Source organism: Pipra filicauda, unplaced genomic scaffold (assembly GCF_003945595.2).
Source record: "Pipra filicauda isolate LSUMZ 115617 unplaced genomic scaffold, ASM394559v2 scaffold15_size4787011_pilon, whole genome shotgun sequence".
Lineage (NCBI taxonomy): Eukaryota > Metazoa > Chordata > Aves > Passeriformes > Pipridae > Pipra > Pipra filicauda.
Window position 1 is genome coordinate 1,707,843 of NW_024104096.1, and position 144,179 is coordinate 1,852,021.

The following is a 144,179-nucleotide window of genomic DNA, read 5'->3' on the forward strand; positions in this document are numbered from 1 at the left end:
CCTGTCTATTCAAGTTTCAGTTATACTAGCTGAGGCAGAAATAATCCAGAAACTGGCCTTAAAATGAAAATGGAATGAAAATGGAAAATACTTCATGTAGAAATCACAGCACTCATCTTGTTCTTTAACATGAAGCCTTCAAATAGATACGTAAATTCATAGATGTTAAGGTTGCAAATGACTAACAGTCGTTATAGAGTGTAGAGTGATATATAGAGTTTTGCATCACAGAAATTGAATTATGTAAAAAAAAAATCCTGTTTCATATCTTATGACTGTGATTGAACTAAAGCATATACTTCATAAAAATATCCAGCTTTGATAAAGAGTTTCCAGTGTTTGAGAATTTGCCACCAATCCGCCTGCACAGAAGTTGATGAAGGTGAATAGATCACATTTGCCGTGTATTTCTGGTGAGAGCTTGAATTTATCAAATTAACTACATATTGCTTCATATCAGTCTCAGTATACCTGAGTATATCCCACTAGGGCTAGTCCTCATATGTCAAAATACGACTATTAAAAAATAAGATCATAGTTAAAGGAATGCTTGCAACTTGTTTAAATAGTTGCATGTGTTGAAAAAAACCCCAACGATAAACAACCTCCACCCCAAACACTGTTCAGTGCTGTTACCAAAATCTTACAAAAGCCAGAGATCCAACACATAATATATGGAACTGATTGTTCTGGGATTCTTGTTTATTTAAGACTTAGTGTTTCTAGAACTTAGATAAACCAGTAAATGTAATCAGCAGAATAAGGTGATTTTTTTTTTTTTTTACTTCTCATTCAAAAATTATATTTTATAATAAAAATAGCCCTAAATTTAAAATAAAATAAGGAATTAGGAGAGTAAGTATTCTGAAATTGCTTTATGCAATATTGCCTGGCTTCATGTCAAGTGAAACACATTGTTCAACCTAAACTGAATGTGGGTTGGTTTTGGACAATTGATACAAGGACTTTAATTTTTTGGTTGAATGAACACTTTTACTCACAGAGAAACATTTTGGTTTCATTTTGTGGACAATGTTTTGCCTTTTCCAATCAAACAAATATTTCTTTCAACAATTGTTCAGCAAATGAACCAAACCCACTTTCTTTACCTGCTTGCACTACGGTACCATGAGTGCTTCTCTCCACTCAGTGAAAAACACCTGCCCACGTCAATGCACTAATTTGTTCAATAACCGTATTTAATTTGGGGCCTAATATGATCTCTTTACAGGATGATGAAAAGAGTTAGAGTAGATTAAGTAGAGAAGAGGTGAAAAGCTCTGCTGAGAGTTCTGCAGAGGGAAATTATTGTTTGTATGACAACAAAACCAAGCCTGGTGCTCAATCAATTTTCTTATTTCTAGCCTTAGTTGAAAAGACAGGCAAATGAGCTCTGTTTTCCCCAAACCTAATGATTATCCTAACCTGATTGTTGATATGGATATAGTGCATCACTTATAATAACTGGAGGCTGCTGGCCCCTTTGATACTGATAGCTAAGTATGCATTATTTGACTTTGTTGATCTGGACCCTTATCTGACCCTTATCCCATATTTAGGCTTTCTCATCTTAGCTACTCTAAGTCCAAGGTTATTTTTACTGCTTTCGTTTGTATCCATACTTAACACCTTTTCTGGGTAAGCACAAGCCAAACTTAAATCCTAATATATATTTCTGAACCTGCCTTAGTCCCTTTTGTTTCCCTCTTGTGTCTTTCACCTATAGCTGTAATCTTTATCCAAGATATTCTATTTTATTAATGTGTAAAGCAATATTTATTATCTGAAACATCATGGACAAGGAGGTAAAATTATGTTAAGAACACTAAATTTGGCCTAAGTGTAGTCCTAACCTTACCTTATCAGATCCTAGAGAAGCCATTGCCCTTGATTTCAGGTCAACGCTCCTTTGGTCATTTTGTCATATTAAGAGTGGGAATAAAAGTGGTTCCTCAGTTCAAGGTTTGTGTACAGATGGGCTGATGTTTATGTTTCAGGCACAGAGCTAAGGCAGTATCTCAAAAGATTGTGGGACCAGATACATACAACAGGATTGCTGCTTAATAATTTGCAACATAGGCTTTCTGAAATATGTAGGGTTTAAGCTTGCTGTATTTGAGTCTTAGGACTTCACTGGAAAACCATTGTGTGTTCTCACAGCTGAAAAAGATTGAAAAGCAGTGATTTAAATAGAAGGTGAATAAGTTTGGAGCTTCTAGTCACTTGTGAAAATAAAAGCCTGAAGAGCACCAAGTATGCTGCTTAAATTTACATATGTGCCTGTTCTAAAATGTGAAGAATGGGAAGAGTAAGGACTGCTTTTCAGGCATATTCAGCATGAATTAGTGTGAAAAGTGATGTATCGCTATTCAGGTGTATCCAGTTTATTTGTAGTACTGGAGCAATCTTAATAAGATTGAGTGGTTTTAATGTATTAATTTAAATAGATGTCTATTAAATGTGGCTTCTTGGGAAAGACAGCAATAGGACAGACCTTCAGTCACTGCTGTAATGAGAGAATAGTCTCAAACTGAGCAAGAAAAGAAAACCTAAGCAATCACTGTTTTGATGTATTGTTAAAATCTTTCTTGCTTGCTCTGGAGATGATTGAGGAGGCTCTACAACCTTTCTAAAAAGTAAGTCATAAAGCAGCTGGCTCTACTATCCCGTGAAATGCCTTCTTGGCTGATTCTTCTAACCCCAGTTTGCTCAGGCTTTGCAAGAGCAAGGTTTTTCAAGTTTTCCTTGGTGGTCACAGAGTCAGGTGCAGCAGTTGACTTCTTTTGGCTCAGACATTTTAGAGAGGGGCTGAGTTGTAAGCTTTTATGTTGAATATACAGTACTGGGTTGTGAGTGACCGGGTTTCTGCCTCTCACCTTTACCTTTCTACATTGTACTGCTGCTTGTTTGCACTGGTATTTGTCCTGTAACATGCTTGTGGGTAGTGCAGCTGTGGAGGTAGCATGAGGTGATCCTGTTGTGGTTTGCTGTGAAGCAGGAGGGAGCATGTGCATCTCACCACAAAGGTCGGTGGGTTTATGTTTTGTTGTCTGTTGGGTTTGACCAGTGAATAGTGAAGAGAATATGTAGAAATAGTTGCTAAAGAGCGTTTTCCCCAACAATTACTAAATGTAACTGTTAGAACTGTATCTTTAATACTTGGTCAAAATCATTTTATACAGAACTAAAGAGACAAAATTGTGTAAGTATATAGTATGTACATACACAATTTACAATTAAATGCAAATGCTGTGAAGATATTTTTGATACCTTTCAACTTTTATTTGACAAGGTCTACCAGGGAATAGCTCTTTAGGGTATTTGTTAATGTCCTGTATCATCATCAAATCCTTTCTACTCAGAAACTGTTCTGGACAGAGCCATCTTTTTCCACTCACTGCATCAAAATGGAGAATATTACTTCCTCTAATATTTTCTCCCTTAAATGTGATTTTTTTTTTTTTTAATTCCCTCTCAGAAACATTCACTCTTACAGTTTTGTTTAGGTAGTTTCTTTAACCTCCCTCCGTCAGTATTCATCAAGAAATATTTATGTTCATTTTCCTTTCACTATGTTGTTTACAACCAGAACAGTAAGGGCTCTTGAAAAGTTGGTTTGACCCTTTTCTTTCAGCCCTCTAAGCTGAGCATAATTGCCCGCAGTTCTGCCCCCGCTCTGTCCCCTGTTGCGTCTGTGTGTCCCCATCCCAACCTCTTTCCTTGTTTTCAACACCTGTAGAATGTGCAGAAAAGGATAAAGAAAACATTTTAACTCACACAACCTATATACAAGTGAAATAAGGAACCAGGAAGCCATTGCATCTGTATAAAAAGAAAGATATCCTGTACAAATAATTACATGTGACAGAGAATTTTCTGGATTTACTGATGTATGAAAATATACATGGACTTTTCCCTCTGTGGGTTGTGCAAAATGACACATTTTGTACCTTATTAGATGCCTACACGTGATGATGGAATCACCATATTTTTTGTAGACACATATTGCTAGCAAAATATAATTTTATCAACGTTAAATGCATGGTTCAGTGATTATGACTCTTATATACACCCCCCCATGTATACAGTTTATATATCATGTCCCATTTTGCTAACATAAGATTTCATTATGCTTACAAGAGACATCTTGTGTTACTTTTCCATACTTTAAAAAGCATGACTACATCTTATATCGTTATTTTAATCTATGTAGTTCAGTAGTACTGGAGTATCTTCCTCCACATACCTTTACTTCTTGACAAGGTTTTGATACATGTTCATTTACAGCTGTCAAAGCTGTAGTCTCTATATGTTGTTATACCCATACCTTCCTCATTCTTTGAAGGTTATTGTGCAGTTGCTGTGTGTGTTATGTCGAGATATTCAGGTGCTCTGTGTGATGAGTCTGTGGAGCACAGACTGATGGGTAAGGCTGTAAGAGAGAAAAAGCAGTATTTTCCCCAGCACCTCATGTAAGTAAATCAGTGGTCTGGCCTAAGTGTATACAGGGATTTTCTCCAAATTCTCTTATTTGCTTTGGACAGTGAAAGCTTGAGTGATAGGTTGTCACTTCTCTGGTGCTTGACTCAAGCTTGTAGAAGAGCAGCCCAGAGTATCAGGGAATGAGCTGACTGGATTTTGAAAACACGTGCATAGTAATGTTGTCAAAATATTTTTTCTGGGCTATATGGTAATTCTGGCACCTACTGGTACCTGCTTTTCATAACCATTAGCACAGTCTCAGCATTTAGGCCTTTCTCTCCTCCGATGTGACCTGATTTTACAGCTCTGTAATCCCACATATAACACAGTTTCACAGACAAATTTAGCCTCTATTTTGTTTATTATGCTTGTATTGATGACATCTAATGCATTGTAAACCTCATAATGATTTGCCAGCAGCAAAGGAAAACTATTGAATTGTGTTCTTAATAACATCAAGAAATGCAGTGACTAAAAATAGCATGTATTTTTAATAAAATTTTGAGTAAATTGTTGTAACAGATCAGCATTTACAAATATATTTACCTGCTTTATATCCTTCCTGCTGTCATGCTTCACAATATATGCTAATAATTAGTTTAGCATAGGAACAGAAAACCAGAAGGATATAGGAAGGCTTATGGGAAGGAAAGACATTGAAGCTTTCTAGTAAAGTTCTTCAGTATGATGTGGTCTTGTGATTTGTCACTTAAATACTGAATTACCAGCTTGATTAATAGTTTTGTGATACTACGTCGAGTCTGACTTTTCACATAGACAGAAATTAACTTTCATTTCTTAAAACTGAATCCTCTCTGCAGCAGTAAACACAGGAAAGAGGAGTAAAGCTCATAATACAACTAGTTCAATTAGATGGAATTGTCCTATCTCTTTGAATAGTATAAAAATGCGTCAAAACTTAGGATGGAATTTTCTAATAAGTAGGTGTGCATCATAAAATAATGGCATGAGACTTGCATCTGTCATTTAAAGAGTCAGTGACTCTGAAGGCTGTTTTCTCAAAAATGTCTAGCTACAGTGTATTTTTTTAATAAAGATAGATCAACATATGTTCACAGCTAAGTAAACATGCAATGCTACACTGGGACAGGGTTTCTAGGGGCTATTGCAACTTTGAATTGATTTAGTAATATTGAACTTTCTGCAAGATAAATCAAGGGAAGCAAATCTTGAGATAACCTGAAAAAAGCATTGCTGGTGGCTTGGAGAAATAAATTTCTATGAAGCTGAAGAAAACCCCGTCATTGTAGCTAAAGGTAGAGCCATGAATAATAAAAAAATAAAAAATGTGCAAATATTTTGTGATACTCCAGGGAGCTGCCAAATTATTAGGTGAAGTCAATAAGAAATGGAAAGAATGCTTTTGTGTAAACTCTGTCAAGAGTGTTTTGGGTTAAAAAACTTCTGCTGGATAATGCTAAGTTTTCTGCTATGAATTAATTACCCAGTTATGTTACTTCTGCTGTAATTAGTTCCACATTAGTGGAACTGTGAACCTCAATAAATCAAAAAGGTGAGAATTCTGCTTCATTCCACTCTGCTTTTCAGCTTCCTTCAGTTCAAATTTCTAGGATAAGAAAAGGCTTCTAATTGATTTTTCCTTCACCTGCAAAATTCTCAACACATCACTCGGATGAACATCTGTTTTGTTTTCTCTCTGTAGATAACACAAAGAAATGTCTAATCCTGATCAGCAATTCCTTCAGCTTCTCTGATGCTGGCTCTGATTTTTTTCTACAGCTTACTTCAGTGGAGTGTGCAGGAAGAGCTCTGTCAGGACTCAGCGTGCTGTTAGTTGTTACCTGTTGATTTTACTCAAACTCTCTTACCTTGGTGTGATTTGCAAAAATTTTTGAGAAGGCAACATATCGCATAATATTATTCATAAGTTTTTCTTCCCTCTGCAACAACACTATCTATAGTACTTACTCTTATTTACTTCTCTCTTTTATATTACCTGGTCTAATTATCTCCTCAGCTTGATGATGTGGGAACTGCAAGCTAAAGAAGCTTTCCTTACCACTTAAAATTGAATGTATAGTCAAAAGCTTTTTGTGAATCATGGCAGTAGCCTTATTGTGAATGACAGCAATAGCCTTTTCCAGTTTCCAATATTTTGGTTTAATTACATCTACTTTTATTAAATGCATCATGCTTTACTATCTCTAAATGTAGAAGTCATAAATCTCACACATTCTCCTGTTTGTATATTCTGTGGTGTAAATAGATCTAGAAATGCTGCAGTGTTACTGCAAGGTGCATCAATTCTACCACCTAGTAACTATCATAACTAATTAAAAAAGACACAAACAATTTAGATGTGTCCTACTAGAGGAGCAGGGGAGGACATAAGGCTTCTTTATAAGGTAATGAAAGATAAGAATTTTTATTATAACTGTATTAATTTCTAGTATTATATGGTTATATAAGAAGTTTCTGAAATGCTCACAGAAACTTCACTGGGTCATTGTTGAGGTAAATAATCTTTACAGCTGCCTGAATATGGACCATGCAACCCCATTTGTGTAGCTTCTCTCTGGAAGGTTGTTTGGTATTAATTCATGGAAATGTCTTTAATACTAACAATGAGATAAATGTGACTGTCTAAATAAATGGTGCTCATTATGGAGACAGATTTATCTTTGTAAACTATGTTTGGGAGAGATGCATAATTGTCAAATGACCTGCTGGACCATGTATATTGATGGGATTATGCAGATATGACTCTGCTTGTTGCTGAAAGGTTCATGGGGCTCTCATGAGACTACAGTATAAAGAAAACCATTGATGTACCAGCAGAAAAAAAAATCAAAGAATATTCCAATAACAATCACAACAAGGAACAGCAGCTACCATAAGCAGAGTAACTAAAGAGAGCAATTGTAAACCTTGTTACTGAACAGAGAGACTGAAGGAAGAGTGAAAATAATAGTTTCTAGGGAATATAGGCATATTGATGTGAGGAAGTAGCTCCTGCCAGGATTTGTTACCAATTAGTTTTCCCTATGCTGTATGGGAGAACCCTTTTGCTCTGCTTGATTATTCAGCACTGTGACATTGCTCTTCCCAAGTTTCCTCAGAAAGGGCTTAGAAGAACAAACTCTTTCTAGAATATCTGTGTATACAGTAAATTAAACAAGCTGTCAGCTCTTGGTCTGATTTGAGAGATGTTGCTAAATAAATTCTTTTTACTCAGGTTTTCATCTCCAATTAGGGACTAAAAAACGGAAAAGATAATAAGCAGCTATTCTGACCATATACATGAGAAATATTGTACATCAATGGCAGCAAATAAAAAGTTTTGTGTCCTCTCTAAGTCTGCTGTATCTTACATGCCAGATACCATCATAAAGCCAAGTAAGCACATTCAAAGCATATTATCATTTAATCAGCTTTTCAAAATTCTCGGTCATCTGGCCATCTTATTGATTTTATCATCTTTGATGTGAATAATTCAAGCACGCATACCTCAGAGTTGTCCCCTGAAAATGTTCTAGTAGTTCAAAGAATATAAATACTACAGAATCAATTAGATTGGAGAAGACCTCAGAGACTGAGCCCAATCTTTGACTGAACACCACCTGGTCAACTGGTCCATTGTACTAAGTGTCATGTCCAGTCTTTTTTAAACACCTCCAGGGACAGCGACTCCAGCACCTCCCTGGGCAGTCCTTTCCAATGTTTAATCACCCTTTCTGAGATGAAATTCCTCCTAATGTCCAAAATGAACCTCCCCTACCACAGCTTGAAACTATAAAAGGAGATGTGAGAGAATTAATTTTTTAAATCAGGAAAAACATTTCCCATAGGATTTTTAGGCATTCAGAGATTGTTAGGACAGGTATAAACAGCAAAGGGAATGCTTAGCATCCAAGAAATCCAGAATTTAAACAAAAGTAAAGTCATGGAAAATATCTGGACAAAAACAAATGTCAGAAGGATAAAAAAATTTCCATGAAATTGTTAATTGGAAAGTGCTAAAATAGTACATTTTTAAAATAAAAAGGCGAAGAAAGAGTAATCATTGTGAAACAACACTGTGTGAGAGACTGTTATTTATGTGAAATAAAAAAGTATTCCAGCAATCACTTCTCTGATTTTTATTGGTGGTACCTGAGAGATGCTTTCTCTGAAGGTTAGCAGACTGCAGCTGTGTATTAAAAGCACCTTTCACCATTCCTCACATGAAAGCTACGTGAAATTGTCAAGTAACATTTTATAAAATATTTACAATGCAGTTCACTTGAAAGCAGGGCACTAAAAGACTGACAGTAATCAAGAAGGTGCAGTGAAAGCATATGTGAATGCTGAAATTCAGACGATCTGAACTGTGCTTTCCAGAAATTGTGTGTTCCTGCACTTTTCTTCCCAAAGAACCCCCTTTGAAGCTGGATCAGTACTCTGGCTTCAGGCTGAGGTACAAGACACTGTTTGAGGATGGTTGGGGATGCTGTTGTTGGCTTCAACATCACAAGCGATGAAAGATGTCTACTTAAATGGCCATCAATATTTGTGTACATCTCATTCTTAATCTTTGCCTTTGATAGTGTGCAAAACTGATCTGCAGCAAGAACATGAAACTGTTCTGTATTCCTCTTGAGGGATGTGAAATACTCTGAACTCCAGGAGATTGAAATGAGATGGAAACATTTCTGCAAGTTTCTGTGGGTTTAGGCCACTAATCATATGTGGTGTCATGACTCAGACAAGAGGATACTTTTCCTTTGTCATAAATAAGAGAGATGCTTTTTCTCTGCTGTATTTGCTCTCTCCCTGATGCATATTCTGCTTTCTTTGGTATGTCAAAAATATTATAATATAATGCAGGAGAGTAGGATATTCATTCACCTGCGATGTGGAAATCCTGTTAATTTTAGAAGGTACACTTAATAAAATTGCATCATTGGCAGAGACTTTTCCATGATATTATACTGTGTTTATTAGAGAAAATCTCTTTGCAGTAGGTTCAAAGCCAGAAACTGATTTCCAAAGGAGCCGAGTGCCTAGGTTGCTTAGATATTTTGAATATCCCACTAGGTCTCTGTTTGCAGCTTTTTGGCACCTAAATACTCTTGAAAATCTGATTTAAGACTTATAACAGTAACACAGAGGAATAATAACTTGTTATTCATGCCAGAAGGATTTTACTGGCACTGAGCATATTGATGTTACACGGGGGAAAATTATATTTACATGTTTTAGAGCACTGAATTAATTATAACATAAAATAAAACTTTGTTTAACATATGTAAAGAATCTGCTCTCAAATGCATTATTCCTTGTGGGGCTTGAGATAAAGTGTTTCACCAAGACTAGGAAAGCTCTAAACAGGGAAGTGACCAGTATTCAGTAGTTGATAAGAAGTCTGGAAAAAAGACGTGGAACAACCAAAACAGATTGCTCAGCCTTAATGCTAGATCCATCACTATTAATTTTTTTCTTCCTTGCTGCTATTTTTTTGCTTAAGCCTCTTAAAGTCTGCTTGTCCATTTTCCAGTTCCTATGAAAATATCTCATATAATTTCAAAATAACCTTGAAATGATTTATTTTGACAATTTTAATGTTATGAATTTGAAAGAGGAATAGATATATTGGCTTCTGGGTTATCCTTAGGCAAGGGAAGAAATGAATGGAGTCTAATCTATATACTGCACTGTGTATATATTTTCTTCATGCCCTCAGGAAGACCCCAGAACTGAAAGCTCTATATTAATTTTTGATGGTTAGTTTCTATTTTGATGAAACATGTTTCTTTATATCTGCAATAATACAGTTGAAGCAGTAAGAGCATAGGGCTTGGAAAATGTCAGTAATACTTTTACAATTTAATTTTAAACTCATGGCCATAATTGCAGGAAACAGGTTTTGACTCATTTTCCTGAAACTCAGGTTCTATATCCATCTGTGATAAAATGACTGAAAATAAAATTGATAGACTGACTTAGGCAGGGATTTTTCCACCTTGCTTCCTGGACATGAGCAATGAGAATTGTAAGATATAACATTTCTGACGTGTTCTGAAGGACTGATAAAATCCAAATTCTCTGCTGCACTAAAAATAAAAATCAATCTTGACATGGGAAGGGGGATATTTACCACTGAAGTAGATTTGTGCTGAAATAGATGCACATGCTGTAAACCTGGTTGTTTGTGCTCACCTTGCTCTAACAGAAATTCGGGGACATACCTAACTGGATCCAACACAACGTTGGCAACAAACTTTAGTGTAGTTCTGTGGTGAGCAATACCCCATAATCTAGGCCAGGATGGTACATAGCCTCCATCATCTCCTCTGTAGCTGTTTTTAGGTCACTGGGTGCTTAAAAGCAAAAAGGTAGTTATGTTTCGCTTCTGTAACTGCCACAGATAGCAGTGCATTGCAGGGTAAAAGTAGAGAGCAATATTGGCAATGTGTGGTAAAGGTACATTTAAACACATCTCTAATGATTTTTCTTTTGTTGCTTTAATAACAAAACAGAAAAGGACTTGGTTTATTATAAATTTAATTTCAAAAGCTATTTTTCCTTTGCTCTCATAAAATAAGATTCCTTTTTAATCCAGTTAATTACACAGAAGTAGCTAGTGTGTGGGCTATTCTACAACATATTTGTGTACTGTTATTTGGTTGTATTCTAAAATATAGTTCCTGGCTAAAAATAGGCAAATTTTTTTTCCTAGTAAATGGAATGTAATTTAGTGAATTAATGTGCTCTGTGATATGGAGAAGGGAGATTTGGAAAAGATTTGAAAGTAGAAATTGATGGAACTGGACCATTAAAACAGCTGAAGACCTGGTTGATGTTTTCAGATAATTTTACTATTATCAATATTATTTGGATAAAGTCTTTATAGGCAATGGCTGCTTAAAGGAATGAAAGCATTTTTTGCACCTGTCTGGAGTATTTCTGTGCAAGAAGTCCCAGCTGGTAGAGATCAAGTGATGTTTCTGCTTGTGTAGCACCTGTTTTTGATTTCAGAAGGAAAACAAGACAATTACTTCAATGGGTGGTGACATTAAATACAGCTGCTGCCTGGCAGAAAGCATGTTATCTCCATTTAACTCAAGTGAAAGCACTTCTACCTTTGCATCATGGATAAAATCAAAGCTTCAGGTGTAATCTCCCACAGGAAGAGACAGAAGGGGTTATATTCCCCAAAACTTTCCTGCAGTTATGAAATAAAATTTACTAAGTTTGTAATTTTTATTATGCAGAGGAAGATGGGGATAACCAGAAGGATGTTTTTGACAGAGCTGGCAAGAAGAAAAGGTTTCAGAGTAGAAAATGAGCTAAGGTAGGAAAATGTGTGTTTTGAAATAACAATGCAGTCATACACGTGACTGTAATTGAAGTATTTGCCTATGTATTTGGTGGATATACTTTGCTCTTCCCACTATAAAGATGCTTTAGGATTTCAATGGCTGTTCCTAGTGTGTGGTTCATTTCTGTTGTCTTCTGAGCAGAGAGCAGGGAGAGCACAAACCTTAGCAAAATTTCTGATTTTTTACTTTTAAAATCTGTAGTTCTAATTTCTCTTAAGTCTGTCAATTTTAATGCTTCTACATATGAACCACATCTTAAGCTCATGTAAATCAGCCGTTGTTTATGTCCCCCTTGAAGTCAGGTTAAAATTAATCTAAACTTCATGGTCAATTTCTAAAACAAAAAAAACCCCTAAATATACAGGAATGGAAAATGTGATGGGTTGAGGTGGGTATTTCTTTATGTCATTGACTGATATTATAGTATTTAATCTTTTTGTAGTACCCTGATGTGAGTCTCAATGTTACTGGCTTACACTGTGGTACAATTTGGAAGAGCACTGGAGAAAAAAAGTTTAGGAGTAAAATATGACAGATGGAGCATTTTAGAGTAAAAATATACTCCACCTGCAGATTTGTCTGGTGGTGTTTCAATAATCCAACTCATTCTGAAGGAAGCCTTCATCCAAACAGAGCTTTACATGAGTGCTAGTTATATCATTATACAGTTTTCCAAAAGCTACATTACTGTGTAGCTGAAGGAAAACCAAATATTGATCATGTAACTGTATCAAGATAGTATACAACTGGATGCTCCCTATTAAAGCTCATTTCCACTGATTTTTTCAATCTCATCAACTTTGAAAGCCTGAGAAAGAAGGGAGGATAAAATAATTTGTAAAGCAAGATTCAAGTAGGTATTGAACAGAAGCAGGCAATTAGCATCTGATACAAAACTAATTGGATTCTTGGGGAAAAAAAATAAAGTGTGCTGTTCTGAATCCCACATTAACAATCTGTTGAGGACTGAACAGAGGCTTTACCTGGACTGCTTTGACACACAGATATTTATTGTCAATATTTCAGACTTCTGTAAGTTGCATGAGCAGGTGTTATATTTAATGTCATCTTAGCTGCTACTGGATAAAACAGAACTATTTAACTGTTGGTTTTTGGTTTTGAAAATGCCAGAGGAAATGTTAAATTTGTTATGTTCTGTGCCAAGAAAAAAGCACAGCTGTACAGGTACCAGAGGAAACTGGTGCACAGAAGCTAAACTGCTACTGTGAGGATAGTGATGGCAAAGTTCCCAGATCTGCAGCTTGCTACAAATACATTACATATGAATATTTTATATGAAGTGAAATAAACCACAGGAAGCAGAAGTTCTATGTCTCTAACTGTTTTTTGTGTGTTTTTTTTTACTCAAGTAAAGATGTGACAGTTTAATTAAAGTAGGACTTAGCAGGGTTAAATAATAATAAACCAAGCAGTATTTAATGGAGATTCACTTTATTTACATTTGGAATCTTTTAGAATAAAGTAAATTGGGATTTATTCTTTTTCAATGAACTCTACTCTTCACGTTCCACTATGTGGAGAGAAAAAAGCTGTGCTATATCATGACAATTTTCATGTTTCTGAAGTATAGTATGTTCAGTACCTTTCTTATATTTCCAAAAAATAGTATGTCTATTACATTAAAGAGTTATTTGATAACAATTTTCTGTGGAGTGATTTCAGTACTTTTCATTTTGCTTTCATGACTTGATGAATTCAGTGATTATTTGCTTGAACAAGGGTCACAGTTTTTTTTTTTTTTTTTATTATTGGTCTTCTGGAAAGTACTTTGCTTTGAAAGGTTGTGCAGCCTGCCTTTAACAGCACACATAATTTTTGAAGTCTTGCTAACCAGCTGTCTCTACCAGTGGTGCCCTGTCTGCTTGGACGGGTTGATGGCTTAACTTCTCCAGGTGTTACAGAGGGGTTGCAAAGCAATCTGTCAGCTCTGTTTGAAATTTACTGTATATGCACGAGGCTGTCACCAACATGGGCTAGCAGGAGGTCACAGAGGCTTGCAAATGGAGGTGGCTGCCATCAAAATAACTTATGTTACAATTATAACTTTACTTCTATAAAAATAGTGTCAAATAGTGACACTATCTGTCTGTGCTTTTCCCCCAAGAAGTTTAGGAATCTGTTGAATGATAGGAGTTAATGTTGACATATACTTCAGAGATACTGAGGTCCTACAAATTCCTTGAAAATAAAGAATTTTCTACATTATCTCTGCTGGCTTTCTGTGTGACAGCACCCTCATGGGATGTGTGGGGAGAGGGAACATTCAGAATCATTCAAAACTTCCTGTCAAGTTAGTAGTTTTCTAAAATTGCTGAGAAATATCAGTAGGCCAGATAAAAGATTACAGGTCATGCCAAGTATGTATGTAATCTTTTTCTGAAATATAACTTTGTCCCTGTCCATTATTTTCCTGTGACAGGTACAGAAGTGTGTCTTTTTAATCATGTGATCCTTTCCAGTGTTATTCTAGTACACCAACCCATATTTACTTCAATAACCTTTGTGCTACCATACTTTTAGGCAATGTACACCATATAGTCTATTGAACAACAACTGAAGTTGCAAATTTTATATTTACTAAACTATCAGTTTTGTAAGAGGCTTGGCAGCAAGGAAGTGGTGTTTAGATGGAGCATGTTATTCATAAGATTTAATTAATGAACATTTGACAGTGCCATATGTAAAGAGCTTCATGTAAGTACAGAAAACTTAAATATTCAAAAATATATTACTAGCTTTAAAGCTTTAAATAATTATCATTAACAAACTTAATATTGCAAAGCTTTCACTCATTAATGAGAAATGTTGGGAAGGGGCTGTCAGGTATCATCAAGCGGCCTTTTCATTATGGTACTGCTTGTGCAAGCTAAATATTTTCAGAGTTGCAAAGAATGTGTATTAGGGTAGTGCCTTATGGAAGGTAAATGATGCTGAAAGAAAGAAAATGTTGCACTTACAGGAGCTGTCAGACTATAGTCTTTCCTCAAAACAGAGTCAGTGACTGGAATAGATTTATGGTGATATGAAAACATAACTGCTTCCCACATCCTAACATACAATATATACTGCAATTTTCAGGAAGTAGATGGTAAGTAAATATGGAAATAACAGCTCTGTATCTGTGTACCATTGGATTCAGGAAAAAAAAGAAATATTTTTGTGTGCTTCCTGACAGTGACTCTGTCACTCATATTGTGGCTGAGAACAACTCTTACTTGGAGGTGCTGGACTGGCTGAAAGGACAGGCTGTGGGTGACAGCTCCAGGTTTGAACTACTGGATATCTCCTGGTTTACAGCCTGCATGGAAGCAGGAAGACCAGTTGATTCAGAAATGAAGTATCGTCTCATGGTAAGAGAGATCCTGCAGTGTGAATACAGTAACATTCAAAATGAGCTGCTGCAAATTTCTTTTTTAATTTAACCTAAACCATATATACTTGTGATATAATTTCTGAATTTTTTTGAATTTGAACTTTTTTCCCCCTGAAGTTTACATGAGCAATTCACACGGTTTTAAGGGATTGAAAACATCTTCCATACCTTCTCTATCAGTGTCTGGTAATGTGAAGTTACTATGTCAGCATGTGTTACAAACTGGTAATACACAATCACAGAGTGGTTTGGGCTGAAAGATCATCTAACTCCCACTGTCTTGCCATGGGCAGGGTCATCTTCCACTAGACCAGGTTGCTTAAAGTCCCACCCAACCTGGCCTTGAACACTTCCAGGGATGGGGCATACACAACTTCTCTGGAGAACTGTCTCGCCACTGTCATGTAAAGAATTCCTTCTTTAAATCTAATTCAAATCTCTCCTCTGTCAGTTTAAAGCCATTACCCCTTGTCCTGTCACTACATGCCCTTGTCAAAATTCTCTGTCCAGCTCTCTTGTAACACCTTTTAGGTACTGGAAGGCTGCTGTTCAGTCTTTCCAGAGCCTGAAGAGGCTGAACAACCCCAACTTTATCAGCCGGTAAAAGTTATCATAAAACATGCACCATTCTTGTATTAAAAAAAAAAAAAAAAGAGTGCTACTAAAGGCAAAATATCCATCAATGAGTCTCTTGCTGCGGTTTTGGTACTTGTGGTATTTGTTCAAATACTTCAATATCATGGTAGATATCCCACTGAGAGAAGTGTATTGTAATGGGCTTTTGATGGAATACTTTGCCTCCTCAAAACAATGCAAAAGTATTAAAACTTTTGCTGTTGTGAGGTGATCAGCTAACAGCTGGGTCCTTGAAGGACCTGTGAAATGAAGGCTGCTGTAGTCTGTGGACATGCATTTACAAACTTGGCACCATCAAATAAAATTGTGCTAAGAGAAAGGAAGTTTTATTATATTGATGATTTGATGAATGGTGTTTGACCTTGGAGCAACGGATGATGAAGTTTTCCTCTGATCTATATCTGACAAAATCATCTCTAATTTCTTGGACTGGAGCATAGTGAGAAACAGTGGTATTCAATACCCCCAGTACAAACAGTAAATGATGAGGGTTTGGTAGGGATGCCTGGGCATGCTGCATGGTGACAGCACACCATGCATGGTGACAGCACATGCCACTGGGCCAGGGAATAGGCTGTGTGTGGCAGCAGGATGAACCTGTGCCCCTGTTCTGCAAGCACTTGAGCTTCACAGTGATGGACTTGCCGTGGTGAAGAAATTAATTCACGTGGCAAGAGAGCTACAAGATTGGTCTAAAACTCTGTGAAGTAAAATGAGGGATTCCTGCTGATTTCTGAGGGTCTGGATTAGGCTCTTTGTGAACGGTGACCCCACTGCAAAGTGGTAACTGCAAATGCTGGAACCGTGGCAGGATCTGCAGCGTGTGCTTCCTGTGAGGCAGAGAATGCCTGAATATTCAACAGCAATATTGCACTGTTGACTGCTTCTTCATCCTGATGTTTAGATTAGGAAGGATGATTCCTAAATGCCACCCTTCCCCAAGAAAAACTGTAGCTCCTGATTATCTTTTTCAGTCATCTTTCATTTTTATTGCCAGAAATTATTTTCCAGGTTTTTACATAAAAGAATTACTGTTTAATAACGCTGTGGGTTGGAGTGTGTGTGTGGGGGGCGTGAATACACCAGATGCAGCTGTCGCTCTCAGACTCAGCATGATTCCATGACAGAATATGTGTTTATATTTGAAATCCTTCCAATGAAATATTTTTGCAGTGTATTTCTAATATTTTCAGTGAATGTGCTGTAGGGAGAATAGACCAAAGAAATTAATATAAAAAGAAAAAAAAAAGGAATCCTTGTAACTACTGCATTATGTTATCTCACAGGCCATAAAAATATAAATTCAGGGAATGCAAAGAACTTCTCTAAACAAGAAATAAATCAGAAACATGAGCGAAATCCTGTGAACTTTGCTGAGAGTTTCACATCAGCATTAAAAATAAATTGAATTACTTTTTATATACATTCTTAATTTCAGCACTGCATGAAGATCTCTAAATTCAGATACCTCAGGAAATGTCTTTTCATAAATTTTTTTTCTTTTCAAAGCAAGAAATGTCTTTGTCTTTCTCCAAAACTCCTCCATATTTTTTTTGTTTGTTTGTTTGTTTTAGTCAATGAGAAGTTCGCTGCCTTAGTTTTCTTTTTATATAAAAGTCCTTTTGGAGTACTGAAGCATAAACTTCCGCAAAAGGTACCAGAACTGTCAGGAGATGATTATTATACTTTGAGACTGGCTCTGTAAGTAAGAGCTTCTGTTTTTATTGCAACATAAAAATTTCATGCTAATAAATGTAGAGTACAATACAGAAGCCAGTGACAGCTATACCGTTAACTTTAAAGCTTATAGTTAAGACCAATCTTAATTATATATTTGCTTTAAAGTAACAAACATTTTTGTAAAGCAAACAAGGAAAAAAACCAGAGAGGATTATGGAAGTGCAGCAAATTTAAAAATAATTTTATTGTTGCAGTGTCACCATGCTAATTTTTTTTTCTTCCTTGAGAAACAAGGAAGGTGTGAACTAAAGGTTAATTTTCTTTTTAAGTACTAGACTGAACTCATACATAATGCAATTTAATTGGAGTTTCACTGAAGACAAATTTGGTCCATTATGTCAGACTTGTAAAATGTGAAATGAAAGTGAATTAACAAACCTTGAACTCGGGCTACATCATGAAGGTTTTGAGGTAAAAGGAATGGATTGCAGTGGGGGGATGTTTTGGGTGAAATCTCATCCATATGTAGTTAGCAGTAAAATTCCCATTAATATCAATAGCAGTAAGATTTCATCTTTCAGATCTTAAGGAAGCCTATTTGGAAGGTCATTCTTCATTCAGGACATTTGTTTTAATGCATTACTGGAAAGAAATGCCCTTCTCCATGCAAAACAAGGGGAATAAAGTCAGAGTTACAGACCATTAGCTAACATACTAATTACAATTGTCATTAAAGTACATCTTTCTGTGGTTGCGAATGATCCGAGAGATACTCTGATGTTAATGATTTATAGAGTATAAAAGACTGGTTGACCAGATCTAAGATGGTCTGAATTATTATTGATTCATTTGGTAACAGTTGACTTTTATATTTAATAGCCATCATTTAATTTAATAGTTTTTGGAAATGCAGTAGCTGAACATCCGCTTTAAAGGGAATTCAAAATATTTCTCTGGCAAATGTACGTCTTTGTCCAGAGGCACCTTTACCACCACAAGCAGATGGGTCTTCTTGACAATAGCAGGACATGGACATTGAGATGTACGCAAGGGCATCCCCACGTGCTAGAAAGTACAGCTGTTTCCTGGGTAATGGAAAAGAAAGAGGCAAAGGGGAAGCTTTCAGAGGGACAGAAAGAAAGGAAGAGAACCATAACGGGCTTGGCACATTCAGCAGCCCTAAGAACTGTGCTGTGACTCCATCTTTTCTGCCTTTTCCTCAGTTAGGACCCAAAAGTTTGTAGTTATTTAGTTTGTTTGTGTTTTTAGTTGGTTTTTTGTTTGTTGTTTTTCTTTTGTTGTTTCGGTTGAGTTTGGTTTTTTTGTTTGGTTTGGTTTTTTTGTTTTGGTTTTTTTCTCCTAGAAAGCAAAAGAGACTTACTTCTTTGAACAAAGGATTTTCCTCCACATTAGGAAAAGGAAGTGCCATCTTTTGATCCCTTGCCTTATCGTGTGTCAGGCAACCCATATTTAACATTTTCTGAGGCCTTTCACTCTGTTTTCTTCTGAAAGAGAGAGACTGCAACTAATGGAAGAGATTCTTCATACTGTCAGTCAGAGTTCCCCAGAAAATAAAACGAAACTTATAAACTGGCTGCCACCTCTTCGTAAAATGCTGGGTATCAGTGGACTTTATTATTTGATTAATGCTGTCTGGACTTTACAAAGCTGCTGGCTGGTTGTATCTGTGCACCTTATTCACTGCTGCTTCATTTTCTCTCTGTTATTTCCCTGTGTCATTATACTTCTTTGTGTGTTAAAAAAAATAATTTGACAAAGGGCAAAGTAGTCCTCCACAAGATTAATTCTGTAATGAAGCCTCTCTGCTGTACAAACTGATGTTAGTGGTACGGACTGATTTTTCTGCTTATGCCATGTGTAAAATGTCACTGTGAAGGAGTAGCAAGTGACATTCACCGTTACTGCAGCCTGGATATGGGGTACAAACTTGGACTAGCTCTAGTGATTAAGTAGCCCACATTTGGAAATTTTTCAGTGGTTGCCCCTGTGCAGTGTACCATAATTTCATTTTCATGTAGTAATCTGAAAAAAAAAAAAAGAAGGAATTTTAATGCTTATATTTTTCTCATCGCTGTAGTTGTTTCTTCTCAGTACTAGAAATTGTTTTTGATGTAGTGAGTTTCCAGGATTCCCCACACTGTTCTACGCTGTAACTGCTATTGATGGAACTTAGGTTTGTCCCATAATCTGTACAAACAATTTTTTCCCATCTGGTTTTCCCACCAATAAGCAATATAAATCCTGCTCATGTTCTACTGCTGATAGATCATCTCTATAGTTCTCATACAGGCATCATAATATTCCCTAAAAGTCAGACTGCAGTACTTACTGTTTGATAGATGTTTTTGCTGTTTTCTCTCCAAAGTTTCTTCTGTTGTTATATATAATCAAGTCCCTCTAGTTAAACACAAAACTCTTACTGATTAAAAAAAATGCTCAAATAACTTTTCCAAGGCAGGAGGAGGATGTTTATGCTCAGTCTATCACCCTCTTAAATGCATAAATTTTCTGCATTAATTTTGCTTTCATCCACAATGTCAGGTAATGCTGCATGTAGGGCTCTGTGCTTTGTGTGTCTGTGTCCTAATGAAGACAACAGCTTGTTATATATTCTATTCAGTAACATTCTGTTTGTTCACTGTCTTTGCAGCTGACACTATATTTTCAAGCAGTATATTAGCACTCATCAATCATAGTTTATGTGATTTAAAATCAATTGAAAAATATAATTCATGAACGCGTGCAAAAGCGGATGAGTTGTGTTGTTGATTCTGACTGAAACCCATTTTGGTTATTCCCAAGAGTGGTCTTACACCTAAAATGGCTTTCTTCCTTTCATTGTATATTACAAAAACTACCATATAATTCGCTGCTCCTTCAGTTGTGCAATGCATTTTGTGTGTGTGTGAATGCTGATATTTAACTACTCTGTATCAAATACAAAGGCAATTTAGCATGAAATTATGTGGAGGGGGGGTGTGGTTGTGAAGGCACATGTTTATAGGTTTGCTAGCCTTTTGTCTGTGTCTTTGAATACAGGGGAGAAAGGGCTCATCATGCCATTGTTGGGGCAAAAATTTCTTCTATGTGTCTTTGTGATTTTTTTTTTATTGTTGTTGTTGAACCTTTTCCCTGTGGCTTTGGATAATGCCCAAAGTTTTCAGACAAAATCACAAATAGCAAAAAATATACAGAAATGCTGAGGACACTGTGTTTCTGAAGTATTTCAGATTTGGTACATTTAATGAAAGCAAAGGAATTGGGTATATAAAGCAGCAGAAAAATCAGTGCAAAATTGTCTTTTTCCTGGTCCTCACTGGTCAGGACACTCACACATTGAGGACTCATGCTCAGGACTCTTTTGCCAGTGGGAATGTGTCTCTGTATCCTGTCTTTCAGGAGAATTCCCTTTCCATCCTCCAGAGGTGGATTGCCTGGTGATTAGGTAATGCCCATTAGAGATTTGGCATCTGGCTCCTTTTCCTTGATTCAGTGAACATCTGAAAATGATGTCTGAATTGGATCAGCATGTATGGGAATTGACTGAGTGAAAAACCACATTGCAAAGTGAACACTGTCTGTTGAATGAGAAAAGGATGGACGTTACTCTTCTGTAGCTGTTTGTAAATGTTTCCTTCACTCTAAAATGACCACAGAATAGAACATTTATCATAGCGAATTAAATCCAAATAAAAAAGTTTTCTATCGTTTTACCTGCAAGAGGGGAGAAAACCCTATTTTCAAGTCATACAACCATTTTTCCTCCACCACTGAATTTAGCTCCAAATTGAAAAAGTCAGTTATTTGAGAATTTATCTTTTTTTAATTTTTTTCTCTTTGATCTAATATTCCTAATCTTATATTGAATAACCTAATGTTTTCTAGGAAAATTTTCTGTTCTTTTGAGCTTATCTGCTCCTAAAGCTTTGTAGTTTTTCAATCCTACTGCAATAGTAGGAGTAGTAGAGACATGCACCATTTAGATGGACCGTTTTTTTAAATGGCAGTGTGATTGAGAACTCTCTGTAAGAACTTACTGCAGAAAATCAAAAATCCTAATAACCACCAGATAAACTGGTACTGTCAGTGCAGGCAATGTGAAATCAAATGTTTTTCCTAGGAGGATAGTAAGACCATTACTATTCTCTTGCCTTCTCTTTAAAAGTACATATTTTGGGCCCATGAAATGTATTTTTTGTATTTTTAAGCTATTTGACAGGTGTGTCACCAATCCTTCTTTTTTTTTTTTTTCTTTTTAGGAGCAATGTCAATCTCCTTTGAATACGCCTGAATCAGAAGTGCCATCATGTATTACAAGAAAAGTATCTCAGTATTCATGCCAGAGGAAGACAACTTTAAATAACTACAACAAGAAATTCACGGTAATATTAATTCCATCCATGAAATAAAAACTAGTATAAGTAAAATAATTAATATAGTACTTGCATCAGTATTTTCTATGATGCCCTCAGCAAATTTGTTAGTAAATAAGGCAGCACAATAACAATTAAAAAAAGTTATAAATCTGCCATTCTTAAATTAAAATTGAGTGCAAGCTTAATTGCATCCTCTATTGCTGAAAGCTTAACACAGTGGATCTTTAAATACACTAATAGCTTGTAAACACATGAATTTTTAAAATAAATGATAGAACAATAATCTGAAAATGTCTTTTAGCCTTTCATCACAGTCGTATTTGACAAGTTAAAAGTAATGATAAGCAAAAGCTTGGTTTAGGTCAGTCCAGTGTACTTCACAATTTCTATGCTGTCTTCCAGTTTGCTCAGGTGTTTGCTTCAAAGTATGATTCTAAATTTTAGATTTTCAGTTCTGTAGTTATGAAAACAGATTGCATATTAATTACTTTAACATGACAAACCTCCCCCCTTGAATTGTCTAGTTAAATAAAAATCTTGGAGACTGCCTTATATCCTGGTTAATGCTCATAACATTACACATTTCAGTGGGTACGAAGAGCCTGAGTCCTCTGGTCTAAATTCCACTTAAGTTTTATTGTGCCTAATGTCTCCTCTTGGCTGGCTCCAGGTACTCAGTGACCTCTGTGCAATAGAAAACATTTGTCAGAGTCTCTGATGTAGTGTAGTCTGAATACATCTGGAATATTTGTATGCATGTGTTTCGATTATAACATTAAATACTTCCTCATTTTTTCTAAAGCTTTATTATTTATTTTGTTATTATTTATAATTTTTATGATTCTGCCTTGTATCTGACTATAAATACACACAAATCTTTCAAGTAAATATTATTTGTAAGATCAATATGAAAAGAATAGCAATGGATACCAGTTATTTGTGAATAAAAAACATTTACAAGGTAAATACTAAAACCTCTGACAATTCAGAACTAAAGATAAACATACAAGCAACTCTAAAATTACCTGAGAATACGGAGTTAAAAATTAAACAACTTAAAATTTGCCCTGTAGCGATGCTTTGAAATAATCATCAATTATATCAATTATATAGTACTGTTTATGGTACTCAAATATGTTAAACTGTTTAATTATTTAATAAAAGTCCCTTTTTGAGCAACATGATCGAGTTTTTGAGCCTGAGGTTGGACTAGAGACCTCTTGAGGTCCCTTCCAACCCCAGTGATTCTAGCATTCCCCAAACTGCTTCTTTTGAACACCGGTTGTGCCCCACCTCCTGTTAGAAAAACAAGGTTGTGAATGTTACCATTTAACCTCTTCAAAGCAGTCATTCTTTTTCACTGTTTACAAAGATCAAATACAAGCTTCTGTAGGGGGAAAATGTCAGACCAAACATTGTATGACTGAAAGATGATGTAAAATACTAGCCTTCTTGGAGAAAAAGGAATTAAGTGTCTTAGTTCTACACTTCCTGAAAATGGTGGAATGTGGGAGTCTGGCTCTTTATTGAATTTTCTGTATTTTGTCAGACATTCTGAAGGTAAAAAAATTAAAAGTAATTAGGATGGATAATGGCAAAGTAAAATGATTGCCCTAGAACACACAAAGTTGTTGTTGATTTTTAATTATCATTAACATTTTGAGCACATGCATTTTGAGTGGTTTCTGTTATACGTGTGTTTCACAGAGGCAATCCCTAAATTACTTCTAGGTTTATCATTGCAGCAGTCTTAATGTCAGAGTACAACTTGGATTTGATAAATTAATTTAGGTGAACACATTAGAAGCAGGGCTGTTTGATGATTGGAGCACTGAGACTCCCTTCTGTTGTCCTATATATCAAACATTTCTGGGTAGAAATTAGGTTTTGTAGCAATAAAGGTGTCAGTTTTTCATCTTCGTACTTTGACAGCATGCTGAGTTCATGCTGTATTTTATTTCTAGAGGTGCAGCTTGATAATGCCTGTGAGTCTGCCTAACATCTGCATCTTGAGAGTTGTAATGGAAATCCTTAGGGCTGTTACTCTTGTCCCTCACAATCAAAGCTTGCAATGACAGCTAAAGGACTTGGGTGTTTATGGACTACCAGTGCTGGCCCATTCCCTGCAGGCCTGCCAGTTAGTCTGCCTAATGTCACAGGAGCCTGATTTTTAGATTTGCTGTTGTTTTGTTGGTCTTATATTAAACTTGTAATTCACGTTCTCAAATAAAAGTGTTCCAACAGATTTTCAGTGCAAGCACTTAGCAAATGCACTGAAGCATTGGCATAATTCACTTGTGCATGCTGTGGGCAGCCAACCATTAAATGACAGATTTTCCCTGGCTCAATACCATACATCCTGAAAATTAGGTCCAAACTATCTTGAGTTATGCGTTGATGGTAGTATTTTATTATAACAACTTTATTTCATGAACCAGGGTTGTTCCCTTTTCTTACGGATTTTCTGTTTTCTTTTGTTAGCTTGACAAAATTGCTTTCTGATCTTGACTGTAATAGAGGTACAAAGCTATTATTTGCTTATGCATTCTTGGATGAGCTCTTAGATTCTTCCTTTTGCTAGACTTTGCCCTGATATACTGTATCAAATTCCTCTCTCTAATAAGTAGTAGTTGTGTTTGAGAAAGTTACATTGAGTTTGCGTTGTTATGTTGGAACAGACACTAACAGGCAATGACATGCATACAAGGATTTGGATGGACTTATTTCTTGGAAGAGGCACTTCTGGGGACTTGATTTCTGTAGAAATTGATAATTAGTGATAATTTTAGTCTGGAGTCCTGCATATATTTCCCCATGAAAGACCACTTATTAAAACAAAATAGCAGAGATTTGGTGAGAGCTCGTGAGGAAAATGTGGTGGATTAATACTCTAGATGCAATGTCTGTGTTCAACTGTCTCATGTTTCCTTTCTGCTGTAATAGCCAGAAAATAACTTGCAGAAAGTTGCAACAAACTGGTTTTATACCATGGAAGAAGTTACAGAAGGGGTGGCAAAAGCTGTGGAGATGTCAAGATTTCGTTATTATGTTCAGTATGGGGCAAATCCTAGCCAGATTATTTTTTATGAGCTGTTGAGTGGTAAGGTTTGTTGTGTGAGGAACAGAGTAAGTATGTCAAATTGTGTGCCAAGGAGGAGACAGTGGCATTGTGTGTCAGTTCACGGAGTAGAAACCCAACTGCTTCAGACTTGGGCTTCATGCCGTCTTTGGGTCACTGTGCATCGTGTACTGTGGCCTCATGGTGTGTAGGATGAGAACCACTGCCACAGGCTTTATTGATTTGGGTGTTCCAGGGATGCACCTGAATGCATAAGCCTGACTCCACAGGTGAACTGTAGCTGTTCAGATGGGTAAAGCTGCAAAACAAAAGAGCAAATCCTTTTCAGTGGAGTCTGTACCTTAGCATGTTTCCTTTATGTTTGTCTTAAACATTAATGTTATTATGGAATATAATATTACAATATTATTCTCTGGCTCATTTGGAGCTAGCCTCCCTCTCCCACTGAAAATTTACACTTGGGGGCTGCATTGTGTTTTCTTGTGCTAAAATGAAAGGAGTCATTCTACTGTGCCTGAGAGGGGTTGCTGGATTTGAATATTAATACCAGACTGCAATAAAATTCAGAAAGACATTCTTTGTGAGGAAAATACAATTTAATTCTTACAGAAGAAACTAATTAAGTCAGAGGCAAATGGTTCTGTGATTCTGAGGCTTATTGCTAATGCTACTGAATGTTACTTTGCTTTGGCTGTTACTCACGGTAATGAGAATGTGGATGTTTAGCATGGGAAAGATGCCTGGCTTCTTTTCTACTCTGTCAGACAAAAAATATTCCTTTAAAATTTTTTTTCTTTTCTATCTACAGAAACATGTATCAGTTATGCCAGTGGCTCAAGCAATTATTATTATTCCATTTTAAAATAGACCTCAGAAGAACCTCAACTTTAGTTTTATAATGAACTTGGGAGCTGTACAGTAGAAAACCACTAACTGAATGGATACTTTTAATAACATATAGCGTCTTACTGACGTAGCTTACTTCAGTAAAAACTCTCCAGGCTGCACCTCAAAACTGCATATTTTATAAATGTATACAAAGTGTATACCTATTCAAAATTAACTGATGGTTTGGTCTTAAGAGTAAATTTCTTTTCTGATTTTTGAGGTAAGTGGGAGTGTGCTCCCTAAAATACAGAGTATAAATACAGCTGTACCTTTCAGCAACCCAAATTTTTATGTATATGTCAAGTCTATGCTGCTTTCTTGGATTTGTGTATATGTGTAATAGACATTTTGTATTTTATATTTCTTATCACACTGTTTTTCATCTAGGGCAGTTATGTGATTATCTAACTGCATTTTTGTGCTGTGTCAGCAGACCTTTTTTCACAATTGTATTGCTTTCTTTTACATTATGTGGAAAAATATGGAAACTTCTCATAAGTTCCACTCTGTTTTAAGGAATGAACCTTATATTACTGGTTAATAGGAGGAGCAGCTGAAGCTAACATAATTATTTCTGATAATGCAAGGACCCCGAGATCATGCACATTATGCTATTACATTATTCTCTCAACTTCTTTGTTTCTCCGGCTGTGTAAGATAACATGTTAAAATCTTTGCATCTGGGCAAGTATTGGGCTTTTCAGTTCAGATAAAAAAATCAGACTGAACAAAAAATGAATCATTTCATTTGGTTGGAAGTCACTTAAGTCAAGGCTACAGGTTGGCTCAAATTGTTTAATTCTTCTTGAAATAAACACCTGAAAGTATTTATTTTCTCTCTTGGTCTATCCAAAAAGTGTTCACATGGCATTTATATCTTCCCACTGAAACACAAGTAAGGATTTACACTGGGGGAAGAGAGAAGAAAATTATTTGAATGAAAGAGGCGTTCTAAAACTTTGATCGGTTTTCAATGGGCATCAAACACTGGGGACACTGATGTTATGAGAACTAGGACCCATCCTTTGGATTTGTAATTTACTAAATAAACTTCAAGTAGAAAACCGTTAGTGAGAGGGAAAGCAATTTAACTCAAATTGCTTTTCAGAGTATAATAGTTTTTCAAACAAGTGTCATGTAGGATTTTTAATTTTTTTAATCACACTTTGCTGTTTAGCTCTTTGGTGAATTAAATTTACCTGTACAATGGTATGTTCATATTATTTTAATTTGTGCTGCAGTAGTGTTTACAGGCTCAAGTGAAATAGGAGCTTTTTTTCTAAGAGATGCTGTACAAGCACTTTGTAAAAGACAGTTCAAGCCCTGGAGTGTTCACAGTTCTAATAGGCAGTGAATGAAAGATAACAGAAACAATGGCAGGGAGGTGTGAAGCAGCTTTCCAAAGTTTCTACATCTATCATCTTCCTTATTTTTAACACTACTCAACAAAATCTTTGTGTACTTTTGGATCTGACCCACCAGAATCTGGAGGTCCTTTTAACCCCCAGATTTTTCCATAGTCCAAGTCTCACAAACATACATTCCACAATTTCAGACACAGAGGTAAAATTTGCAATAACTGAAGAACTAAAACATAGCCCAACTATCACATTTAATTAGAGCAGACCCTGCAGAATACCCTGAAGATTATGAAAATCCCGTGTCCTGGAAATGTCTAGAAATTTAGTTTCCTTTTAACTGGTACTTTTAAACAGGAAATCTGAATGTTAATCTGATTGATAAAGTAATGGCAAGGTGCTTAATGTAAGAAATATGTAGGTTTGGAATAAGGGAGGGGTCAGTAATCTTTCCTTTTTATGTCGCCATACGTAGAATTCACCAGAGATCTACTAGATTGCAAAGATTTTTCTCAGCTAATATAAGAGTTTTATATGCTTTTCCCTCTGGAATATTGTTCATTGTGAACTATATCATTCTTAAAAGAAATAAAATAAAACTTTATCAAAAAGAATGTCAGAAGCAGTTTTATGTAAAAAGACAGATCTGTAATTAGTTGCAGCATTTGCAGGCAACGGGTTTTTTTTGTACAGGGAATAATGAATATTCAATAATCTTTTATTGTTTATTTTAAGGAGCTTAATGAGCTTCACAAAGGCAGGAAAACACTGAAAAATGCAAACTAGAATCATAAAAAATGCTTTGATTGTATTTTCTCATTGACTGTCAACAACCTCTGAGTAAAATGCTGCACGAGATTGTCTTTTTCAGTAGTGATGGTGAGACAGCTTTTCTGAAAACTGCCCTCCTGCTAGTAGAAAGGGACTAATACCTCTCTACAGCAGTAGTGGTGCTGGTACATTCAGGTACATTTATCACGATGGCTGATTATTCAGTGTAGAATACAACTATTTAGATGTGCATGTGAGAGGCTGCCTGCAGGGAGTGAGAAAAAAACATCCCCAGACTTTTTGAGCATCCTAATCAAGAGCAGACTTTGCCAGTCTCTGTCATTAATACATACTGCTGAGCAGCTACTTTTGAGAACTATTTTCTGACAATGTTTATCAGTATAGACTATTTTAACAAGAAGGTTGCAATTCTGTCTTTTTAGTTCTGCCTCTGATTAATGCTGTTAGTGCTAACAGGAGTAGGAAATCTCTTGCCAAACACTGCTTTCTTGAGTATTCATGTGTACAGATTATAAAGAGAGAAAAAGAAAGCAAAAGTAATCGTAATTTTGTGAGTGGAACAGTAAATCTCACTTGAAGCAAGAATTAGCATCTTCTACGCCATAGTAGGAAAGAATTTTTGAAGCTGATAAAGAATAAAAGTAGTAACAACTTGGGAGAAGATCCAAAAAACCCCATAGCAGAGGAAACATCTGACTCCTGTCACCCCACTTGTAAAATATATTTTCCCATTTGCTTTGCAGTACTCTCAGTGCTGTGTTTTTTCTTCCATGTACAAACTAGGATGAATCCTTATTGCTCATGACCTCAAATTGGTAGTTTCACCTTTTCCTGCATTAGTTCTTGTTCTAAATAGAAACTATAATGTGCACCTGTCTTTTACCAAAAAGTATGTAGTTGCATACAACATAAATAAAGATCTTAAATGTGGAAAAAAGAATAGCAGTTGAATAAATCCAACAATTAGCCACTGTAAGAGCTTAAACACAGCTGTTAGGAAGCTAAGGTTTGTGCATTATTTTTCTGATAGATTGGTTTGGTGATTTTTGTGGTTTGTTGGTTTTTTTTGGTTTTTGTTTGTTTTCCCCCCCCCCCCCCCCAAAGGAGCACTCTCTCCTTTCCCTTTGATACCCTGTACCCCAGGGCTAGTTGACTGTAAATGGTAGTCAAAACCTCCAGATCAAGCATGTTGCTAAACAGCTGTCTTTCTCATGAAGTCTTTCATGAAATGTTATGAAAACGGAATTGCACATCCCTTACTGATCAGGGTAGCTGATAAATATGCAGCTAAAGGGAGGATTATTCCAGTGTGACAGACAACAGGTTTCTGATTCTTAGATCAAGGAGCGAAGTTATGCTGGTGATATAGAATAAAGCAAATTATCTGCAGCAAGCCCTGATTATTTTTATACACTTTAACACATTAGTGCAGATAAATACAAGGAAAGTGGTTTTGTTCAGCTAAGGTACCTATTTCTTCTAGAGAGATACTGTCAAACCCATTAAGATCTCATATTTTTTTTTGTTGAGAGGGAAGTTTTGCAAATCCTAGGGTCAGTAAAGACAATGTTTTCTTGAAGATTTTGAGCAAAACTTTCATTTTGCTTTAACGAGACTATAATGTTTATAATCTAAACAACCCATCATGTCAGATGGTCTGTTTTTTCTAGAACTGACCAAACAATGAAATGTAATATGTGAAAGGTACATTTAATTTGAAGTTGTTCTGCTTTAACAATGTAAATGATGGTAGCTAAAGTAAAATCTTGTTGTTGTTTAAATCAGGCAGTATTCCTTCGATGCATGGTGACAGATGCCATTCTCTATTCCACATATACAATAAAGAGTTGACTTCAGTGGATTTGCTGTCACATCAGTTAGTGGGCTGGAGACAGACTCACCTGGAGATATTACACATGTAGCATTTAGGATGTACAAGGCCTGCTGGTTTTTACTTGGCTTTATCTTTGAATGTAAAGCACAGTAATGCTAAGATAAAAATCAAAGCAAAATCTAGAATCATTTTGCTTTATACAAATTAAATGAAAGTTGAGGCTAAACGTGAACAGTGATCCCATAAAAACTGAGGGCAGGAAAAAGAATTTTAATCTTACTCCTTCCTGCTATCCACTGTAGTCATTGCTCTGGTAAGCCATTTGCTGTCTCTTGCCATCTGTATCACAGGGTGTTACTTATTCCAAAACATTTCTGAACAGGCACTTGGGCTACAGCTCCGTGAAGTGGTAATTGCAGGCAGATGCAAACTGATAACCACTTCTTTGGGGTTTTTTTTGGTAATGCCTTGTGGGTCAAAGAGCAAACAAGAGTAAGGTGGAAAACAGGAAGGATATGCAGCCAACTGATGCAGTGGAACACAAAGCTGGGATTTGCCAGCTGCTCTTGAGAGCCTGCCTGAAGAGTAGGAAATGGGGTCTCTGGCAGGAGGGCAGGACACAGTGCAGTGCGGGCGCTTTGCAAGGCTGGCTGGTTCCTGGGCTGTACTTAGCCTGCCCTGGGCCATTTGAATCATGCACAAGAGCATCCTGAATGGCCAAGTGTGGCATACATTTTAGGTAAAGATTCTGAACAGTGAAAGTCTCCTCTGGAAACTATACATTTTTAAACATTTCTGAAGAAACTGCTTAATTTTGCAGTCTTGAAAATTTTTGATGTTTGTGAAAGGTTTCACTAAGAACTTGGATTTCTGGCTGCTAATCAGCTACAAACCTTTGTAAGTTCTTAGGTTATTCACAAACTTATTTTGCAGCATTTGTTCTCTCTCAAAACCTTGTATCTTATAAGGGGAAACAACAGCAAAAAAATGCCTCTACACCACTGTGCAGTCTGTTCCCTGCATTTCATTTCTAAAAATTGCTGCTATCAAGATAGGTAGATGGAGATATATTTATATATATAAGGAGGGAGATAGACCTCAAAGCTGCATAAATTGCATATGGATAGTTTAAAATAAAAAATTTATATGGACATTCTCTAGGTATTTTTGAGTACAATGTCAAATAAACCAAACCTTGGACGGCTGAAGAACCATAAAGAAAATGTGTTTCTATTTGCATGGGTTGTACATGAGGAAAAAGTCTGTTTCCTAAATTACTAACTAGAAGCATGGCTACATGTTCAAAAAGAAGGTGGTGGTTTCCAGTGTTGCCACAGACTCCTACTTGGTTGTGTCTGAAAGTGCAGATGTCACATACTGGCCTGCTGGATTATTAATGGTTGAGCATAATTCTAAAAATTATGGCTCTATTTCACATTGATTTAATAAGATCTGCACAAAATAAAGCAAGCATATATCACAAAAGATTTTCAAATTTGTTACAGATCAAAATATTTTCATACATTTGTCTCTAAAATGAAATTTTTATGATCCCTGGAAAACTTCAAGTGGTTAGAAAATTAGGCTGGTTTTTTATTTTTTAAATGAACTTTCTCTTTTCATGCTAGAGTAAAGAAGTAATTCTTGAATTAGAATACAAAGTAACCTTTCTAAGGAGTATACTGAATATTTTAAGCTTTTATCAAACTTTTATTTTTCTTTCTATACCTCCCCCCACCCCAGGATGCCTTTGAGATAATGGCTGAAAATTATGAGTTCAAGGAAAATGAAATATTCTGCCTGGAATTTCTGAGAGCAGCTTCTTTGCTGAAATATCTTCCATTTCCAGTAACCAGAATGAAAGATATACAAGGATTGCCCTGCATAGGAGACCAAGTCAGAGATGTCATTGAGGTAATGTACTTCTGAATTATCTGTCAATTGATTCTTTTACAGATCTACATTTAGAGGTCACAGAGAGCAGCATTGGTATCTGTGTGCATGTACACAGCCTTCTGTATTTCCTGTAATAAGGATATATTTTTCTTGTTACTAAGAATGGAATGATTTCTGGAAATCCTTTGTAGTAACATGAGGTTCTGCCATGGAATCCCCACCCTTAGGAATAATGGTAACTAGTGAATAAATACAAAGTGTTAAATAGTGCAGTATCAACTTTGCATGTAATTTTTAGAGGCTTACACTGATTTGGATGCAACAGGTTAACTGTTAATAGTTTTGCTCATGTGACTACTCCCCTTTGCTCACCTGAATGCTTTATTAGAAATACTATTTTTGCAAAACTGCTAAATATTTTAGTACTTTAATGTTAAATCCTACCTTGCTATAGCCAGTTATATATAGTTGTAGCAGAGCCTTTTATCCAAGTGATGGATGAACTTTGCATTCTTCTTGGAACTTTGAGTATTCCCTACATTTTTCTCTACTTCCTAGCCTTTTCAGGACCCTACATCTTAGGTGCTGTTATTCCAGCAGGCAGCTGATGAGAGGGTCTCAGCTGTCTGGAGGGGTCATTGCTGAGTGTTATGCTCCTTGTTTGCCTCATTCCATCAGTTAAGAATGTAGCCTCTGAAGTGCTTTTTGTACCTACTACCTGGGAGCTGGGAATTCAGTTATGATCCCACAGAAAATAGAGTGATTTATTGGGGTTATATTGATGGGGTTTTATGTTTGTTTTGGTTTTAGTTTTTATCAGAAAGACTAGAAGAACTGTACACTCAAGAAAAAATATGTTTGTTCTTACAATGCTTTTACTTTTAGGAGAAGTAAACTAAACCAAATAATGAAATCTAATTTTCAGGACAAGTCATTGATAGTTTATGATAAATAACTGCTTTCTGGCTGTGAATTTATGAGTAAATAAGTACTGTGAAATGTATTCCATGGTCTCAATTTCTACTTCATCCTTGAGTAAATTTATGAGTAAATAAGTACTGTGAAATTTATTCTGTGGTTCCAGTTTCTCCTTTATTCTTCAGTAATTTTCTGTCTTTAAAAAGATTCTAGAATTTGGTCCTGATGCAGTAAAACAATACGTTTGCTGAGGATTCTTTTCATGTTTGTACAGATTGATAAAACTTTATTTTAGATTATTTGTCTAAATCTTATCACTGGGGTGAGATTTTACAATTGTTTTTTAAATTTATTTTTATAAGTAACATTTTTCTTGTTTAGGAGATTATTGAAGAAGGAGAGAGTTCTAGAGTTAAAGAAGTGTTAAATGATGAGCGATACAAGGCATTTAAGGTAAATCCTTTGAGTTTTGCTGCTGTAGTTTAAAATTTCCCTCTCTGTAGTAGAACTTAGACATAACCATTGATTTTATTATAAAGGAACAACTGATATCAAGTGCAAAGAAAGAATGGTCTTAAATAAAAAGGAGATTGAGAAACTGATAAAGAATGATGGTGAAATCATTTTCTATTTTTAATTAATGTGATGCATATGTAGTTGCTCTTAAGCTTGAACTAAACAATCCCTTTTTCCTGAGAACTAATGTAATGCATACTCTTTGCTGTAAGTTTAACTGAATGTTGGGTTTATTTCTGCCTCAGTTGATTATCATTTTGATGCTACCCCATCTTATTCTTGCATTAAGAAAAAAAACAGGTGAAAAAGATGATTCAAATCCATTATAATTCTCTTTGGTGTGAGGCAGAAGGAAGACGACTGGAGATATTTCTTTGTTAGGGAGGTTGTAGAGTCATAGTCACACTACTTCATAGCTGCAGGGAATCTAAACCACGTCAATATTGCAGTTCCCATTTCTGAAATGTTCATTGAATTCTCCATTGGAAATATATAAACTATATGTATATATATATGAACAAATACATTTTTCAATTTTATCTGCAGTTTTAGTCTCTATAAATATACTGTTTCAGAAAAAATTAAAACAGAGAGTAAATCAAGTGTGACTGTTTCATTCTCCCTTGCATTACTCACTTTTACTTCAGCTATCAAAAGGCTCTTCCATTCTCTCTGACCTGTGATACACGTGTGAACTGATGTCCAGTGAAAGTTGCTAATGTATCTCTAGCAATATTCAGAAAAGAGGTGTAGGTTCACATGGCAGGATTCAGAAACCAGACTTGCTTATTAATTCATGATTGCATTATTACATGATTGAGGATCAGCCATTAAATCTGATATTTTGGGGTTTAAGAAAGTATCTTGGAGATTAGAAAAAACCTATCAGGGGAAAAATTGTCTCAAATACTCTCTATGTGTTGTTTCATATGCAAAATTGCAACAAACTTATTGGCCAAGCACGTCTTGACATTTTGGTTAAATTGGTTGTAACTGGTTGTTTCCGCCAATTTTTATGAGTTTCTAAGAAAGCCAAGAAGAATCCCATATTAGTGAATTCCTAGATTTTACTGTTTACCATGGTCGTGGTGACTGCTGCATCACTCATCAGGACTTTTAAAAGGTCACTGCTGGCCCCAGGACCATAGTTATCAAATGACTGAATTAAATTATAGTCTGTGTTTTAGATATATGATCCTTGAATTGGCATGGTCAGTTTGGCTCCTTATAGAAGTGGATGCTCCAGAAAATGAGTTCATGTAATTTATTTCACGAGCTGAAAAAAAGCAGTGGCTGCAAACACAATCAAAGAAACGGGCTACTTGTGCTGCACTGCTGGCAGCTTCTCTCAATTGACATCTATAAATATACCAAATAATAATGGATCTTTGTATGGAAAGAAAAAAATGCAGTGGTTTTTTTTTTCCTAAAAATTTGAACAGTGGCGCAGAATCCATTTTCTTTAGTTCTCTGTCCCAACATTAATTAAGTCTCTTAGAATCATTTAAAACCCAGTAATAGACCCTTTTGAAAATCTTTTAGCACTAGCGAAAACATTAAAAGATAGCAATGTAAGTATTTAAAAAAAGCACATTCTTTCATAAACACCCATGATTCAGACAAAGAAGAGGTAGTTTCATCCATTATATATCAATTGTAGAGTTATTCCTATTTAATATTATCCATGATTTTAATTTTCTCTTTGCTTTATCTTAATTATTTCCAATGAATTAATTTCTTTATAAGAACACAAAATAAAGCTAGCATGGTTGAAATTCAGAGGTTATAGATTCAATGGAAAACAGCAGTTATTTGTGTCTTACACAGTAAATCATTGAATTCCATAAATGTACAAAGAAACTATGGAGAGCTTCAGTATTGACAAACTGAACATAAAAAATGTGCTTTCAGGCAAGCATGAAAGTTTTCCCTCTTGCTTTTATATCGCTATTTATTGTTCATCCGCGATATTGATCCACTGAATAATGCTTACAACTGTGACATTTTTGCTTTACATCCTTTTGTGGGGAATAATTTAGTGTACAAAATTACTTTGGAATAAATGGAATACAACAACACAGAAACTTCAGAGACTGGTAGATTTGGGCATTTTTGTTTGTTTTTTTTTGTTTTTCTTTTTCCCAATAGGCAAAATAGTAAAATATGTACTCCAAATAAGATTATGAGATGTATAGGAATTTCGCTTGACTCATGTGAAGACTGAAAATCATAAGACTGTTTGCAATATGCAAGAAAACAAAAGTTACAGTTTTTACTTGAAATGGAATCCCATTTTGGAAAACAATATTGTTAGTGACCTTCAACATATGTCTTATAGAATGGAGTATAAGAATTATAGAATGGTTTGGGCTGGAAGGGACCTGAAAGATCATCTCATTCCAACCCCCCTACCATGGGCGGTGTCACCTTTTACTAGGCCAGGTAGTTCAGAGCCCCACTGAACCTGGCCTTGAACAATTCCAAGGATGGGGCAAGAATAGATTAGTTGTCTTTATGTTCTTATGATCTTTCTCCATGTAGCACTGAGACCCAATTGTCCTCAGTGCAGAATTTCAGGATTGCCAGGGTTCCCACTGACCCCATCTCTCAGTACTGCTACAACACCAACATCATCTGTACAACTGAGAGCTGGTAGTGTATATAACACAAAATCATAATGTCAGTCAAATTATGAATGGTCTTGTGACGCCTCTTATTCTATGAAGGGACTGTAGGGGAATACAGCTACTTAATGTTACTGTTTGCATTTCTGTTAAGAAATGGAGTAAAAATACTACTCTTATTTCAAACCTTAGTTAAAAGTGTACATCTAGGTAAATTACATAAAGGTGTGGGACTACTACTATATTCTTGTTTAGATTTCACTTTAATGAGAATTGCCCAGGTATAAAACCAGTTCTCCGTTCTATGTAGCTATGCAAAGAAGGGAAGCTGAATCTGTATGTTTGCATTACACTATTATATATCTTCAATGTAGGATTAACTCTGCCCATTATTTTCCTTGTGAAACCTTATTGTTACCTACTTATTATTAATTTGCTGCCCCTTTAGAAAACAACACTGAAATGTGTGTTTTTCTACTGACCTTAGCAATTCACTTCAGTCTTTGGAGTGGGAGTGAAGACATCTGAGAAATGGTACAGAATGGGTTTGCGAACGGTGGAAGAGTTAAAAGCTGACAAGACCCTCAAGCTGTCAAAAATGCAGAAAGCAGGTAAGGTGAAAGTGTCACAAAAATTTCTATGTCAGTGCTCTAAGAACTTGATAACAGAATCACAGGAGGAGACAAAAGTCATTTATACATCTGTTTGCTTGCTGCAGGGTCTTGTGAATATTGAATTATTAGGTAGAAATAATATTTGGATTAACAGAGCTGCTAATTAAAAATGGTGTCATTCAAAACATAGGAATATGCATACTTTTAAATTGCTTGCATAGATACCAAATGAAATCTCTCATACACAAAACTATTAATGGTTCATTATTGCACAGGTTGTGCAAAATTGGGAAAGCCCAGAACTACTTTTCAGAGGAGACCTGTCTCCGTCAAGGCAGCTCTACCTTAGTGATAAATCAAGATTTGTAATAAAGTACTTATAAAATTCTTCCCATAATCCTAGCACACCTGAGCTTTAAAATGCTAAACATGATCACATGCAGTGTTACTTCCCCATAGATTTTTTGTGTGTGCTATTTCCCTAAATAAAGGAACACATTTAAACAAAGAAATTAGTTAAACTAAGAAAAAAATATTATATAACATGAAATTATAATAATGTAACTTTATTTTTGCATTACATTCATGTGGTTTACATCACCTCAGAATCCCTTGGATCAACTTTCCTACATTGATGTTCCTTTGTCCTTTTTTCTTTTATGTGTCATATCCAAACATGAAACAAGCAGCAGGGCTGGGCTATTTCAACACAAGCTCTGGGATCAAAAATAAGATAGGTGGGATATTTCACATACTTCTGAGCCCTGTACTAGGGTAGAACACCTTAATTTTGGGAAGGCTGCCTTTTAAAGCAGTACATCCAAAAATGCCATTGATGGGAGCTGGTAGGGAAATCCAGAATAACTTATAAATATTCAGGTTCTCAGAAAGTGGAGCAATTATTGCGACTGCTATATTGATAAATGACCTGACAAATAATAATGACAAAAATATATATAAACTCTAAGGGAAAGATGAAGAAAGGAAGAGGCTGTCTCTGGCCTGTGATCCCTCACACCCAAGAGAGACCACAGAGACTGATTTCAGGAATGGTGGGGAGGAAGGAAAACCTGAAGATGCTGGATCAAAATTTGTTTCTTCCCACAACATGTTCTAAAACAAACCTATAATTTCAGGTTCATGATGCAGCATTTCTTAGTTCTTGCCATTAGATAGGGTTCCCTTGCCCATGGTAGGAGTTGTGTTCTTTAACTTCCTGATGAGAGGTGGCTATTCACATGGGCTTTGCATAATGCAGTGTAGATTTTGATAATTCCATGGAGTGATCAGCACTTTTTGCCTTTGATTTCCAGGGTTTCTTTACTATGAGGACCTTGTTAGCTGTGTATCTAAGGCAGAAGCAGATGCAGTAACCTTGATTGTCAAGAATACTGTATCTACCTTTCTACCAGATGCTTTAGTTACCATAACAGGTGGTTTCAGGAGGTGAGTGAAAACAAATGGAATCGCTTGGCTGTTTTATTCAGGTACATGAAAAAGAGATGTTGTGTATTGGAAAAATCAAAGAAGCTTGGTGGGAAGAGTTTGTTTTCAACTTTTTTTTTTCCTGGGTTTGTTGTTTGCTTGTTTGTTTTTTCAAACCAGAGGGTAATTCTATGACATTCCCAGATTGCTGTGTTTTGTTACTGTGAATAGTTGGTTTGTTAGAGCAAAATCTAAGAATAGCTTGATGGAAAAATGATGTTTAGATCATGTACTGTACTTGGGCATCTTTTTTTCTCTTTCACTGGATCTGAATTCCCGAGGCTGAGACTATTGTAATGCCATACTTCAAGGAAAGATACAATAGGCTTAAGGCAGTCTTGGATTTTTTGTTTTGGTTGGGTTTTTTTGAGGGAGGAGAGGGTCGGTTTTGGGTTTCTTTTCAAAGAGATCTTAAGTCACATGAGCTGAAATGTGCTGAGGCAGTTTTTAGTGTTAGAGGTATACTTTACAGTAAACACTTACTAAAATGGCCATAAAGCAATGACTAAACCAAATATACACTAACCTCTGTATAGATGGAATGATCTCAGAATTTCTTTCCTGGCTGATTTTTTGTTCCTAAAGCTTTTGGTCTTACTCTGTAAAACCAAACCTGAAGCTGTTGCTCAGAACATCTATAATTTGTTCTTTCATCACTTACTTGAGAGCTCTCTTAAAGCCACACAGCAAAGTACTGAGACTGGGAATAGTCTTCAGAAATTCTGGTTTCCTTGCTCTATGCTCAGGCCCCCATTATGTCCTTCTTGTAGTACATGTCATGCTCATAAAGCAAAAAGCCCTACTCAGCACCTTAGATCTCTTGCTGCTTAGTTTGTTACTTTGTAAAACTTTGACTATATTTTAAAAATAAAAATATCTTTCAAAAATACTTAAAGTATTCTCTTAGAACTCAAAATACACAGTTCTGTGACTCTTATGCAACTAAAGCTGGTATGAGTACAAAAGAGAAGAATGCTAATAATTAATGTATCACCTGTGTGATTTAATATTGTGAGCCCAGATAGGTTTGCATAGACTCAACCCAATCTAAATTAAGAACTTATGTAATCTGTAACTTCTATATACATGCACAAAGATTGTGCTGAATGTTTTTATAATCTTTGTGCTATCTTATGATATTTATAATTATTCCTTGTATATCCCATATTTATTGTAAGAACATTTGCAGCCTCCAGCTACGTAATTACTATGTAACAGTGTGGTCAATCAGAAGCATTAGGCTTAAGTATGAACCCTGACCAGAGTTATAAGAACAAGATTAGATTTTGTATTCAAAACCTCAAGTATCATCATTCTGTGAGCCTTTAAGAGGCATGTGATGACAATCTCTTCACACCAAAGCAAAGAGGGATTCAGGGACCTTGTGTTGTTCGTAACTTGCATGTAACTGATTAAAACATGTCTAGATGGGTCAGAGACTTGCAGGTTATTATACTGAAAACTCCCCGTTTCTTCATTATTTAAGCATCTAATTATGCCTAGTAAGTAATTCTGTGTACTAATTGCATGCCTTTAAATATATAGGAATATGGTAAACTAAGTTTCAATATCTCAGTCCTAAATGATATTTTACTAGCCCACGGAACATAAGTGCTATGATGTAGGATTTGTAGAAAACTATATAGGCACCTATATTTTAATTGCTGAGCTGCAACAGAGTTGATTACATCTGTTCTTTTTTGCCCGTCTCTTATAGTGGCAGTATTCTTCAGCAAGAAGTATGTGTAAGCTAAGTAGCTCACAGTTTTCAATTAACAAATTATTTTTTTGGTTAATTCATGATTATATAAATATTTTAGTAAAAGAAATAGGCCAATTTGCTAAATCAAACAACTTGATTCCCTCCTCATACACCTTGTACACTACTAACATAAGAGGAAAAAATAGCTCCCGATTGCTCTGAATAATGTATTAATTCCCCAGGATCTAGTCTTTTCTTGCTTTGTATACCTGTTTCATAACTTGGAGAAAGTTTGGCAGTTGATTGTTTTCCTCCGTATTTGACCACAGAGTTGAAAGTCAGGTGTCTCATAAACCTTACTTTACTATGTAGGAGAACTGGATGAATTTCAAGGAGCAGAACTTCTATGGTGATCTGCAGCCATGGACATTCAATAGGGTAGAGAACAGGGAAGTTACATTCTTTTTCCCAAACCTATTAAGCACACATGTGGCTGGATATATTTAATGAAACTAGACCTTTTCCTTTAAATTCCTGAAATGTCATGGTCAGATGATGTAGAAATTCTTTTAATCAAAATTAGAAAGAATAGCATAAAATTCAAGTAAATAATAGTTGTGGTTTTTTGTTGTTTTTTTTTTTTAAATTGAGCAAACTTGTTCATAGACTTTTCTTCGGTTTGATTTAGTTTTCACCTTTAGTCTTCTGTATGGCTTCTTTTATTAGTCTTGTAAAAAATAAAAGGGTCGTGATGGCAGCCATTCCATATCTTCCTAATTTGAAATCATTCAGGAGCAGGAATTAATAAATTATTGAAGTCTGCATGAGTTTATCCCTTGTTGCTTTCCTACAGGAACTCTTAGCTAACTGCCTGTAAAACAGACTCCTTGAGTTTCAGTTAGCATATTTTCATATGAGAGGTTGTGAGAATGTTTTCTTTTTCTTGTTTTTCCATCCTTTTTCAACACTTATCTGGGTCATTTTGAAACAGAAATTATAACACTGAAATGCATGGAAATACAGAAATAGAGCAATTGTAGTTATGAAATAGATAAATCACACCCACATGGTGTGGAATGTATTTCATTGTCTATGTAGGGAGGGTGTCAGCTTGACTGCAGAGAAGGAAGTACTGAATATGCTGATAATGCAATATAAATCATACCATGGACAATGTTATCAGAAAAACTGAATTTGCCATGGAGTCTGTTTGAATTGGCATGGCATTATTTTCAGTGCTCAGCCTTTCTTATTTTGAGATTTAAGTTAATAAAACAAATTCCAAGATGGGGAATAGTACCTCATATTACAAGTTGCAAAAGCCACTAAGGGTGAAGTTTCCCTTCCAACATTGAGTTAAACAGAAGCTCAGGGATGGGGAAAAAAGAAACTTTATTCTGGCATGCAACATCCCTGATTACTGTGTTTGTCTCCGCTATATCCAAGGCAGGAGTGTAATTTAGGCTAAAGTGTGTTATCACTTTTCAGTGAGTTAAACTGTGGACCTGACAATTTTTTTTCCTGGTTATTAAAAAGGTAATTTTATACTATGAAGAGAATTAAGGACTTTTCCATAGTAATATCATTATCTCATCTTCTGTATATCAATGCATGTTACCGAAAATTTGATTCCTGTTAGCAATGTGTTAATGCTATTAATAATATTAACATTGTTGTAGGATTGTTAGTAATGACAAGTAGACAGAGAACTTCACAGTAGGTTTCATGACAGTGAAACAGGAGGAATTTTCCCATTTTTCCTGTAGTTCCCTATTAATATATGGCTTCAGAATAACTTCAAGAAAAAGTTGTTATGCACTGAAGCATAATCACCATGTTTTTTAAGACCCTGAGTTTTAGCTAATTTGATTTAGCTTCTGATATTTGGGTTTACCACAAGAGATGATCTAGGCTGAGGGCTTCCTAAGAGCAAAAATGCTTGGAGGATTATATACTATATGTAGTTTATGACTTCAATCTCTTTACTGATTATTCATATGTCAATACGTTCACCCACAAAAACCAAATTTCACTGGAGAAATTCAGAAAAGGATCTGGAATAAGAATTACATACAGTTATGAGAGTATTTATATATATATATAGTATAAAGAAAAACTGCATTTTCAGAATGGTTTTCTGATAACCTGTTCATCTGATTCCCAAATTATTTACAAATTATGTTTCAATTTTCTTGTATTGCGTGTAGCACACTGAAATAGTTGTGGCTAGCTCTGCAGCAGCAGCAGCGTATTGCTATGATGTGAGGACATAGTTACTGTATCATCAATAGGCACTTATTTTTTAGAAAATTACCTAGCCGTCCTCTTGGTATTATGATTTCACTTCTGAGTTTCTCAAATTATATTTACCTAGACACACTTTTGTTGGCTTCTCCTATCTTTGCCTTAAGATAGAGTGAAGTAGACTAAGGAGACACTTTGTTTTAGGTAATTTTTGTTATTGCAGTTCCTAAGGAGTTGTCCAAGTATCTTGGGCAATGCATCATGCAGAATAACTAGTGCCTCTTGTCTATTATTTGTCTTGGTGGGAGGCTAATTCCTCCATGCAGCATCAGTCTTCAGGGAATGTTTTGTCTCAGACTCTCATTATTAATTCTGTTCTAACATGAGCCTAATTGATTGATAGATCACTATCTCCTTCCTTGAGTTTTATATTATCTTTTAGAATCAGGATTTGACACTGTAACATTTGTAGATAAGAATTGTTAATAAAAAAGCAGTGAAGAGAGCAAAGGACAGGGTCAGTGCGTTTGTCAGGCACCACTGCCATGCTTTGTATATTACGGTGCAGAAGCTTCTTGCCTGTGTGCAGTGACATTTCCTACAAGGCAAAGGAATGCATAAAGGAATGACATGGGACAGAACTCTGGTCTTTCCTGTTCTGTACCAAGATAATAATTTAAAGATATCCCTCCTTTCTGTCTTGGAGATAAAGTAAAATGAAATAGCTGGGATAAAGAAACACTTTGAGAGGTTATTTTACAGGTTCACGCACTGGTAAATAACCAGTGTTATTGTGGCACCTTTGTTTCAGAGATGAGACTTCTATATGGCACCTGGAATCAAATTTATCCAACTGTTGGCACATGCTCATAAATGAGAGAATGTAAGATTGAGTGTATGAAGAGTATTATACTTCCCAACCTTTTGGTATATACTTAAGACTTTGTGGTTTATTTAACCGAGCTCGTCATGTGGTCACTGACTGAACCTCATAGAACACTTGAACAAAAGATTCCTTCATTAAGTTTTTAGGCAAACTCCTAATCAGAGGTTGCTTACTCTGCTTACACTTTGTTTTTACAGTGTGCCTTTGCATTTACACTGTTCTTAGATATAGTTATTTCTATGGGGTTTTTTTACTCCAACAAACAAACAGTAGTAAGGGAAGATATAAGCTGTACCCAGCTATCAAGTCCAAATACTGTAATTTCTGCTCACTTTCTTTCACTGCTATTATGAGAAGTAAATTTTTTTCTCTGCTGCTATTTCATTTTGTCATGGAGAAATCTGCTATAACAGCTATCTGTATAGGCAGGCTGCTCACTGTTGGAGCTGATATGGTAGTTTGCACACACACTAATTTAAACAGATCCTGGAATAATCTAGCAATTATTCCAGCAACAGACTGAAGAGACTTCTTGGCTCTCATTTGTGAGCATGGCTTTTCCTCTGACAAACTGTAGTCCATTTTGGATGAGGCTTTTAATCTGATCTGCTTGGTTTTAAAGCTTAGTAAAGCAGCTTTGCCTTACCAAACTCCCTAAATTTAAAAATGTCTGACCTTGAGGTATTGGGATGCTGTGAGTAAAAATATTCTGTGACTGGAGTTAGAAGCACTGCAACTGGCAAAGAACAGAGATCATCACTAGTTTCTGTTTTTAATTTTCTGTAAGCCATTAAAAATTAAGTTGGGAAAGGAGAAAATCAAATTAATAGCTAGGCAAGTCAATTTAGAAGATAATCTATTGGAGTAATTCAGATACTTCCTTTTGTCATTAGAGCTTTGATTATTTTTCCACTCATTTCATCTATTATTAGCCCTGATGAATCATGAAGTAGAAGCTGATGAATAAGGTATCTGGGAGCTGTGGACAAAAAGAACTTTGTAAGAATCCATGAAATAATTGAGTACTTTCTTTCAAAGCCTTTAGAAAACTTACTGATGTGAGATTTTTTTACGTGCCCTACTCTGCTCAAAGTAATAGAGTAGAAGTACTCTACTCTACCTTTACCACTTCCACAGGTTTTTCAGCTCGTTTGAAGGATGCTGTTTGGCTACATACCTCTCTTATCTCTAAAACTAGTTCAAGTGATGGGTCCAGAGTGGAGGTGGCAATGCTGATGATTTCTCATAAGCCAGAAGTTTTCCGCTGTGTATGTAGAGCCAGAAAACTCCCTGGCTTAGCCTTACACTTTTCATGATAACCTACATGAACCCCCTACATCTCCTAGAAGGTATTTGTGAGAATCTCTATGGTGTTTAGTATTTTCTGTTTCATATCAAGACTGATGATGACTACTAGGAAGTATGCCAGAGCAATACAAGTGATGTTATAAAGCAAGATATGAAATCTCAGATTGTATTATTTTGGGACTGGTAAAGTCTCCTGTATTAGCTTTTTTTTTTTTTTTCATTTTCCCCTAACTGAATTGGAAAAAACGAGAATGAAAACAGAAAGTAGGGGTTTCTATTTCCTTGTCAGGCACTCAATCCAAAATTTTAGTTATGTACAGGATCAGATTTGTTACCATTTTAATTCTAACTTTTGTTTGAAACTGATGAAAAATTTTAAAATTACTGCACTGATGACTGCTTTGTACTATTAACAATATTTGTCATTACACAGATTATAAGGGGTACTGGCATGAACATTTTCAAATTGCAGAGGCAAACTTTAGTGGCAAAGCAGCATATTGCAAGTACACTACTAGAAGTAAGATAGGGTATTGTCTTTAAAATGGGTTATTTCTTTACAGTTCTCATCTTGTTCATTTGATATCCAAATCTGATATTCAATGTTAAAACAAAAAACAAAGTGTGCAATTAATAGAAGATACTGTATATATGAAGAAAGAACAGAATGACAGCTAATAATGGTATTCAAATTTTCTTGTTTTGCTTTTTTTTCTGGTTTGCCCTTTAAGGTCACTTTCAATCATTTTTGGTTCATAAGGATCAACTGTTTGACAGTTCTAGGTTTTGGAATTATATGGAAAACTTTTCAGAATGCTTGCCACTGCATAAAATCAAAATGTTAATGGCTTCACTAAGTCAAATTAAATTTTAATGGCCATGGTTTAATTTTTCCTTTAGCCCGTTCATATCCTTTAAGTAGCATTAAATGTGATTCAGTTGTCTTCTAATATCACAACTGACCTGAATAGCCTTTTCAATTAGCCTTTTAGATGAAGCAGATCTGATACATTCTAAATAAATAAAGATCTCTTTTTATTGGTTAAATGATGATATTCACAGCTCATTTAATCCATTTATAGAGATACAATGTCAAAAGAACAACACTTTTTGAACAATGCTAGTGATAATGTGCACAGATGAGACAAAAAAAAATATCACAGCATCTTTGTTTTGTCAGTGAATGGAAATTAAGGAAGAGGAACTCAAAAAATCTATTTAAGACTTTAGGAAAGATGTATGACTGAGAAATGATGAAAATTATTTGACAGGATGTCACACACTGAAAACATTTTATGAAATGCTGTGACAAATAGTGAGCTAACAATGCAGAATCCCCTAATAAACTTATTCTGACAGATAATCTAATCCTTGAATAGTAGATGTCCAATGTTTTGTAAATTGATTCATTCTATATTAATGTAAAATTGTTGTAATTTAATTTTTTCATGGATTATTTTAGAGTTTACAACTGCCTTATACAGTAATAGAAATTGTTAGAAATCTACCATAGTTTGTTCAAAAGCATCTTTGATGTTTCCATAATTCTGTTTGATGTTTGTTCTCATTTTTGGATGACAGTTTCTCAAAACCTTCACTATATAACAGAGATGACCTACTGTGATAAAACCTTCACCATGTATCAGGGCAGGCATGGGGAAAGAAGCTTCTGGGTTTACTGCTCAGCATGGGAGACAACAAAAGCCATCTGGGGGGTCTGATATGTAGAAGAGCTGGGCTGAGTGTGCTTTGGACTGTAGATGTATCTTTTCCAGTGGCTTTGGTCATCAAAATGCAAGAGAATGGTGTTGTCATTAGCTAGGGTGGATTTCAGCACTGACTTCAGTTTTGCTACGTTAGTTGCTTGTATGAGTGCCAGATTATAGCTAACAACTAACTTGCTTTCTCCTGATGTGAAGTCTTAGCCCTGAAACAAATACCAATCTCTCATGACGGCTGGCTCATTAGACTCACCTAAGTGGAAAGAAGCAGTGACAGCTGTCATTATGAATTACAGTACTCCCAGTTCCAAACTCCAGTGGTTTCTGCAGTGCCACTCTTTAAGATAATATACCATTAGAATTCCAAAATGTGAGAACAGATTTTGCATTATTTACATGATTTTCTAGACAAGTTTGCCAAAGCGAATGTCTTGAAAAGTTATAAAAGGGGTTTATCATGCAACTGCTTATAATAATATAAATATAAATGTATTTATGTAACTATAACAACTATATCAATGAAATATACTTAATAACCTATATTCTACTGACTGTTCCCATTTTAAAAGGTTTGCAATAAAAATTTTTGTGATTTTTGTAATGCTAGGTTAACTGAAAAGTATTCATTTGGCATTTTAGAACAACCAGCATTCACAGTACTGGATACTATTTGCATTATGAAAATTAAACACGTTAATTACTATGTTCTGGTATGACCTTATATTGAAAATATTCCTCTGGTGTTTTGGAAGGGGAAATGCTTTGCCTTTCCTTGAACACAATTCTTCCAATATACAAGTACATAATTTTTCAGTGAGCATAAAACATAAATAAGTTCACAAAAGGTCTCTTGCACAGGACATAGACAGTGGTGCTGGGACAGTTTGAATAGGATACCATTTCGCCAAAATAAAAAAAAATCCAACTGCTTCAGGTATTATTATAACATATAACCTGGGGCTGAGGCAGGGAGGCAGCTTGTATGTTACATAGCATGTACTAAAATTGATTTATCAGTATAATTTAATAAGCTGGAAAACCTGCTTCCTACAGTAAAGTTGAACTGTTGCTCTTTGAATGTTTTGGTAATTTGGGAGGAGATTAGTATGATATGTCATGGGGGAATAAAAGATGTTCTGATTAAAAAGGAAGCTGTGCAAATAATTGGTACCTAACATTAACATACAAAGAGATGTATTCATAGACTGAAAGAGCTTCATTTTCAAACTCTAGAGAGAATGACGAGTAATTCTTTACATGGAAAACTCAGGCAAGATCAGTGATGGCAACCTTAGAACTATTCTGTAGTGGAGTCATGTTATATGTGCTGCAATTAATTTGAAGGGTGGCTCATGCAATTTGCAGACTCTTTCGTGTTACTGATATTAGTCATATTAGGAATATGACAAGGGGAGAATATGAATAACTAATTTTCAGTAAATTTTGAATTTTAACACATGCTTCACTAGGCATAAGAGTCTGAATTCAGTGAATATTTGATTATTTCTCTTTGGAATTTTATTTTAGTGGCTTTTCAGCAATGTTTGGTTTTTTGTGGGTTTGTTGTTGTTTTTTTTTAATAGTAGGCGATAAAAGAATTTGTATATTGCTGTTTGGGAAAGAGGTTTGATGGAAGTGGATGTTGCCAATAGGAATATTGCAGGCCAAAACTTATCAGTGGTGTTATAGAATAGCTCTATACACAGAAACAAAGTTATCAAATGAGGTAGGTCATGCGTTTATATTTAGGGTTATCTGGAATATATCTATCAAAATATTTATAAGTATTCTTTGTTTTCAGTGAAAATTTTCAATTCTCAGTGAAGAACTGTTCAGAAATGTAATTCTCTTATCTGGTAGGGGCTATAATTCAATGATTTTTATTTCCTTAGCAAAATGAGTTTTTTTAGTCAGAACTTCTCTTTTGTGATTAACCTCAGCTATAGAAATTTCATACTTATATTGTGTCACTTCACCTAAAGACAAGGGTATGTGCATCATGGAAGAGGTAGTCAGAGGCACAAAAACCTCTGTGAAGTGTCACAATACCTTTTCAAGATCACTGAAATATTTTGATACAGGTTTTAGCCAACAAATTGAAATGACAACTTGAATTAAAACATTTCTGTCTCCTTTATATTTAACTGCCCACATAAATCCTTCTCCTTTCTCTCATTTTTTTGACAAACTCTATTAAACCCTCAGTGTAAATAATAGATTGAGTGAGTAGAGAGAGTGGGAGAATAAAACTATCAGCTGTAATTATCACTCAGAATTTGTAGCAAAATCAAGCACTAGCAAATATTTTCCAGTCATTAGTGATATTTTAATATTTGGGTTTTTTTGCCTTTTACACAGATATTGTGGGAAGGCATCATATTTCGAATTGCTGCTCTGAAGAGTCACAATAATTGGAGTGTCTCTCGTAAACATTTGACATGAATACAGCTAATCATTCATTGATTTATGAAATGCTCAGCCAGTGAATTTAAATGGATCAATTTTAATACTTAGGCCGGGAAGTATGTTCAAGTGTAATATTCAAAATATACGACTTGAAAAGTATTTGCTGTATATGGATGAGCATTAAGAGTCTTACAAGCTCTCTCACAAATAAATAGCTATAGAGGAAAATATATTCATGATACTACATAAAAGTGGTAAGTAAAAAATCTTCCACAAGTTATAGAGCATTTGTACCTATGGAGCATTAGGTACAAAGAAGACTATTAAGATAGTGAAATATATTCAGGGAATGATGAAGAAGCAAGATTAAAAAAAAAGAGATGGGAGACTTGAGATAAAATAATAAGATAAAAGAGAGACATAAAGAACAAGAGGTCAAATCAGACGTACATGACCTTGATGAGATGGAGATGCCTAGTTCGATAGGTAGTTCTTTTCCTTGCGTTTTATCTATAAAATAATTTTATTGCAGTTCACCTGCTAAAAAGAGGATGCCTTACAAAATCCAGGCCACTCAAGGTGGGAATGGAACGAAGAGACAGATAGTAACACTGTCTGTAACACTGAGAAACATGCAGAAGAAAGCGGCATTCTTTTTAAAGGAAAATTGAATCAAAACTCTGCATAAAGGGTAACTGAAACAAAAATCTGGCAGCAGTTTTAGACTGAGTTCCAAGCAGTAAAGTCAGATTTAAGGTACCATTAATAGGCCAAGGATAGGGTCTGGCTGTGCTTAAGAGGCTTAATTAATGTGTTAAGACAGAGTAGTGCTAATGATGCTTAGCCAGCTTTCCACCAGACACTTCTAAGTGCACCAGAAAACAAGAATCTCTTTCTTTTTTGTTTCAGACAATGGTACTTAAGCATCTTGTTACCTATGAACTCTGATGCCTGTGCCTAAGTGAAATAGAAATAATACGTTTTGTCTTGCGTGCAGTGTTTCTTGAATATATGTTGTTTCCTCTGAGCGGTTTCTGATGTATCAGTGTTTTTGATTATATTTCTTACTGTAATTTTGTTTTTTTCATATGTTTTACTCATGAGTGTGTCAGGGCATCTATTTTGCACTCTACTCAACAATTACTAAGATGAATGATAATATTCTGTGGTTCCAAAAAGGTTTTGCAGGCTCAGACACCAGGTAGTTCAGGGTTTGCAAGATCAAATGCCTGTTGTTTAGAGTCAAGAGATCAAAAATCAGTTCTAATTATACTATGTAATGTACTGCATAATTTTTTCCATGGCTTTATTTCTGGAAACCTGGCTTGAAAGCAGGACATTTATAGCACAGTTTACTTATTTCGATATATTCTTTAGGAGAAGTCAAAGTTTATTATAGACTAGTTAGTTGCTGTAAGGATGGTTGACAGTGCAAGCTAAGAATGATGTTTTCCTGGCAGATAATAATGAGAAAAGCTGCAAACATCAGTGACCTGGCAACCAGGGGATACATTTTGCAGATCCCTGTGAGCAAGTGTAGCCATAACATTTTAATTAAGTGTGACATGATCATGCTAGTGGTGTGGGGACTTGATAACCAGGAGGTAACTGATGGTTGATTTTTTTTTTTGTTATGAGTGAGACAGGAAATTTTCTACACGTTGGATAACAAGGAAAAGACTAAAAACGTTTACAATAAATCATACATGAAATGTCTGAATTAAAAGATATAGTTAGAAACAGTATTTGTAGTTTCTTTAAGTTTGGGAATGGTGGAATATATTATGAGTTGTTGCTATGTTGTGGGAGAGTTGGATAGAAATGTTTTGAGCAATCTTTTTGAAGAATGGAAATTCAGCATTAAATAGCAAAACCTGATAAGATAGACTTGGTTATAACCATCAGCTATGATAGCTGTTCTGTGATACTACTAGGGGCTATCTTGGACAACAAAAAAAACCCAAACCCATTAAAGTCTTATGGATGGATTGCTTTTTCTTTATAAACTCATGCTAAATCACAAACTAATAACCTTACACTCTGTATGTTATGCTAATGATCAATGAAGGCAGAATATTTCCTTTTATCTTGGAATATCTTACACCTAGACAGTTTTAGGGGGTAAACAGAGCAAACATTCCTGATTATTTGATCCTGTTGCAGTGGTTTCTGTATCCAGTTGCACCTAATTTGTTTACATTAGTAATAATATCTTCATTGGATATAATATCCTCATTTCATTGTTGCTTATGAAATATCTTGATGTTGTTAGAGTACTCATTTGTATCACTACTATAAATAGTACTATATCCAGACTTAGTCAATGTAGGTCATACCTCCACCATTCTAATATCATAAATGAAAAGTGAACAGCGTACTGGTACATTCTAACTAAAAGGTTAGTGAGAGCTTTGACAATTATTTCAACGGAATCATGACAAAATAGGAGGATAATTTCAACTGATTATTTGAGAAATTGAACTGGCAAGAAATGGTGACCCAGGGAATGTATCTTCACAGTTTCACCTGAAAAAATTGTGTACCCATGTTGAAGATGTCCTTCAAACATCCCATTACTTGAGGTCACAAAACAGTACAGGTTGAAAAAGTCAGGATTATAATCAGAAAGAAGTCAGAACAAGAGTTAAGAGAAACATAACATGACTGGTTCTTTGAGAAACTCTCTGAAAATATATGGCTAAATATTTTATATATGTAGGAAAAAGAGCACAGAGAGAACTCTAAGAAGTTGCAATCTCAAACAGTATTTCCTTGCCATGGTTTGGGAATTATTAATAATAATCAGAGAAGTTTTCAATTTAGAATTAAATCAACTTCACGAGCTCCTTAGGCTGATGGAGGATCATATCTTGAAGCCGAGCAAGGGAATTTTGTAAAGGAGGGTAACAAGATTTCACAATGGAGAGATTTACTTAAATTAGAAGTTAGATTTAATGACAGGCTTGTCCATACTTTAAAAGGCTTTCCTGGTGTGCTTATACTTGTAGAATATTTTGGAAGCCTTTCTCTGTGGAGATGCAGTGTTCCTTTGATAGCATAGTTTAAATTGTTTTCTCAAATGGAATAACCTGTTTTAGACCAAAGGATGTAACTATTTCAGCTTCAGGGAATTGCTGGCTAACAGCGTGTGTGTTCACACAATACAGCTATCTTGGCAAACCACTGATGTAGACCAAGTAGCCAAGTTTAGAATTTCAGTTTGTGTTTGAAAACTGATCATAGTTGTTCTATGCCATAATTATGGTGTAAAATCCGTTCATTTTATTAGTAAATGTTATTTTCTCTGTAAAAGTCTAGTTTTCCCAGTGTATCCCATAGATTAAGAGTAAAGTCCTCTTCCCTTAGACAAAATTAGTATATTACAAAATCCAAATGAGGTATCAAAGGAGAGGAATCCCATTTTCTCTGGATTATACTTCTGTAAAATTCCCACCTACCTTACTTGCTGTAGGGGTATTCAAGTGTATGGAAAATCTGTATGCCAGCCCAGTCCTGGAAAGATTTAACAGTTCACTCTAAAAATTCAAGTGAACTTATAACTTGTTCTTATAACTAAACGAATTGTACACATGCTTGAAGTTTAAACTGTGCATATTTTTTTCAGAAGTACTTGAGTAAAACTTTCACATCTCAGTAGAAAGGCTAGACTCAAACTTGCCATCCTGCAGCTGTATGCTAGCAACCACGCAAATGTTTAAATTGAAATCAGTGTATTATATACCATTAGATAGAATAGATTGATAAAATAGCTTAAAGTAATCACAATTCTAGTAGAATTACATCTATTGCCACAAAATGCCAGGAAGTTCAACTTCATAAATTGGCTTCTCATGTGTTTGTCACTAATTGAAATGTGTGAACAATTACCTACACTCTTCAGCCATCACACCACCAGCTCAAACAGATGTGTTGATCCTATTTTATGTTAGAATTTCTGAGGGATGTCTTTTTTTGGTTGTCTGTCTTTTTTTTTTTTTTTTTTTTTTTTTCCAGTGGATGCAAGCAATCTATTTCTCACTTCAAGGAATTTTAATAGAAAAACTGTCATGTTTATATAACTTCCAGTACAGCTGAGCAGGAAGCAAATAGAAACCTTTACTTTTATGGTAGGTTGATTCTACAGATTGTCCCATCACTGCCAAGTAAGTGAAACCCAGGCTGAACATTTAATATTGTGCAGACATTTTGAAAAAGCATGTTTCCTTCCTCACATGAACATTAGTATCTTGTTTTAAATTGTTTAAAGTGAATGTTTTGATTTTTGGAAATGCCAAAGTAGACATGCATGAAAAAGAACTTTTTGATAGAAGTTTCTCTGACAAAGGGAATAATCCTTTTGAAACTCTCAAGAGAATTAGCTAGAGCAAATTAAAATGAACTGGGATTCAATGCACATTTTCAATCTACTGCCAGAAAGGTTCAATACATCAAAATTGGTTCCTATAAATCTATTTGTTAATTTTTTTATAGTATCTGTATAGAAAAATACTTTTTCCCTTATTCTTTAAAATATCTTAAATATTAGCTTATATATATTTATAAGATTCTGAGTAAGTAAAATAGAAATGTGATTCTGAACCAAGCAATTTTCTCTTGGGAAAAAAGAAATCTAAACTAGTAAATGGAAACTGCCTTAGTGAGAAAATCTTTTTTTTTCTAGTTAAAAAAAAAAGTATTACTAGTAGCATTTTTTTAATATACATCTTTCAAGATTAGAAACGCAGACTTTCGTCTCCTTATTTCGGTAAATAATTTGAATGCAGCTGACCTTTCTGTTTTCTCTGCTGCATTATTAATGATGTTGAAGAGTTCACTAAGTTATTGTTCTAGCAATATTTATCTCACTTAGCTGAGGTTTTGATTTGCAACTACTGCTGTTTGAAATGTGGCACCTGAGCAGATTATGCACCAGCTGAGATGGAAACAAAAAACTGGAAAGCTTTCTGACTTATAAATCCCAAAATGTCAATGCATTTCAACCGTTCTGTTGTACCTTTAGGCATTTGGAATACATGTTTAATCTACAACCAACTGTGGCCAACTTCCTTACCTGGCAGAACACCAGCAGAATGTGGACACTGCACCTGAATTGTTCTTGAAACAAAGCAATATCTATATATAATGAATAATCCAGATCTAGAAGGGTCCAGCTCTTTCCCAGTTTGTGGTAGTCTGTCCTGAAAAGTGCCAGTCACCAATTATCTCCAAAGAAGTCAGATAGCAGTCCTAAAAATCTTAATCTTCTTTTTCATAGTTTCATATTGATTGTTTGATAGAGGGAGAGGTAGTTTTCCTTGCCTTAATTTCTTTGTGGTTTTGTTTGTTTGTTTGGGTTTCTTTATTTGTTCTTCCAAAATACATAATACTCTCCGAATGTTCACTAAAACATCCAACATCTTTGAGTACACTGATCTCTTAGTCTCTCATAATTAGAGGTAGTTGATTTTCCTTGTCTCACAGTTTGCATAGTTCTAAAATCTTCATTAAGGCTTTTAATTAGGCCAAAAGAGACTAGGTATTTCAGGATGTCTGAGCAGGTCTAGTCTGAGATGCCTGCTTTTATAAATAATAAAAATGTACCTTCTATCCAGTCAAGCCTGATTTTTCAGTACTTTCTACACATTGGAATATGTTCTTTTTTCCTGCAGGTTTCAGAATAATTAAAATTTTACAATTTCTAGTAACCAAAAATGCTGTACTACTGTCTTAGAGACTGTTTTTTGAGAGTGAGAAAGCTTGTTCCGTGCTATCATAGAATATGCTGACAGTGGAGTTTGCGTATGCAAAACTAGATAGATGTTTTAAGACTAAATTAATCTGCATACCTCAAATTTCAGCTGAATATATGAGATCCCAAATCCATATCAATACTTATTGGAGTGTATATATTTTCAAACAGTGTTGAAAGAGGTTTTGTTTTGTCATTGATTGGCACTCTGCAAAATTTGTGTATGCAGGAAGTTTATATGATGTCATTTGAAATGTTTGATTGAAATGAAGTGTAATTTAAAGGATTTGCCAAGACAGCAAAAGCAAAACTTCAGCAATGTATTTCATGACTTTAAATAAAACTGCGACAGATTGGTGTGGTACATTTCATAAGCTTTAAAGGCTTGAAATTTTATGGAGAGCTTCCAGGTACAATTGCGTTATTTATATGAAATTGAGACAGCACTTGCAGTGATTCAGAGCTTAAGCATAGTTTTGTTTTGGTTGGTGAATAGTGAATTTGCTTCAGCTGGAGGATTCAGAGAGGCTAGAACTATTAAGAGCAAAAAGTCATCTTCTGTGCAAGCCAAAAAGGGATAAATTATCAGCGTCAGGGTATAATTGGTGACAGCCACATTCAGGCATCTATGTAATGGAAAGAAGACAAATATGTTCTTCTCATAGTGAAATAACTTATTTACTGTGCGGGTATATTGAGTCTGGCTGAGCTGGAGTTCATTTCCCCCTAGTAGCCCTCACAGTGCTGTGCTTTGCCTTGGCAGCTAGAAGGGTGTTGATAACACACCGGTGTTTTGGCTACTGCTGAGCACAGCATCAGCACTGTAACATTCCTTCCTCAGTCGAGGGCAAGGTCCTGGGAGGGGACCCAAGTGGGCTGGCTGACCCAAACTGACCAAAGCGATATTCCACACCATATGATGTCAGCTCCAATACAAAAGCGGTCCTCCTCAAGATAATATGTACAAAAGTAGTGAACCAGTTTGCTTTTAATGTTTTTGTTTGTGATCAATTTTTTTCCATCTGTTCTTCAAATTTTGACTTCTCTTAAAATTACCATAAAGTTCCACAATATAATGTTTTCTTACATGTCTGTGTATAAAAGAATCCTCACACAGATCTATTTTAAACCAAATATGCTTTGAAATAACCATTTGGCTGAAGGTACACAGAAGCCAATATATAAACACACCATTCAACGCTCATTGCTTTTACAAGGCAGGGAAATATTTTCAAGGTTTTCTATTATAGTATTTTTAACCCATTAAATAATTTTAATGCAGATGATCTAATAGAGCTTTCTAAGATCAGTGAATAAGTGTAAGTTTAGCTATACTGCTGGTCGTTTTAAGTTCTTCAGTTGAATAACTGTTTTCTCATTTATGTCTTCTTCTTATTGCATTAAATTCAATATCTGTTAAAGCAAAGCTTAAAGAAACCCCATTATCATGACAAGAAGAGGAGTGCTCAGGTGTCTTGTACTCTGAGAAACTGTCTGGGTTCCTTTTGAGTCATAAAAGACACACACAGTCAAGCGTAACATGACATACTTGGTCTTTGAAGGTGCATTTAATGAGACTAGATGAGTACCATGCATTACTATACTTTTGTGAGGCAATGTAGTCACTGAGGGTGAAATTACGTTTCAAGTAAATGTAAGTGGTATTGCACAGGTTTTGCACTGGTTCTCTTCACTTCAGTGATTTTCACCCTCACAACAAAACTTGTAGAAATAACCAGACATGTGGTCCCTTCTGCTTCTTTATCCTGACTTGATACAAGATCTTTTAAGTAATTCATTCTCTGCAGTGTTAGGTGTTTCCCTCAAAGTCTCCTTGAACAGCAGCTGCTGACGTGCAATAGCAGTGGTGTCCTGCTGAATAAATGAAAAACCAAAAGTGCTTGTTTTGTGTACCTAGTATTAAAGTTACATTCCCTTATGCCTTCTAAACAAAGTTTCTGCTCCTAAAGGGAAAGGGATTTTTCCCAATGCTGCTTCATTGCAGACTTGGATTAACTTCAAAAATAAAATAAATAGCTTCCACAGCCATGGAAAATGGGTTCTGCCTCCAGTGAATTAGAATTACTGTTACACTGGGCAAGAAAAATAGCATTTTAATGAAGTATCCACCCTTAAGCACCTTTTCCAGAGAAGACACCAGTGAATCTTTGCCAAATACTTACATAGTTAAGCTGGGTTTATGTTGAATTACTTGGTTGGGTGAAGAAGCTGCTCTATGCTATCTTAGGCAATTCAGACCTTTGTAGAAGCCTGATTTATAGCTGCCCAGGGGAACACTGGCTTAGTTTTCACTATGTTTTCATTTCAGAGACTGTAACCTAAATTATTTTATTCTTAAATTCTGCAGACAAATCTACAATGGCAATTTTTTTACCCAAAAATTGCCTCGAAATAAGTCAGAATATCTCTCATAACTGAATGGTATCTGGTCTGTTAAATATATCGTTATTTCAGTTTTAATTTTAATTGTCTTTGCTGGTGGCAGAATTTATTTCAGTTAATTTAATTAGATTATTGCTATTTCAGACATTAGTCAGCATCCTATTAAACCATCTCACAGATATTAAAGAAGAGCACTGTAATGTACTATCAGGGAAGCATTAGTCTTCAAGGGACAGGAATTCCAGAATTTCCTTTGGTATGGAATGCAGGCTCTTAGTCAGTCTGGGTTTAGATTTCCAGAAATATTCAACTCTCAATTTTTATCAGGTGGTGCAAACCAAATGCAGTAGGGTGACTTAATAAGAGTCCAGTTACAAAATATTTGTATAAATATCTTCCCACACTGACATTTTCATCTTGGAAGGGATTTTATCATACATTACCAGTTATGTGGCATTAGGAAGAAAGGAGAATTAATTTTGACGCTGACTGGAAAGTAGTAGTGTCAAACTACCTTCAAAGGCAATTATGATCTAATCCAAGTAACAATCAGGAGAGCAGAAATTATCCCAAGAAGCTAGCTAGCTATTCCCATACCTGTATCTATCTTCTACAGACCGCTGATCAGATCTGAGTTTATTGTTTTCCTCGTGACTTCAGACGTGTTACTTTATCTTGAAACATGGGGACTGACTGTTGGCATTCACTCATTCTGGGCGATACCACAAATAACAACTGTCATAGATACTTGCAATGTTAAGATGGGAGGATCCTTCTTGGTTGTTATTTTTTAATAACCGTGGTCAAAATTATCATCTCGGACTTGTAATTAGTCCTTGCATAAGGACTGATAATCTCTACAGCTCTGTCTTCCTATTTACCACCCCAGTCCTGCAATTGAAGGCTTTCCTGAGTTTCAGTTCTGGAATCAGCGTGATCTTTGGGAAGCTTAGTATGTCTTGTGACAAATTGTATAGATGAGCCTTCTATCTAATTTGATGAAGTATAAAATGGCAGCTTGCCTCTGGCATCCTCATCAATCTTATGTCTTTGTCATGTTTAAGGTGGAGGTATAAAGATCACGCACAGAGAAAACAAATGAAGCTGATGATAGAGTTTGGCAAGCTTGAGAGCCTCTAGTTTATTCTGACTGAATGTTCCCTATTCCCCTCTCCCTTTGCTGACAAAGTAGTCGCTGCACAGTGCAAGTCAGGCTTGTGAACAATTGCATTTTGCATTCTACTGTCTCTGCTTTCTCTGTGTCGGTGTTTTTGGATTGTTAACTTTGGTTGAGCTACTTTTGCACTTCAGTGAGCATTTATTTTTTGCTACCTACTCCATATGTATGTGAACCACCATTGCACTGACATTGTTGAATCTAAATGTTGTTTTGAAACTGTGGAGCTGACTTGAATATTAAGAAAAACTCCTGAGCTTAAGCTAAAAGTGATTTGAAGACCAGCTTATGTGTGATGCACAGGGTTTAGCTGGTCATTTATGATAGCAGTGGGTTGGTACAGTATTATGCTACTACTTATGCTGTTAATACTCTTTACAGTATTTGTGACAATATCTAATTGAGAGTTTCTGAGGAAATAAAATAAATGTTATAACATTTTATTGTAATTTGGAAGACACTTTCTGTCACAATATAATTTTCTAACTTTTTTTTAGCTATTACTCCATTCCTATTGCAAATGAAACAACCATGTTGCAAACATTATAAATTCTTTCAGTCAACGAAGTCCTTCAACATGAAATAACTGTTGCAGGAACTCTAGCACAGATATGACTCTGCTCATTTCCCATCAGTGTACTAATTATATAACTAACAAAGGTCAATGTCCTTCAGAGTCAATAAAGCCACTTACTCTAGGTCCAGATTTCAGACCTGAGAAAAGGTCAGGAAAAAAAAATGTGCTGGAATAATTAATTTCTGACAAAATTCTGAATTCAGTAAATTCTCTTTAGGCAAATTATTCTGAGAATTGTACTTATTAGTCTATTTTACATTTCTATTTTATTAAACCACTAATAACTTATACCCGAAGATGGAACATTATGGAACTCACCCTGGGGAACTGATCCATGCTGGATTTTTTGTATTTTAGTATCCATGATGCTCCTGGAGAAGCAAGTTTTTGTTTTTTTGGTCTCTTTTCCCAGGCAACTCTCAGCAAGACAAGAGGGCATGGTCTCAAGTTGTGCCAGGGGAGGTTTAGGTTAGATATTAGAAAGAATTTCTTTACAGAGAGGGTGGTCAGACATTGGAATGGGCTGCCCAGGGAAGTAGTGGATTCTCTGTCCCTGGAGATTTTTAAAAAGAGACTGGATGTGGCACTTAGTGCCATGGTCTAGTAACCGCAGCGTTAGTGGATCAAGGATCACTTGATGATCTCGGAGGTCCCTTCCAACACAGCTGATTCTATGATTCTATGATTCTAATGTTTTGAAAGTCTGTAGTATCACAGCCAAGAATTATTCTTGGCTGAATGAAATCTGTGACTACTTTGCAATTCGTAGACTTTTTCTTCTTAGTCTGTTAAAACAGTCCTGGATTTTACCTTCAGTGTAATAGTTGTAGCACTGTCACACTCCAGTACTTTAAGCTTAAAGATTTTTTTTCTCTTCATCTGGGGTTAATAATAATAAAAAAAGTGTAGTTCTTCATAGTTTGAGTGACAGTAACTCAGAATTACTTTAATATCTGGCTGCAAGAAATGGTCTATCCCTTGTTTGAGGTCTCAGCAAAGACTGCTTAATAAGGAAATCCACAAGCATGAAGAATACCTGGAATTTGGAATAAAAGTTTATGTTCCTCTTCCTCTCAGAAAACACATGCTGATTGGGGGCAAGTAGTAGAAGTAACTTAATCTGGACTGCAGTTATTAGAGACAATTACCATGCTGAACTGATGTCAAATAATAGTTCTACATTGCTGGTACAGTGGGAGTTAAATCAGACCCAGCACAGGGTATACCTCCCTAGAGTAAAAATGTGGCATTGATATCTTAACAGACAGAAGTCTTTGCACTGTATATGCATGTGTGTGCATGTTCCATTAGAACTGTAATTGCATGTTTGACTATGAATGCACACTGAGGCCACTATGGTTTTCCCTCAGGAACATGCATTTATGGTACTTATAAATTATTTGTTTGCTGTGTCTGAAAGGAGTGATTCTGCTGCTTATCCAAGCTTTCTCTTTGCTGCTGAAACAAAAGATCTTTATGCTATATCACAATTTTTCCATTTCTTCAGCTATGAACAACATTTAATTCCTTTTCCATAGCCACACAATCGTCACTTCAGCAACTGCATTTGTTCTTCTTAGATGTTTATGCATATTGCTCATCTATATTCAAGGATATTCAAATAGCCTCACATATTTTCAGATCACTTGGGGATGTCTGTCTAGAAGCTGTCCTCCCTGCATTTCCCAAAAGAAGAATGCAGAGATGATGATGCTTAATTTAATATATAATGAATTCCCATATTTCTTTCAACAAATAAAGGACTTTTCTTTTTTTTTTTATGTCAGGTTCCAGCATCTTAGCTAGTATCCAGCTTGCTATACAAATGAATTTCAGCTGCAATGCTTTTAATCTGTGCTCTTTGGAAGGAAGGGAGTTATATCCTCTGATATTTTGTGCAGACTCTCCACATGCTAAGGCCAACTCCATGTAGTACTGGTGTGAGATTACTTTTACTGATTTTCCTAACTTTCTGTATCAAAATGCAAATATACAATAAAATGGTCAGGGAAGTGATAGTTAAAAAAATCTTTCCAGTTTTATGGAAATATTGGTTGCATTGCAATTCCTGATGGACTGATTTTTTTCGCTGTCTTTCCTCATAGCAATCATTCTCAGGAAGCTATTTGAGTTACGGTTTTTGTTATTCAGTGTAAAGGCTGCAAATGTTATGGGTAAGACATTGATTAACATCTGAATATTATCATAAATGTACTGTTTCAGCAAATACAATCCAGTTTCATCAAACAGACTAATTCAGAACATTAGCCAGTGTTTAATGCTTGAGAATTCATATGCCTTCCTCCACAATTAATATTTTTCCACAATTTTAACAGGAATAAAAGGTTCAGTCACATAAAAGAAGCTTGGAATATCTATGCCAGATTTGTTTCTGTTAACTATAATTTGCCCCTGCTTCACTGTGCTTTATTCTATGTAGTCAAATGAATAATTTAAAGATTTATTATGCAATTAATTATATGCAATAATTTGCTTAATTCCAGGAACCCCACATAAATTTATGTTTCTTTATTATTTATTATGGTTGATCAGACATTGGAAATGAGTACCTGTTAGTTGTCATTCTTCCAGGTTCTTAAATATATATGCTTGACTTCATGCAAGTGGTTAATGGCTCTGATGTCAGTGGCAGTGTTCTCATGTGTAAAGTTCAGAATGCATGTGTAAACACTGAAGGGTTTAACACACATGGAACCTCATTCAACACTTTTAATGCTTTTATGCCAACAAGAATTTTCTCTGAATACGGAATAGTTAGTATTTGCTGAATAAATGTAGTCATGGCTATGCTGCAATGGTTACAACACAAAAAAACCCCAAACCAAACAACTTTCCTCTCCCCAAATTATTTGGAAATTTTCTATCTGTGTTTTTTGAGAGACAGAAATACAGGTTGTCCAGCTTGTCCAGTCCAGACTCTGAGACTGCAGGACCAGTGGGCCACTGTAATCTCTGATGATCTTTCAGAGCAGCTATTAAAAATATTTTTCTTCTTCTGAATATTAAGTGCCATCTTCCACAAAAAGAATGTTCAAGTGCTCTTCCTAAGGTGATTTTGAGAATCAATTGAACTACACAGTGTGGCAGCTGTGAAGAAACATTATTTTAGACTGCCCTGGAAAGTGTGGTACTAAATTGGATCCCTGGTCCAAAATTTCTAGCCAACAGCAAAGTTCCCTTTACATTTTTAATCAGAAGTCAGGCAAATCATTTGTTATTTAGCCAACAAGGAGGGATCTGAGATAAATCATATAACCTGAAAACTGTTTTCACGCAGAAGTGAATTTGTAAAAACTATTATAATCTCACTTTGAATGAAGTGTGAACCTCTGAAAACAGGAAAATACAGTCTGTAAAGCAAAACATCACAGTGACCCATTACCAAATAGCCTAAGTAAACTAAAGACAAATCTAGTACAGTGTTTAAGGTTTTAAAGTCAAAAGTCATTTTTCTGATCATCTAGTACTGCAGGTAGGTCCTTCAGTTAATCACTTCAATGGTTTGAGGGACTTCACCGAAGAATTTTATCCAGGAAATATCCTATTCATTCTGGTTTATTCCGCAGCAGAGTAACAGTTGGATTGTCTAATAAGAGAAGGCTTTTATGTGCATTGGAATATAATTCTAGAACTTGAAAACTAGCAGGTATATTTTAAAGAGCTGTCAATGAAAAAGAATTAGTGAGGTGTGCACAAGAAGAAAAAAGTGTCTAATACAGAGCCTGTAAAATCAAACTAGGAAAGAATGCCAGGGAAACAAAAAAAATATTGAAATCTGTGCTTTCCTTCTTACTATTCCCATGGTCTCTGAATGCTAAGCAGACAAGACTGAGAGTGTCACTGCAGTAGAGCATAAAATATTTTAAAAAATAAGTTATCCATATTGTGAAGAAAGGGAGGGATCATGCTGTAGGGCAAAATTATAAAGACCTAGAAGAAAACTGGAAATAGAGGAAGCCAGTGAAGGAAAACTACAGTACAGCAAGCTTAGCTGGAAAACACTCAGGACTGAGTGTATGTACTGTGAAGAGTGGCAGACTTGGATACATCTGGCTATAGCTGCAGAAAGGGGCTGCTCCTGGAGACAGACCCTCACAATTGAAGGGAGCTAGTAGGGAAGATGGTGCTGAACAAATCTAGGACTTAGACTGCATTCAAAGGAGAAACACCTTTCACTGGTTAGCAGGCAAAGTCCAGCATGTTTTGGCAACACTGAGAAGTGGGTAATATTTCTATGTACAATACAATGTCAATAGTAAAGGTAATAACAAATCATTTTTGACAGAGCCATCCAAAGCTATTGTGCTGTCTGTGACTTTACTTTGATGACTATATTTCCTAGAAATATGCCTGAGCAGGAGATGCAGTTACTCTTATAAGCCGTCGATGTTTACTTTGTATTTTACACACTTGAAGGATTTGTAAGGTTAAGAAGAGCTCACAGTTTTACCTGATGCAAACACACGTGGAAATACAGTATCATCTTCTGTATCCACTTGAACTCTGTGTAAGCAAAAAGATTAGTAAGTGGTTTTTCAGGGTTTTGACACATAACTCATTGCTGCAAAAATTGGTTTAAGCTCCTCCATTAGTGAGTTTATCAGAATTGTCATTGGTATGGCTTAACCATTATGTACTATCTTGGTATTTCAAAATACTCTGCACACATACTACTCTTAAATGTTTATAGGCAATAAAAAGATGAGGAATCACTGCACCAGTCACTGGTCTGCAAATGTCTTAAATCTCTAATCATGCAGATGTTGCCATTGTAGATTCAGACAATATGATTATTCTTTGCCACACATTCATATGTTTAGGTTTTAATTGTAATGTTTGATGACTTGGAATCTAATAACAACAACAAAAAAAAGAAAATTCTGACAACCCTAAAGATAATTAATTGACTACTGAGAAGCATATACCAGCTTTATGCAAGTCTAGTCAGCCAAGACTTGAACACAGTTAATTAACAGTGCACTGTCTTTTATAGTCTTCAAGCTTGAATAAATGATTAGGACAAAAGCTAAGCTGCAATTTCAGTTCTGCAAGGTGCTGGTTTTCTTATAGCTCTAGCAAGGATTTAGGTTTGGATTTAAAGAAAAGAAAAAGATGATGTAAGTGGATCTGAATAGAAAATCCAAAACTTGATTGTGTCTTTTCTGGTTCAGAGCCTAAGAAACCTGAAATCCCCAGTCCTGTCCCTAATTGCTCTGCTCCTGGGGGCCTCTATGCTCCTGTTTCACCAGAACCCCAGCATTTCCAGGAATAAGCAAGTAATTTCTCAGATCCTGCTTATAACCAGGTAGAATGTAGCAACTGAACAGATTATCACTGTCATCTCATAGGAGGCCTAGAAAGTAGACATGGTCTGAGCAATTCTCATGCACATTAAGAGGGTGTGTATTATTTTTACTAAAATGCCATTGCAGCTCTTTTTATTTTTAAAATACTACTCAAATTTTATATAAAATCCTTGTGATTAGAGTATGTAAAAAATGGTGTGCCAGAATCAAATCCATGCATCTCCCACAATTCATTAATGGATTTATGCCACCCTGAAGTGAAAAATGGGAGCTTTGTAGATCCAGAGAGTGTGCAATGTTGTGTGCTGACTGGGATGCCTATTTAGAGAGGAAAACTCTTAAGACTCTGCTTCCTGTACCAAGCACTGGCTCTGTGTTTTGTGTTTAACAGCCAGTGAATGACAAATAACTTGGCTGTGTAAACATCAAATGGTGTTCTCCTTCCTGTCTGAGTGAGTTTAATTCAATAGCTAATAACAAGTAACCTGTGGACACTGGCATGGACCCAAAGGCTATCTCTGAACTCTGGTCCTGGAACTGTACCCCAGAAGAAGGCAGAAGGAGAGGAGACTGAGGGAGATGCCTCCTGTGAAGTAGGAACAATGCCAATATTCCTAACTGAGAAAAATAAGGCAATAAAAAGATGAGGAATCTCTGCACTAAATACTGGGCTACCAAATGCAAGACAAAACCAGGCAGTGATAGCATCAATTTGGTGTTTGTTTTTCAAAGAAAGTGTTTGTTTTTGTTTTAAATAAATGATGCTTACTTAAGTCTCTTCAGTCGCTAGATCATGGTAGAGCCTGTCTGTAGCCCTGTGCAAGGAACTTGCTCTTTTGAATGTGGTGGGGATTTGAAAAAGACTGCAGCCTGCAGAGTGCTCTTGGTGAGCTTCAGGAAGGAACAAAAGATTGAGGTTTCATCTCTGAGACACTCCATTAGATCCATTCTGGGATTTCATAATCCATTTGAAGACCATATATCTGGGACCATGGTGTTTAACTTGTATATGATGAAGTCCTGTGTCATATCTAATCTTTAGGTATATAGTTAGCTAGAAATACATGTGTTTACATACTTTCTGAGCTGGGGACAGAGCACCTTGGTACTATCCCTTTCTATGTGCCCTTTATGTATTTTTATATGTTTGTATGGTTGTATGTGGACACACACAAATGCATACTTACATATATGTGTGTGTGTGTGAAAAACCCTACTCTGCTGAAATTTATGGCCACCTTCCCTTCAGCTTCAATAGAAGGATGGTCTGAATCTATGTACACTTTACTGCACCTTTTTGCATGATTTACAAACTGTGAGCAACATATATTATACAGGTTTTTAATTTACTACATTATTTTTTCTATTTTAGGGAAAGTAATACCTTCTTCTAGGATGAAATAACTTATTTGTTAGAGAGTAATAGTGGAAATTAGACTAAATGTTCCAGTAACAGCCTTACAGATTCAGTCAGAAATTAATCCAATGTGTACTAGTTCAACAAGAACCTGAAATGTAACTCTGACAATAACAAATATTTTATATTGTGTGCTTTTATATGAGATTTAAACTCTCTTCACAAAAAACAACAATTTAAATAAATGCTCTCTGTCTTGGAAAATAGGTGGCCAGTGAAATACCTTGGGTTTCCTGAGATTTTATGGCTGGATCAATGCAGGATTTTTTAGATGTGGTTAACCTAAAATATTAATATATTGAGGAAGCATTGGGAATCAGCTCTCAATTCTATCATCTTCTAATTTCTTCAGGGGTTTTTGTTGTTTTTCTTTTTAATAATTTTAGGCAAATTTTCCTATGCCACTCTGCATCTCTAAGATAAGAACAGGAAATTCCGTCCTTTTGAAAAAGAAAACATTTTGAGACATCTAAGTAAAAAGTGCTTTGTAAGAGCTTTGCATTATTATTGTAATTTGAGAGATAATGAATGGCATCCTACAAAACAACTTAGAAAGTGTTACATGGAATGCTAAATGTTTTCTGATTCCTTGACTTTGAATTGCTGTTCAGTTTCTAAGCCTAGACTGATGTTTTGTTTGAAACTTCTTTTGAAATAATTTTCACCTGTTTAAGCAATTTTGACTTTGCTGCAAACATGGCACAATAGTTGCATTATAGTGAGTTGGACTGCTTGTCAAATGCAAAACCTAGACTTTCATCTCCTTACATCTTTCTGCTAATGCCGTTCAACTGTCCATCAGTTCGAAGATTTCCTGTCACACAAATGGCAGTTGACAAGTTTGTTTATCAGTTCTGTTCTTACAAATTTCCGAGTTTAGGAAGTCAGGTTTAGTTTCAGGCACTATTTTAAGAGAATAAGTTATTTCATGAAAAAAAGAAAAGCAAATCCTTTATTTTGCAGAGTTTTTGTTTTCATTGCTTGTATAGCAGTTCACAAATTCTCTGAATACTTGACATGGTGTTGACTGAAACACACCTGAGCTATAACATCATGTACCCTCGTGAACATCAGCAAGAGCAGATTTTCCTGTAAACACATGAAAAACATTTGGAAATGTGCTACACTTAGGTGCTACTACTCCAGATTTTGTGTGCTTACTCCACCACCTCCATAATGCACCTAGTTGCAGAAATACTTCCTTTGCTCCTTTCTCATGAGACTGGCCTGATTACAGTCAATAAATCGATGTGTATGCAGTTCTTGTTGTACTATTTAGACCAAAATTAAAACCTTCTACAATCCTCAGACAAACTGCACTGTAAGATAAATTTTCATGTGTTCTTAATCATTTTATAATTCTGAAGGGTAACATTCCAATAATATGCTTTTTGCCTGTTTTCAAATGATATCTACATCTTAACCTAATTTAGTTTAAAACATTTGGTAAGTGGATGAAAGGCAATCTGAATGCTTAGACTTCAGTGGAGAAAAACAAAAGGTCATGACATAATTTTTCATTAAGACATTTGCAATTAAACTTTGTGCACATGGATTTAATTGTGTAATAAAGAAGCTTTACTCACATTAAGGATGAACTTTCCTCAAAAAACCCCCCACCAGTCTCAATCTCTGCAAAAAGCATTGTTATATTTTAAAAGAGAAAAAATGCAAAATACTCAAAGGATTTATATCTGCTGTTAAAAGAAACAATAAAATTATTCGTAATCACAGTTTTGTACATTAAAGTGTCCATCAAAAGCAAAGAAAAATGTTTAAGCCTGTGGTAGTCAGACTGGCAAGTTTATCTGCTGTTACTGCACTGGATTCATAATATGTAACATGGTATTTTGATTATGCTTTTTTTTTTATCCAGAGATGACTAAAACCTTCTTTTCTGGGACTTAAGGGGAAGATGGAGAGAGATTTAACATCTGCAAATGGATCTGTAGTATCTAGTCAAAAAAGAGAGGAAATACATCAAAGGGCTTAAATTATTATTTAAAAAAGAACACTGATGGACCCCATAATAGAAATAGAAGATTCCATTTTGATTATGTTTCAAGTAGCACTGCTATCACTTTTTTCTGCAAACTTTTTTTATAATGCAGCAAAAATATTCTCTTTGAAAGCAGTGTGAAATTCAACAGGAACTTAACTCTTTTAGTCTCTTGTTATTTATTGCTTCTAGGGGTAAGAAGATGGGACATGACATTGATTTTTTGATCACCAATCCAGGACCAAGAGAAGATGATGAACTTCTGCATAAAGTTGTTGACTTATGGAAAAAGCAGGTATGAACTAAAGAATATTTGGCCATAGAGAGATGTTTTAAACTCCACTGAATTAAGCCTACACACTGCTTAAAGAATGTTATAGTCCTTTTTACAGCCGACTGCAATGTTTTGAAATTAGTTATTGTTCTATTAATCATGATGATCTAGGTGCATCCTCCAGCTCTGTATGCTAGAGTTAAAGGTTATATCAGAAGAGCCCTACACACATTTTACTTTATCTTACCCTAAGAATAAGCAATTAGTCAGAGGTGAGAAGTCAAGCTAGGTAGAATTTTGAGTGACACAGAAAAACTGTTCTTATACTTTTAAACAAAACTGTATTTGTTTAATTTCTCCTTGTGATGGGAGCAGGCTCTCCCAAGAGAAGCTACTTCGGGGAGATCCAGCTTTAAGTGTAATGGATTTGTGTGACCTAGTGGTGTGAAGTGAGTAAGTCTGAAAGCTTGGGTACCAAGCCCTGGAATTCTGGCTTCCTTTCAAACCATAAATTAGCAATTTTCCTGGCCTCCATGGAAATATTGGAAAATTGACATAGTTTCCCTTGATGTCTGTGTTTGGAAGAGTGCACATATCTTCAAGGTCCCTTCCAACCCAAACGATTTTATGATTCTATGATTTCATAGAGGAATTGTTCATCTAAGGCTGTGGGGCTTTTTTGTTTTGTTGTTGTTGGTTGGTTAGTTGATTGTTGTTGGTTTTATTTATTTATTTTTTCTATTCAGCTTTCTTCAGTTTCGAGCAACTTTAAAGTTGGAAGTGTCTGAATTATAATAGGTGAAGGTAGCTAAAAATATTCCCGTGTCAGAAAAATATATTATGTTGGGAATAATAAATTTTTGTTTTTTCTTCTACCTTTCTAACCAGCTATTTTTCAACACTAGCTGCTGGTCCTTTTCAAAGGAATGGAGTACACTGCAACAAGTAAAAGGCCACCACTTTGAGGTGAATCATCAAATGCCTCACTGTTAAGTCAAGTCAGTTTTCAGTGCAGATAGCCTGGAGAGAATGCTTTTGAATTGATTTTGAGCTGTGTACTTTAATTAATGTATAATAGGTTAACACATGAAAGACATTAAAAACATCTGACTAGACAAAAGCTTATCTGACTTTATAAAGTTTTCTGTTTCAAGGTGGTCAAAATCTTTCAGCTGGCTTTAATGGAAGGGCTTCGAACTTGTTTTTTCCTGATAAAATACATTATCTGAATTCCTATTCCTTCAGTTGATTTTTGGTCTTTGAAATGTTAACAGACTATTATTGATTTTTTATATTTCTCTCATTTCTATCCTAAGTCTGTATGGAAAGTGTTTGTGTTGGAGTAGATTGCTAGCAGGTACAGTGTGGAGTACTCCAAATAAAAGCAATGAAGCTACAGCAATTAGTGAGTGCTGAGGAGATACTCTATTTTTATCATTTTTATCATTTTAGTATTTATGTACAAGTTCTTTTGCAGTCATTCTACTCTCTTTACTCTGAGAAAAGTTGCCTTTCTTCTTGGAAGGGGTCTTTCTACCTTCTTAAGCACACTTGAATCTCTAGGAAACCATATGTGCATCCTCCAGAAATCATGTTTATTATAATACAGCAGACAGGAACGTGACGACAGACCAAGGCCTGCCCTGAGTGTAGTCTTTCATACTTTCTTCTCCACCTACATTACTGAGAAAAATGGCTGATCTGAGAAGTCTGACCACAGACTTTCATTAAATGGAATTGAAAGGAAAAAAATAGAAAATGAATCGTTCTTTCTGATTTTCTTGTTAAGGATACAATTTGGCAGAAGGGAGGGCAGGCAGATTATGGGATGTCAAGGGTGGCCAAGAGTTTGATAAAAATATTAGGATTCCTCTAGAAATCCCAGGATGAAGAACATGTCAGAAGCAGAGATGCACAATGGCCATAGAAACAAAACCCAAACAAGCTGGGAATAGTTGCTGACAAATACTTCCTGTGTTCTGTTTGTCCTCCAGACTTTTTATGGTTTATACTGCTAGCTCTACTGCCTCTGCACTGTGGCACTTGTAATATACAGGCTTTTACTGCCTCTACTAAAAAATAACCTTCCAGCAAAATCAAAATGCAAAAAAAGAAAAGGGAATTATACACCTCTTGCCTTTTTTATTACCTTTGATTTCTAAGGGGGAGAGGAAGACACAAAAAAAACCCCAAAACTAAAGTACTTTTATACTTTTTGCAGTTGTCTGCTTCACAGCTTTCTACTTTTGTACTACTGCTTCAAAGCCCAAATTCATCAAAGTACATCACTGAGGTCACAATGTTGACTTGCTTTTGGCAGCTCTTAGTGAAGGATTCCACAATGTTTAACTTCTAAATTATGGACCTCAGCCTATTTAAATAGTTTAAAGGGCCTTTTTCTTAGCTGAAAAATTTAATGTAACAGGATCCTTCCATTGAAAGCTGCTGAAAACAAAGTGGCTAAATCAACACCATCATGCTCTTTGATGCAGTGTCACCACAAATAAATGGGCTGACGAACAGAGAGGACAAAGTCTTCAAAGCAGAGTGGCAAAATGGAAAAGCTGTGATGCAGTACACAGGCTATGCTTTTAATGGTTCCAGAAAGTGTCATAAAGAAAGTAGGAAATTACCTCTGAGGGTTAGAGTTTGAAAGTCTGTGGGCAAACAGGCTGAGCCATCTGTGTTGATGTAGCTTCATTCACATACTGTGAAAAAATATTTTAATTTTTTTGCTGAAAATATATAGCTATATTTAGCACTATTCCTCTTGTTATATACATACTTTCAACAAAGGAAGAGATACTGTTACTGCAGGCATTCCTGCTCTCAATTTTCCCCTCTGTATTCATGTAAGTATAATGTTGCATTCTTCTTTTGGCTTTTAGGAAAATGAGGAATGTAAATGCCTGCCTATGCTTACTTATTTTAGTATATTAGTGGTCTGATTTAAACTCTAGAATTGACCTCTAGAATAGACATGATCAGGAAGGGGAAGGTTTGATGTCCCTTTAAAGATGATGGTGAGGAGCAAGTAATGACTCTCATTTTTTTCTATTGCTGGAAAGAGATTTTTGGAAACAGCCTTCACAGAACAGCAGCACATTCATTATTGAGTGACAACTGGATTTGAGCAGCAGCAAAACCTGTTTCTAAGGCAAGACACAGAAATGGTTAAGAAGCCGGAACAAAGAACTTTTTGTTTCAGATAAAAGGATGCAAAAAGATGCAGAGATTCTATGTGAACGCATATTGTCTCACCGTCCTTCTTGATGCATTAGGAATTTTTTTATTTTGTTCTGGCTCAGCTTCAGCAGAAGCTGAGGAAATTCTTACCTAAAATAGACTATTGCAAGGTGGTTAGAGCCCTGGACATGAGAGAACTTGGCTTAAATTGCTATAGGTGGAGTATAGGGCTGAATCTGAATATCCTGCTTTTGAGGTTATTGCATGAAGTAGTCAGAAGCGTTCCATTTCCTGCTGTGTTTTAAGTGAAGATCTGGATAATAGTGGTGTTCTTAAGAAATGTGATCTTTCTAGGGTGTATTGTATAGCTGTATATGGGTGAGTATGTATAAGTTCCGTCTGTCTGTCTGTCTCTTTCCTGCTCACCAGTGCAAATGCTTATGGCATAGAGAGGTGAACACCTTCACTCACGGACTCCGGTGCTGATCTGTCCATTGCTCTCATAACCAGGCTGCTCTGGACATGTTCAGAAATAGACCACTCTGATGCACAGAGAACTTCAAGATGGAAAAGGGACCAAGGCAGCTGCGTGGTTATGCAGCAACTGCAAAATTTTGTATTGCTGATCAAGCCTTTCATGCATTTTCTAGTGAATCTTCACCCTAACAGGCCAGATTGCTCCCAGGTATCAGTTCTTGAGCTGTTCCACTTTATAGAATTCCATCTGTCTCACCTAGGTAGAGATTTTTCTGAATTAACATGCTACATCCTATTTTGGATTAGATATAGGCATTTTACTGAAAAAAAAGAAACCCAGTTTCACTTTATTAAACCATCTCAGAAAGAAATTTAGAGCAAGAACATATATACATTTCAGAAGAACATACTGGATTACATTTTCAGACGATGTAAAATGATCCCACTTACCAACAATTATGAGCAATGACAGCATGTAACTTTAAAAGTGGAAGAGGATTTCATTTAACTAAAAATTACAGAGAATTCTAGTGACTTTATGCGGATTGATTTTTCAGCAATTGATTTAATATTTCTCTAAAAAGTCATACTTTTCCTCAGCTTGATCATGGATTTACTCCAATATCAATGCTATTGATGTGCCAGCACTAAACATATTTAAGTAAAAGTGCATAGTCATTCTAAAAATGGAAAATTGTTGTGAGTATTAACATAATTGTCCTAAAAGAAAAAAAAATTTGGTTTTTATGGTGTCATAAATTTGAGAAATTAAGATGCCCGCATTTTAAAACTAGATTGTGTAAACAAGGTCTACAGAACTTTATGGTGTATAGATCAAGCCAATATTTGCAAAGAACTGCAGATTCCCAGACACAGAATAATGAGAAGGCTCCCTTTCTGCAGCTTGCAGTGGCCAGAACTTCATGCAGTCTTCATAGCTGACTGCCCCTTCAGGCAATGCTTTTTCAAAATGTACAGAAGTGCCATTTCAGCATAATTTGGAGTGATGGTGATGTTTGGAGCCTAATCAAATAAGGTTAATTGGAAACAGTATCCCAATGGATATGACCTAGGCTTTGGCTCCTATTTAAAGGTGATACCCTGACTTTGAATCAGGTTTCAATTGCCTGTTGAATTCAGCACTTGTGTAATTGTTGCCTCATAGCATTTGTTTTAAGTCGAGGTAGATATTTACAGAGAGATATTACTCTCTTGCTCCTCCTATCAGCTTTAGAAATTGCCCAGACAACAAACTATGAAAAAACAGTACAGAATAATCCAGAGAGAGGTAGTCATGAAATATCTTTATAGCCACACATGTCAACCATGGCCACCTGCAAATACTTAAAATGTGTTCAAGTAGAAAACATGGTCAGCAAGGGGAAACAGCAGTAGGAAGGTTCTGATTCTGAATTGTTGTAATTTCTTCATGATTGCTTGATGTAAAATCTCATGGACCACAAGGAGCGTTACCTTGAAATTCCTAAATATGAAAATAAGATGAGAAACAACAAAAAAAAAGATATATAGAAGACACCCACCTTTAAACACTGGTTTAACAAGCAGAATTTGTACTCTTCAAGCAGGTGAGAGATCTCAAAGGAAGGATCTTTAGTGAGTGTGCTATCCAGGATGGCTTTAGGTAAAGGGAATTCCTTCATTTTTGGTGTAGGCAAAGACTAACATGTCAAATTTACCCTGTTTTCATTTACTACATATTCCTGTAATTAGTAGAAAGCTGGAAAAATTACTCTGAAAAAGCTTAGAAGACATCATCTATAACATGATAATACAGCTAAGTGATAGAATTAAGATACTGATGAAGCAGAGGATATAACATATAAGTAAAAGTTAAACCTGAGTGTCTTAAAAAGCCTGATTGTTTTATGCCAAGGTAATACACAATACTATTTCCTCAAGAGCTTGCAGACTAAAAGTCCAAGTATGGAGTACTGGTGGCCATGTGTGACTGTCCCCAGATCTCACTGAGACAAAAAACTCCCTAGGTGCTTTCGTGTTTGTCCATGAAGAGAGGTACCACTGTGCGCTGTAATATCTTGGTGGATTTCCCAAGTGATCAGAAACAAAAATCCTACTAAGGCTTCCCACCTACAGTAGGAATTCCATTCCTTTTGTAGTCCATCTAAAGATGAGCTTTAATTCCTAATTTCTTGCACCAGAATTGAGGAGATTTCAACTTCATGTAAACAAAGAGTACACAAAGACTGATACAGGCTGTGGCAAGTGTATAAAACTGGTATAAATCTGAGCACACAGTCTACAAACACCATACAGGTGCTTGAAATGTAGGTATTTGGAGCTACAAAATAAGACTTTGCCAAAACTCAATCTAGTTAAGCTTCTGTCTAGGGAAATAAATTATTTAGATTCATTCTGGGATATATTAGGTAATGCCCCAAATCTCAAAGAGCAAAAAGAAAAATGAAGCAAAAGTCAAGAAAGTACTGATTAAGTGGCTAAAAGATTTTTATAGAGAATGGAAGAATGTCAGTGCTTAACCAAAACTTGAAGTCATCAATTAATGGCCGGTGATCAATGAGATTGAAATAATTTTTGTTAGTATTAAAAGCAACAAAATTAATCTGAAGGCAGGCATAGTTTCATCAAAAAAAGAGTGAGATAATAAGCATTAACATTCAACAGCTGTTTTGAGCCTATATTCAGAAATTGCAAGCATCAGTGCCTTGTGACATTGGGGTAAAATTAAGAAAAAATTTCTGTTTTAAAGATGGATGTGAGCAAGCACCTGCATTAAGCATTTTCAACTCAGCAGACTTGGAAACTAGTAATCCAAGAGAAGGAGCTACATAAAGAGTTTTCTCATATCGGTTTATAATAAATCTTCATAATCAGGAAAAATCCCAAAGTGAAAGAATGTCAATTCAAATCAAATAGTCATCATTAAAAAGGTAGCCCAGTGACCCACAAAACAACCTGTAACAGTTTTCCAGTAAAATAATGGGATCGTTAATTTGAAACTATCATCAACAAAAACCTGGAGGCTGAAAATGTAATAATATCTATCAGTGTCTCTTCATGGAAATCATGTCTTGTTAAGTGTTTTTGTTATGCTTTTTTTTTGGTCAGAATTATAGCTCTGAGCGATGAAAGTAATTTTATTGCTGTAAAGTATTCTCTAAGGCATTTAACATATTATCCTGTAAAGTTACCACACTTGCACTATATAAAAGAAATAATCAAAATCTGGTGTTTAATATGGAGGTATTTTTCAAAAAAATAAGTTCATTGTTACTTGTGATCATAAAAGGTCTGATCTGGAGACCATTGTAATTAACCACCGACAGCCATCCAATACAACCGCTTCTATACAATCTCAGTTCAATATTGCAATTAAAAAAAAAAACACACAAAACTAATATGATTCTTTACTACATATTAAGGGATGTGTTAATTAACAGTCAGGAGGCATTCTTGACTATGTTTTTTGATGGTGAGACTAATATAAAAATTTCTAGTCTGGAGGAAGGAGAATGTGTAAACATTTGAGGAATTTTAAAGCAGACGCAAAAAAATTGATCTAAAGACCCAAAGAGATGTGCACTCCCTTCAAGGAACAGACATGGTCAGGGCCCTTGCATCTCTCTAGAGGCTCCAGACCTTGTCACAAGGAAACCTCATGCAGCAGATACAGTCCAAATGCTCAGTTTGGAATCTGTCAAAAAGACTGTGCTCTGGACTAATTGGCCTTTCCAGATGTCTGCCATGTGGGAATACATTGATCCTTACTCAGAAATTTCTGTTGACATAACTACAAAAGGCATAGGACAAAAGGGTGGGGGGGAAGAATTGCAAATACTGTCTCCTTAGTACAGGGTAGGGTATCACTACTGTCAGATGCCTCTCAGTGCAGATTTCCCTCAAATGATCTGCTAATATTTTTTCAGAAGCTGCTGCTATTTCATGCCTCTGCTCAGCCCAGATTTGGCATGGCACAGTTCTGTGTTTACTGAAATTACATTTTACATGAATTTTTGAGGCAACTGTCTAGAAACCCTGGAATGACAGTAAAACCAGTCCAGCAATTCAATGTGAGCAATGTCTTCTCTTTAGGGCTTACTCCTGTATTGTGATATCATTGAATCAACATTTGTAGAAGAACAACTACCAAGCAGAAAAGTTGATGCCATGGATAATTTTCAGAAGTGTTTTACAATTTTAAAATTATATCAACCAGGAGTAGACAACAGCAGTTACAACACGTCAAAAAAATCGGATATGGCAGAAATCAAAGACTGGAAAGCAATTCGTGTGGATCTGGTCATAACCCCCTTTGAGCAATATGCATATGCTCTGTTAGGTTGGACAGGCTCCAGGGTAAGTAACCACAACAGCTTAAGTTGTCCTAGCATTGATAACCTATTTTTGTTGTTGCAGGACCATTCAGAGTTCATGGATTTTTAAAAAATGTTCCTGATCTCCAAACATCACATTTCATGTTGTCATCAACCCCTGGTCATAGGTTGTGAGCTGATGAATTCATCACTGACATTTATGGATGTCTCTCTAAGGGAGTTAACATCTATTTAGGTTCATGGACTGGAGGGCTAGATTTTTAGTCAGTCGTGTTGTCTTTTTGCATCATACTTCTGTTAACAAGCAATTTAAATGGTTACTGAGTAGAGAGATGATTCGGAAAGTGTCATAGAGCTTTACAGGAAATTAAACATTTGAGGAATAGACGTTCTGAGTTGGAATTTAATTTGGTTTGTAGAAAATTGAAAGCAATTTGATATCCTTCTTTTCAGATTAGATAAAATGTTTTGTTTCAGTTGCATTTTAATGGACTGTTTTAAATTGTAAACACTGGAAAAATTTTAAATTTACACATTAGTTTTGAACTAGAATATTTTGATTTATGTTTTAATAAGTTAAGAAAACTTGAAATGACAGCTGTTTTCACAATAAGCACTGTAGTCAGTTGACATAATATGAAATAGTACACTATTTTCAAAATAAAAAATTCTATCTAAATGCAAACTCAAACCTCAAATGATTAATCTCTCTCCACACAGAATTATTTTTTTAATCTGTTCTACATGCTTGCCTTCTGATGTTCATTTTCTTAGGAAGTGATTACATGGTACAGTGGAGAGCTCGTGAGCCTGCTCTGAATGATCTTTTTGATGTGCTGGAAGCAGTACAGGTGCATTGCCACTCTGTTCTACCCAGGTTAATTGGAAGCAGGAGGGTTTAGACCAGGCAAAATGTTGAAATTGATGTGTTCTCCTGCTGGGCTTATGAGTTACTTCAGTCACGTTTCTTTCTGAGATAACAAAATGTGTTTATTTGGACCTTGGATTAAGTTCTGCAAACTTTGGGGTCCTTTCTTATCCTGGAAGTGTCTGGCTACTTAACAGCCCTTTTCTCAACTCTCTAGGTGGGTGTCTATACTAAAAATGCACAGTGTGAGGCCCTTTGGTTGAGTGAGCAATGACTTCATCTTTCTCTGCCTCACTGAACTTCTACTTCCTGTTGAGCTAATTCACCTACGGTCTGTGGGAGCCCATCATAGGCTTACTTTCTCATAGTGTGCCCAACTAACCAACTGAAGCGATGGACCCTATCAAAATATTGTCCTTTCAGATGATTAGTTTTATCAGTCTGCAGTCCTTTAATAGAGGTAATTTTTACAAGTTCGTTTATTATATGGTTTGGTGTTAGGACTCTTATACAAAGGATAATGATTTTGGTTTGTCAGAATGGCTGATAGTTGCTGTATCTTTCCCAGGAATTTGGACGTGATTTGCGGAGATACGCTAGTCACGAAAGGAAGATGATATTGGATAACCACGGGTTATATGACAGGAGAAAGGTACTGTTTATTCTCAGAAGTAAAGCTGTTGTGTTTTTATTTCTGAGCCAGCATTTCCTGTCTATTTTTGATATTCAAGTATATAGAATATTTTAGCTTGATTATCTATTTTGTGGTAAAACAGTTCCACCTTCACAAGATTTAGTTGCACTAACAGAACCTGATTAAATCTGAACAAGTAAGTCTGGAAGCCTTTTCTTGGCATTGATGAGGTAATTTCTGAAATTTAACAAGAAACGTACATTAGGCAATGGTGATTGGAAAGAACTATGCACCCTTCACAAAACGGAGGATAATTAATCTATAAGTATTTTAAAAAATACTTTACTGTCCCATTTCAGAAGGAAACATTACTGTATCTCAGGAACAATTTCAACCAGTATTGTGCTAATATTTCAAAGGAAAAGGGCATATTGATGGCTACAGGCTGAGCTGGAAGTCTTGAGGAAGTTTTTGTGGGGTATAACACTAAGCAGAGATCAGGGATCATCCTGCTTTTAAAGCCCTGCATCCAGAAGTCTCTGTAGAATTCTGTTTAGTCAGGCTTGCCAGTCTGGGTAGTATTTGATATAATTTCTGGTATTAATGCTCTTGGCTGCAGTAATACTGGTCTGGCTTTTATCTGGCTTAATGTCTGTACTTGTATTAGTGTCTGTGTCAGGCCATTTAAATAATAAACAAAAATCAATCTTGAAGATGTTTATTGATGTCATTATAGGGGAAGGCAAAAGTACCATGTCAAGATTTTACATTAATCTTTCCTATATATTCCTTGTAGAATGGAGACTGCTTTTAGCATCCCTACTTACATGCAGTATTGTCTCATTGCTTGTTTGTGGTGATCTAAACCATCACTCCATTTCAGTTGTCTCCATATGTGCCTTCAGGTTCAAATGCTATAGCATCCTCATTTCATGTAGAAATCTGGGGAAATTATTAGGCTAATTATCCATTTAGTCAGGTATCCTGTCTCCAACAATTGTCAATACTAGATGCTTAAGATGAAAACATAAAATCGCATAATTGATAAATACGCTATCAAATGTCCAAGGGGAAAGTTACTTCACAAACTCAAGAATGATGTCAGTTTATTTCTACCTGTCTTATATATCTTGAAAATATTCAAAACATAAACTCTGTCTTGACATTATGGCAGATTTATTATCTGCAAGTTATGATGTGCTCTGTTAAGTAGCTTTTGGGGTGTAACAGATAACTGCACTAGGGAAAACCAGAGAATTTAAGAAATGCCAGTGTTATTTTTTTGTGTGCAGCAAAATTTTCCTGCTTGGTGTATGAGTATGTATCATATCTACTGCTTTTACCTGGAGCCCTGAGGCATTCATAGATGCAAAATGGACACCATTCATTCATTAACAACATCAATCAGTATTGGGGTTTTTTTTATTGTCTTTAGGCTTTATATCTGTGTACTATTCAAATCCTTCTGGGAAAGAAAATGTGAATTTCCATACGTATTTCACTGGACTAGCCAAGATGTTTCACAGATAAATGATGAGTTTATCTTCAGAATGTCCTCTGGGAAGAAAGATGCTCTTGTCTTCCCAAATTTTCTTGTAAAGAGCTGAGGCAGAGAAAGATTTAAGGCCCAAAAAATTCACTTGTTTCAAGGGCCCCCTGTTTGCAGTGCCTGACCTGAAATTTCTCTTGTGTAGTATCTGTCTTGTGACTTTGAAAAATACAAAGAAATATGTGTATCCATGTCATGTTTCCCAAAACCATCAGCTCTAGTTGTAACTCAGTCTCCACACCTTCTACATGTTTGAGTCTCAGCTTAGACTTCTTCAATTCCTCAGTGAACTGCAACTTAAAAGATTTTCCTTATTCCTTATTATAACACAGGAGTTCTTGACAAGGGCAAAGAAAAAAAAACCACAAACAAAACCCCAAAACTCAAACTAAATCAAATCCACAAAAAGCAGACCAAACCTTCAGGGCAAATTTCAAGTATCTTGACCATAAAATCCTTAATCTAGGATTTCCATATATCAAATGAAGCACTTGAATAGCTCAGTTGTCCCTTTCTGGGAGGGACTCTGCTTTCGAATGTCCATCTGTCATCATGGACACACACACACAATATCTAAGTCTACCATTTCTCATTTAATCCCATATGCAGCCAGTTTACTTCCACATTTTATTTTTTTGCTGTAAACCACAGATGTACTACAGATTTCAAAACAAGAAGTCATGTTAATCTGTTGACACAGCAGAATGCTGTTCTTCTTTCTGCTGCAGTCTCAAAAATAGCTAAATTACATTATCTGAAATTTTCCACAAGGAAAGTCCACATATGCAGTATGCAAAATTTCAGACCAGTCAGGACTTGAAGTTATAATCTCCTTAACATGGAATCTTTTATCAAGTAGTGTCATTCTAACAAGAGATAGGGAGACAATTTCTCAGCAAGTATTCTAATATTTATAATCTAATGTGTTAAATTAAAATAATTTTAAAAATTATTTTAAACTTTCCAATTTTGTATTACGTTATTCCCAGAAATGACATTTTTAATAAAAAAGCCTTCCCCACTGCTATTCAGTGTGTAATGTAGTCAGAAATGTGCAGAATACAGCTATGATGTCTGTAACTGTGAAATTTGAGATGATGATGCATAGTGGAAGAGGAAAAGTTTGCAGTAAGTTGTATGGCTGCCAAGGTTGATTCATTTTTAGCATCAGCAGGTTAGTAAGCTTAAAGTAAGGGATAAAAATAATTAGCAATTTTACACAAGGGAACATATGCCCAAATCATGAAATGTTTAGGGTTGGTTTTGGTTTTTTTTCAATCATGAAGAGTAGAGAATCTACTTTATGGTAATTCTAGTGCTTTTCTTTAAAAATTAAAATACTAAAACAGTGGATGTTTTATCTGTACCATCTTTTAAAATTTGATTGGAACATGAGCATATGTCTTTCATAAGGACATTTCTCCTCGTGGCAGGAAATCTTCTTTTCTCGAAGCTAAAAACAATCAGGAAGCAGATATCCCTTGTACAAGCTGCTCAAGATTCCTCAACACAATCTTAATTAAGGTTAATTAGACACCATAGGTAAAAACTGAATCACATCTTTTCCATATTTCTCTCCTTGTTTGCTGAAGAGAGGTTACCTTATGTCACCTACTCTGTCCAGGCAGACAAACTTTCGCACACAACTCTCTAACTGTCACTGGGCTATTGACTGGGATATAATTTGGGAGCTGGGCCAAATCCTTTCTGCTTCATTCTTCTTTTATTAGTCTGTGCGTGTGTGTACAGCAAAAGGGATAGAAAGGTCAGGGAGAGTCAAACTAATTCTTGGTCCTGATGAAGACCAAATCCTTTCCTTGAAAATACTTGCCTGTCATCGTTTAAAATTTCGCAAGCTGGTATAAGAAGATAATAAACCATGCTATAGCAAATGCACTTTGTTGCCTTTTTTTCGGATGGAATGTAACAGTGCTTGTAAGAGAATGTCATTCGTTATAAAAGAAAACAGTTTCCTGATTTGTTCTACATTCCAATATATAATTCAGTATACTTTATGCTTCTATATTAATATTTATCAGCCCTTTGGCACTGAAGCTTGCACTGGCCCACTGCCTGAAATGTGATGTGTGTCAGAGAATCCCAGATTCCAGCGTTCAAAGGGACTTGCATCAGGAGAGAGTCCTGGTTACTTTAATGTATTTCCAAAGGGATTCTGACAGGAATAGGGAGCATTAACACAACAGTTAGGAATCAATTACGTAGCTTTGCAGAGGGGAACAAAAGGAACAGATATTTTCTCCTGGGACTCATTACAAAGTTACACTGTGAAATTATTCCTCAAAAAATTGATTTATTTTTTTCTTTCTAGTGTGACTCTTTTTATATATTTGTTGGTTTTGGAAGACAGTGTGCAATTATCAAACTAATGATTTTTTCAGTTCTGTAGTAAAAAGGGCATTTTGTAGATCTTCCTTTGGTAGGAAAATTATGGCAAAAAAATTGAAAATTTCCTACCAATTATCTGTCAGCCTCTCTTACATAAACAGATGAGTGGATGTCCAAATCTGTGTCTCTTTAGAAGTGTGTACTAAAGCTGTGGAAATCAGCACTGGTATATACCAACCTGAAGTATGTAGTTTCTGTGATTTACATCAACTGGGGGTCAAACCTTACTATGATCCCCATTCTTATAGAATGGAGTTTGTTGATCAGTCATGAGGAAGAAAGAGAAATTATGTGTTCCCAATGTCTTATGATATTATTGCTGTTACAATTGGCATGACACTCTTATGAACAGGCCAATAAAATTCTCATTGTAAAACTTTCCTGGTTCGTGAATGAACAATATGCTCTCTAAGTCAAGTAGAAGTGCTTTTGGAAAAAAGAATTTAATTTTTCTATGCAAACCATAATTCATCAGCTGAACTGTAGCTTCTTCCTCAGAAAAATTAAGGTCCTTAACCTGGAAACTGTGGGATCACTGGTTGTTTTGACAATCCTCCGTGTTGGCTTGAGGGTCAATTATCCCTTAACACACTATAAAGAATTTTTTTTTACAACATGCATTGTGTCTAGACCTAATCAGGAGCTAATAAGAGTGCAAATGCTGATCTCATTTTTTTATGTAATGTGTCCATCAGTACCCTGTCTGAACTGCGGTTTTCAGTGTGTGTGCATATATACAGTTGAAGGAGCAGGCTGGAAACAATGTGATGTTTTATCCATCAGATTCTTCAGGGTTGTGCGCTGTCCGGGCTCTGAACCTGGAAATGTCTCAAGGGCACAGCGAAATCACTCTGATACTTCTGTGTAAATTTTGCACATACTGCTGGTGTTTTGGATCCACAGAGAAAACTATCAAGAACAGCTGCTAATATGTGTGGAAGGCATGTTATCATGTGCAGCCTGGAAGTAATGTCTGGAGGCCACCTACCCCACTCACGCCTTTTTGTACTCTGCAGTAGGTCCTCCCTTGCCTGGTACACTTGTCTTTTCTTGAACCACTTTGTAACTGGGTGCTGTGTCAGGCTGGTAAACTGACAAGATTACAGTCAATCAAAGGACCAGTTCAGACGTGTGACATCAGAGGGCATATTCAAACAACTTTCAGGCTTTCATGTTCTCTGTTCTCTGAATGATTTCTGATCCCTCTTTTAATCCTAATTTGGCTTGTCAGAAGGCAACATGAGAAAGGATTTTGACATTTGGCATGAAGTGATGACTGTGTGATCTTAAGAGAGTGTACATATTGTTGTGATATGGCCTAAGGAAGAAGGGTGGTCCAGAAATTTGACTACTAGCTTGCAACTTTGTCACAGTGTAGCCAAGTTTTCTCTGTAGTTTCAAGCAGATCATTTAGCCTTCCTTGATCTCATTTCCTGACAGTAAAACCTAATTCCCATGATGGAAAGACACAGTAAGAATAAGTAGTTGACCATTGCAGCATAAACTAGTTCAGTCTGATAAAAGATTTTGATCACTCAACATTTTACCTTTCCCTATAACTTGGAGAAAGAACAAATGTTTAATGAAGAGTTTCAATTATGAAAATTTGCTTGTTCTCTTAATCAGAAGGAAAGTCAAAATGTTGACGCTTTTTGCAAAAGGATTTGCTTTCTGAATCTCAGCTTTGGAAACAATCCACAGATCAGACTGTTGCAAACATCCAAAGATCAGACAGCTCTTGGGGCTGCAAGCTCTGAGGTGCTCACTTGGCTGCTCCAGGCTCATGGAGCCAATAAACTCTGGGGATCCTGGCTCTGAAGTATTTAAAATGACTTATTTGAACTCAGGCTCCCAGTAGCCTGTCAAGTAACTTATTGAGAAAATGTGCAAGCTGGTAGGAGTTCAAATACGCTTAGATTTTTTCAAGTGTTTGGTAAACTAGATGCTATTGGATTGTGGTTTTTTTTTCAGGGCAATAGTTTTATAATTACATCATTTTTATGGCACACCCAGGTTTAGTTGAGTAGGAAAATTCCAACAAACTGAAATTCATTAGTGTTTTCCTGATTACATCAGTTCAAAAAGTAATGGGATATTATGCTTGTGTGACTATACATGTGTTAAGTAGAAATACTGTTCCCTACAACCGTTTTTCTCTGGGAATCCTGGGAAGTTGCATTCTAGTGGTTCTCAGTGAGCAAAATCTATATATTGTGTTTCTCAGTACAGCTTGCTGTGAGGATGCTCCAAACTTAACTACAGAAGATGCTTCTGAAAGATCTACTGTTCTATGCAAAGCCCAGCCCTACCACTTATACTGTGGATAAATCTGACTTTTTAAAATGCAGGATTTATCAACCTTTTTTACTACTGCTTCCTAACTAAACTCTCTATCTGAATTAATTAAAAATTAATACCATTTCCAAATACTTCAGAACCTCTATGAAAATTAAATTCTTTTTGTTGTTGTTGTTTTTACATTTTGGTAACTATTCGGAAACTACTTCTCAGAGTAAAGGAAGTGGTTTAAAACTTCCTCCCTTCATAGGGTTTCAGGTGCAGTGGGATTCCCTATTGCTCTTTCCTTTCATTCAGAGTATATTTATTTTTCTTGATGCCATTTACTATTCAGCAGTTACTGAGAGCCAGCTTTGCATAAATCAGGAACTATTTCAATTTTTCCAGAAGTTCTGAGTGATATATTTCCTTAAATTGTTATCTTTTGAGCATGCAAGTTAAACTGGATGAGCCGGGGGGGGGGGTGGGCTGGATACATTAAATTGCTTCAGGTACTTTTCTCAATTTCTGTTTTGCAGCAGGAGATTTCTAGGGTTGGCACACGGGACACCTTCATGGCTAGATCATGGCCATGTAGAAAGTGTCTTTCTCCCTCACCTTGGAGATCCTCAGACTTGTTGTGGATTCTGAGAATTGAGTTTGTCTTGTAAATTCTGATTTTTCTCTTATATAAACCCATATATTTCCACAATATTCCAGAAAATCACTTTTAAGTCCAATTATTATTTTATGCAGTTTGTGGCAGCAAAATGAAATGATGTAAATAATTAACATTGCTTTTTTGCAAAAGAATAGGTGGGTTTCCTAGAGTATAATAGACTAATTGAATTATTAGCATATGAATGTTCTTGCACTGACATTGTAGGTTGATGTTTTTTTGTAAGAGAAGGGTCATGAGCTCAGTGTTATTTTGAAGAGTCATTGGAGCAGAAAGCAGTTATTAATTTTATGTCCTATGTAAATTTAAGATGGAAAATAGCTCCCTTAATGTTTTTTACTAGAGAAATATTGGAAAAAATATGACATTATACAGATGACTGATTGATGACTGATGACAATTTTGCATTTAAAAAACCTTGTGTGAATTTGAATGTCATTAAATGTTATTTAGTTGTTGAATAACAAGAGAGGTGGTTTATATAACTGCTCTGAATAACAAACTCACAAGGGGCACCAAAAACTTTGTAATGGGACCCAGCTTTGCAAGCTATTAACTGCCGTGCAATTACACTGAATATAGTAAGATTCTGTGATCCCAACTTTTTTAAGAGAATATTTACGTTTTTCTTGAGAATATTTACTTTTCTTCCTGAAACCATTATAAGCATGAAAGGGGTAATTTATCTTTGGATTTCTTCCACACTGTGAAGCTCATGTGCATTCAATAGTCATCATCACTATTGCACAGTTTTTGCCACTTGCCTGAAGAATGAATTCCTATTTAGGAAAAACCTAACTAACTTTCCAGACAGGGCTTACCCTGTCTGCCTTTGCATATATCTCTAAAGCCAAATTACAGTGGTGATTACAGTCTCAGTAAATTACTATTTTATGACTGTAATGCTCTGATGAGCTGGCTTCAGAGTGTCTGTAAGCATGCTGAGTTCTGCTACTGCCCATCTTTTGCCAGAGTAGCTGCTTCACAGACACCACAGTGTTTGCAGGAGGTAGCCCATCCAGTCATGCCTGGCAACACACTCGATCTTCTAGCATCCCTCATGATATTCAATTTTTTCTCTGGCTGAGTCTAAGTCTGTGTTGTGGCTTTTACAGTTACAAGCCAGTGGCTTTTATTGTGAAACATGGCTTACCTGACAGTGACCATGTTGGTGTGAAAAGTTATGTTCATATGTCCATGTGGTGGCTTGGCTTAGAGGACGAAAACAGCTCTGAGGAAGCCAAATTGATTGCAGATGGCTGGGCAGTTATCTGGACTTTCCAGAACTTTCCAGATAAAAAGCCAGCTTCGTTTTCCAAGCAGGGATTCTTTTCTTTCTCTACCCAATACGATAATTCTCAAAAACACGTATCACCAGGAAGAAGAGCTGTCTATTGTTCTATAACCTCATTTTATTACATAAAGTTGTGTAATATTAATGTGTTTAACCGTGTATTCAATAGTTACTCTTTTTAAGTTGGTTTGTGTCATCCAAGAACATGTGCTCCACACTATCTTTCATTGAAAAAAGATGCTTGCAAAAGTACTTGCACAGTTAAAGAAACGTTTTTTATGATTCTTTAAAAGTTGGATGTTATAGTCTTATTTTGTCAGATGCTGCTCTAAAATTATAAAGTTATAATGGTGATATAATCAGCCTTGGGAACATCTTGATGTATTAAACATTCTGCAGCTGCAGAGTTTGCTTTAGATGTCTGCAACAATGACTGTATTAAAGGTACAGTAAACATAAAGATCCAGAGTTTATAATATTGATTTCCAATGTGCTCTCTACAACTACCTGAGAGTGTGTTATAGCAAGGTGAGGGTTGGCCTCTTCTCCCAGGCAAATAGCAATAGATTGAGAAGACACAGTCTTAAGCTGCTCCTGGGGAAGTTTAGGTTGGACATTAGGAAGAAATTCTTCACCAAAAGTGCGATTAGATATTGGACTGGGCTACCCAAGGTGATGGTGGAGTTACTGCCCCTGGAGGTGTTTAAGAAAAGACTGAACATGGCACTTGCTGCCGTGGTCTAGTCGACATGGTGATGTTCGGTCATAGTTTGGACTCAGTGATCTCATAGGTGTTTTCCAACCTAATTGGTTCTGTGATTACTATAATTAAACACCGAGTCACTGTAAACAGTTGCACATACCTTCATTTATGTCCCAATTCTCTCTCTCAGGAAAGTGGAAATTGTGTATGTGATTTGGGTGATTTGTTCTTTTTAGCACCTGGTCTCTTTTTAAAAATTAAGAATCAAAATAACCTACTTTCTTCCTTAAATTAAAAAATTATGAAATTATTAAATTAAATAAAAAAATTATTACGCATTTTCTTCAAAACTGTGCTTCTCCTCAGTGTTCTCTTAGCATTTTAAATGTTTCACATACAGCATATGATTGTTTTGCTTTTACAAAATGTGCACGTAATTTATATATATACATATATTTAGCTACCTTTAATATCTTTGTAATAGCAAGCTGTACATCTAACACAAAGATAAATATACCTAATTGTTGTTTCCTCTGCTTGGTGTGTTTTTTGAGCAGTTCAACGAAACCTTTATTGCTAATGAAAAGAGCTCTCTCAAAATGCGTAAGTAGATGCAGATCCTCAATATTTCGACTATACTTTTTTATTAATTTTAATTTCTAGAGCAGTACAGAGACAACGATTTTCAATTGTTTTAATTCAATTATTCAACGAGTGTGCCGGGGTAAGTTATCAAATGTGGGGCAGGTAACATAATCTCATATTTTCTGTTAAAAGAAAAATGAAGTTAATCGAGAAGAAGCTAGGTAGGGAGGAAGCTGGAAAAGGAAAGAGCCAAGGGCCAGAGAGGAAAAAGGCACATGGAGTAGGAGTCAGAATGGGAAGTCTGTGGTGGATGTACAGATTTGATAAGGAAGTGCAGAGTGGCTGGAAAAAGCTATGAGGAATGGAAAGGATATATTTAATTAGCAGCTGCAGGCATCTGGGTTGGTTGAAGAGACTGAAAAGGGGCGTGAAAAAAAAATTACAGGAAAGAGATATGAATGGAAGTTTGATGGACTGAAAAATAAATTAAATTCATCAGGCTAATGCTCTAAGCTGGCAAGAAGAAATGGGTAAACTTTCAATTGCCCCAAATAATTGAGTTAACTCTGAATATGGCATGAGTAGAGCTTGGAGTTAACATTAGAAATCAGAGGGGAGAGATCAACAACTTTGTATAGGAAGTAGTGAAGACAGGGAGCTAGAACAGATAGAGGTTATAAAAGCTCATTTTCCTAAGACCGATTGATCCCATATTGGCCTGCAACTCAGGACTGTGTCAGTGCTGTCAGCAAATATTTGTTAGCCGTGTAGCACAATACATTTCCTGCCTAGTGAACAAAGCTTAAGAGTATTACAGGCTTTGAAATAAGCAGTATTTCTTTGAAGAAAAAGAAGTCTCTATGCATACACATAGGAAAATTGAATTAAGGTTAAAATTCAATCAACCACATTCTGGGATTTCTTAAATTGCATGTTTTTGATTTTGCAATCTCAATAATGTTCTTCTGGAGTGGTTTGTTTATAATAATCCTATATGAATTCTCAACTGAGTTTCATAAAACCCAGGATTCTGCATTTTTCTTGTCATGTGAAGCTTTATAAGGCAAAATACAACAAACCAACTTAACAGTATTTGATGAGCTAAAGATACTGTAAATAACATAGAGTAAAACATGAGTATAGCTACAGTGAAAAAGGAAATAATCCCTGTGAATATTTTTGAGGACTTTGTGATAGTGCAGAGATTGTCAGAGAACTGCAGGGGGCAATAAGTTTTTGTTCTGGTTTTGTTTACAACAGTGTGCTATTTAATATGTTAAAATTTTTACCTGGGTTATCAGATAGGAAGTTCCAAGTTTCTTTTCACTTTATGTGCCCCAAACTGAAAAGTATTAGTGTAGTCTGGATGGGAATGTATTATACTCTTTATTTACTGAGGAATGTTTTTAATTATTAAAATTGTAATTGGAGCTTGGATGCATAACAATGTAGTGTTTTGTAAAAAAGTAACCATACATTTGTCATTTTAAACAGGAAATGGTTCCTTTTTATGTACAGCATGGTCTTGTTTACAAACTAAATTTTAACAAGTAGAAAAAGTGCTTGTAATGTTAAGTCAACAGATAATGTCTTTTAATATTTAATTTTTTTAAGCACTAGTGCTTCAGCACTAGTCTTTTTCTTTCTCCTTCATCAAAGCTACTTGGAATAAGTAGATTTCATGAAGAAAACATGAAGATATTTTGTTATGCCATGTTATGAAATAGTTAATAGGATAAGTGCCTAGAATATCCTAGTATTAGCCTGATTTTTTTATTTTTACTTTATTAATTTATTATTTACTGTTCAGAAATTTAATATCAATAAACCTATAACTAGAGTTAGAGACAAGTTTAAGAGAAACATTCCAGTCTGGTATTTCTGATTAAAAGCACAGGACATGTCCAGTGGTAAAATGAAATGAGAATTTATGATTCTGGCTTCTATTACCTTCAAAAATTATTCATGCCCAGAATTATTAGAATAAATTCCACTGCATTATTTTGCATCAGTACCATTACACATGATTTTGCCTGAGGGTATCGAGTCAATGGATAATGCTTGTAATACTGCTTTTTCAATCATGGTTTGTTATAATGTCATTTCAAAGAGTAATTTTTTCTCTCTTGATTTATTTATCATCTTATTTGTAGCTGGATTAGGAACAGATTAGTTTTTATTTTAAAGCAGTCATGGTGATGTGAATATTACTACAGAAAACACCAGTTAAAGAGAAAAATTTGGAGATAATATATTGTCAGAGGGACTTCAGGTTATTTGCTACTGAAAACTGTTATGATACTATCAAATGGAAAATGCACAGCATCTACATAGTGTTGTGGAATATTATTATTGAACTTGATGACATCCTTCACATTGCTAGCTCAATTAGTACTTCAGCATTCATGTTCTATAATTATTCCTTATAATAAAATTGTTTGTGCTGTTGATAGTCTCATTCATAAACATAGCATAAATATTTAGTAAAATGTCTAATTACAAGCAAAACAAAAATCACCATCAGCCAGTCTTAAAACCAAACCTCTCCAAAAAACCCAAATGAAAAAGACTGGGAAAAACAAGGAAGGAAGAACACCTGAAAGTTGTTAGTGATATTGTTTTAGGAAAGTACTAGAAGACAGATGCTCAATTATAGCAATCCACAAAATGTAAAAAATGTGTATGGACCATAATGAAATTAAATACTGATGGGTAATTACTACACAGTTCCTTAGGGCTTGTTTCTATCATGGTTTTTTTCATCAAGCGATGTCTCATGCTGAGAATGTATCTGACTGACTAGTGATAACAATGAGGTGCTGTCCCTCTCAGGCTGGATAGCAGTATGAATATGGAGGACCATCAAGAAGTTTCATTTTTCCATGTTACTTTCTGGCAGCATTCATACTACCCAAGAAAATAACTGAATACAATTATTTGAAAGCTCTTATATAATTATCTGGAAATTGCTTTAATTAGCCTTTTTTATCACCTCTCTTCCTTCCCTTCCTTCTCCATAAAACAATTTTTGCTCACTGTGAAAGTTACTGATTACAGTGATTCTTGTTATCACTTTGTCGACCCTAATGAGTTCAGCTAGAGATTTCAGAGAAGTAGTCACTATTTTATGGATTGGTGTTATGTTGTATTCCCACACTTTCACTGGAGATTGAAAGCACTCAACCTCGTATCACTCAGTGCACTGCAGGAATTTATGGGTCTTCCATAAGGCTTTCTCTACAGCTGCTTTACAAAATTCTGGTTCTGTAATGGGTATAAAATTGCAAAGCTATTTGATACACTGAAGCTCAGAGGCAGATTTATGTTTTCCACCAAAGATGTACAACATTCATTCTTGTGAAGTTAACAGCAGCATAGAGGAGGAGGAGGAGGAGAAAGTAGATGGCTTCCTGATCAGTGTTTGCAAAACATATTTTCAATCTTGGTCATTACAAGTCAATAAAGAAGGAATGGAGCTGGTTGCAATGTTGAATACAAGCTGCAAGGCACAGCATGACAGACCTGAATGACAGATGGAAATCCTGGTGCATGGGCTGCACCCATTTATAGATGGATGGAGGTGGTGCAAATCCATCTGTTGAAAAGAAAGAGATACATGGTCCCTGTGGCTTAACATTGATGTCACCAAATTCTGTTACTAATGTCAGTAATTTTTAAGTCTTGATGGCAGCACGGGGCTCCTCTTAGTTATTTTAGTAAAAATCTCTATGTATTACCGTGCATATTCCTTTTTGACATGCAGCATATAAATCACAGCCCACTCCTATTTAGGGTGATGCTCAGTGACTGAAGTTCTACATGGTAAGCATAGAAAATAGCATGGAGCTAGGTGTTTAGGGAAGATTTTAAAGAAATATGCGTGGCAGAGGCTAGCCTTTCACTCACACCTCTTTTATTATTATGAATCATGCTAACCAAGTAATGATGCTTGTCTTTAGGTTAGTAAACTCAAATATAGACAAAATGACATAAAAATGATCTCGGAAAGATGCTACTTTTCTTTGAAATCAGTTCCTCACTACTGTTATGGGGAGTTATGCGTTTTTCTCATAGGTTTCTTCAGACCTTGTGGCTTATAATGTTTAGAGCTAGTAGCTGCACCAGTTAATCCATAACATCTTTCTACAAGAAATTACTCCAGAAAGTGATTTCATTTGATAACGAGGGAGGTGGGAATATTTTGCAAATAAACAATTTTTTGAACAGGAAGTGATTGAAACACTTTAAGTTTGCAACATTCTTCTTCACCCTCCCTTGTAGCTGTTCTTTTTGCTGAATCACTTTGCAGGCTAAACGAAAGCTAAAAAACAGTTTAATGCTTTTCACTCAATCTGCTACAGATCTTTATTAAGACCCAGATAAATTTGTCTAGGCTATTGCTTTTCCCCCACCTTTTCTTTTCACTGCTTTCTGTTCTAGGTGCCCTTCCTTTTTTGCTTTTTGGTTGACTGGTGGTTGGAGTAAATTTGTGTGGTTCTGTAAATTTTCTTTAAAATATTCTGACTCATTATATTAGAGATTTGAGTCTGAATTTACATCTACCTGAAAAAAAAATCAATTCAGAAATCTCTGAACTAAAATTCCACTGAAAATTTCTCTTCACTGTATTTTCTTCAGTTTTCCCTCCCTATTTTGTCATATATGCTGCATTCATTCTCCACGTGAAAGTGCTGAACTGCAGAAGCTCATCAGCATATTCAGTATTGTAAGAAGTGTTAGCATAGGAGGCACCATTAGAAGGTCATGTCAAGTTAATCATTCAGTAACTCCTCCATGCTGGTTTGGTTTTAGTCTTTTTCTAGCTGTTACTGCCATTCTCCATTTTGTCCTCTCTCCTCCTTTTTTTTTTTCTTACTTATTTTTAGCAAACATTACTAGCATATCCATATGTATGAGTCCAAGATAGACCTAATTGAATTTGGTGGGCATCAAGGATATATACAACTCAAAGTGTTTATTTTAGAGCTTGTAATAACTTAATTGTCAATAAATAGAATCTTCAATTAGTTGTGCCATGGAGTGAATTTGGGTAATTTTTCATCCATCAGTCTGCATAATCTGATTGCTTCTCTTATGATTGACCTTTCTGAGAGAAGATGTAAGATTTCTGAAACAGAACATATGTTCTCCCTGTCTGTATTGTCTTCTCTTGGGCTTTCCTGACTCAGTTGCTTTGACAATGGTCCTTGTACTTGTCACATCCAAGGATTCCTAGACATCTGCATTCAGCACATTCCGTGGTTGGCCTTGGAACTCCAGTTTTTGTTTGAAAACTATGCTTTCCTTGCCAGAGGTTGACTTTTTTTGTGACCTCAGTGTTTTCAAGTTTTCTTTTGATTGTGAGCTAATGGAGATATTCAGGCTAGTGAGGCAGAACAGGCTTCCCAGGTGGAAAGCAGCAGTGAATTTGCATGATATCATACGGCTTGTTTGCTAAGGTTCACCAGAAATTCATGCAGCTCAAAATAGTCAAATGAAAAAGCCTGTAGCATTGGGATATCTTTAATTTTGCACTGAGACCTTACTTTTCTCCTCACTGAATTTGTGTACTGTCAGTCACAGGAACTTTTAACACTCAAAAATAGGAAGCAACTGAAATGGCATAGGTATAAACCATTGGTGGGTGCCTACACACTTTTAGCTTTTCAAAATTTGAACAGCTGATGTAACAACATATTTTTTGCTTTCTGATCTCTTTGTTCTTTCTTTTCTTACCTTTCAGGCAGCTCACTTTTCTGTTTTTAAAGAATTTTGTAGTACAAGCCCCAAATTTTCAATTTTCCTTGCAAATTTGATCATACAATAAAAGAAAATATGACTACTTCAAGCTTTCAAATGTCTATTTATTTAGTTTCACCTCAGTATTTTGTGGGTTAGAAGAAGTTGCTTAGGGCTATTGTCACATATTACATTTAATAACCATATATTAGGAAACAATTTTATGTACTACAGCTACTTGTTTAGAAAAATATCAACGATGGTTGTTATAGCATTCATAGAAATTCTCCCAGAAAAGTGGTGGTTGTTTGCACCTATTCTAACTCGTTGGTTTTATTTCTGTATATGGTTATTTCTAACATTTTCACAGATGAGAATTAATTTAATGCACTACCCATTTATTGTCAGAATCTTGCATTGGACTCAATTAAATGTGACCATTGAGTACAGAAGATAGCTGCAGTCAATTTAAGGATTGCAGGAAATGTTACAACAAAAAGACTTCAGTGTACTCTTTTGTGGACGTGTGATTATGCAGACATTTTTGATGCAATGATCAGACAGTCTCAAGAGTTGAATACTTTTGGCATGTTATGCAGGAGTTTAGGTCAATATAAACTGAAAGTCACAAAATAATGAAACATATACCTACATTGCAAGGTCTACATTATAAAAGGTTGATTTAGTAAACATAGCAGCTTCCTAAAAGTTTCTGCAGTACCGATGTGACCTGTGTGCTGTGGTGGTGTATCAACACTTGTTATAGTGAAAATGGCCCAGGGACAGAGACCAGAGAGGATAACACTCAGAACAGGTAAACATAGAGGAACATTCCCATTGCTAATCGTATGGAAAATACTTGTTCTTTCATGGATTACTTATGTTTCTGCCTTCACAATTCTTGCTGTAAGCTCGTTTTATTAATTTAATTAGCAGATATTTTTTCAAGGATACAAATGCTATTTGGGCGAGTGGGATTAGAGAAAAAGGGAGTGTGTGCAATTTAATAGCTTTGTACTGTTAATCCAATAAACCATCATGGTACTTTCAATCTAATAAGCCATCACAGTATATTCTATCAATTGTGAGTCTGGTGTTATGGTGCACTGCTTCACTGAATGCCATGGCCTTTCATATCATAAGAAGGGCTTTTGCATCTTGTAAGCTATTGCAAGGAATCTAAGCAGCAGTATCTCTTCATTAGTCCCAATTACCCTTAATTAAAAATCTTCAATTGACTTGGCATAAGTGATGACTGGTGAATATGTCACTAAAGTGACAAATACATGTGTAAGAAATTTAAGGTGCATTGTAGTATTTTTTACCGTGGCTGATTAAGCAAGTCCTGTAATTATCATCACTCATCTACAACTGACTTTATCCACAAAACTTATTTTTAGAATGGACTCTGTCCAAGCACAATGAACAGTTAAGTTCCAAGCTTGCAAATGACAGTCTGTCCTCTTCTTTTCTGTTGTTCATTTATCATTGTCGTGCTTACAGCCTCTGTAATAATTTCAGACGTGTAAAGTAATGGGGGTTTAGACTGCTTGGTATTTGTCATTCGGTATATACTGGAAGAACCACAAAGTTAAATATGGTCACATTGCCATTATATCTTCATTTTAATGATTTTAAAAAGAAGAGGAAATATTAAGGTAATTAAACTGATGTGAATAGGCGTCACATGTGAAACAACATGAAAATCAGTAAGAGAAGGCAAAAAAATTAAATCATAATGTCCCTGAACACCCTGTGTAAGAATTTGCCATTTTAAAGTGTGCGACATAATCCTGGAAACAAAGAAAATGTTAGAATAAATGTGTATGTTAATGACATCCCAGATGCTTGTCTAGAAGCAAAGTTGTATCAAAGGTTTTTGTAAATTGTTAACAAGATACTGTTGGCAATATTCTTCGTGCCCTCCCCACCTCCCTCCCCCAATTTATTTGATGTAATAGTATGTCAGAAGGAGTCCAGACAGTCCTTAATGATTATGGCCCTTCAGGGTCTTTTGCAAAAGGAGGGGGTGTGACTCCTACACAATGTCATAGTTTTCCAAAGGATAATGAAATCCACTAAAGTATGACTGCATTCTTTCTGAATTACAGCTGTAAAGCTAGTAAAAATCAGAACTTAGAAAAGAGTAGGAAAAATGGGGTATGAAAAGAAATTATTTGTCTTTAAAAGGGCACAATTTGGCTGTGACTTATTCAAGAACAAATGTTCAAATAGTGTATAAAGCAGAACTTTGTCAGTAATCAGTTAGGAAACTTCATACTTAATTATTGTTTCTCAGCTAATACCAAGGATTATAAGGATTTAGAGAAAGAACTTAGTCAAATTTCCACCACATATCTCATCTTCAGAACAATGGATTGCACATCTGCACACATTGTACCTACCAACCTGGAGTACTTCACTCTTCAGCAGATTCTGCTGGTTCAGAACCATCAAATCCCGTTTCATCAAGGATACTGTACAGTACTAGCTTTTATTTTGAGGTATTTGTATTCAAACAAATTTTTTAATTTCATCTTAAGGTGGGACAAATAGTAATGAAATGCTACAGTGACAGGCTGGAAGATATTTATAGTATTATTCAAGTAAAATAGATTACTTAGTTTGACATTTGCAACATACTGTTATTACCAAGTCATTTGGTAATAAACAGTAGGATATCAGTCTACTTGGAATCCAGTTAAATGTGTGCTTTTCAAGAGGGCCGTGCTGTTGGCCATTGCTGATTTATATAACTAAAACTAGAATTCTACTTTATTAAGTAATGGTTTAGTTTTGTTGGCTTCATCGTATTAAAGTGAGATACGAAACCAAGTGACAGTAGCAGTACAATAGCTGTTTGAACTTTGGCCATGAGAGTTAGTACATCATAAAGTGGTGTCTTCTGTGTCTCACTCTCTGCTTCCCTTTCATCGAAAGTATTATTGATCATTAATGCCAAAATGAAAAATAAGAGGTAGCAAATTAATATAAGAAAACATTTAGATGGCAGCTGTTCTACATTAGGTGTAGTTAATGGTCATGTTTGCAACCACAAATGTAATATTTACATCCATTGAAATAACAGAATTGATTAAATGGGATAAGAGAAGAGTGATACCAGCTTCTCCAGGGCATTGTTTTTTGTAAATTTGATTGATGTTGATGGGACATGTTTTGGATCTGCAGAATATTAGTAAGAAGATGAAAAAGAATCACAACTAGACAAGCAGTTCATTACTTTTCTTGAGCAAAAAGAAAAGAAAAATCAAGAAAGAACAGTAGTGAACGCAATAATCGTATTTGCAAACACTGTATAAGCTCTGCATAGATTGACATAGAAGGAAAATCATAGGTTTTGATTAACGTTAATAACACATCACTAAAGCAGTGTGCAGATATCAGCTAGAGATTCACTTAGAAACATGGCTTGTAGCTACTGAGAGTGGTATTGAGCATCAGATACTTTGTATTTAAAATTTTCCCTGTCAAGCAAATGAAATGAGTTTAGCTTGGAGGAAAACATAAAGGGACAGAACAAAAGAAATGGGGTCCCACAGATATGAGGAGCTTTTATTAAAGAGTGTCTATATCATCTATCTATGAGTGTAAGATTTTTTTTGTTGTTTTACTTTTTTTTTTCAGTACTGTAGCTGTATGATTGTCCTCTTGTTCTTAGTAGTAACAAAAGAGAAAGAAAAAAATCCCTAAAATCTTGTCCTCCCTAGGAGATATTTGAGGAACAAAATATCCCCAGTACTGTTATCCAACTGGCAGTTATCAATGTCTTCTTTTATTTTATTTCTGCTCTTTACTATATGGAAAATGGATCAGTTTTACCCTGGTCAGTGCTATTTGTAGGTTCCTTTTATTCCAGAATCTGACATATGAAAAACTTCCTAGGAAAAATGAATATCATTTGCCTATGATTTATAAGCAATCTTTGCTATTGCAGACACAACACTGATCTGTCAGTTCACAGTTGTGAATCTCTGGTGCCAGAAGTTGTTCCACCATACCATGGGCCTGCTCTGATCTAGTTATTGACTCCTTTTCCTGACCCATTCCCATGGGTATGCTGGACAGCATAGCCCTCCTGGAGGCACTGCTTGGCAGCAGAGAAAGCAGAGGTGCTGGAACATGTGTTCCTATACTTTACAGCAGTCAGAGATTTTCCTGACTCAAAAGTTTTTTTTAGTGGGTTCTCTAGACAGCATATCCTCTTTCACAGGAGAAAGCAAATCTAGAATATTATGAAGCTTAACCCTGAAGTTTTTATGATGCTGGAGTTTGAGATTGTTCAGAGCTGAACACTGATTGAGACTTAATATTAAGTATTCTGTTTCAATAGAAATGAATTCTTTCTTACTTCCAAACTCGTCTAAATTGTGATGTTACAGTGTTTTAATATTCACCTATCTTAGCAGATGTTTTTATTATTATTTTACTTTAGTGATGAAAGGAATGCATAAGACTGTGTGATTTACTATATTAGTCATTGTAGGGAAGGTAGGCTTGTGATTGTTCCTGTGTAAAAATACTATCCTGTGTTATCAGAAGTACAGATACAAAAAAACAAAACTAGATTTTCCTGTAAAACATTCATTAGGAGTGTTTTTGTAAAAAAAAAAAAATTACGCTTTTAATGCTTGGCTATACGTATTTAGTGTAACCATCAAATCAGCTTGAATGCACTTATAGAGAACATTACTGTATTAATTTAAAAAAAAATAATGATTTTATGAAGAAAGTCAATCTATTTACTCTCATGGAAGGGAAATGAAGGTTGGATTTGAGTTCTAGTCCTGATAGTTGTGCATGGAGTCTTGAAAAACTAAATCAAAACAAAGTTCTTAACTAGTCATTATAACTGAAAACATCAAGCAGCATTAACATTCTTTTTTAACTTGCTTTCACATTTCAGGGTTGGCACACTGATGAAGACTGTATTCTGTAGAGAATACAATGGGTAGAGCTGTCAAAAATTAACTCCTTTTCAACAGCAAAAAACATCAATTGAAATTTCTGTCTAACACCCTTATTGACTTCCTTTTTAATTTTTTTCACAGCGGATCTTTCTCAAAGCTGGAAGTGAGGAAGAAATCTTTGCACATCTTGGCTTGGATTATGTTGAACCATGGGAAAGGAATGCTTAAAACGATTTGCCACAGTACATTTGTCGATTGACAGCAATGGTCTTTCTGCCCATATCTCAGTGTAATTTAGATATATAATACAATATGTGTTTCTGTGACAACTGAAAAATTTAAATATATTAGAAGTCATTTGCACATGCTAATGTTCCTAGAAGAGTTCAAGCTTTTCACAGTCTTTTCCAGTCTTTTCTGTGTTAGTTTTTGAAGTTACGATGTGGAAGTGATAAGATAGAGCTTGTTTTGGGGGAAAATTTGAAACTGGTGAGATTTTTGCTTCTAATAGGAATTTAACATTCCTGTGAACAATACTTGCTTTCTAAATAGTCAGCTGTGACAATACCTAAGTAATTCAAAACATTTGAGCTGAGTCAAGAAATTACTGAAGGGTATGCTTATCATTAACTGAATTTCTTAAGTATTTTACTGAATCCATATATATGATTGCTACTGTATATAAGGCTTAATGACCTAGGCAGGAGCTACTTTGCAGTCTCAGCAACTTGAGGCTTCAGCTGTAATATTTTTCTACATAAGGCTGTAAAGAAGTTGATAATTCAGTGACAGTTAAAAAAAACATTACACAGAAAGGGATTTTGAAAAGTACTCAGTACTAAGCTTCAATTTTGCAGAAAAATACTATAAATTTGGAGTACTGATGTGGAGTAAAGATGATTCGGGTTATGTGGTGTGATGGTCCTCAATCAGGAATTTGAATTATAACCTGCATGAAAACAACTGTTTCAACTGTCAGGCTGGTGACCCTTGAAGATGAAAGCTTTTCATTGTCTGTGCTCAATTTAGATAGCAGAAAATTTATTTATTAGTAGATATATATGCATTGGAATGGAAGTTTACCTGAGCTATTGGCTATAGGCTACTCTTTTTAGTCAGAATTTCACCTGGGATGTGAAATAAAAATAATCCTATAAGGTATTTTGGTTTCAGAAAATGTCCAGGTAGCTTTTGTCACTGTAATGATAATGAAGAATTTGTAATACAGTTATCCTTTAATGAACAAGGACATTTACTGCTTTAGGACATGAAGCTGTTCACTGACCAGTCATTGTCATTTGTAGAATAAAGGTGATTAAAAACACCAAGAATGGTCAAATAATTTTCTTTCTTAAAAGTCTGAAAGTTTTTTTTCTCAGTTGAGGCTGACTACACCTCTTGAAATGATGGGGAAAGAATGGCAGTGACAGGGCTATGCACAACAGTTATTACTTACAGTAAAGGCTTCCCATATTCAAACAATATTTGATACTTAGAAAAAATGTACTGAATTTGTTTACTCATTTTAGAAGACTGCATCATAAACTATTCTAAAACCTCAGGCAGGGATGTAGGAAAATGTGATAATGGCAGAAATTTTCTTCTTGCCTGTGTCAAAGCATTCTATTTAAGTGCAGTTTTGCTAACTGAGCTGAAAATACAATGCTACTTTCTAAATTGCTCTAACTATAAAGCACTGGCATTGCTTCCTGCATTATGGTGCTGAAGTGTGAAGTATCTTCTCTGTGTTTTGCATCAGGGTGCTGACACTTACATACTAGTGGCCTTTTTTAGTCCTAGTGCAAGAGAACAAAAGCCTTGTCTGAATATTCTTTCTATTTGGCCAACATTTATCAGAAATTATGCATTCCAGTTGTGCTGTTTCTCCATACTTCAAGCCACAGAGGAAATATGAAACATTCTGAATTCCACATAAATAAATAACTTCCATCTTGTCTGCCTATACATGACTTATAATTATGCCACCTATAAGGGAGAAGATACCAACACAACTTCTGGTGGCTCCTTCAAGATTGAAAGAAAACAGCATATCCCTTTATTCTTTTATTTCCCTCAATTTTTCTGAGCTTTAGTTAGAATACATCTTACAGCTTACCCACTGAATCAACTATTAAAGAATACCGTGGAACTGTTAAATGAGGGGTTGGGTTAAGCAGAAGAACAAAGTTCTTCTATCTTCATCCTGGTTTGACCATGAAGAAGATAGTTTCTGTTATGAATACCTTCACTGAAGAAGCTGGTACTCCAGTCAGTTTTATAGGCACCATATGCAGAATCATCCTTGATAGCACCAGCCAAACTTATCGTGCATGGACTGGCAGAACCAGAAAAGCAGAAGCTCCATTTTTAGTAAATTAACTCTGAATCATAACATGATGCTTCTTGCATCAGTTAAATCTAGTCCTGCAGTTCTGAACAGTCTCAGCCCTGTAATCATTTCAGTGGTTCTTGATGGTGCTAGTCAGCTGAGACTGTAATTAAAAAAGATAAAAGTCATATAGGAGAGCTGGGATGAAACAGGTTAAAGGAAATAAAACCTTTATCAGCTGAGCATGTCTGAATCCATCAGCTAGTGAAAACTCCCTACAGTGTAGTGGAACTGCTGGAGTCAATGGTAACAATACTTCTGAACTCATGAAGGACAGGTGAGGCCTCAGGGCCTGAAAAAGGGCAAACACTTGTAACAAGAACAGACTAGTATTTGTAATAGGAGGAAAGGAAGAGAGAACGTTAGATCAGTGCACTTAATATTTCCTAAATTGCTAGGATGATTAATAGACTATATTTTTAAAGCACCTAGGGGAAAATAAAGTGATAGGTTATTGGTAACTTGTTAATCAGAAACAAATCATATCAAACTAATTCAGTTACAAAGTCCCTGGAGGCTGTTTTTTTTTAAAAAGTCTGTCCCTCCTCCCCTGCTTTATGCCAAGGCAATTTGGCAAGTAGTGAGTGGAGAAGGGTCATTAGTTTTATAGGCATCTACAGACTAACTCTAAAAATTTTCAGTAACTCTATCTCTGGGAAAAAATGTAAAAGTTAAAAAGAAAGCCACCGTTATTTTTTTTGTTCATGGTTTATGGTAATTTATAATTTGTCAAATAATCTCTTAAGGCAAAAGCAATGAGATATATTTAGATTGGTGGGTAGTAATATAGTTAATGTCTAAAAGACTAATATACTGAAGGAAGAGTTAATTCTATCTACACAGCTTTACAAAATTGCAAATCCAAGCAACCTAAATACTCAATACAGCTGAAGCCACATGGACTTTCTGCAAAATACTGGAAATCTGAGAACTGTTGCTACGATATATAAACAAGCTGCAGAATGTTAAAAGAAAACCACCAAGCCTAAAGATCTGCATGCCTTATAATCCCTAAATGAAATGTGTTTTCTATAGTTTATGGGCAGAATTGTTTGGCTTTCTTAGGTGAGACCATTTTATTCCTTAATATGAAATGCATTCTTTCCCTTTTTGAACAGCTATTTCTTTCTATTATACAGTTCTCTTTGGAAACTGCAGTTAAAATAATCAAGTCCTGGGTCTGAAAGGTTAATTGAAACCACATAAACAAATGAAGACACAGAGCTCTGAAAACCTTCCTCCTTAAGAGAAGAACCAAGCAGTCCTTATCCCTGCTGTGTGGGTGCACTAAGTGTCTTTTATTTTAATCAGGATGCATCAGATGTAACTTCGTTTAGCTGATGAGGCTCCTTAGGAAAAATGGTCTGTTGACAGACATGGTTGGAGTTCCCTTTTTAGTGATTAATTTGTTTAGGATGAATAGTCTGATGTTTGTTTAAAGCTTCTTTTGTATGATTTGTGGTATTAGGTCTGTCAAATTCTAACTTTGGATTTGGTCCATTTATTTTTAACTAAAAATTTGGATCTTTGAATGAGGAAACGAAGTATCTTCAGGTGTACTATATCTCTGCCATAATTTTATTGTGCATGTTTTACCTCACATCATACTTAGTTGTCTACAAGGGGATTGCTCTAAAAGTGCCTGCTCTTGATATTTAGATTCCCAAATCAGTCTACATCTATAATTTATTTCACATTTCCATTTCACTCCACCATTTCAGCTCTTCTTTCCTGTATTTGACATCACAGAGATTTTCAGCTAGAATGTCAGCCTAAACATTAAACATTAAAAACATGAACCTCACAAACTATTTGTCAACTTCTGTTTGACCCTCATCTTCCTGGTGTTTGCATTTTTTGGTTTGCATGATGTGCTGGTTTGGGCTGGGGTGGAGTAAATTTTCTTCACAGTGGCTGGTATGGGGCTGTGTTTTGGATTTGTGCTGAACACAGCATTGATAATATAGAAGTTTTGCTATTGCTGAGCAGGGTGTACACAGAGCTGAGGCTTTTTCGTGCTGCCGCATCGATGAGGAAGCTGGAGGTGCATGGGAGATTGAGAGGAGACACAGGTGAGACAGGTGACCCCAACTAACCAAAAGGATATTCTAGATTGTATGGCATCATGCTCAGTATATAAGGTGGGGGGAAGAATGAGGAAGGGGTGACATTTGGAGTGATGTTTGTGTTCCCAAGTCACCATTACACATGGTGAGGCCCTGCTCTCCTGGAGATGGTTGAACACCTTTCTGCCCATGGGAAGCAGTGAAATTAACCCCTTGTTTTGCTTTGCCTGTGTGTGTGGCTTTTGCTTTTCTATTAAACTCTCTTTATCTTAAAGAGAGTTTTCTTTATCTTAAAGAAAGCTTTTACCCTTCCGATTCTCTCCCTGCTCCTGCTGGTGGGGAGATGAGTGAGTGGCCATGTGGGGCTTGGCTCTGGCTGGGGTTAAACCACAACACGTTTCCTTGTTTGAAGGTTACATGGAATACAGTGGAATTGTATGTTGTGCCACCCTGACCTAAGATCCTCTGCTAAAGCCAATCAGAAGTATCGCTTCACACAATGTCAAATGATAACTGGAAAAGGCTCCATGAATGCTGTTCAGACCCCTTCAGAATACTTAATTAAAAATATGTATTTAGTGACTTCTTCAATAAATGTGTATTATAGGCAAACCATAAAATCTAACACTATTTTTCAGCTAATGCCTCCAAACAAATAGCATTCTCAAATACTATTGATAATACAGACAATCCATATGAGTTGCATTGGTGGGGGATACCAAACCACACATCCCACAAGCCCAGGTGCCTTGGGGAAATATTATATCACTTGGCTGATGAGAATCAATCATACCTGCAGCTGGTGACTGACCATGGGGTGAGAGATCATGTGTAGGGTAAGTACAAAGGCTCCTAGTTTGCTGTGTTTTCGTAAGTAAATACACTTGTTTAAAAAACAAGCTACTTTTTTTTTTAATTATTAGTGTTAAAGGCATTTGATTCTAGTTCCTTTGTGACTGTGCAGCAAAAAATACTGCTACATGGTATATTTCTTTTTGTGTTTCATTCTTTCCAAAATCAAAATGCTAATTCAAAGGGATTTTTGGAAATGACAAAACTTCCCAGATCCTTTGCCGCAATTTGAAGTTATAAGGTAGCAACATTTACATTGAAACCAACTCAGAAGCATTTTTATTAAATAAAGAAATCTTTTCTAGCAGGGTTAGCATTGTTTCATGTATTTGTTTATAGACATGAACATTGTATGTCCAAATTATCCTAAGTTTTCTGTTAGCTTCAGTGTCTTTTTCTCCTCAGAAAGCTGTCCATTAAGATATAATAGAAAATAGAAAGGAAGGTCTCAATTTTTAAAGAATAAGTGATTTTTCTGCTGGGGTTGTGTAGTTTACATTCCAGAAGCTGGTGGTTGCAACACTGGGGGGAAAAAAAGAGTAAATAATAAAAACCTTGTCCCAGCACTTTGAAAATAAAATAGTAATCTTTGTATATTTCTAAACATTAAAAGAGAGATGATTTGAAATTGTCTTCATAGCTGGGTACATATAACTTCAAATATGGAGCTTGATGAGGTTATTTAATTGTGTGACTATGTGGGAGTGTTTCTGCAGTTGGAGACTATTGCTGATGATACAAGTCTGAAAGTGTTTAATTTTTAGTAGCCTAAGGAAGGGTTGAAAGACCATTTGGGCCTGTGGCTTTCATAACTGTACTCTATGAATCCCATACTTCAACATACAGGGCTAAGAAATTTTGCTTTTGCATTCCCCTGACACTCAAAAGATCAAAGAGAATGTTGAGAGGATAGCTAGGATCTACTGCTTCCAGTGATCCTGAAGTCCTTTGGTTCTGCTTTAAATTATTTTATGATATATGAATTTGGGTTCTATGTTTTAAACTAAACTAAAGTATCAGAGACATAATTTTCTGCCTTTTGGCCTTTTACAGTATGCTTTTAAATGTGTTAAAGTCTGCTAGAAAGTATATTTTGTGTTGGCGTTATGTGAGTGGGAAGTGGTTGTTTTGGAAACCCTTACAGACAAGTTGCAGGGCTGTAGCTGTTGCAGGGCTCTTGACAAATGATGGATGATTTAATTTGAATCCTTCATGATACTAGCACTAAAAAAGATGCCAAATACCACAAGTATCAGTATCTTTTTGGGCAAGACATCATAATTACAGAAGGAATATGTATATTTTTCTCCCATTAGGTCTCACCTCTTGCCCCCCATTAGATCTGACTTTATGAGGGGAAGAGGACATATATCTGAAAAACTCCACTGTAAATCACAGAACAAGTACTCTTCTCCTCCCTGTTGAAGGACTCACAACCCCTTTCTTTGCCTATTCACCAGTGGTTCCCTTTGGCCACATATGACCAGAAGTGGGGATATTGAACATCTTTAAGCAAATTTCTGTCAGATGCAAATAAAGTAATAGTAAATATTTTAAAAAATGCGCTGCAAGCCTCACTGGTACCTGTGTGTATACAGGGAAAGGTTTTCAAAAGCACCCAAGTGAGAAAGAAACTGTGGATCAGTGGGACCCTCCACTATGAAATTTAGTGACAGATGGCTTCTAAGACAATCTGCACTGGATGACAAATGACTTTTCATTAAAGCTTGCAAACCACACAAAAAATGCCTCCAAGAAACATTTGAACTGAAGTTTAATGATCATACGAAATTACTAGCAAATCAAGAATTGCAGGATTTTAAAAAGGGGAAAGGCTGAACAGAGAATAAACATTATTCTAATGTGAGGGAGAGATGAACAGGTATGAAGATTATCAGAGCCATCAATGATGAATTTAATATTACAATTATTCCAGTCCCTGAGAAATCAAAATAAGAACCTCAATGAGGTGTAGTAAATCCCCCTAGAAGCAAACATTTTTCATGCCAAATAAGGTGAGTACAGACTAAATCCCTGAAAAACAAACTTCAAGGTAGGACAAATTAACCACAGACAAAAGTGGAAAGAATAACAAAAATTAGTAATAATGAGCTCTTATGAGTTACAAATTTTAAGATAAGGTTGTAATATTTTTAAAACAATAATGGAGGCTCACCTGAGTGCTGAAGTATATTACAGTGAATGAATAGTATTCAAGAAAAACAAATGACTTGCAGTATGAAAAACATCATATGGGCTAGTTGTGAAAGCCCATTATTACAAGTAACGATTTCTTGCTGTTAGGAAAGGGGAGTAATATCTTCAAAAGTATCCAACTTCCAGAATCTATAATCTCAGCAATTCTTTTTAAAAGCAACAAATAGGATTGACAGTTATTTTTATTGCAACAGGACAACTGTTCATTTTCCCTTTTTAGCTCTTCAAAAAGATCACACAAACAGCCATATGATGTTGAGTACTAGTTGAATTTCACTGCAAATAATTTATCTAAAAGCAGAAAGAGACAGCAATCTCAAATAATTATGCTGATATATCAATCATAGTATGCCACTGGGTTCTGTAAGGGAACAGAATTTTAAGCCTAAAATTCTTAGCTTTTTGTATGTGTGATTCATATTCCTGCTGTTGTATGGATTTCTGATTGTAAAAAAGTTATTTTTAGGAATTGCCATGCCACATCCAACCAGTGGTCTTTTCACTGCTGTGTCCTTTCTTTAATCTGTGGGGTTTTTTTCACAATTTGTATAACACTGCCTTAGTCCCTTATGGCATATTAGTCATTTCTGTACAAAACCAAGCAAACTGCGTAAACCCAAATATAAGATACCTAACAGCATCGCAGTATTGGGCAACGTTTGACTTACATTTATTAAGAGATATTTGCTCTCACCCAGCACAAGCCGGACTTTAGGCTTCTGGATCAGGAGACCCGTTTCAGCTTACATTGTGCTGATTTTAAACTGATGAAAAGTTATTGCCTTTAAAGGAGAGTGGGCTCGTTTATACCAATAAAAAACTGCTTTATGCTTGCAATGTCTATGTGGGGTGAAAAAGTACTCTGACAATAGGAAGTTTGTTTGACTCAAGGAAAATCTGCAATCATAGAAAGTAACCAAAGAGAGAGTTCATTTATGTGAATCTGAGATACCTTGGATACTGTAAAAACAGAATACTCTTGGGACCTGCACATATTATTTGATCAATCTCTTTCAGGAAGTTACTTAACAGGGTATTCCAGATACTTCTTAGTGACATTCTAGATTCCAGAATCCTAAAATAATGGGAAAAATAATTTATGTTGAGAATAAAATCCAAAACAATTTGGATTTTTTTAAATTTAGCAGAATACTAAATTAAAAAAAAACCACCATGCCTAAGAATAGTGAAGTTACTAATATTATCTGGCAACATATTGTTCGACTTGCAATTATTCCACTTTATTAATGCCTGTGAGGACTTCATAAAGTAAGTTTATCTAGTTTTCTTGCTGAGAATGTATTACTCAAAATTAGCTCATATCTTAGAAAATTAGGAATTCTTACAAAAGTAGTTCCATCTTTGAAGTTGAATATTTAGCCACCAAACCCAGAGTAAGCATGCACAGACCAAACAAGGATAATAACAAACTGTTAATCTCTCTGGTAACTTTCTTTTTATTTGTGGTTTTTTTTAAGAAATCTTACCTTTATATAAGAAAAATCTTACCTTTCTGTGCAACTGAGAGAAGAAATTTGCCTCCCTGATTGTATTATCAAACTAACTGATTTTTACAAAGATGGTACGGTTATTAAAAATATCAAACCACAAAACTCAATTTATGGAATGCATTAGCATTCATCACTGATAATGCAAATGTGAATTATATCACAGTACACTCAATATACCATCTGCTCCAGAAAGAAAAACATCTGTTGGTAAATGTAAACTGTGGAGCTTATGTGGTATGCAATATGTTCAGATACTGTCTGGAATAAATAAATTGGTCATTGACAATATATTATGTTAGAAGCATTCAACTATTTTCTTGTCTTGAAAAGAGGAAGAGCTCAGCTGCAAGTATGTTTTGAAATGGAGGAAATTATTGTGCCATGTCCTACCCAGATGGCTTTTGCTGAAGCCAGTCACTGACAGGCTGCTGCAATCATCATCAACAGTTATGAGATGCTTTAAAACAGCATGGACATAGATGAATATACTTCTCTACAGTAGAAGTTTTTGTGCTTGAACTTTCATGATGGTGATGACACTGCAATTTGTGACATTGTTGGAATTGGCTATATTTTCTGACTTCTATGATGAAAATCATGAATATGAAAAATGTATATTCACATGTATGAATGATAAAAAAGATTGTTGCATCTTTGAAAATACAGTTACATTCTTGTGTTGATGCTATTTATAACTTTTAATGTGCTGCACTGATATAAAAATGGAAAATTGGCACTATTTTTATAATTCTAAGGGCCATGCTAGCCCTTATAAAATCTAATCTAATCTTATAAAATCTAGCCCATGTAAAAGCTAATGTATTTTGTTTTTTTCCCTGATTAATTTTTTCAATACATTTTAAGCAATTAGACAAAGAAATTCTTTTTCTGTTCACAACTGAATGCAATAGCTGAGGCAGAGGTAAAAGTCTGAGAATGGCACTGTTCTGCATCCATATGCTGTCATAGAAAAGGATAGCACCAAGAGTACTGCAGAAATTTCCTGGACAACTCTCTATTCATTTCTTGTCAGCTCATGGAAAGCACAAAGAGCTTTTCACGTATTTAACAAACTGTTAAGTATGCAGAAATGCATATTTGAACATATATCTAAAAAGGCAGAAAACCTACCAAAATGCCAGGATTTTTATTTCAGTTTAAACCTTTTTTCCTCCCCTCCACGTTGTGAGAAGGATTTTATCACCATCTGTTGTTAAGCAAGTCAAACTAATGTTTGTGCTAGTGATAGTTGGCAGGTTCTGTTTGTTAAAGCATCTTAAAACGCAATGTTTATTCACAACAGAATATAAGCTCTTCTGTGGTGTTCACAATGCTGGTGTTTCTCCATTTTGGAGAAATCCAGAAGAATAGGAACCCTTGCTCAAGAAGACTTGGGCTTCTGTAATTCTATTCTGCAAGAACATTGATTGCTGGTCTCCACATTGCTTTCAAACAGCTGTTTAACTTTTTGCTCCAGTGCTGTCCTTGCATCTCTTTGTTTCTTTTCTTCAGTTTTCCAGCACGGTCTCATTCATTTTCAGGCCACAGATAGCAATGGAAGAATGCTGTAGACAAAACATGTTTTAAGTCTTTGTTTGGATCAAACTCATTAGTCTTTGTGGTACTGCTAGTACCTGTGGTACTCTTCACTCCGTGTATTCATAATCAGAGAGCTTTTTATCCTGAAGAAGGGTAACTGAAGTGAGCCTCACAAATCTTTTTATCAGTGTTAGGTAGCACATTTAGTCACCTGCAACAGAAACGACTGACCCAACACTTAGTGAAAAATCTTTGCAAAAATAAGCACTAAAAAAGGGTAGATGTAGCAGTTCTTATTGCTACATTGCAAGAAAAATATCGTATGTATTTATAGTCAAAACACTAAAAGGGATCAATGTGTGAACTAAACTCTTTGCTGCATATGGTTTCCCCAGCTGTACAACCAGTGCTCTAGCAAGAGTACCTGATTTTAACCCATCATATGTGATAAAAGTGAGCCATATGTTTTCTCTTAGTAGACCTAGTTTCAAGTTTTCCTTCTGTCACTCTCTTCTGGAACTTGTGGTCTGCTCTGTTTTAAAAGATAGTGGTACAGATATGTTTTTCAGGTTTCCTCTGTGCAACTAGAGATGAACTATACTCTTGAATATGAATAGTTTTAAAAGTTCCAGAGAAGACACAGGCAACGTTTTTTTTAATAAGCTCTGATTTGTCAAAAAGCAGATTTGGAAATATGGACAGGTTCACAGATATCATGCTGTAACAAATAAAAGCATAGCCCAAGATATCAATATCAAGATAATTAAAATGCAGTCTGTCTTTCTTGGCTGAAATAAAGATTAGTTAACAGCATGGACATAAGCTTTAAATATCAATCACCAGACTAGCAGCTCTCTTCTCTTTTTCGTATTTGGTCTGAATGTTCAATACAGGATTAGTTATGTACTAAAGAGAAAAATACCATCTTACCAACCTTAGCCAGTAAGAATAATCTGCTTTTATTTTTTTTGGTTGAATTTAGATGTAAAATGTTACAACATATCTGGTAGTGGAGATCAGACAAATTATCTAAGAACAATAAAAATGCCTGGGGGAAGAAGGTGTTAAAGAAAGATAAGTGGAGTATCAGCATCCGTGCAGGGGCACATAAACATTGCCAGCTACTTTGTCCTTTAAGTGCCAGCATGTAGATTAGTAGCAGTACTGGGCCAAGAATGGAATGCTCTGAGAGACATCAGAGCTGGTCTTATGGTCTGAAGGAAATTTAAAATCCCACAACAGCTTAGGGTCAGCAACTGACCACTGATCTCCATATTACAGACAAGGCTAATATAGGCAGTAGGAAAAAAACTACTTTAAATCTCCTCATTAGAGTCCCATGGTACACTGATGACTGAAAGAACACAAAGAAATGCATAAAGTATTGGAAGTATTTTGAAATGTTTATATTTGCTCAGTCACATAATTCTGAAATAATAATTCTAGGCAGATATAAAGGAAATACAGTTTTGGAGGCAAAAGACATTGAGTTGAAATCTTACAAAGACTGAAATTTTACAGAGTGATTGTCCTAACAGCAACCAACCAAAACAAAACAATTTGGTTTGAAAATGGCAGTCAGAAACATTTGACAAAAATTTAAAAGATATATAAAATTATCAGCAATAAAGTTTGTAAATTTTTAAGGCAGTACTTCATCTCAAGGAAACAAAAATAAAACTGTAGCTATATGATCAGGTTTTTTTAAAACTGTTTAATGCAAGTTGCACTCCATAAATCTGGGACCTTTTTAGGCAGTTTTTTACACTTGGCAGGAAACAGAGAAGTGTATGTTGAATCATAGGTGTTGGTGACTGCTGTGGAGATGCAAAATACAACTTGATCACTGGGAATCTGAAGAAGTCAGAAATCTTGTTTGACAGTCTTTAGAATGAAGGAGGAAAGTCTGAGAAAACAGACGAGGGAGTGAATTTCAAGAAGCAAAGGGGATGTGAGGAGGGAGGCAATAATAGAATTTGTAAGAAGCTGCTCTTTCCTAGGAGAGATTGGAGGTGCTGGCAGTTGACAGGCCAAGTTGAAGGGCTGTCTATATGTTTGACAACAGTGGAAAGTGGATATAGAAGAGCTGGAGAAATAAAAGTTTCTTAAATAATGCTTTAGTAAATAAGGCCTGAAGAGAGGAAGTTGCTATAAAGCTAGTTGCTATAAATAAAAGTGCGAAGTTAGACTTGTAAGGAATTAAAAGCAATGGCTATGACTTTCTAGATCTCAGTTCACTGAGCAGTCAACCTGTCTTTTTTGCAAGGCTTCAACAAACAGGACAGTGTAGGAATTCTCTTCCAGTGTAGGGTGAGAGGCAAATTGCCATGTTTTTGTGATCACAAAAGTCCTTCTCTTCTCTCAATCTGTTTCAAGATAAAAATGTCACATTGCAATGTCAAAGTAGATCTAAGGCTCTCAAGAACCCTCCATTTAAGAAGAAGTGGCAACAAGTTCTGTTTCTAGGTATCACACTAACAGCAAACAGTAAAGTCATGAGTACTGCTACCTCCCTTGATTTCTATGTTTAAAATTTATTTTTTAAAATTTAAAATTGTATGTTTAAAATTTACATTTTTTTTTCAGAGCATCATGGTTCTAATAAACTGTTGGATATTTAAAATGTGAAAGATGACAGGTGGATTATTTTTTGGTTTTACAATTTTTAAAGCTAAGAATGTAACATAAATAATAAAGTATATAATTTTCAACTGGTGAGGAAACAGAACAGCAGTTACCTAAGAACATCAATTGCTATTTACCAAGATATTTTGGAGAAACTGTGATACCGTGGTGAGAATATTACATATGTATTCGAAATGTGTGTTTATTATACCCAGCAGTTAAATTTAAATTATTATAAGCTGTTTGGCATTCTAGTTGTCACAGGAAATACCATGATTTCTGGTTTTAACAGTGGACTGTATTTCTAACAGAGATCTTGCACTATGGTAGACTATTATTTTCAGTTGGTGTCCACAAGATATGGTTTTAGCTTTTCTTTAACTTACATGTCTGCTCTTGTTTCGTCTCTGTTTATGTTCTGATTTTTCTACTGCTCTATCAATTATAGACATTTTCAGGTCACTCTAATTTAATTTTTGAAAACATTATCACTCTCAAAGAAACCAGGAAGTGTGAATACAATATGAATTTATAATGTGTAATAAGAAACATTTGTTTGGTTTCAATAGAATTCAGTGGAAACCAGCTCATGGATTAGATGCTGGGTATAGTTTCCTCAGAAATCTGCTATTTTTTAGTTCCATATGCACCAATGGTCCTAGGGTGGGTCTACTATGAGGAGAAGAGTTGGAAGCTGTGATGGTAAACCAAGGCAGTTCCAATGAGATGAAAGAAGCTGCCTGGAAACAACTGAAACATAGGTCTGGAAAGAGGAATGAGAGATCTTAAAAAGAAGAAAGAATGGTAGAAAAGGTCTGCAAAAAGCATCTATTTTCTCTGTAAGTTTTGGTGGCTGTTCTGTTAGTGTACCTTTCATCTTAGGAAAAGAGACTCTTGGTCACGGATAGTAGAACTATAAATTAAAACTTAAAGAATACAGACCCAGTTTTTCTGTTAAGCAGACTCTGTTAAGGTCAGTAGTAGAAAATTTTGTCCCAAGAGGAACCTCTGTTGCACATTTTAAAATCTGTCATATTTGCTTTTTCAAGGAATTCTCTAACAGTGCTCTATAACAACTGTTGCAGGAACAAAAAGCCAAGGATTGCCCTTGTAAAAAATTCCAAGATCACTGATCCTTTTACTGTAAGGTTAAACAATTTGTTCCCTAACATTTTAATTGGGTTAAAAGATCAAAGATGTGACATCTAGTTGCCTTTTTTCTTTTTTTTAATCCTGCAATATCTGTCTTGTGCTTGTAGAAAGACCTCCAGAGACGTAACTAGTCTCCACTTACAGAAGGCAGGATGGAAATCCACCATGAATTTATTGTGACCATCGCACGTGGAGAATGCTAACAAATTTTTCTAGAAACCTGACAGGTCTCAGAGTTTCGTAACCCAGACATCTCAATTACCATGAATTAAAACCTACACTGGAGTTTTTTGTAAGACAAATATTCTATTTTTCACCCTTAAAAATTCTTCCATTTGTGTAGAGCTTTCTTAGCATGATAATTAGGTAATACAATATTGAACAGCTGAATGAGTGCACTGAATATACAACATGCTCAATTAGACAATAACTGGTGATAAGAATTCCTTTACTTAATAATTGTTAGTATTAAAAACCTTTATGAAAATAACATCATTTTTCAAGAATATCTGGTATGTCTGTAATTTCAGCAATCCTATGAAATGAGAAATATGACTGAGAAGCATATTGGAGGCATGGCATCAAGATATATGCTAGTCTTTGTTCACTAGGTAGATTGTATAAGAGGTACAGGAAAAGCTATGTACTGGAAAGATCCTGGTTTATTATAGGCTATGAAGCTTCTGGGCTGTTAATGAACAACCACTACACTGTATTTTCAGTGAAATTAATAAACAGTAGGACTGTTTATTTATTGATCTTTTCATAAACAGTGCTTACATATATTGAGGACCATTTAAATGAATGTGTCATCACTATAATCCTAAAAATAACAAAATGACAGAATCAGCATCTGCTGGTTTTTACTTGGATTGTTTTGTTGTTTGTTTTTTCTTTGCTAGCATACAAAACACAGCAAAAGGTAAATCACTGCCAACTGTATAAATATATGCAACATATCTTTGTAAATATTTAAATAACTATTAAAATAACCTTCCCAGTTTTTGTACAGTAAGTTGTGAAAACTGGCAAGTGTAATTCCAAGTGTTCTGCTTTCACAGTTCTATAATCGGTGCAAAGATATAATGGCCTTTATTTTAAAAGAGGATTCACCCAAGTGTATTGTGTTTGTTTTCATGGTTTTGTAAGACTTTAAAAAAGATTTGAAAGGAAAATTAGCGTATTTTGCAGATGTACCACAGGGATTTAAGTAAGCATGCAAAAACTTTTGTACGCTTTTTGGATTGGTAGCTAATAATTCTTCCTGAAAATCAACACCTTTCATTTCTCCACCCAGAGCCACCTTTCTGTTGAACCAGCACATTGATCAAGTACTCAGCATCTGCAATGGTGGCTGAACCTTCCAAGATGCAGTTGCATCTTTGCCAAGGTCACATACCACAATGACTAAATCACCATTTGCTACTTTTCTTTTCCCTGCTCCAGATGTGTGTCCATCAATGTTGCAGTGCTATGGGAATGGAAAAGCTGTGCAGAGACTGTGCCTCTTCTGTGATGCTACTAGATTGTGTAAAGCAGTCAGGAGTTGACCTAGGCATTCTGTACATGAGGAAATACCTATTTTACAGTTATTTTACGTGGGTTCTTTGTTAGACCTACTTATTCCTTAGGAAGAATTTATCTTTCTTTAACCTGCTTTGGAAGTGAACTACACACAAACATGAAAAGACAAGCGTACAGAAGCACAGGTTTGCTTTCAAATGAAGCCAGTGAGAAAGAGGCTGTTATATTTTAAACCGCCACCAGACCTCTTTTAGGAATGCTTTCTGATACAAGCAAGTACGAAAACTAAAGCCTTCAGGGAGCATAAATGTAATATAAACCGGTGAAGAACAGCTGATAAGAGGAAACAAATTAAATGAATCAATTTGATACTTCTGTTTAACCGAAAATGTACAAAACAGAAAAAAAAATCCACAAAAAGAGGTGCCCGAATATTGTTTTGCTTTAAGAATGTATTTTATATTTTGAGATTCATGTTTCAAACTAGATCAAGGTTATGCTGTATGGTGATGAGAGAAGAAAATATGCACAGGGTTATAGTAAGATGAGCTGACACTGTGCTCTACCCTTAGTTATTCTAGTCTCTAATGAGTTGGGCATAATTCTCCCTTTTTTGGTATTTTCCTTTGCTCCATTATGATAAACATCCATATGTGATCATGGAACACACCTAAAACATTAATATATTTACATATTAGGATACAATTTTCCATTCTCTGAAAGTGGTGCTGGCTTCTCAGAGATAATCCTCTTGATTGTTCAGTCATCATTCCTTAGTCTTACAGTTAAAGAGAGATGTCAATGTACCTTAGAGCCACCCCCAATCTTCCCCTCCATGTTCACATTCCATTACAATGAACTCTGGTAGAATAAGACCCCAGAAAGCAATGTTTTTACAGCCTCATTACCATCTAGTGTATTAGACCATGGCAAAGACATAGCTCAACAAAAAATATATCCTGTTACATCACTTAGCAGCAATGGTTATTTTAAAACTTTATCTAAGGCCTTTAAACTAAGCTTTCACCATCTGTTGTGCCTTCTAATTATACATGCAAAAAGAACACAATTCACAAATGTATCATAAAAGTGGATAATGTAATTGATTAAATGATATTGCTGCATGTGTCTGTGTTTGGTTATTCAGTGCCTTTATTTTGTTCGTACCTCATAAATCACTCTGGATACATTGTATAGTGACTTTTTTTTTGGCAAACAGACAAGAGATGTACTCTCTCACATTTGAAGGGAGGCAATGAACTGATGATAATGATGGATGGAAAGAGAATACCAGAGAGGTACAAATACTGTCAAACATCAAGTATGCATGCTCCAGTGCTTTGAAGGAGTTGGACCAACCTGCTCTCTCGCACTACTTCAGAACACGAGGACCTACTTGGCAACTGTCTTACATTAAATAAAATGCAGGCAAGAAATCGCTTGCTTAAATGGCTCCTGACATTCTGCATATAACCTTTTGCATGACATTCCCAGATTGGTTCATTGTTATAAATGGAAATCTTGGAGCTTTGTTTTGCTAAGTCATTCAGGTGCTTATATTACTTTAAAAAATACTACAATGAATTCTGTTTCTATTACATGCTAGGTTTAACTTCAGCATGTCTAGGGCTTTAGGGGGTAAAACAATGCCTGTATGTTAAAGCAGCTAGGAAAAAAGGAAGAGCCACAAGTGGAAAGAAACATTACTTGTAATTTGTTACCACAAATAGGAAATTTATGAGTACATGGATTTCAAGTAGTAGTAAAGCCTAAAAATTAGTGTAGCCTTTACAATACTTAATTTACTTAATACTTTAAAATCCTTAAAACTAGCAGATTTTAGTGAATCCACAGAAAACTCCTGTTGGGAACTGACGTCCCAGCTTAAGGTCTATTTTAACGAGAGTTTGCTTAGGCAAGATGAAGGAAAAATTTGAAGCGCCTTCTACAAAGACACTAGAAAAACTATAGATTCCCTTCAGATTTGACTATCTGAAGATGTACTTAGTACTATCTGCACTTCCATTTCATTTTCAGTGTTTCTGCACTAACTTTTCTACGGTAACATACCTCATGTACCTTTTGGTACCCGTGGTGTTGCCGAAGTGTGTACATAAAACACATTGCACAGGAATGCATTTGTCTGGATGAAAGAAAATACTAATGATGAAATCTGTTTTGCAAGATGCTTAAAAATAAACATGAGAACATTTAATTCTTACATTTTTTAACATTCAATCCACAATCCATTTAGCACTCTTTCTGTTTATGCTGTAGATTCTGTGATTCCCAATAGGTTTTAGCTGACATCCTCCCAAAAAGCTCTTATCTATTGTTATCGTCATCTCCTGATTTAAGCAAATAAGGAGAGCAAGTTCTTCATGACAATACTGGATGTTTAATCCAGGTCATTACTTCAGTAGTTTGCCCTCCGTCTTCTCCCAAGGACTATAGTACACACCTCAGTCATGTCCTGTCTGCTGCTCTTTCTCTAATGCCTTCTTCCCTCATTCTGACAGGTAACTTAGAAAGCCTGCCACATCTTCCTTACATCTGATTCAACTGGACGTGAATGGATTGAAAGATGGAATGCAGTGGAACAAAACGATCTGTAGCATGTGTAAGTATTTTAACAAACATTTTAAAATATTTGTATTGACTTCACAAGTATTTCCTAAGTATTAACAATGTAGTCCAGCATTGTTAATCCAGAGCATTTACCATGATTTTGCCAGGAAATAATATGTGGTTATTTCCTTAAGCGTAAATAAATAATGCTTTTCTCTTGTACTACTACATAAAATAGAAATGTACGCTTAACATAAATTGGAGGCAAAATAAATGTTTGATGGAGTGTTAAAAAAAACCCATGAAAAGTCAGGGAAGCTTTAAACCACTGCTAAATTTCTAGATGGGTAATAACACTGTTACTCATAATCTGCAGTGGTGTATTGCTCAGAAGGACAGACAAAACAGGCAGGTATCCAACTTGACACCTATATAAATCAATAAACCCCATAAACTAGGTGTGATACTTCATCTTAAAATGCATGGACATATGCAAAGTCTTATTTCTTTCCCAGGGCTGAGCTAGAACACACATAAGGAGATTGGAGGTCCAAACACAGATCGTAAATGGTAGGATTAAAACCTTAGGACTACAGCCAAAGCCACCCAAATCAGTGGGATTTCTTATGCTAATTTACAATGGACTGTTAACCATCCCCTGAATTATTTGTTCTGAAACCTGAATAGATATTCCTTAGTTCATCCAACCTGTTGCTTATGAATGTAACTTTTGTAGCTAGCCAGTCCTCTACCATTAGTATAATGGCACATTTTCACGTATTCGGTGTTACAAAGGAAACTACTGTCTGAAACCAGAAAAATAACTAACTACTCTGAGTTCAGAGCAGGTTACTAGTTTCGGGGTCCATTATACCACCTAAATTGTACGGAGGCAGCGTTGATGGAAGCGTTCTAAGAGACGCAGGTGGTGGCGGTAGATGACCCATGATTCAGATCCATATAAGAGAGTAGACAGCACAATGGCTTTGTAAACACTGATCTTGGTGCTTTTCTTCAAGTGTTTATTACGCCATACTCTTTTATGGAGTTTTCCAAAAGCACTATATGCCTTTGCTAATCTGTTGTCTATCTCTCCGTCGATCTTACCATCTGAGGAGATGAGGCTACCGAGGTAATTAAACTGTTGGACTGATTTGAGCTCTGATTGACCAATGGTGATGTGGGGATGATGGGGGACATCCTGAGGTGCAGGCTGATGGAGGACCTCTGTCTTCTTTAAGCTGACCTCCAGACCAAAGAGCTCAGCAGCATCTGCAAAGCAGGATGTTAAACGCTGCAGAGCTGCTTCTGTGTGGGCAACAAGGGCGGCGTCATCAGCATAAAGCAGCTCCCGGACAAGATGGTTTAAGGTCTTAGTGTGGGCCTTCAGACGCCTTAGATTGAATAGACTTCCATCAGTACGGTATCGAATGTAGATCCCGTCCTGATCATCGAGGTCTGCTGTGGCCCTTTGGAGCATCATGCTAAAGACCAATACATCTGTTCTAGAGCAAGCAGCTATCACAAGTATCGAGGCCATGCTGATGAGAACACAGCTGCATTGGGCAGGTCATGTCTCCAGGATGAAGGACCACCGCCTCCCTAAGATCCTGCTTTACGGTGAACTTGCCACTGGCTGCCGCATGAGAGGAGCCCCGAAGAAAAGATACAAGGACTCCCTGAAACAACATCTCAGCCTTGGCCATATTGATCACCATAACTGGTCTACTCTGGCCTCAAATCGGGAGGCCTGGAGACACACCATCTATAACGCAGCTGTCTCCTTTGAGAACACCCGCAGGATCACCCTCGAGGAAAAAAGGCAACGCAGAAAGAACCGTGTATTGCAGAATACACCATCTAAGGAGTCTTTCTGCTGTGCCTTTTGCAATCGGATTTGTCTGTCACGTATTGGCCTCATAAGCCACCAGCGTGCCTGCAGCAAATGTGGATAGAGCCTTCCCAAATCTTCGTTCGCGAAGCCTAGCCATGACATGACAATACCACCTAAATCAAATGGTTAAACCATTTAAAATGTTCATATTCTTCTGGAGGTGATCAATAAGTGAGAAGTCTTCTAGGAAAAAAAAAAAAGGAAAAGAAATTATTCCAAATGCAAATACCTCCAATCTACAGCTGTATTAGGTTGAAGCAAGACCTAATTTTATCTTCTTTTTCCAATTTTCTAAACCACTATTCTCCTTTCACATGTTCTGTACTCTGCTGATCTACTATGCTTCTCTCCATTTTTTAAAAGATTTATTTTATGTTTGATTTTCATTCCTTTATATTGTCTTTTTGTTAATTTGGTTTTTGAACTTTAGTGGAATGTAATTCTTATATTAGAATCAGAGTTTAACTTTCAAAATCACATTTTCCTCTTAAGTTTGAAACTGGGAAAAGTACAAAAAAAAATCCTTATTATACTTAATCTTTAAAAACTCAGGAGAGTCAGAAAGGAAATCTCCAAGGGTTTGCTACTTTTAAAAAGAGATTAATTCTTTCTCTAAAGCAATGATTTAATATGGCAGATCTTTTGAGTTCTCCTGTAACTGGGGATCAGTCTTTTTTTATTTTCAAGTAATGAACAACCACAGAGATACTGACTCAGCTTGACAATGTTTATAGTAGGCATTAGTTAAGCTGTAATATAAATGGTTTTGAGATATGAAGTGAGTTGCAAAAAGAGTCTAGGAGGCTCTCTAATCAGCAATGAGAAATTTTTCACAAGATGACTGTACATCATCTGCAGAGCAGAGCTCTTTTGACCAGCTACCCAAATTCACTTCATCACATGCTGAAGTTTAACTGAACTTTGCAGACTGATGGATCATAAAACCAAAAGTGGCTATCGGGATCATTCCTGCTGACCTCCAGCGTGGGCTGGAGACCTTTCCTGAATAAATCACTATTCCAAGAACAAAAGTCTTTTCACCATTTCTATAAAACTCTGGTGATGACTTGTACCTTTGAGTACCATTGACCCAGTGTTTCCTAGCTACCCTGTTCAAATGCCTTCCTTACCTAAAGCTTTATACCACCTAAAACCAGCCCCTGAGCTTATTCTGCTCACAGGCTCTGGGACAGACCTCTGCTTAATGGCCCATGGCCTCCCACTGCTGAGACTTATGGTGTGGCCGGGTCTCCATGGGCTGTGCCAGGACCAATGGCAATGGCAGGTGCTGCTGGCTGAGGGTGAGGGAGGCCAACCCTGGCCTCTGGTGTTTGGCACCATGAAGAAATGGCTCACTGTGCTCCAGTGGCTGCCTCACAGTCTAGTGCCACACACATCTATGTGCCAGGACAGGAGCAGTCTATGCAGAAGATGCTTTTCTTCTTTTTTTCCCCCTCCTGCCCTTAGAAACAAGGATTTTAGTATTGTCCTGTCTGCCCCACAGTGCCAGGGCAGAGCTGGCACCTTTGCAGCATTCACAGCACGGGTGTAGATGACATGGCCATGACTGAATCCCTGTCAGGACCTGGCCTGGCTGTGGCTCTTCTTTGGAGGCCAGCTGCTGTCTCAATCCTCCCAGCAAAATTGTACCCATGTGTGGGAGCAAACAAAACAGATCTCCTTTTAAACAGGGAAATCCCCCCCTCTTGGGGCATTGTGGTCTGGATGGAGCCCAGGAAGGTGGTTGGCCATTGTAGCCGTATTTCTGAGTGGCCTTGAATTAGTCATTAACTTACGCAAGTATGTCCCCAAAAGGGTAATATAAGTCTACTTTGTAAGTGAGATTGTCTGTTGAATTTAAATGAGTTCATAAGGCATGCAGTGGTAGAAAGGGATACCATGTAATACAGTGAATGCTGATAGTCATGCTTGCAATAGGTACCAAAAGGAAGTGTGGATACATTGCTATCTTTCCATGGCAAGCAGTACAGATATTTGGAGATGGAATAGTGTGCACTCCAGGTGGTGTAATAAGCACGCTGAGAGCTCCCTTTCTGGCTCACCAAACTTAAAATTGAGACTGTGTTCTCCATGCCTTGATTCTGCCTTTGGAAATAATCATGCTCATAATTAATTCTAAAGGGTATTTATTTTTAGGCAGAAAGAATCTGTAAGAACTGAATGGACTGATCTTAAAAAAAGAGAACAAGAAAAAAGTTAAAATAAAAGAATAGTACTTCTGGTTTTGGTTGGGTAGTTGTTTTGGGTTTGTTTTCTTCTATGTAAGAAGAAAGTAATAACATAGAGTTATTTACTTTACATGCTTGTACTTAAGTACCTGTACTTTGAGAAGTTTTAACATTCAGACTTAAAATGGCCATGGTTACAAGACCTGTGTCTATACTTGAGCCTGATTAGCATTTATACTCTGCAGCTGATGATGAGAAAACTCAGCTGTAGCTTAAATTTCCATGAGGGTCATGATGACCACTGTCTTGGTTTGATAATATATGAATAACCTTCTTAGACTAATACTAATTAACTTTGTACAGTTTCTGCTGTAAATTATTTTCTGAGCCACTTAGGAGTGCTCTCAGCCAATTGCATACATGGCAAAAGGTTAATTGTTTGTGAAAGACAAAGAAAAGGGCACCTCTGTGACTCCCAGTAGAAATTAAGAAAATAATGAAGTCTTTCGGTGGGAATTCATCTACTTCAAATGTGATGTACTGACTGCAAAACTTGCACAATATTCAAATATATATTTTCAAGAGCAGTGTTTGACAGAGTGTACATTTATATAAAATGTACATGGATTTCTGCTTTGTTCAGATGCCTGGCTAGCAACAGATGTGATAATTTAAATGTGTAAGTTTTGAGAGGAATTATATCATGGATACATACAAAATACATGTATTTCCTATGCTGGTCAAGGCAGGCTGGGTTGTTCAAATTAGCCTACAGAGAGCAGGAAATTGTACTTATATACATGGCAACCACTATCAGACAAATAGAGATTGCATAATTATTCTGGCATGAAATACTTATGCAGCATATAATTACCAGAAGAGATGTGAATTACAAATTGCAACCAACAAATGACAAAAGGAACTGCATGTGATGCCACAAAATGATGTAGTTTTTCAGAACTTAGATCTGATTTGTAATGCAGACTTTATAGAATCATCTTCATTTATTTTTAAGATATTTATAATATGTTGTCTCTTTTGTTTCTGTTTTGTTTCTGACTTCCTTTATGAAGAAATTAATTTGCAGAGGTGATGGGTGAAGAATTCTGAAAATAAAACGAAAATCATTTCAAAAATTGTGTAAAAACCCTTTTCAAATTAGAGAGGTAATTGTGATCTTGTCAAGAAATTATTTCTTCATCCTTCAGCCAGGTTACTTTTGTTCTGCTCAAGTAACATATTTTCTTCTCCCTCACGCTACTGTTTGGCCTTGTACTTCCTCCTCTGTTCAGGCATCTAGAGTTAATTGTGTAAGCAGAGCTGAGATCAGTTAGCTTTGATGAGTCTTATATGTGTAAAGAGTTCACAGGTGAGGAGAAAGGCAAGTTTTTGCAAACCAGAATTGTAGGAAATTGTGTGGTTTTGTTTCTTGTGTATACTTACACATACTGTTCTGTAAAAATTCTGTAAAAAAAAAAGCTGTGATACATAATAAAGACCAGAAAAAAAAATCTTTTGGAAATTGGGTGTTATCATGTGGGAAATCTGATGGTGGAAATAAGGTAGAGGTAAAAACAAATGCTTTTGGTGGTAAAAGTTATTCTGATGATTTCACTGTGCATAGATGAAATGATTGGGTAGGTTAAAACCTGGGCCTTGGGTGGATTTTAAGGTGCATTTTACATTTATCTTGCATAATTTAACACCGCTTTGATTTCTTGGTCATCAGTGTATTATCCTGTCCTGGGCAAAATGACGACTTCAATGAATTCAGTGGGTCAATATAGAAAACTCTCCTTGCGTTAAAGATGGGCCAGACTTCATGCTTATATGTATTTACTTATTTACTAATGCTGATTGACCATGAGAAGGAAACAGTTTGTAACGGAAAACCCTTCTTGCTTTCTCCATAATTACTATTTCCAGCTGCTGCAGGTTCTCTAAATTGGCAGACTTGGCATTTCCTTGTAGGATAGGTCAGCAGCTCCTCCCCTTACTAGCAGCAGTAGAATCAGCAACACCGATGACCAGCAGAGCTTCCACTGCCTCTAAAACATCTTAATAAGTGAGTAAGAGTTGAGTAGATGTTGTTATCACTGCTGTGTAGATAAATAGAATGAAGTATAGAGCAATGCATTCTATTTGGAAAAAAAAGTCACACTGACATTTTAAACAGTTCTTCCATGATTGGAAAGGAAAAATGCTAGATTAGAGGCAGCAGAAAGAGGCTGTAAAACCAGTTATATTTACTGAAAATTTAACAAGGAATCATGTCATACCAGTTTGAAGCAACAAAGGTATTATCTTCTGGAGAAAGTTGCATTTGAAAAGAAGAATTAAGATGATTTTGGATAATCAAATGAAGAGAACCTTTAGGCTGGATTATGGGCTGCCTGATTATCTGGCTGTAATCTATACAAGCATAACCTGAAAGAAGTTTTACACCTGTAGGTTACTGACATTTTTTCTTCTTTATGGAGCTCAATAAATGAAAGTTTTAGTACTAGACGTTCTGAAACATGTTTCTGACCATATGGGAAAGCATAATCATTGTAGGAGAGATGAATATTGAACATTTAGAACTAACAGAATAAACTAGGAATTATTCTCTTCTTATGGAAATGATACTTACCACATTCCTGGAGATGAAGGTTGGAGTCTTTTCAGTTGAGATCTCTGGAGTCATGCTGTAAAGAAGACAGTTTTTAAAGGGTTGGTTTTGTTTCCATGTAAATAGAAAGCAAATTAAATAGTTGTTACAGTGAATAGTTATGATTGCTTTACAGTTCTTTTGTAGATAAAGTTGTATGCAAGAGACAAATAGCAAAATAGATGCTGACTTCTTTTTACACTTGAGACTGGATTAAGATTTTTACAGAGCCTTCTGTTGAAGTGTTCTGGTTGCACAAACACAAATACTTGACTTTTATTGGCAAATGCTTTCAGTCATACAGTTGTTTTCCTGTCTTCTGCAGACAGGTCTGACTGAAGAAGTACTACATTGGCTCACGTACCACTGTTTGAAATTTGGTGTGTGAAAAATACTAAGCTTTAGGGTAGAATACAAACTATGTGATGAGTGGTTTGATTTTTTTGGCATGTAAATAGACACACTTTGGCAATGTCTGTAATTGAAATAAAGGAAGAAGGTTCAGAGCAGAAAAAGGTCTATGGAAATCTGCAAATACATTATTAAGAATACTTGTTTCATTTAGGGTTTTTTAATTTTTTTCTTGATAAATTGCTAGCATATTAAAGCTTTCAGCACTTTTCTTCACATTTAGCTCCCAAAACTCCAAATAGACCAGAAACATGAATCTAAAAGATCTGTTTTCTTTTAAAATTTTAAAAATGTTCTGGCTTGAGTTATTAGGATGCTTGGAGAGGGTGATTTTTCTACACCCATTTAGATACTACTTTGTTCTGTGTTTTTTACAGTTACTATTATTAAGTCTTTGTTGCTTTTTTTCAATGAAAGAATTAGACTTAGAGAAATCTTTGTGTATACTTAGTCTGAAGCTTTTCCTTTTCTATATTTTCACAGGTTAATTTCCACTGTATGATTGTAATTCTTCTATAACAAAGAATAATAATTATTTATTATCATGACAATGTAAAACTATTAGTCAAATAATACCATTTAAAAAAATTTAACACTAATTTATAAATGCAGATTCAATAAAACATCAGTGATAATGTCATAAAGAAGAACAAAGAGGACATAATAATATTTTTCATTGCATTTGATTTGTCAGCTTTTAACAAAATTTGTATTTTAGACTTAGTTTGTATTTAGACTTAGATTATTTTAAGCTAGAAATTTTATATTTTTGTGTATTATGCTTTTTTTAGATATGCAGGGTTACTAGGACCACTGCTTCTTTTCTGTGTTGGTTTTTTTTTTACGATTCTTTTACACAAATAAGGTCATTTTGTAAAAACACACCTGTGTTAAGATACATTTCAGATTAGCTTTTGCAACTTAAAAAATATGGAGGTTCTGTTTTCATCTGTTCCTCAATTTAAGACTAGCAATATTTACAGAATCTCTCTGTTTTAGGTGCTGATGAGTCCTTCTGAGAGATAATTTGAAATTTCTGTTGGTTTTAGAATACAATTTTCTTTATTCATAGCAGAATTCATTATTTAATCTGTATTTTGCTTACCAAACCGAAGGTGGTAGGGTGTTTAGGTTTTCAACTTAACGAAGCAATTTACAATTACGAATGAGAACAGCTGGGCCACAAAGTAGTGCATTATGTTCTTACAAAGACCACAAATCTTATGCAATTCTGGTGGGTTGAAGGCTTGTAAGCACTAGTAATTTAAAAAGTGATTTATGTTGGTGTGGCAATGATGTTTGCATTCATGCTTGAAAATAATATGCACAGCATGAGAGGCCACAGCTATTAGTGCTGAAGGAATTCTACTAAGGCCAGAATAGGGGAAAGAAAAAGAACATTATCTGGGATTACCAGTGTGCTGAGATAAACAGGTTCAATATACCACGGAGTGCTTCCCAAAGAGCTGACGCTCTGCAAGGTGGTCTTGAAGATGAGGGGAAGGCAAGTGGTAACAGTGGCAAACTGCAGCTATTTGGCTAAAAAAGAGTAACTCCATTGGAAGCTTCCAGTCATAACAGAGCTGTGATCACTTCAGATGGAAAAGGAGATGAACTTTCCAATTAACCCTCTGAGAGAATTTTGTTCAGTGCCTCTACTATATAGGAAACCTCTCATCAGCTCACTCAGCCATGGAGTTGCCTAAAATGTTCTATCTTTAAGCAATCAAAAAAGTATTTGAGGAAATAGTTCTGTAGGTGTCTATACAGAAACTGAACAAAGGTTTCAAAAAAGTTTTATGGTCTAATCGATCAATTTGTTTAGTTGCTTTCTCTCACCACTGTAAATGTGATATTAGAATTAAAATACTATTAGAATTAAAATTGAGTGTTAGACCACTATATTTGGAAGTATTATAAAGTTGGTTATCAGCTTGAAGAAAATGAGATAGGCAATTTTGCACAAAACACGTTCATTTAAGTGATAGTTTGTTAACTTCTGGAAATGTTTGAACACTTTCTTGTAAATGTCGTAGTCCAACTGTCTTTCATGTTTGGAGATTAATTTGGACTTTATAGAGGTTGGATGAATTAGTGAATAAGTGCATTGTTACAACTTGAATATCCTGGTATTAGTAAAAAGTACTGTTTTATAGAGGAGGAGAAATCCATTGTTGTTGTAAAAAGAATATTTAATATGGCTTACGCACTCTATTTTTCCTTTGAAGAGGATCTAGGAGAGACTTACTGCTTCTTAGAAGTTGTACAACATGACTTATGCATGCATTCTTTTGAAATGCTTGGGCAGTACTAAATATTATAATGTATTTTTCTGTGCCTTTGAATACTCAACCATAATGTTTAATTTAAAACAGAAATTTTTCTCTAGAAGTAAAAGCACCCAAAAATTATATCAACAGGTACTACAGATATTTAGAAATATTGTATGTGAAAAGTAGTTAAAAATAATCTCCTTTGCAGTTAGAAGTATGGCTAGAAATTGGTTTGTGGTACAGTGGAGGATACTAATTTTCTTAAGACATGACAAATTCTGTATCCTTGGTAAATATTTCATATTACAAACCTGTAAATACTTCCTCTGTTGGCTGAAGCAAATAGGATAATTGCTAACCATCTATTTAATTAGACATTTTATTTTTTGAAATTTGCAGACATGAAATCTACCTTGTTCGAAACTGCCTTCTCACTAGAAATGTCAAATATGACAGCAGAAATCACTTGGACAGATGTGTCTGAGTTTACTTATTAGTAGTATTTTTAGTATTCTTCCTGTAATACCAGAGATAGCAGTGTCACTAACTTTATTAGTTTCAAAACAGTGCAATTTGCTACTGGACATGCTGAGAAAATCACAGCTTTAATAATGAAAGCTGGAAAGACAAACGTTGCAATTTTCAGTAACACGATTATGGTTTGTATGTGGCTAGAGATTTTCACACATTACAGTTTTTATAGTACTTCATATGTGCCTCTGACATATTCTTGTTAATGTTTTATATTTTAAGCATAACATAAGCAGGATAATCCTAAATAGTCATGGTTGTGTGTCTCTACATATAAGAACACAGCTACTCATTTCATGTTCTACATATCATTGATTACCCTGTATATATATTGTATATCATTCTGTACCACAGTATATTAAATTACATGCAAAATATTATTCTTGACTATTTTCTTTATAACCCTATGGCTCTTATGAAAAAGTTAAAACAGTTAAGTTTGGCAATGTAGGTGTTATAAATATTTCACAGTCCCACATCAGCTTCATATCAAATGGTTTAAGACAAGTTTGAGTTTAGAACCATATTTGAGCATCCTAACTCCTTGGATACCTCTTGCTTTCATGAGGTTCTATTTCCAATGGTAGAAATCAGTTGTCGTCTAATTTTAGATTATGCTCAAAATAAAGCTGAATGCTGGATTCTTAGTTCTGACTTGTGTACAACAAATGATAAGAATTAAGCTTTGACCTGCAGAATTGAATTCTTACATGGCTCTGTCTTTATGATCTTTGCAATTCACAATGCATTTCTCTGACCTACACTTTTTCAATTAATCTCTTTCTAGAGGCTGCTATGAAGAAAGCAAGCAAGAACAGTTCTGACATATGCTCTAGGGCCTTTGCTACACTGATGTATTAGGGAAACTGCTTATGTACTGCAAGACTAGGTTATTAGTTAATTGGTAGAAGGCCTTAACAGGTGTGGTTTCTATAACATATCTACAGGGGAAAGTTCATAGCACTAAATAGACCTGGAAAATTCAAAAGGCCAGGGAAAATAGACTATTTTTGTACCCAGATGAAGAGGCTGAGCCAAAAATGAAGTGTTAACCGAAACCCATCTCTTTCAGGCTGACCAAAGGCAGGAAAAAAGTATTTGAAACAGTTTTCAGACCGTTTGCTTCTTAGGACAATCTATGTCTTTTCTTCTTGATCGCCAGTTACCACTACTACTGCCATCTCTAGTTTGTTTTTTGAACTAATGATGTAACCAGTCAATAGTATAAGTCTGTATATAAATGTATATAAATATATTTGACTTCTTAAAACTACTTTTAAACACGTGTATTTATAATTTACATGTAAGATAAATTTATATTTTTGTTCATTTACTCAATGATCCCTTTTCTCTCTATCATTCACTGAGAGCAGTTATTACAATGAAATCCACTATGGATAGAAAAATTTATGCTGCTTCTGAAATAATAGTAAAATGAGTGTTGGGGTTTTTTATGGTAGTTTTGTGGGTTTTTTCCTTGTGTTTTGTTTTTTTTTTTTTTACAAATAATTAATAATATATTCACTGACAATATCAACTATGATTTGTAAGCAAACCTGATCTTTCAAAGAATTACTGTCTCGTTTAAAGTTTTTCACACAAAAGCAAACAATTTATGCAGGCCACCGAGGAAATATTTGGTTCCCCCAAGCTGGGATCAGGATCTACTGGTGTGTGTCATTGTTTAACAAAAGAATTCAGGAACACGAGCAATTGGGAGATTTTATTTTCAAGTTCAAGATATTTGAAGCAATCCTCTTTGTGCACTTTGAATCATTTTATGCTGGAGAACGTATTTTCCCTGTATAAAAGTAGAAACTGCTTATCTCAGTGGTGAGCAAAGTCTGTGCCTCAAATACAAATGAGTGAGTAAACCGACATCTGAGGAATGCTTCCCTGTGCTTGCAGGGAAGCTGAGTTCTTGGAGGAATACTGCCAGTCAGTCAAGGCTTATGAAGGCTGAGGAAGTGCAGATGGTACAAGCATTTATTCTAAACAGAATGTATTGTTAGAATAGTCCAGACGGACTATGATCAAGAGACCACAAATGGGAACAATTTGGTTTTGAAAACTTTTTATCTGATTACAGGGATAATGACTTGAAAATCAACCTGGCAATTTTGCATGATTAGAAAAGTGATGTTCATGTTGATTTCTCATCATGTTTCCAAATAGAAACAGATTTCTGCCACATATTACATATCATTTATCTCATAGATGATTCTGCATCTGAGTTTCAATCAACAGTTTCAGCTTCTCCATGAGTGGAGTTGTTCTGTTGTTTTGACAGGCAAAGACACGTCAAAATCATGTATTAGTTAACTTTTTCACATCACTGAGACTATGTGAAAAGCTTAGGAAAATGAAACCAGAGCATAATATTTAGTTTTTAAGTTTTTGGATTACACCAAGTCTAACATTTATGCAAACATAGACTCCTTAGAGAGGACCTTCATATTGAAATAAACATATTTATTTGACCCAACTGAATGACTATCTAATTTCAAATCCCTCATTTCCAAATTGTCCAAGTGCATTTAAGGTTATGGGACTGCTTCTGGTCTTAGACACTTTTACTGAAAGGAAATAGGTTGAGACAGTGCAGTTGATCTATTTTTATATCTTCAGATGTCTTTCTTACAGAGCACTGTCATGACTTCTAGACAATTCACAAAGTTTAATGTGGTATGCTATAAATAAAAACTTTCCCTGTTTTCTTTTTTTCTGCAGCTTCCGTTTGTAATCCACTTTATGCTGTTCTCAACACGTTTGATTAAAACATTATAATGTAGAGTAGATGAGATTTATAGGCTTCTAGGCCTGTTCTGTAAATGAATTTTAGTCAAGGACTTGTGTCAGTAACACTTTCTCTGTTGTAGTTTGAAGATGCCAAGTCAGTACAGGATTGTGCCTTTTCCCCTGTTCTATAAACTGTGTATTCATATACATTTTACTTGAGCTTGTCTGTGTTTTCTGTTGAAAATAAGAATGAAATCATTAGCGAGAATCATCATTTGATGACAAAACTGACTCAAGTTACAGAAACATGGTGACTCCACCATGTTTATTTTTTTCCACTCAAGTTTTCACTTGGGCTCCAATCACTATCCATCTGAAAATTCACTGGCATTGTAGAAATTACTCATTATTTCACTTGAGATGTTTTAACAGTAGAGGCAGAACACCAGCAGAATCCTTCAGAAGTTTGTGCTTGCACCAGTGCTCTTCAAAAGTATTCACAAATTGCTTTATGAAAAAGCATAAACAATGAGGTGAAAATATTTTGAAGGCTTTATTGGTTTACTGATTATTCAGGGTGTTAAAGAAAAAGGTGAATTATTAAGCAGTTTCAGAAGGATACAACAAGATGCAAGACACGAGACTGAAGAGTGAAACAATAAAATCCAATCCAGATAAATACAAAATCGTGCAGGAGAGTGAAAAGTCCAAATATGATATTCAAAATAATGGGCTCTGAGCTGGCCATTACTACACAGGAGTGAGAACTGGGGATTATGGTAGGTCCATGAATATGTCAAGCCAATATGGACCATAAAGTGTTATGAATTAAATGGAGAGAAGTAGGGAACAAAGAACATAGAAGTACTAGACTCTACATTCATGCTTTATCTCTGTAACTATGGGACTATAGCTCTACTCTGATTTCAAAAACAATGTAGTAGAGCTGGAAAAGATTCTGAGAGAGACAGGAAGAACGATCAAAATGTTGCAATAGCTTCCATAGAAGGAAATGCAGAGAATTTAGAAAAGGGTACACTTAGAAATTTGGAACCAGGAAATCCTCTACTTGCTCTCCCTTACACTTTGGTTGTTCTCCTCAGTATAAACTGAATGTATTTCCTATGGTGTTGATCAGTAGTATCACAAGAGGTTATCAGAATTTCCACAGGAATACTATTTCTCCCACTGTTGGATTTCGTTGTTAGGTGTGCACAACCTTTAAGTGTTTAAGGAAGAATATAATTAATCCTTGCTCTTATTTAGTTAAGACTTTATACTTAATTGTTTTACTTTCATTCTCTGTTTCTGCTGCTTATAGTTTTCCTCATTGCCTTACTTTGCTCTGTAGAAATGAAAGGAAAAAAAACTCTTCTAAGAGAGCCTGGGGCTGCTGGAGTTGGCAACCTCTCGTAACACTGCTTAAGAAGAGATAACGTTTCGGTACTGAAGGATGTTGAATCAGTGTACAGAACTCCCATAAATTAGGAGGAAAATTGCGTTCAAGCAAATAGCATTTATCAAATCGAGATGGAGGAGAATTCAAGGGAATACAAACAATAAACAGACTCATTCAAGTTGTTTTTTGGTTCTGAATTTTCCCTGGTACTGAATCCTCCTGCTTCTGTTCCTTGTGCCTGTAAATTTGTTGATCATCAGTATGATGATCAACACTGCCCACCTTAGCCAGTGCCTGAACTTGTCCTTTAAATGAATAAATAACTCGTGTCCTTCTCTTGTTTCAATTATGTTTGCATCCAAAGCTTGTTACTCTCATCTTCTTGATCTTACTCTTCTTATAGAAGGAACCTGTCCAATTTTGTGTGTGTGTGTAAATCTATGATGTTCCAGCCTCTGCCTAAACACTGTTGTTTGTTTTCTGCTTAGGGTCATTTTATCTCCAATCTTGTCATAATGCCATAGAAGCCAGAAGGACTAATTCGATAATTTAGTGCCATATAGCACAAACCCATTTAATTTTATCCACTTATTCTTATTTTAAACCTCATAATCTGAACTAATCAATTTCTGTATTTTGAAAACTTAATTGTTCTATGTCCATGGTTCAAAAAAGCATTAATTGCAGGAATGATATTGGATCTGAATTACACATCACCAAGAATGAGACTGCCATTTTAGTATTTGTATGCTAATTCCAGTAATTCAAAATCCATTTGATTTCCTAGATGCTGACAAAGGACTGTAGAAAATAGATGACATATATAGTAATGGGAAAAATTTATCTCTAAAATTAAGTTGTAAAGAATGGGGCTGATTTTTAGATAGCGCTGACAGTCTTTAGAAAATCATAATTACAGCATTATTAGTCATTCATATTATCTAATACATCTCCATTGTCTAATCATAGTTCATCAGGGACAACAAAGATGTTGAAGGGTCCAGAACAGAAGTCTTATGAGGAGTGGCTGAAGGAGCTGGGGGTGTTTAGCCTGGTGAAAAGGAGGCTCAGGAGAGACCTTATTGATCTCTACAGCTATCTGTAAGAAAGTTGTATTGAGGTGGGAATCAGTCTCTCATCCCAAGTAACCAGCAACAGGACAAGAGAAAATGGCATGAAGTTGTGCCTCAGTGGCATCAAGGAGAGGTTTGGATTGGATCTGAGGAAAAATTTCTTCACCAAAAGTGTTGTCAAACATTGGAACAGGCTGCACAAGGAATGATTAAGTCACCATCCCTGGAAGGGATTAAATTTAAAATACATGCAGATGTGGCACTTAGGACATGGTTAGTGTTGGCACTGCTAGGTTAACGGTTGGACACATGATCTTAGAGGTCTTTTCCAACCAAAATGATTGTGTACCTTTATGATTCTATATATTTGGAGCTAGCTAGCTCAATTTTGGACTCTTATGACCGTCTTACTCAGAACTAGTGGCATGAAGGGGTCAACACTCCTCTTTTCTTTGACAGAGGTCACTGTATCTTTTCCATCAAACCATACTAGAATGCTCATCCTTCTGACAATAACAATTATCAGATTTAGCATGTGTCAAAAGCTTGCTTTTCATTGGACAAAAGAGTAAATTAGAAAGGAGGTGACCAGTGTATTTCTTCCACAATTGTGAATCTTAAGTCTGAAAACGTATGTTGTCCAGTTACAGTCCTTGTACTGTGAGGTTTTGTTGTTGTAGTTCTAATAAAGTGCTTTGTGGATTGATTCTAAGAGTGGTGAGGGCTAAAGCTTAGCACAAGACCTAAGAAATCAGAACAGTTCGAATTATATTTTAACACTACAGAGATTTTTCCTAGTTAAAAATATTGAGGACAAAAAGAATCCACTGCTCACTGTTTGACAGACTGTGATCGAAGAAATCTCTCACTTCAATTTTGCCTGTGGCAAATAAGGTAAGTTTTCTGAGTTTGATAAGAAATTGTTTTATAATTTTTCAACCATTGCAAACTGGAGCAATTAATCTGCAAGTCCCACCTTGTCCTTGAAGAATGTGCTTAGCTTGTGTTACCTGTTTGCCTAACCACTTAGGAAACAGTGTTAGGATGATTTCAGTATGAAGGTGAAAGAGAACACTTCTATTTCATATCTTTGCTAATCCTTATGCAGGGACAGATGCGAACGAATTGGTATGGCTATAGCACTAGTATGTATTTCAAGATTTTCTCAGAATTTTGTGCATACATGTTATTAATTCTAGTCTTTCACTTTTGTATATTCACTTCCTAACAATGTTATTCTTCTTTTTATGGTTACTTATTTTGCTTTAAAGTAAGTTCCCTGTTGCATTAGAAGTCAGTCTCTTATATCTGTATGGGAGTGACTGTCAGGCTGTTAGGTTGTTTTTGTATTCATCATTCTGTATTTTGTTCTACCAACTACTTTTAAAAAGTTTTTGAATGGTACTAAGGAAATGGAACAACTTGTTAGTACCTTTAAATTAGCTATGTGGGACTCTGTATCTCTGCTGGAAAAAAAAAAAACAACACAAAAAACCAAGAAAAACCCAAAAAGATGGGGAAAGGAATACTAATTGAAAGTGGCTAAAAAGCATTCCTAGGTTTAAATGCATGAGATAATTTCAATTGGAAAAATTATGTCTCTTTTTCCTTGAAGTTTTTATGTCTTGAAAATAATTATATAGCTTTAGGCTGCCTGTGTTGAATTGAGGCTGAAGTGAAAAGCCATGTATTCTTTTTCCATCTTCTGAAAATGATAATTTTCCCATTGTTAGAGTCAATCTTCTTTCAAAGATATAATGACATGTTTTCATCTTATCTATCGTTAAAACATTAAATCTTTTATATGAATTGGTTGACAATTTTTGAAGGATAACCTTTTCAACATCATAAAATAAATGGAAGTGTTGAAGGATTTAAATTCAAAATGCTTTACCACTGCACTAATAATTTGATGAGCACAGCTATCATTTTTCTAAAATGGCATTAGATTAAATCTTATTCATCCAGCAAATTCTTTTGAAGAGTCTCACCTTTAGAAGCTGATGACACAAACCAGCTTGAAAATGTGATTGTGGTATTTGAAATGCCCTGTCACTACAGTCAATTATTTATGATGCATGAAGAATATTCTGTGTTTCTTTACAAGATTCGTTACCTTAGTATTATTATTTTAAAGCTAAACTTACAAGGGCATACATAGTTCCCTCTCCATAGTGAGATCTTGTCTCTGGTAACTTAGCACATTTTTCTCCAGGCATTCATGTCAGCAGCACACAACCATGATGTGAAAGGAAATTGCTTCCAACGCCTCTAAAATTGCTTGCTTGCCTTGAATTAATCTTAATCGAATTTCTGTCTGAGATGTTTAAAAACTTACAGAATCTCAACCTTTGAGCGCAGCTTTGCTAATTTGATTCTACATTCCATAGTGACAAGAAATTTTGAGACCTGCAGGGCTGCTGTTGCTGATAACGTTTCTATGTGGGTGGCGTGAACCACACTGTTCATTAATGTGACATACCTTTATAATGAATGTCCTCAAATAATAGTTGGGAAAAAAATGAACTTGCATCCCTATTTAACTGTGTTGTCCCCTTGCCTAAAACACCAAATGCACATTCAGCCTTGAGAAACAAAACCTAAGAACAATACAGTATATTTATTTTCAGATATTGAAATTGAGAAGAAAGCCAAATTACTAACCTTAAAAATGTAATTATTTTTTAAATCCAAAACAGAGAATATTACCTCAATAGAGAAAAAACAGAAAGGGCAAAGACTTAGCCAAAACTTACTGAAGATGACTTGCCCCCATCATTAGAGTAGGTCTACGATACAGTAGTTCTAGAGTTTCTAGTCCCACTGGCCGTGGTGTGACTGCTACCTTTAAACTTATTTGTAACTAGGAAGGACTAGTTGGATGATCACATTATCTGCAATAGAATGTTAATTTCAATTTTACAGATCGCTCTAAATGCCGAAATGTGGTGGATGGCTCGAAAACCAGAGTGCAGAATAAATCTTCTCTTAGAATCTTCACTGCTGGTTGCCTTTTGTTCAGTATAGTGTGGGCTATAGGCTGATCTAGTCTCTTCTCTGAAGGAAGCTGAGTACCATTTTTAGAGCTGTCATCGTGTGGTGCATGTAGTAGCACTTTCATCTGAGTGACTGACTGTTCAGGAACAGGAGGTGAAAGACCCCTCTGTTCGAAATTCTGATCTGTGAACTAGCTGGAGCCATTTGGTTCTTTGGCTTTGTGTGCTCCTCAAACAGCAGCTATTGCCACCTCCATCAAGGTAATGATGACAGGCCAGAGACCATCATCTGAGATAATGGCAGGACACTTCCACTTCAGCTGTGATGAGATATGCCATTCATGTTAATTCAGTAGTCGTGTTCTATTGCACTTTTGTGCAAGGTCATTGCTTGACCTCCATCTTCTAGTTATGTTACCCACTCTGCAGCTCCTGTAGCATGGACTGGCAAGTGAAGAGAGTAAATTTTCTTACTTCTTTCTTCTCTGTGCAGGTAATTAGGAGCTGTGAAGAGATGTGAGAACTGTATTTTGAAATACACAAATAACCATTTGTAGCATTGAGAATTTAAATATTATTGGCTATAATTTTAAATAGAGAAAAAAAATTACTTCTTTAAACCTGTTACTAATCTCTTTAAAGTTGGAATCTTTGTAAGCAGAAATAGAATATAATATACTAAAAACTGTTTGGATTGTACTGCTTGGTATACAAATTTATAAATTAAGAAAATAGAAATTTACATCAGTAGTACTCAATAACATGAGAAAAAACCAGCCTGAGTAGTTATGAAGTATTATTACTCAGAGTTTTTTTTTTTAATTTGCCAAAATTGTAGAAAAGTGTTTATGTGGCTTGTCTGCATATTAGTAAACTTTTTCACAGAGATTTGCAGGTATGCTGGGCAGGGTTGATAACTCATTTTCTAAACAATACTGTGTTAACTCAGCAGCACTAGCTCACTTGTCTTTGAGAATTGCCTTTATTACTTGATATGATGCAGTGGCTGGTTGGACCATGACAAATAGGCTTGCCTCCCATTGTTGTGAATGAGGGCTTTGAAGCTTCCTGTGTCCTTTTAAAGCTGACAGACCTAATTTTTATTATTATTATTTTTAAAAGAAGACTGGATTTTGTAATATTTTGTATTTAGCTCTAAATTTTCTGTTTAACTGTGTCTCAGCTCTTTCATAGATCTGCACTTCATTCCAACTCTCCAAAATGCCAAAGAGCTACAGCCAGCTTGTTTTATAAAGTGGCTTCATCCACATGATACATCTTCACCATTGTTCTTTCTTTCTGACTTTTTTTTCATCTACTGTTGATTTTTATTGTATCTTACTTCCTGAAGTTAGCTAAAACTACTACCTGTTCACCTGATGACTAATAGTACAATGATCTAAGGGTACTACCAAGAGTTGTGTAGTAAAATTCTGCTGACTGCTGACCTGCTGAATTTGGCCTACAAGCTTATGGCAGTAGGTGTTGTCTTGCACTTACTACAGAATTTTATGGAGGCCACGTGTCCACCCCATTTTCCACATTCCTCAGGGCTATGATCAGCTTATTTATTTTCCCACTCTGTGGGCTAGTGGTAACAGGAGCAGGCTCATAATCCCCCTTCACTTTACAATTCTTCCTTTCCCCTCTTGTATGGTACTTTCATTGCCTGTGTCAAAAATAGTAGGGAAGAAAACATAAAAATAATTTGATCAGTGCTGATTGGAGTTTTTTAGGTAGAAATGGTGCTATCACCCAGTGATCTAAAGCCTGCACTGATATAAATATCAAATAGAAGCAGTCCACACCTTCTCTCAGAAACAGCACAATTGGGAGGATTCCAGAAATCACATTGTCCCTCTTGGGAAACAGTACAACTACAGTATGCTCCCTGTATTTGTTATGACATTGTCTTTAAAATGGAGTTTATCATCTAATAGAGAGACATAATTTGTTCCACAGATTACACAGTTCACCATAAGGTATTTGCTGTAAGTGTAAATGAAGTTGAAGAAATATTCAAAATATATTTTTCAGTCAGGAGAATGTTTTCATGCACTCCCCTCTTCTGCCACTAGAAGGTATTTTCATACCTGATCATAGAATTATTGAAGTCTGCTGCAACTTAGAATCATACAAAAACTTAGGTTTTGATATATGCTGAAGGTCATCTAGCCCTGCCACAGAACAAAGCAGTGCTGAATTACAAGTCAGGTTACATTGCACAGCCATTTTTCTGGTTGAGTTTTGAATATCTCCAGGAACTGGGAATTCTATGGCTTCTCTTGGAAACTGTTCCTGTGCTTAAATATATATAATTATATATAGCTGTTGCCTCCTGTCCTTTCACCGTACATCTCTTAGAGGAGCTTGTTACACTCTTACCTGCAACTCTCCTTTACACAGTGGAAGGCAACAACTATATTCTTTAGCCTTTTCTTCTTCAGAGTAAAAAACCCCAGTTCTCCAGAGCTCTTCTCACTAGGTCCTTTTGATTCCTTCTTTCCATTCACTCATGTCAAGTGTAGTCAGAAAAATGAAATAGAATCAACCTGTATTTGCTTGATCTAGTATGATAGTTATGCAACTCTGCTGTAATCTTTTTCTGAGTTTGAGTGTATGTGAGGTAGAGAGCTCTAAAATGACTCATGACCTACCTGGGGATAAAATCTAGTCTTCTGACTACTGACTGAAGTTTTCTGACAGATGAGCTATGAGTCTAGATTTTAATGCCAAGTTTTAATGTCAAGTTAGCCATCTTGTGGAAATTTTTCTTTTTTCTTTTCTTTTTTCTTTTTTTTAGATTTTGCAACAGGGATTTATCATAAAAATTGAGCAGCTAGACTGGGCTGAAGAGTTTCAGAATTGCAAAGCTCCGAACCTCTCATCTTCTACCCCACTAGTTGTGGGGTAGCCAAAGTACTCCGTGTTCCTGCCCTTAAAGAAAGGAGCATAATTTGTTGAAAAGAAAAAGAGAGTAACTGTGGGACTTTCCCATAACTGCTCTTCAAATCTTAAGAAAGTTCTTTTTCTATTGTTGACTCAGTCTTATTTTTCAGGGTTCTCCAGTTCTGTCCTGAGGAAGCTTCTGAATTATGTGCCGTCTATACTCAAACACAATTATGATAATTGTATGTCATTGACCTTCATAGGATCTAAAAATTATGTAGGGCCTAGGTACCATTGTATTAGGCACCGTATGTTCCCTTGATGGTTTCCTTCTCACGTTTTTCTGAATGTTTTTCTTCATTTCTATACATTTTGCTTGGTATAATCTGAAAAATAATCCCTTTTTGACTGATGGGATGCTTCACGTGTATCAGATTTTAATTTCAGTGATGGATGTGACCTCTCTTGTTCTTTATGTTGCGTTCACTGTGGTTTCACTAAGCAATGGCTTGGGCCTCAAAGATTTCACTGTTTACAGACTTATTCTTTCATGCAAGCTTCCACTTTTACCTGAGCACTCAACTAAAGTACTTGGCCAATTTAATTTCAGTTTTGAACCTTTGTGTTTGTACTGGTTAAAATTTTTTTTTTCACTCTGTCATCCAGTATAGCTAAATGTACATAGTACAGACAGTGTAGAAGGAAAACAATATCCTAGAAGTGAATCTTCCTAAAATTTCTAAGGCTGTTAAGACATGAGTTTAGAGGCAAAAAATGTTTTGCTGTCCTTTTCTCCCATACATACATGAGTGTACACACAGACACACAGTGTCTTATTCTTACATACACACAGAGTGTTTTCTCCAGGACTATCCTAGAATTAGGAGAATTGCACTGCTGAATTCTGATCCAAGAGCAATCCAACTCAACTTGTTTAATCCATGGATCAGACTTGTCTTATGAATGTGGTAGTATTATATACCTCATACAATTGTGGGGTTTATTGTTGGTTTTTTTCCTTCAGGATAAGTTAGAAACTTCAGTGTACACTTTTGCTTAAACAGGGTATCTGTGTTGTCTGTTTTTTAGTTTTCCATTAAAAAAAATTATGTTGTCAAAGAATAAAATTTAGAAAGAAACAGTGTTTTGTTTTATGGAACTCTACTAAAAAAAAAAAAGAATTAGTGATTACATTAATGGCTTTTTTTATACATATTATGTTGTTAGTGTAGAATGTCACAGATAATTTTTAGAGAAGCTCACCTAGGCTTTGCAGGTTGTTTATGCTTTGGGTTTTTTTCAACACCTAATTTGTGTGATATAATAATCATTTTTTTTCTACCCTTGAATGTGGGTCTGCTGTTTTCATTTTTAATCAGCTCATTAGAATTCATATTACTAGAATGCATATTATGAGTGTTAAAATAATTTTTTTAAAATCCCTCACACAAATTTAGAGGTCCAGACTTTGCCCTCTATGACACTTTTCTATTGTTGAAAAATCTGGATTATTTGGAACTGTCTTTTAACTTTTTCAATGCTAATACAATTTTTGCTCTAATGTTTACAGTTCCTCAGAAATATAGTTTTAATATTAAAGATGCAGAGTTTTTGTCAGAAATTATTGTAGATTTCTTTAAAGGAAAGACAGATCCTTTCTGAATAGAGTTGAAAGAATAAAGGAAGTGAGCTTGTGTTACAGGTTGAGTTGTTTTATGTTTTCTCCTAGTATGTGATATCAGGGAAGTTACTTTGCCTTCAGTGCCTCTTTTTGTAAAAAAAAACCCAACCAAACTAATCCCTCCAAACCAGACACATATATTTCTCATGTTTACTGATCAACTAATTAGTTCTGTATCTGTAAGCATCTTAAAATACTGCATTATAGTGCATAAAATACCATCTAACATGTATTCTTGACAACTGCATAGTCACAGCCATGAAATGTGATTTATTGTTTTCTAAAAAACAAAAAAATCTTACTCTAGTAATTCAAGTATTTTAATAAAAAATATGCAATAAACTGTGGTTTTTTTAGCTATATTGTCATCACCTAACTGTCCAATAATACATATTTAGGTACTCTTAAACAGACTTTTTTGTATTACCCTAGATTACCTTTTGTTTTTCACTCAACTTATTCTGCAAAATTACAGCAATATAAGATTACAGAAAAATGTGTGAGAATTATAAACTTTGGCTTTACATTTCAAGTTTCTGGCGTTCTTTCTCAGGTGTACCCATTTTATAAAGCCTCATAGTACTATTGACATGACTGACACATAGTGGAAGTTTCCTAACTATGAAGACATAAGGCATCATCATAGATATCATATGTCAGTATTACTCAGAAAATTCATTAAGTACTAAAAGTTCTTTTTTACTTTAAAGTCTACAGCAATTTGATACTGATTTTTCATTATTATATGTACGTCATATTATCTCTTTTAAGTTAAAGTATCTACTTACACTTTTTCTTTAGTCATTGCATATATTTTTTGATGTACCCAGCAAGTGCCCTACATTCTAAGTATTCCTTATCTTCTAAAAGGAAGGGTACTTTTAAATAAAATTCTACTTTATGTTAACTCAGATGACCTTGCCCTCACTTACCCTCAGATTCTTGTGTATAGGCTGTAGCTTGTTCACCAAAAAGTTTTCTGTTGGACCATTGTTTTAACTCTTATTTATGGAATTTCTTGCAGTCTGTTTTTTTTTAAATTCAAAATACCACAATCATGAAAGATTGTAAATTGTGAACGCTGGGGGGAAAACATTATATTCCAATGAAATTCATACTTCTGTGTTGCCACTAATAATGGAGCCCAACTTAATAACATCTAAAATGTATATTATTCTCTTACCAGTAGAATGCATGAAGATAAGAGTTTAATATAGGCTTCAATTCTCTTGGAGTAACACAAATTGTATTTGTGACATATATAGAAAAAATTTTTAGTTGACATTCCACTAAGCAAAAACAAAACTGTTTTAAGAACACTTGGTAACAATAGCTCAGGAAGAATTAACTAACAATATGAGAGGGAAACCTACTGTGCATCCTGAGAGATCAGAACAAATATTTAACTTTAAAAATCTGTTATGTCTGACAGCACCAAAAATCCTGTGTGAATGACAGTGATTATTGAAGATGGACTCTGAGGGATTCTCAGATTACTTAACTATCTCTTTCTACAAGTCACATACTATATCTGAATGCCTCTTTACCCAGAGGAAAAGGTAGGCATCCCAAAGAGTGATTCATCCCACCTGTTTTTCAGATGAAATGCATCTAGAGGTGTCTGACACTGACTATAGAGGGAATCCAGTGGTTAACTTCAACTAGATGCCTACCTCTCACACAGCTCACTGTGAATGTGTTACTGATGTACAGCTAAGGAAAACTGCATGATTACTCTGTCATGATTAGTACACCTGTGCAGACCTTGAGGCTTAGAAAATACAGCTGGCAATCTAATGTTAATGGACAAACTGTTAGTGTAATTTAGGTGAAATGTTTTACATTTAAGAACCCTTTTTCCTTTTTTCCTTTTTCCTGATTGCAAATTTGCTCTTCTCAGATTATTACCAAAAGTCCTGTTGCCATAGCAGCAAGTTTCTGCTTTTTGAAGAAAACAAAGGACAGTGTGACATATACAAAATAAGCATAAATGTTTTTGTGGGGAGAGGGTAAAAAAAGGTACTTATGTAAAGTACATTTATAGATGAAATTATGTTGTGTCATTTACCTTCTGCCAAATGAAATTATAATAGTATTGAGAGTCTGTTTTCTACCAGGGTAGAGCAAGGACCACACAGAACAACCTTGATGTCTTGCACAGGTGATGATGTACAAGACACAGCTCATTTATATCTCCTGAAAAAAGGTTTAGCGCAGGTTAGAAGTGGAATAAATGTTAAAATTCAACTACATTCTATGCTATGCTGTGGCTAACTGGTGCTGGTATGGCTGTTCACGTCTACTGTGTTCTCATTTTCATACCATTTCTCTCTTGCACTAAATGAGAGATACAGAGCCATAAGTGGCTGAGCATTTGACAAGTATTATGGAAAGGACGTGGTGAAATGGAAGATCTATTCTTGATCTAGAAGAGGAAGTCTGTTTTAAAACACTTGAGTTTTATGGGAAAAGTGAATTTTCTAGAAAGGACAATTCCAGCTAAGGTGAAAGGTTTTGAACAAATATAAGTGCATTTTTTTCAAGTCTTTTAATTGTATTCTTGGTTATACCACCCTGTAGGACTCCCTATGTGATGTACATGCTACTACATCAGTGCACCGTCATCATGGGCTGGAACTTCAGGCCTGTGCTGCCTTCTGACAACTGAACTTTCACTGGATCAATGCTGCTTTCTCTTCTAAGGCTGTCTTCCACAGGCTACTTGATATTGTATCTTCAAGGCCAGCTCTTTAAAATTCCTCTTTTCTTAATTTCATGGTCTGCTTCTTACCATGCAAAGCTTTGGCAATCATTTTCCTATTATTAAAGGACATTTCACAGTTTATTTTCATGGGTTGAAAGCATTTCTTTTGGTTAAAAATAATGAATAAATAACATTTTACAGCAGACTTGTGCACATAAGCATTCTTCAGTGAGTAGCATGATGATTTCATTGTTTGCATGTTTAACTTTAGGTTGTCTGCAAGACACAGAGATGCCACCTCAAATAACTGGTTGGTGGTTTTTTTGTTTACGTGTGTGGATATTCTTCTAGAAAAAATGTGCATTTTAGTGAGCTGCAAGCTCTATTTAGACATCTTGATCTTCCTTTGAGAATCTTCGTTTTCTCAGAAATAAATAGATTTCTCAAACTCCTATGAATTTAGCCACTTCTCCATAAGTTTCCTTATGCTCCTGAGATGACTTTCCACAAGCTAGTGCTTCAGAAGTCCTGCCAGGATTCTCTGTTAAAGATCTAGCAAATAAGAGAGCTAACAATTGTAAGGGTTTTCTGAGTGGATTTGAACAGATTTCATAAAATGAAAGATGTCAGTTTTCTACAGTATTGCTTTTGAACAAATGTATTGTTTCAGTCACAGTGAGTTCAGGGATTTGGTTTTTTTTTGTGTTGGGTTTTTATTTATTTGTTTTTGTTTGGTTTGGGTGGTTTTGTTTGACTTTTGTTTTTGTTGTTATTTGATTTTTCTGATATTTAGGGCTTTTATGCTGTGGTGCTGGGTTTTGAAGGGGGGATTTTTCACTGGTAAGAATTATAGGAGAATTAAGGTTTTCTAAACAAAATCTTATCAGTATCTTTTCAGGTATTCTCCTACTGTGTGTGATGGTAATTCTAATTCTCAATCCTCTTCATTTTTAGTTGTAAACAAAGACATAGCTTCTCATTTCCCAGCCCCTAGTTTTAGTCATTAATGTATAGGAACTGGAAGAAGGTGTGAATGAATGCCACAGCTAAAGAATGTTTCACAGCCTACTTCTGCTGTTTTAGCACTTTATGGTAATTCTTTTATAAAATGACAATAATATTATGATTTTTTTCAGACACAACAAACTTTGTATCTTGTGAAATTTATTCTGCTACTCAGCAGGAATTTTTGCAAGTTCTCTCCAGCTGAAGCAAACAGATTTAGGTAGATTTGTGCAGTTCCATAAATTGCCTTCTCACTATCGTGTGATTTAGTTAATACCACTTATTTTTCCTCCTCTCCTGATTAGAATTTATTTTAAAAAAGCAAGAGAGAAATTATGTAATTAAATATGTGTAAATTTAACAACATCAAAAATCTTTGTCTTTGGAGGGTTATTTTTTTCCTGAAGCATGTGTGAAAAGTAGGCAAATGGAAATAGCAGCTTTTCCTGCAGTAATTTTCAGATAACTATATGGATAAGAGTTCTACTTATGTAATGAAACCTGTCATTTTCTCTACCAGTGCCAAGTGGAAATCAAAATGACTAAATGACACTTAAATTCAGTTCAACAAAAGACAAATATAATGACTAAATAGCAGATGAATGGTCAATAAGCTAAAATGAAAATGGATAATGCACGATGTACCTTTCAGAAGGTACTGTAGTAATTTTTTTGAACAGCTAATAACCCCTTTTTTTGGGTAAACTACAAGAAATAAGACCACCAGCAGAAAAAAAATATCATAGCCTTTTATACTCTCTCCTAGTGTACTTCCTGAGGCAATTAGAAATACTAGAAGACTAAACTTAAATTAAATTTAAAATTGATTGAACTAAGACAAGAATATCTAACTATAAATTTATTTTGATCTCCTCCCAGTTGATTTTAATAAAACAGCATTGCAGTTAGTTGGCTGAAACTGAATAGCAGTAAGAGAATGGCAGAAAAGTTAGGTTGTGAGGATCATTCTTTACATAGTGTTTCCCATTGTCAGTTATTTGCATTGATTTGATTTCTTCTGTGTATACTGTTTAGGGGCTAGGACATATACAACTGCTTAAAACATGAAGTGCCAGACCATACATATCAAATAGCATAATTATCATTTGTATGTCTAGTACCAAGAATTTAAAGAATATTTGCACAATATTATTATTCTAAGCTAAAAATATTTGCTCTGAAATTACTTTAAATTAGTTAACAAGTTACAAAATCACAATAGAAACATACTAAAAGAAACCAGTATTATTGGGAATGCAAATGATGTATTTCTCATCTGGCAGAGGTATGGAGTATATTCTGAAACTATTTTATGTCTTCTAAAATAATGGAGAGTTTCTCTTCACGTTAGCATAAAATCTCCTATTATTTCTGAAAAGCTGATTTCTATATAGCTCTAACAACCTTGAGGTCTATAAGGTAGAGAATATAATACCTCTCTCTTGTGATTTTCCACTTTACATTGCTGCAAAGCCTGACATTATTGGTTTCCAGTTCAGAGCCAACACCTGCAGAAGTGGTTGAATTTCTGTGAGGTTATTTCAGTTCACAGGCCTCTTAAATCAGTAGTATATTCAGTAGTACATTCAGGAGCAAAAAGCATATTTGAAGATGTAGTTAATGAATTTATATCCAAGTGCCTAATTCTTAATAATTTGGGAATTAATAATGCAATATTTTTTGAGAACATGAGCCTATGTTCATAAAGGTTTCTTTGTCAGTTTTGTTGACAATAACTTCACATATTGCAAAGTCCTTTTTGTTTTCCGAGAAGGAAATAAGAAAAATAACCTTAAATATGCCTAATTTCAATCTATACAGGAAATAACCTATAAAACAGAAAATTATTCAGGGGGGAGGGGCAAGGGAAGGTAGTGCACATTTAAATAATAAAAATATTTTTAAAAGCACTGCATTTACCTGATATATTCTGCAACTTCTTCCTTCTAATGCAGAGAATTCTAAACTTCTAGAGGTTTGCTTGGGATCTCAAAGGATCAGAATAACTCCCAGTTCCCCAGCACCATGCCAAATTCCTATTTATTTCTTTTTAATGAAGAAACTCCTTTACTCACTCAGAATGTTCAGACAATGCTGTCAATGATGCTTTACTGATGCTTTATTTATTTATTTAAAGATACTTACTTGACTACTCTAGAAAAACAGTTATAGCTTGGCTGACAAGTTGGCATCTGTTTTTTTCCAGTTGTTCTATTCATGGTTGCATTAGTTATTTCTGAGGTTACCGAGTGTTTTCTTTCCTGTTACACCACAATGTCAAAGTGTTTGTTGTGGTGTGCGGTGTATTTTTTTAGAAGTGCCTTCCTTCTTTAGCAGGAACTCCTGTCTTGCCTTTTATTTGGCCCAGAGACAGACTGCTTGGGAGAAAACCAGTTTTGATGATGGTACAGGAGCCTTATGTAGCTAAAAGCAATATGTAATTTATTTCCCAATTAAACTGTTTCAAGATTTTATATTCCTAGCTGTTTTACTCTTTAATTCAATATGACTTTTAAA

General features: G+C 35.6%; 1 protein-coding gene across 1 annotated transcript; it reads left to right on the forward strand.

Moving 5' to 3' along the window:
• Positions 1-11,594: 11,594 nt before the first annotated feature.
• DNTT (DNA nucleotidylexotransferase) lies at positions 11,595-98,109 on the forward strand. Its single transcript, XM_027710892.2, has 11 exons — positions 11,595-11,797; positions 15,022-15,196; positions 21,816-21,938; positions 31,627-31,797; positions 33,079-33,150; positions 36,325-36,448; positions 37,765-37,897; positions 67,045-67,147; positions 74,882-75,145; positions 76,560-76,643; positions 96,927-98,109. Exons 1-11 carry the CDS (start codon positions 11,595-11,597, stop codon positions 97,011-97,013), a joined length of 1,539 nt encoding a protein of 512 aa, XP_027566693.1. The 3' UTR covers positions 97,014-98,109.
• The last annotated feature ends 46,070 nt before the right edge of the window (positions 98,110-144,179 follow it).

Bases quoted from the DNA above. Each gene is read 5' to 3' on its own strand.
- DNTT (XM_027710892.2), top strand. From the start codon at position 11,595: ATGGATAAAATCAAAGCTTCAGGTGTAATCTCCCACAGGAAGAGACAG. The intron at 33,151-36,324 runs GTAAATCCTTTG...TACTGACCTTAG, and splicing joins AGCGATACAAGGCATTTAAG to CAATTCACTTCAGTCTTTGG. The intron at 36,449-37,764 runs GTAAGGTGAAAG...TTTGATTTCCAG, and splicing joins GTCAAAAATGCAGAAAGCAG to GGTTTCTTTACTATGAGGAC.